This window comes from Podarcis erhardii (assembly GCF_964252035.2).
Source record: "Podarcis erhardii genome assembly, chromosome: 2".
In the NCBI taxonomy this organism is placed as follows: domain Eukaryota; kingdom Metazoa; phylum Chordata; class Lepidosauria; order Squamata; family Lacertidae; genus Podarcis; species Podarcis erhardii.
The window spans coordinates 118,789,042-118,891,082 of NC_138498.1; the positions used below are offsets into that span (position 1 = coordinate 118,789,042).

The 102,041-nt window shown below is 47.5% G+C and overlaps 4 protein-coding genes across 9 annotated transcripts; 2 read left to right on the forward strand and 2 right to left on the reverse strand.

Moving 5' to 3' along the window:
- Window positions 1-597: 597 nt before the first annotated feature.
- Window positions 598-11,027, reverse strand: LOC309336752 (uncharacterized protein). Of its 2 annotated transcripts, none has more exons than XM_081853023.1 (5): window positions 10,708-11,027; window positions 7,472-8,402; window positions 4,404-4,527; window positions 925-3,734; window positions 598-780 (listed from the first exon to the last, which is right to left on the reverse strand). In XM_081853023.1, exons 2-4 carry the CDS (start codon window positions 8,177-8,179, stop codon window positions 2,725-2,727), a joined length of 1,842 nt encoding a protein of 613 aa, XP_081709149.1. In that variant the 5' UTR covers window positions 8,180-8,402; window positions 10,708-11,027; the 3' UTR covers window positions 598-780; window positions 925-2,724. The 2 variants fall into 2 exon arrangements, with proteins under 2 accessions (XP_081709149.1, XP_081709150.1); XM_081853024.1 differs by having other exon boundaries at window positions 922-3,734.
- A 183-nt stretch (window positions 11,028-11,210) lies between these two features.
- Window positions 11,211-42,734, forward strand: LOC309335205 (uncharacterized protein). Its single transcript, XM_081850078.1, has 9 exons — window positions 11,211-11,329; window positions 11,579-11,728; window positions 14,341-15,317; window positions 17,716-17,815; window positions 21,042-21,719; window positions 21,975-22,505; window positions 30,775-31,586; window positions 33,977-34,106; window positions 37,390-42,734. The coding sequence occupies exons 3-9, from the start codon at window positions 14,559-14,561 to the stop codon at window positions 39,867-39,869; spliced, it is 5,490 nt and encodes a 1,829-aa protein (XP_081706204.1). The 5' UTR covers window positions 11,211-11,329; window positions 11,579-11,728; window positions 14,341-14,558; the 3' UTR covers window positions 39,870-42,734.
- Window positions 42,735-65,196: 22,462 nt separating this feature from the next.
- On the forward strand, window positions 65,197-78,958 carry LOC309336850 (uncharacterized protein). 3 transcript variants are annotated; one of them, XM_081853274.1, is made up of 7 exons: window positions 65,197-65,391; window positions 69,899-70,029; window positions 70,067-70,464; window positions 72,108-72,231; window positions 74,358-74,939; window positions 77,671-77,751; window positions 78,187-78,958. In XM_081853274.1, the coding sequence occupies exons 3-7, from the start codon at window positions 70,135-70,137 to the stop codon at window positions 78,657-78,659; spliced, it is 1,590 nt and encodes a 529-aa protein (XP_081709400.1). In that variant the 5' UTR covers window positions 65,197-65,391; window positions 69,899-70,029; window positions 70,067-70,134; the 3' UTR covers window positions 78,660-78,958. The 3 variants fall into 3 exon arrangements, with proteins under 3 accessions (XP_081709400.1, XP_081709401.1, XP_081709402.1); XM_081853275.1 differs by having other exon boundaries at window positions 69,929-70,029; XM_081853276.1 differs by having other exon boundaries at window positions 65,200-65,391; window positions 69,899-70,464; window positions 74,361-74,939.
- Window positions 78,959-83,166: 4,208 nt separating this feature from the next.
- On the reverse strand, window positions 83,167-100,396 carry LOC309336606 (uncharacterized protein). 3 transcript variants are annotated; one of them, XM_081852623.1, is made up of 5 exons: window positions 99,663-99,890; window positions 91,735-92,003; window positions 89,597-89,982; window positions 88,366-88,498; window positions 83,167-84,793 (listed from the first exon to the last, which is right to left on the reverse strand). In XM_081852623.1, the coding sequence occupies exons 2-5, from the start codon at window positions 91,982-91,984 to the stop codon at window positions 83,454-83,456; spliced, it is 2,109 nt and encodes a 702-aa protein (XP_081708749.1). In that variant the 5' UTR covers window positions 91,985-92,003; window positions 99,663-99,890; the 3' UTR covers window positions 83,167-83,453. The 3 variants fall into 3 exon arrangements, with proteins under 3 accessions (XP_081708749.1, XP_081708747.1, XP_081708748.1); XM_081852621.1 differs by lacking the exon at window positions 99,663-99,890 and adding an exon at window positions 99,897-100,396 and having other exon boundaries at window positions 83,168-84,793; XM_081852622.1 differs by lacking the exon at window positions 99,663-99,890 and adding an exon at window positions 99,897-100,395 and having other exon boundaries at window positions 83,172-84,790.
- Window positions 100,397-102,041: the final 1,645 nt, after the last annotated feature.

Consider the following 102,041-nt stretch of genomic DNA (forward strand, 5'->3'; position numbering starts at 1 on the left):
TTCTAAACGCAGCATAAGGGGTCTCTGTAGTATAGTGTATTTTTAAATGGGGTTTCAGAGTTTTTAGGGGTTTTTGAATATTTTATGTAGTTTTTATATAGTTTTATGTAGTTTTTCAATTTCATTGTTCTGCATAGGACAATAACAATAAAGATATCATATCGTATTGTATCGTATCCTTCTAGACTCCAGACCTAATTTTGGTGAATGCTTTTTGCCCTGGCATTTGGCGCCTGTATATTTTAAAGACCCGTCTTATTTCCTAACTTGTTTTGAATTATTTTTGATATTGCATTTTAATGGTTGTAACCCTCCCTGGGGCCGTGGTGCGAAGGGCAGGTAATAAATTGTTAATAATTAATTAATTATAATAATTAAATAATAACAATTTCAAAAGCCCCATCAGAAGCTAGTTCCCTACACATCCTCATGACTGTCAAAGAAAGGGAGAGAGAAAAGGGGGTGGCAGCAGGAGGGGGGAAATGGCCCCTCGTTTTTGGCCTCGCCCAACACCAGGCCCTTTTGGGGGGGCCTGGACACGAAAAAGGTTGCCACCAGCCCCTGAAGCACACCACCGAGACAGAAAGCATGAGACAGGAAGTTTGGAGCTTATTTATTTGGAAGGAAGGGTTTACTGGACGCCCCTCTTGGGCTCAGTTTGCCTACAGGTCACCTCCTTGGTGGTTTTTCACATTTGCACTACGGGTCAAATGTTAACACGCTGAATATCCACATAAACACCCTTTTCCTCGTAACCACCTTCCAAGCAATATTCCGTTCCTTACTCCAGTGTTTCCCAACCTTGGGTCTCCAGCTGTTTTTGGACTACAACTCCCATCATCCCTTGCTAGCAAGACCAATGGTCAGGGATGATGGGAATTGTAGTCCAACAGTAGCTGGAGACCCAAGGTTGGGAAACACTGCCTTACTCCGTAGCTCTTCAAAGATCTTCAAACATCTCCTCGCACAAACCCTCTTTCAGCCTTGCTCAAAAGTTAGAGCACAACGCTAAGAAGCCACACTATGGGTAAGGAAATCCCGAGGTTCAAACCACATGCTTAGATGTTGCTGAACTACAACTCCCATCACCCCAATGCTTGCTGGGGCTGATGGGAGTTGTAGAGAGCCAGTGTGGTGTAGTGGTTAAGAGCGGTAGTCTCGTAATCTGGGAAACCGGGTTCGCGTCTCCTCTCCTCCACATGCAGCTGCTGGGTGACCTTGGGCCAGTCACACTTCTCTGAAGTCTCTCAGCCCCACTCACCTCACAGAGTGCTTGTTGTGGGGGAGGAAGGGAAAGGAGAATGTTAGCCGCTTTGAGACTCCTGAAGGGGAGTGAAAGGCAGAATATCAAATCCAAACTTTTCTTCTTCTTCTTCTTCTAGTTCAGAAAGATCTAAATGCGCGCCCACCTGTGGTACTCTTAAGCTGCCCCTGCCTCAGTCAATCTATCTCGTCTTTCCGCTATTGGTTTCGTGCTGACCTACCTTACAGGGTTGTTGTTAAGATAGTCTGGTTCACGTGTCATGCCAAGCAAACCATGACGTAGCTCTGCGTTTCCCCAACTTGGGTCTCCAGCTGTTTCGGGACTGCAATTCCCATCATCCCTAGCTAGCAGGACCAGCGGTCGGGGATGATGGCAATTGTAGTCCCAAAACAGCTGACTCAAGTTGGGGAAACACTGGATTAGCTTGAATGTGTGGAGAGGAGATTGCGGCCACTTTCCTTATCCTGTTTGCTTGGCTGCTGTTCTAGACTGAACTTAGGTTTTCAAGCAGAGGTTGGATGGCTGTCTGCCATGGATGTTTCAGTTGAGATTCCTGTATTGCAGGGGCTGGACTAGAGGATCCTTAGGGTCCCTTCCAGCTATATGATTCGATTATTGTAAGCCGTAGCTTAGCTTAGCACTCCATCCTAACCTGGGCTTGTGGATCTAGCTTGTCCAAACTACAAGCCGTAAACCACAGGCCAAATCATGGTTCGTCTGAACCATGGCTAGTTCAACCATGACCCCTGGTTTGGGGGACACGCCAAGCTTAGCTTAGCACAGCTGCAAATTACTGGGCGAGGAGCGAAGCGTCCCTGGGAGCTTGTGTGGCTTGGCTTCGTGCGATGTGCAAACTAGGGTGCTGTACGAGAAGCGCTTTCGACATTTCGAAGTCTTAAATCGGTGGGTCAGCAGCCACACGCACCCCATACATTTAAAGTGCTACGATAGCACTTCAAGCAATCCTGGCTTCAAGCAATTCGGGGAGCTGTGGTTTTTTTAAGGATACTGATGAGTTGTTAGTAGACCCTTGGTCCCCCTCAGAGAGTTACAATTCCCTGTGGTTTAACTATTTCTGGGTTAGCGGAGTCTGTAACCTGAAGCGTCTGTAACCTGAGGCGTATGTAACCTGAGGTACCACTGTAGTAACTTGAAGTCTGCTATAAATAATAAACACAGCTACAAGTAACAAGTTACTGGTTCCTGCTTCATCCATCCTGCCTGCAGCTGATTGCTTTCGAGAACTCTGCGTATGCTCTGCTAAGGTCCTGCAACAGGTCAAAGTTGCAAAACACCAACATAGCCGCCTTTGACTGGGCTTAACCATCCAGGGGTCCTTTACCTTTTTTTTCCAAAGAAAAAGAGCTCACCCCTTTGCGGGGATTCGAACCTTTTTACCTAGCACTGATTCCTCTTTACACAAACTCTCCCCTCTCTTTCTTCCCCTTCCCCTTCCGGCCCTAACTTTTTCTCGCCACGTGGATTTTCAGGTGCGTGATGAGCGTCGAGCGGAGGCGGAAGCGCTTCCCGCACTCGGAGCACTCGTACGGCTTCTCCCCCGTGTGGATCCTCAGGTGCCCGGCCAGGAGGGTGCTGACACCGAAAGTCTTCCCGCACTCCAGGCACTGGTAGGGCTTTTCCCCCGTGTGGACCGCCTGGTGCCGGATGAGCTGCTGGCTGACGGCGAAGCCCTTCCCGCACTCCAGGCACTTGTAGGGTTTTTCCCCGGTGTGGACCCGGCGGTGCGTGATGACCTGTGAGCTGTTGCAGAAGCGCTTCCCGCAGTCCGGGCACTGGTAGGGCTTCTCTCCGGTGTGGGCCCTCTCGTGCCGGATGAGGTCTGAGCTGATGCTGAAGCCCTTGCCGCAGTACGAGCACTTGAAGGGCTTGAGGCCCGTGTGGATCTTCTGATGGTTCTTGAGGTGCGAGCGCTGGCGGAAGCTCTGCCCGCACTCGGCGCACTGGTAGGGCTTCTCGCCCGAGTGGGTCCTCTCGTGCTCGATGAGCTGCGTGGTCACCGGGAAGCTCTTCCCGCAGGCCTGGCACCGGTAGGGCTTCTCGCCCGTGTGGGTCCTCTGGTGAACCACCAGGGTGGACTTGGAGCGGAAGCTGCGCCCGCAGTGTGGGCATTTGTAGGGTTTCTCGCCCGTGTGCACCCTCTCATGGGCCAGTAGGCCCGTCCGGCGGCTGAAGCTCTTCCCGCAAACGCCGCAGGTCGTCTCCCGCTTGCCTCGGGGAGTTTTCGGCTGGTTCGCGGGTTCGCTGAGGTGAACAGAGGCTTCTCCGCAAGCGACGCTCTCCTCTGGGACCTTTCCCAACTTCCTCTTGGGTCCAGGCTGCGTCAAAGGAGCATCTTCTTCTTCTTCCTCTGTTGTCGGTAGGAAACACCTTCCTTCCCCCTTGTCTGGCAGCTCCACTGGCTCTGCAATTTTCCCCTGTGAATCCTCCATTTCTCCCATCTGTCTGTCATCTGGGAGTGAAATAATAATAATAATAATAATAATAATAATAATAATAATAATATATTATTTATACCCCACTCATCTGGCTGGGTTTCCCCATCCACTCTGGGCAGCTCCCAACAGAATATTAAAAACCCTATAAAACATCAAACATTAAAAACTTCCCTAAACAGGGTGGCCTTCAGAGAACTAAGAGAGGTCCATTTGGCAAACTGTTTCCTGCTAGTAGCCTCGTACGCAGGGTTGCTCAGGGATTCTTACAAACAAACACATAAAATCTGGTCCATTTTTAAACCACAGGTTAAAAACAGTGCAGTTATGAAACGTTTGTGGTTAAATCAAAACGGCACCCGGTGGTCTGCAAACATAGATGGAAACCTCCTCCTTGATCTCAGGAACAACTGCAGGAAATTTGGTTGAAAATGTCACGCAATGCTAAATGATACTAAATTATAAAAATAATATTAATATATAATAAAACCGCAAGTACTTGGAAATCGTGATTAGTAATTTTTATGCCATTTTACACACATTTTGCGTAGCGAGCAAAACTGAATTACATTAATCCCGCCAAAATATCTTTTGAAGCCCCAAGTCATGTTACAACTTTTTAGCACCCCTGATTTTGGGGGGGTTTGAAAGCTGGAAAATTCAGCGTGCCCTGACAGCACACCTACCCATGCAGCTACCAGCCCTGTTGCCCTCCTGCTTCACCTCTGCACCCGGCTGCTTCTCTCCTGTCTCTGAAGGGGCCTGACCATCTTCAAGGGGATTCACGGACATCTCCTGCTGGTAAATCCCCTGGGGGAAAAAAGAAGCGAGGATTTCCATCACAGGGCCAATGAGGACCTGGTGTTCAGAAGCACTGCTGCCTCCTCTATAAATACATCTTTTAAAAACGGATTTTATGGCCCCTCCAGACTGGTGTCTTTGCATTTAAAGCACAGGACTCCCCCCCCCCACATACCCAGAATTCACCACCCCCTCACAGGGCTACAGTCCCCAGCACTCTTGACAAACTACAGCTCCCAGGATTCTTCAAGAGAAGTCCTGTACAGTGGTACCTCGGGTTACAGACGTTTCAGGTTACATACGCTTCAGGTTACAGACTTCGCTAACCCAGAAATAGTACCTCGGGTTAAGAACTTTGCTTCAGAATGAGAACAGAAATCATGCGGTGGCAGTGGGAGGCGCCATTAGCTAAAGTGGTGCTTCAGGTTAAGAACAGTTTCAGGTTAAGAACGGACCTCTGGAAGGAAAAGGATCTAGGAGTCTTGGTTGACCACAAACTTGACATGAGCCAACAGTGTGACGCGGCAGCTAAAAAAGCCAATGCAATTCTGGGCTGCATCAATAGGAGTATAGCCATCTAGATCAAGGGAAGTGCCACTGTATTCTGCTCTGGTCAGACCTCACCTGGAGTACTGTGTCCAGTTCTGGGCACCACAGTTCAAGAAGGACACGGACAAACTGGAACGTGTCCAGAGGAGGGCAACCAAAATGGTCAAAGGCCTGGAAACGATGCCTTATGAAGAACGGCTAAGGGAGCTGGGCATGTTTAGCCTGGAGAAGAGGAGGTTAAGGGGTGATATGATAGCCATGTTCAAATATATAAAAGGATGTCACATAGAGGAGGGAGAAAGGTTGTTTTCTGCTGCTCCAGAGAAGCGGACACGGAGCAATGGTTCCAAACTACAAGAAAAAAGATTCCACCTAAACATTAGGAAGAACTTCCTGACAGTAAGAGCTGTTTGACAGTGGAATTTGCTGCCAAGGAGTGTGGTGGAGTCTCCTTCTTTGGAGGTCTTTAAGCAGAGGCTTGACAACCATATGTCAGGAGTGCTCTGATGGTGTTTCCTGCTTGGCAGGGGGTTGGACTCGATGGCCCTTGTGGTCTCTTCCAACTCTATGATTCTATGATTCTATGATTCTATGAATTAAGTACTTAACCTGAGGTACCACAGTACTTGAAACAGGAGTTGGATTGAATGAGCTTGAAAGGAATAATATAACAACAACAACAACAACAACAACAACAACAACAACAACAACAATTTATTTACAACAATAATAATTTATTTATACCCTGCCCATCTAGTTGAGTTTCCCCAGCCACTCTGGGCGACTCCCAATCGAGTGTTAAAAACAATGCAGCATTAAATATTAAAAACTTCCGTGAACAGGGCTGCCCTCAGATGTCTTTTAAAAATTGGATAGCTGCTTATTTCCTTGACATCTGATGGGAGGGTGTTCCACAGGATGGGCGCCGCAGAGGAGTGGAGTTTGGATTTGATATCCCGCTCTATCACTACCCGAAGGAGTCTCAAAGCGGCTAACAATTTCCTTTCCCTTCCTCCCCCACAACAAGCACTCTGTGAGGTGCGTGGGGCTGAGAGACTTCAGAGAAGTGTGACTGGCCCAAGGTCACCCAGCAGCTGCATGTGGAGGAGCGGAGACGCGAACCCGGTTCCCCAGATTACGAGTCCACCGCTCTTAACCACTACACCACACTGGCTCTCACAAAGAAGGCCCTCTGCCTGGTCCCCTGTAACCTCACTTCTCGCAGCAAGGGAACTGCCAGAAGGCCCTCGGTGCTGGATCTCAGTGTCCAGGCTGAATGATGGGGGTGGAAATGCTCCTTCAGGTATACTGGACCAAGGCTGTTTAGGGCTTTAAGGGTCAGCACCAACACTTTGAGTTGTGCTCAGAAACGTACTGGGAGCCAAAGCAGATCTCTCAGAACAGGTGTTATATGGTCCCAGCGGCCACATTTGTGGTGTATTTATACTGGACTGCCCACACATCATTCCCAATTTACTAGCTGTTCTGCTGCCCCAATGTCACTGTGCTATTGCTGACCAGAAGGGACGCTCCTGCGCTACAACACAACAAAAGTGGCACACCCACACCCCAACATTTGCAGTTTCAAAAAGTTACAGGCCACGCGTGGATTGGAAAGGACACAGCATGTTCACCTGCAAAACATTTCCAGGTGCAAACAGTAATCTCGCTTTCAGGCTGAGGGAGCCAGCGTTTGTCCACAGACAGCTTTCTGGGTCATGTGGCCAGCATGACTAAACCGCTTCTGGCGCAACGGAACACCGTGACAGAAACCAGAGCGCACGGAAATGCTGTTTACCTTCCCGCTGGAGTGGTACCTATTTATCTACTTGCACTGCTTTCGAACTGCTAGGTTGGCAGGAGCTGGGACAGAGCAACGGGAGCTCACCCCGTTGCGGGGATTTGAATCGCTAGGTTGGCAGGAGCTGGAGCAGAGCCTGTGCTTTTTTCTGGGGGGATGCAGAAAATACCCCTAAACATTTTGTGAATGTAAGTTTAGCCTCACTGAGGGGCAGTATTTCAACATGAGCAGGAAAATGAGAGTACCCATAAACATTTTTTAGAAAAAAGCATTGCACAGAGCAATGGGAGCTAACCCCGTCGCAGGGATTTGAACCACCGACCTTCTGATCGGCAAGCCCAAGAGGCTCAGTAGTTTAGACCACAGTGCCACTCGTAAGGCGGATTGTGTTTTACTGCCTTAATACCTTCCAGAGCACAAATAATCATGAATGCATAAGAAAAATAACTTCCTGCAGGCACAGCCTGCTAATGAGTTACTTCTCCATGCAATTCTATGGGAAGTGATGGATCAGTGGAATAAAATACATCTGGGAGCAGCCAACTCTCCTTTGCTCTCTTTCTCCATTTTCTAAAGTCTCGTCCAGGACAGATCTGACCTCACCTGCTCCCCGCAACTCCCAGCTTCCCGTTGTCCTTGCAGGAAGCCCTCGGCCAGGGCCACCGCCCGGGCGCAGCTCTCGGGCCCTCCTCTCTTCACCCAGGTCTGGATCTCCGGCGGCAGGATGGCCAGGAACTGCTCCAGGATCAGCAGCTCCAGGATCTGCTCCTTGGAGTGCCTCTCCGGCTTCAGCCACCGATGGCACAGGTACCAGAGCTGGCTGCACACTTCCCGTGGTCCCTCAACCTCCTGGTAGCGGAACTGGCGGAAGTTCAGCCGCTGTGCCTCCATGGCGACGGCACCCTTTTCCGAGGGATCCCCCCGTGGGTCTGAGTAGCCCACCTCAGAGTCCAAGCAGCTGGAGGCTGGTTTGGCTCCCCCACCGTGGCCTGGGAGGAGTTGTGTGGCCTGTTCTCGGATCGGATCGGCCAGCCCATCCAAGGAAGGCAGGCAAGTCTTTGTGACATCCCAAGGGGTTGGAAGCAGGAGTGGTGGGTTGCCCCATTTGGGTCTTCTGACCGCCTGCTCCCCACTGCAGCTCAGGAGGTCCTCTTTCCCCCCACGAAGGTCAGTGTGGTGGAGTTTGTGAGGCCCTTCCAACCTTGCTGCCGAATCCTGACCCTCTGGGTCCACAGGGGGCAGAGCCACATCCTCCGGTGCAGACTGGAAACGGAGGCCCAGGGTTGCCGACGCTTCCTGTTCCGTAGCCATTTTTGTGTTCGCCCCAGCCAAAACCCACCAAGGGAAGATTCAGGCCTCTCTCAGTCCGCTATCAAAGTCCAAGCCTCCAGTCCTGCTGCAATTCCTCAGCAGAGTATGTCAACGAAACTGCTTCATCCTGGGGAATGCCAGGCAAGCTCCCCATTCAGACGAAGCAGAGGGCATCTTCGGGAGCTGGTGGTTTTCCAGATGACTGACAGCAGGGCACTTTTCTCTAACAACAACAACAACAACAACAATAATAATAATAAAGTAATAATAATAAAATTTTATTTATACCACGCCCTTCCCGGTTCAGAAAACAAATTTAAAACACTTAATTGATGCTACAAAAAAACAGAATAAAATATGGTATAAAATGTGAAAAACAATAAAATCAAAAATCAATTTAGGGGGGAAATCCATCCAATAAACATTAGATGATCACCAGGGCTAGCTGGCTAAATTAGTCCTATTTGGGCCAGCAAGGAGACCAGGGTTGAATTAGCTGTGGGATCTCAGAGCGGGTAATCTTCATAAAAAGGGGAGGGGGAGGGAAGGAACGGGAATGAAAGATCAGGCTAAGTTCAAATTGAAAGCCAGGTGGAATAGCTCTTTCTTACAGGCCCTGCTGAAGGAAGTTAAATCTTGCAGGGCCCTGGTCTTGTGGGACAGAGCATTCCACCAGGTCGGAGCCATCACTGAGAAGGCCCTGGCCCTGGTGGAGGATAATCTGACTTCCTTAGGGCCCAGGACCTCTAAACTATGATTATTCATGGACCTTTAGGTCCTCTGTGGGGCAGACCAGGAGAGGAGGAAGACAAGAACGTGGAAGGGGAGAGACAGGTAAGGCTGTATCAGCAGAAGTATCGTGTCCAGATCAAGGGAAGTACCGTATTTTTCGCTCTATAGGACGCACTTTCCCCCCTCCAAAAATGAAGGGGAAATGTGTGTGCGTCCTATGGAGCGAATGCAGGCTTCAGAAAGCTATCCGCAAGCCTGCGGAGCCCGGATAGCTGCCTGCAGCCCGAAGCCCGGGGAGCGCAGCGCCAGCCCCACAAACTCCTGCTCTTGAACGCACCTTGAACACACCTTGTTTTTGAGGGGGAGAACAAGAAAAAAAATATTTTTTTCCTGTTCTCCCCCTCCTAAGGTCCGGTGCGTCCTATGGTCCGGTGTGTCCTATAGAGCGAAAAATATGGTGATAGTACCTTAGTCAGACCACACTCGGAATACTGTGTCCAATTCTGAGCACCACAGTTTAAGAATGATATTGAGAAGCTGGAATGTGTGCAGAGGAGGGCAACCAAGATGATTAAGGGTCTGGAAACTAAGCCTTATGAGGAGCGCTTGAAGGAGCTGGGTAGGTTTAGCCTGGAAAAGAGGAGACTGAGAAGAGATATGAGAGCCATCTTCAAATATCTTAAGAGCTGTCACATGGAAGAGAGAGCATGCTTGTCTTCTGCTCTGGAAGGTAGGACTCGAATCCATGGCTACAAGCTCCAAGAAAAGAGATTCTGACTAAACATAGGAAGAGTTTTCCGACAGCAAGAGCTGTTTGGACAGTGGAATGGTCTCCCTCAGGAGATTGTGGACTCTCCTTCCTTGGAGGTTTTTAAGCAGAGGTTGGATGGCCATCTGTCATGGATGCTTTGGCTGAGATTCCTGCATTGCAGGGGGTTGGACTAGATGACCCTTGGAGTCCCTTCCAACTCAAGATTCTATGATTCTAAGGCTGGAAATGAAATATTTTGGTGCATCTCTGAAACTGAGTGTCAAAGAGATGGCAAAACTTACAGGAAGAATTAGAAACCAGGAAGAGGAGGTCTTTAGTAAAGAGGTCTTTAATAAAGTTTATACGTAATTTTTTTGAAAAGCTATTGTCAACAACTACATACATCGGCAGGATTGACAGAAAACTTGCAGTAAAAATTTTAACTATGGATTGGCAATGGATTTATTAAAAATAAGAGTTATGATAGAGATGCAGAGGGGAAAATCATTACATTAAGATCCACAATGCGGGGAGGAAGTCAGAAGGCATTATGTATTTAATTCATTTGCTTATGTAAAATAGAAAATGCAAAAACAAAATTTATACATAAAAAGAAAGTGAGTGCCAAAGTGTGAAGGGGGGGAGGGGAGCATGATGCGCATCATGCAATATTTCTCTCCCTGCAATGAAAGCATTCATCTCCCGACTCCTGAATGTCAAGGGCTGTTAAAAGGAGAAAGCAAGACCCCTTTCCCCCCACCGCTGTGGGTCCCCAGATGTTGTTGGACTACAACTCCCATCATCCCTGAGCTCTGGCCTTGCTAGCTAGGGGTGATGGGAGTTGTAGTTCAGCAACATCTGGGGACCCACAGGTTGAGAAAGGCGGGCTTAGTTGGTAACCCTTTCCCCCCTAAAAAAATAAAGGCACAGGAGCCCTGCCCCCATGATGCATCTTCAGCCTGCCTCAAAGGGACTAGCGCCTTTAACGTTTGCTTTGCTCCTCCCCTGCTTCTCCCCTTTGATACCCTGCACAAAAGGCTCTCACCTCTGCTGCTCCTTGCAGCCAGGCAGAATGTGCAGCTTCCTCTCCATCAGACAGGAAAGGAAAGGAAGGGGCCCTCCCCACCCCCACCCCCCAAAAAACCTGCTTGGTCCTCTCTAGCACCCGGAACTCTATTGATCCCGGCTCTTAAAGGGGCCGTTCACACGAGCTGTCGCTCCGCTCTAGCACAATGGGCGATGGAGGGAGCGGGGCGAGGAGCATCGCTGTCAACTTTCCCCTTTCCTTGCGAGGAATCCTATTCGGGATAAGGGAATTCCCCTTGATGAAAGGGAAACGTTGACAGCTGCGGCAAGGAAGGGGTCAGGACTGGGTGATCTCGGCTTTGCTGGGTGCACAAGCCCCCAGGCAGAGGCAGGATTGATTTTTGCTAGGGATCAAGAAATTCCTGAAAAAGAAAATGTGTAGAATATTTAAATAGAAAAAAATTTAATATTCTTAAATAGAAAAAGAAACTATTTAAGTGCAAAAAATTAAAAAAAAAAAAACAACCAGCATCGGTGGTGATGAAACACAGCCTCTGAGCACGTGCAGAAAGCCGTGCAATCGAGCGAGGCGACAAGGAAGACGGTCACCCGGTGCTGAAAACAGCTGAGATTTACTCAGAGTAGAATACAAAAAAGGGAGGTGCGAGGAGGTCAAGGAAACAAGCAAATGAAAGATAAGTTATGGGAAGGTTCGTTGTGTTTCTTAATTGTTTCTCTTTTTCTGCTGTTTGTTTTTTATAATTCCCCCCCCCTTAGTGTGATGTGTTGTTTAGTTTTTGCTTAACTTGGTGTCCTCTCTTTATTCTTTTTGTAACCTTTAAAATTTTAATAGATATTATCTTCCAAAAAAAGGAGAGAGATTTACTCAGAGTAAACATGGATGGACAGGACTGGGCTACCTGAGGAATATTGTCAATTGCAGCCTTTTCAAGTTCAAAGCCACCCCCCCCCCGAAGTATTTTTGTTTTTAAGGGGCTAAACATAGGATTGCCCTGTGAGAAAGATATCCACGGCAGAAGGTAAGCAACAACAATTATTATAACAACAACAACACTGAATTGATGTAGATGTGAGGTAATATTTTTAGGTATATGTTTTTAAATGTTAATTGTTTATTATTAAAATTTATTAGTCACTTGCTACCAAAATGTATCCAAGCGACTAGCATTTATAAACATATACATAAATACAGTATTATTTTTATTCCTATTTATTATTTATTATTATTGTTTATTATTATTATTATTATTATTATTATTACTGTATTATTACCCGTCCTTGGCCAGCAGGTCCCAGAGTGGGTTATAACAATTTAAAATTCAGAATTTGATCATTTTTATTAATTTTCCAATAAAAAACATCCAATTAACATATGCAATCATAATCCAATTAAAATAAAACACACACACACACACACACACATATATATGTGTATATATATATATATATACACAATTTGGATAAGAATTTGGTCTTTTTTAAAAAATTCAGAATTTAAATGAGCCATACCAAATTCCAGACTTCCAGGAACAGGGTGGGCTCTTGGGGATAGGGCATATGACATTCTTACCGTATGAGCCAAGCCAAAGGGTTGAACAGATCGAGCAGAGCTTCCTAGCAAGGCCAAAAATGAATGGAAAAAGGAATATATGCAGCTGTGTGCAACAGCGAGGAAAGGCCTTTCCTGTTGGGAAGCGACTGCATTAGCAGAAAGGCAAGAAGGCTGTGAGTTGAGCAAGGCTCCTGTTAAAAGGTGAACTGCAATAGGTATCTGCAACCTGCAAGGGAAGCGAATGGGCTGCAAATTATTGCTTGTTGCAATATCTTGCAGTATTCTCAGTTTTTAACCGTTTTGATCCCATTGCCCGGAGGGGCAGGAGAGAGAGGCGGGCAGCCAGGTTGGGTGGGGTGTGTGTGTCTCAATTATTAGTACTATTTTGATGTTAAAAATAGATGCAGGAGCTCCTTGACTCCAGCTGTCAAATTCTCTCTTGAGAGTGCTCTAGAGTCTAGACCACCTGTTTATGGAGCACCCACCCTGCTCAGTTTTGCAGGGAGGTTATTATTAGTAATAACAACATTTGGGCATTAGTTCTGATCTGCTTGCAGGAAGGGTAGTTGGTTCAAAGCAAGTGTTGTGCCATACTTTCCCCCATCACTTACAGCAGAAAAGTCTGGTCTTTTGGAGAAGAGTTTTTGTTGTGCCAGACCTCCCAGTCAGCTTTGTACAGCTGGAAAATAATAATAATAATAATAATAATAATAATAATAATAATAATAATAATAAATTTATTTATACCCCACCCTTCCGAGTTCAGAAAACTGGGCTCAGGGCGGCTAACAACAAATTTAAAACACTTAATTGATGCTACAAAAAACAGCATAAAATAAGGTATAAAATGTGAATAACAATAAAATCAAAAATCAATTTTTTGGGGGGGGGGGGGAATCCATCCAATAAACATTAGATGATCACCAGGGCTAGCTAGTCCTATTTGGGCCAGCGAGGAGACCAGGGGAGAATTAGCTGCGGGATTCCAGAGCGGGTAATCTTCATAAAAAGGGGAGAGGGATGGAAGGAAGGGGAATAAAAGATCAGGCTAAGTTCAGGTTGAAAGCCAGAAGGAATAGCTCTGTCTTAAAGGCCCTGTGGAAGGAAGTTAAATCCTGAAGGGCCCTGGTCTCATGGGACAGAGCATTCCACCAGGTCGGAGCCATCACTGAGAAGGCCCTGGCCCTGGTGGAGGATAATCTGACTACCTTAGGGCCCGGGAATTGGCTGATACGTGATTGAAATCATCCCGCAAATACAGTAAGCCCACAGCTTACGCAGGAATTACGTTCCGGGGATCGCGCCTAAAGCCCAAATCGTGTATAGTCAAAACACCTTGGGTTCAATGGCGGATGGAAGTGACAAAACACGTTTTTACCAGACACCAGTCCCCTTTTAATTTATATATATATATATTTGCCAGTGCGTAAAGCTGAATTGTATGCAAATTGTAGGCTTATTGTAGTGACAGTCTAGAGTGCCCAGATTTAGAAATTCTGCTGCCCCAAGCTTAATAAATAAGGGTTGATGGAGGAGCAATATTTGGAAGGCCAGAAGTTCCCCACAAAGCAAGTGAAGGATGTCAGCTGGACTCATTTAGAAATGATGCGGCAATGTGAGGAAATGAAGGTGATCATATGTTCGGAACAGTAGTAGGAAACCTGATTTTAAGAATTAATAGAATTGTATTAAATTAATTTAAATTGGTTTGATGTGTAATAATTTGGAAAATTAATAAAAATAATTTGGGGAAAAAGAAGTTCCTCACACCTGCCATAATAAATAGGCAATTTTTTGTTAAATAGGCCTTCGATTGTTGAATAAGCAGCTTTTGGAAACTGCATGTACAGAGCCTTTTTTCTTTTATGTGTTCCCCCTCATTCCATTCCGAGGACCTTTTCGGTAGTGGCACCCGCCCTGTGAAAGGCTGTCCCACCAGATGTCAAGGAAATAAACAACTATCTTGACTTTTTGTGTTTTTAATATCCTGTTGGAATCCGCCCAGAGTGGCTGGGGAGGCCCAGCCAGATGGGCGGGGTATAAGTAATAAATTATTCTTATTCTTATTGTTTTCCTTAGGTAGCTTCCATTCAACCACAAGCCCATTCGACGCAGCAGCTTCAGCTTGCTGAGAGAACTCGACAAGCTCTGCATAACCGCCTTGTTGCAAAACATTGCGGATGGATTGGAAACCAAAGACTAGTTTCGCCTGCTATGCGTGCCATGAAGAAAATGGGAACCGGAGGGTGAAAGGGCAGAGATGGCTTTAGAGGAAGTGGGGACTGGCCCAAGACAAAATGGCTGCCAAGCAGGAAACACCCTTGAGCTCCTCTTCCCCGACTCCTGTAGAGCGGAAAACGCTGCCAAGAAGGAAAATGGAGACTGGAGGCTCAAAGGACTTCAACTCCAGGGAGACTTTGGAGGAAACGAGCCTTTCTCGGGTCAACGGGGGTGAATTTCGAAACCGAGGGCAGGTCAAAGAGGAGCCGGACGAGGGGTTGGCGCAGCACTGGGAAGCCCAGTGGCAAGAATTCCTGAAGACGGTGGAGTCGCCTCACTTGCAGTGGGGGAACCCGCAGTTGGAGGAATCGCCCAGCATGGCCATGGGCACCCAAGCACACATGGCTTCCTCGGAGGGCTCATCCAGACGAGAAACTCTGACCCCGCCAAGCCTTGACGGGCAGAAGACCTGTGGCTTCTTGGAAGCCAACGCCATGGCAGATGCTGCACAGGTGAAGGAAGAGAACTTGGACAATATCCCGGACAGCGGGGATGTGTCCCAGCAGCGCTTTAGGCAACTGCGCTGCCGGGAAGGGGACGGGCCGCGCATGGTTTGCGCCCGACTGTCCTTCCTTTGCCGCCAGTGGCTGAAGCCGGAAAGGCACTCGAAGGAGCAGATCCTGGACTTGGTGGTCCTGGAGCAGCTCCTGAACATCCTGCCCCCGGAGATGCAGAGCTGGGTCAGGGATCGCGGCGCAAAGACCTGCGCCCAGGCGGTGGCCCTGGCCGAGGACTTCCTGCTAGGGCAGGAAGAGGATGGAAAGCTAGAGGAACAAGTGAGTATGTTAGTTTCATTTAACGTGGTTACCTCAAAGATCTTCTCACCCCTTATATACTCAGTCATGGACCCTCCAAGTGCATAGCTGTCAACGTTTCCCTTTTTTAAAGGGAAATTCCCTTATTCCGAATAGGATTCCTTGCAAGAAAAGGGAAAAATTGACAGCTATGTGGACCAAGTGTTACTATTTCCCAGGGACAGCCCCGGATTTACAGAAGCCGTCATGGTTTCTGATTTGATCTCAGAATGTCCCACTTTTCTTTAGGATGTCTCTACATTCATTAGAGAGATGCTGGAGTTATGCGATCCCTGAGCCAAGGAGATAAGTAATTTTACAACCTTTAGAAGACATCTGAAGGCAGCCCTGTATAGGGAAGTTTTTTTATGTTGTATGTTTCATTACATTTTTATTTTTTATTTTATATAATTTTTCTTTGATTTTCTGTTTCACAATTTTAAATACTCATTTAAACGTCCTTACAATATCAATGACTTCCCTTTACAGATAGGTAGCCGTGTTGGTCTGCCATAGTCAAAACAAAAAATTCCTTCCAGTAGCACCTTAAAGAGCAACTAAGTTAGTTCTAGGTATGAGCTTTCGTGTGCATGCACACTTCTTAGGATACACTGAAACAGAAGTCACCAGACCCTTCTATATAGTGAGAAGGTGGGGAGGGGTAATTCCTATTACAAAGGAATTTCAGAAATAGACTGGAAAGAGAAGCTGCTGAATTGCAACTTATTACAGTGGTGCCCCGCAAGACGAATGCCTCGCAAGACGGAAAACCCGCTAGACGAAAGGGTTTTCCGTTTCTTGAGGCGCTTCGCTAAACGAATTTCCCTATGGGCTTGCTTCGCAGGACGAAAGCCCATAGGGAAATCTCCGGGGCGGTTTTAAAATGCTGGCAGGCGGCAGCGCTGCCGTCCCCCAGCATTTTAAAAGCCCCCGGGACAGCGGATGAATTCACCCGCTGTCCCGGGGCGATTTTAAAATGCTGGCGGGCGGCAGCGCTGCCGCCCCCCAGCATTTTAAAAGCCCCCGGGACAGCGGATGAATTCACCCGCTGTCCCGGGGGCTTTTAAAATGCTGGGGGGCAGCAGCGCTGCCGCCTGCCAGCATTTTAAAATCGCCCCGGGACAGCGGATGAATTCTCCGCTGTCCCGGGAAGGCAGGCGGGGGGAAGCAAAGACTCCACCCCCCCGCCGGCCTTCAGAAGAGGTCCGGGGACAGACTGTCCCCGGACCTGGTCTGAAGGCGGTTTCCATAGGAACGCATTGATTGATTTTCAATGCATTCCTATGGGATTTCGTGCTTTGCAAGACGAAAAATTCGCTAGACGACAAAAATTGCGGAACGAATTAATTTCGTCTTGCGAGGCACCACTGTACCAAACTTAAAACCATGGAGAGACCTGGTCTGAACAAAGACATTGGATTCTTATCTCATTATACATGACAAAGCCATTTTTCACCTTCTCACCCCTTGCTTTTTCCTGCAAGACCTATTGCAGTCGTTAAGAGTCGTCAACAGGCTCATCACAGCTGTCTGCCAATCACCCATTCCCACCACCCTTCTGAGTACTACCCCTCCCCACCTTCTCACTATATAGAAGGGTCTGGTGACTTCTGTTTCAGTGTATCTGAAGAAGTGTGCATGCACACGAAAGCTCATACCTAGAACTAACTTAGTTGGTCTTTAAGGTGCTACTGGAAGGAATTTTTTGTAATGACTTCACTTGTTTTTCCATGGTTCATTTTGCATACCATAAATCCCTGCATATTTTACATAAACTAAGCCATTCAGTATTCCATTATTACATCCATCAAAACTTATTTACACTGTTGAATTTATCCAGCATTTATGCCAGCGTTTTCAGGTGTATGCAATTTCCCCCCATATATTCAATAAACATCTTCCAATCTTCTTTAAACATATGTTCTTCTTGTTCTCTTATTCTGTATGTTAAGTCTGCCAGCTGCAGGCATTCCATCAGCTTAAGTTGCCATTCTTCTTTAGTTGGGACCTCGCTCGTTTTCCATTTTTGGGTTAACAAAACACAGGCGCAGTAGTGGAATGAATAAACAAACAAACAAACAAACAAATAGACAAAACATTACATTTTTACATATGTTGGAAACCACCCAGAGTGGCTAGGGCAACCCAGTCAGATGGGTTATTATTATATTATTATTACTGTATTATTATTATTAGCCCCTTGTCCTGATCCCTGTATCCAGCAGTGATCCAGAAACAGGGTCATAGAGAGCTTTATGGCTGAGTGGAGATTTGAACACTAGTCTCCCACATCTCCCATACTCTAACCACTGCACCGCACTGCCTCTCATTGCATGTAAATTTGCTTGGTATATAAGGCAGCATCTTCTCTCTGTTACAGTACAGAGGGCTAGTCAGGAAGGGCGAATCTGTGAATTCCCCCCAAGAAGAGCTGACTGGGGAGAGCAAGCAGCAGTGCGACAAGGCCAACGAGATAGTCAGTAAGTATTGTTGTTACTTGAGAGTCCGGAGGAAGTGGGTATCAGGTCGCTTTTAGATTGTTTGCTGGCCTAACTCTCAAATCACCATGAATGAGCTTTGCTGCTGTAGAAATAGTACTAGTCAGAATAATAAGTAATAATTACAGTTGGCTTCACAAGTGCTGGAACGGATCACTTTGGTTCTTGCTGCTTCAGAACAAAGATGGATCGGGTCACGGCCTGTAATCTCACTGTATACAAGTGTATACTTATTAGCTACAGCAACCTACCAGTCAGCAACCGCTCCTTAAGGAGAGATTGTCTCTTGATAAAGAGCTCCCATTCAGCTGTCACGTGTATTGTGCAAAAAGGATCTACAGTCGTATCCTGGAAGTCGAACAGAGTCCATTCCGGAAGTCCGTTCGACTTCCAAAACGTTCGAAAACCAAAGCGCAGCTTCTGATTGGCTGCAGGAAGCTCTTGCAGAAAATCGGAAGCCGCTGAAGCCCCATTGGACGTTCGGCTTTCAAAACTTCCAAAACTATTGCAAAATAGTTTGCAAACCGGAACAATCACTTCCAAGTTTGCGACATTTGGGAGCCAAAACGTTCGAGAACTAAGCTGTTCGAAAACCAAGGTACGACTGTACTTATTTTAAGAATATGTTTTTCCCTATATTGAAATTGAAATACTTGTACAACTTGCATACAGTGAGATTACACGAGCAACCCCCACTCAGCTCTCTTAGTCTTAATTCCCCTCGTTTACTGACGCACACCCACCAAACCCAAAAGTCAGTTGCCCTGTTGTTATCTTTTCGTTCAGCAGCCTAACAGCCCATGGACAAAAGCTGTTCTTTACCCTGTTGGTGCGACTAATCATGCCTCTATATCTTCTGCCTGAGGGCAGGAGATCAAGAAAGCGCCGGCCAGGGTGTGAATCATCCCTGAGAAGTTTCCTCACTCTCTTAAGGCAACGTTATTCCGCTATTTCATCCAGCAGATTCACGGGACAGCCCATAATATCTTGTGCTGTATTCACTACCCTCTGCAGGCACTTCCTATCAGATGATGTCAAACCAGTATACCACACCGTGATGCAGCATGAAAGGACACTTTCTATTGTTGACCGGTAGAAGGAGATCATCAAATGTTGATTGACATCGTTCTTCCGCAATACTCTGAGGAGATGGAGTCTCTGTTGGGCTTTCTTAACCACCTGGGTTGTATTTATTTCCCAAGTAAGGTCTTCACTGAGATAAACTCCTAGGAATTTAAAGGAAGAGAATCTCTCCACACAGCCCTCCCCGATGTACAGTGGGGCTAGTTCTCCTCTCTTAAAACACACTCTCAAGTGACCAGGGATGATGAGAATCTGACATCATATGGCTATTAGCCATGAGGGCTATCTTTCTTTGTTAAAAATATTTCAAGACTGCTTGATCAAAAAAGCTCTCTGAGCCTAGGGCACAGGTAAAATTAGATATAAAGTACAGCTAAAATCCACAGTCTAATTAAAAACAGCTAGTCACAAAGCCGTTGTTGTTGTTGTTTAGTCGTTTAGTCGTGTCCAACTCTTCGTGACCCCATGGACCAGAGCACGCCAGGCACTCCTGTCTTCCACTGCCTCCTGCAGTTTGGTCAAACTCATGCTGGTAGCTTCGAGAACACTGTCCAACCATCTCGTCCTCTGATGTCCCCTTCTCCTTGTGCCCTCCATCTTTCCCAACATCAGGGTCTTTTCCAGGGAGTCTTCTCTTCTCATGAGGTGGCCAAAGTCTTGGAGCCTCAGCTTCAGGATCTGTCCTTCCAGTGAGCACTCAGGGCTGATTTCCTTAAGAATGGATGCGTTTGATCTTCTTGCAGCCCACGGGACTCTCAAGAGTCTCCTCCAGCACCATAATTCAAAAGCATCAATTCTTCAGCCATCAGCCTTCTTGATGGTCCAGCTCCCACTTCCATACATCACTACTGGGAAAACCATGGCTTTAACTATACGGACCTTTGTTGGCAAGGTGATGTCTCTGCTTTTTAAGATGCTGTCTAGGTTTGCCATCGCCTTTCTCTCAAGGAGCAGGCGTCTTTTAATTTCGTGACTGCTGTCGCCATCAACTAGTCACAAAGCCGTTGCTATTATTCCTCCAATTTCATAGGCCTCGGAATACCAGTTGTGGGAATCTCAAGATCCTGCTTGTAGGCTTCCCATGGGGTTGGCCACTGTGAGAAGGGGATCACAGAGTTGAAAGAGGCCCTGAGGATCATCTAGTCCAACCCCCTACAATGCAGGAATTGTTGGGAATCTGAATACGTGCAGCTACTCACACAGAGTCAATTAGTGTTTGGCAGACAGCCAAGGCAATGTGAAGGAGTAAGTCTGCCTGGTGATACAGAGGCATGGAGACAGCTCTATGATTGGTCAAGCTCTCTCATGGGAACAATGGATTAATGGCCTACTAACTGGAAAGTGTTAGTATGAGTTCAGGAGTTGTGAGTCGTGTAGGAGAGAGCTAGCTAAAGATCCGTGTTTTGTTCTGTTCCTGTAAATAGTCCACTGTATATAATAGACGCCTAACTACAAGTTCCTGGTTCCTGCTTCATCCATCCTGTCTGCAGCCAAGTTGCCAATTGCTTTCGTGAACTCTATGTTTACTCTGCTAGGTCTGGCTAAGGTCCTGCAACTAGTCAGAAAGTTGCGAAACACCAATAGGTTTTGCCAGTAGGAATCACAGATTGAACCTGCAACCTTGGCATTATCAGCACTGCTCTCTATCCAACTGAGCTATCCAAGATGCTGGACTCAATGGGCCTTTGACCTGATCCCACAAAGCTCTTCTTAAAATACCGTATTTTTCGCTCTATAAGACGCACCAGACCATAAGACGCACCTAGTTTTTGGAGGAGGAAAACAAGAAAAAAAAAAATCTGAATCTCAGAAGCCAGAACAACAAGAGGGATCGCTGTGCAGCGAAAGCAGTGATCCCTCTTGCTGTTCTGGCTTCTGGGATAGCTGTGCAGCCTGCATTCGCTCCATAAGACGCACACACATTTCCCCTTACTTTTTAGGAGGGAAAAAGTGAGTCTTATAGAGCAAAAAATATGGTATATTTTAAGACTACATAAGCTATTTTGTTTTCTTTTTGTTAAGTATTACCCTTCCTGAGTCTGGAGGATGTGGGGGAGCTATCTCTACATTAAATTACACTTTTTAAGAACCTTTCCTGTTGTGTGGTTCTTTTTCTTCCTTGCAGGAAACGATTGTTCCTCTGCCACAGCAACGCTACATGAAAACGAAGAGGAAAACGGTGTCCTTGGATTTTTCGATCGAGTGGAACCATCTAGGCCGGCAGCGGGGAAAGGAGAAGCCCGCCTTACTCAGTGCATGGATCATCACAGTACATTTGAGAGTCAGTCCAGGCCTGAGAGCTGGAGAGGAGACAGCCAAGAGAGTGAAGCAGATCTCCGCGAGAGCTTCAGTGAAACCACGGAATGGCAGGGGACTCCAGCAGGTGAGAGACAAAAGACTTGCAAAATTTGTGGGGAAAGGTTCAGCTGGAGGACTGATCTCATCAAGCACAAGAGGACTCACACGGGAGAAAAACCTTACAAATGTTTGGATTGTGGGAAGTGTTTCAGCCAGATATCGGACCTTAACATCCACAAGAGAATCCACACGGGAGAAAAACCCTTTAAGTGCTCTCACTGTGGGAAAAGTTTCAGCAGGAGCACAAACCTTATTGTGCATGAGAGGAGGCACACGGGAGAGAAGCCCTATAAATGCTCCTACTGCGAGAAAACCTTCTGCGCCAGCTCGCAGCTTATTAGTCATCAGAGAATCCACACAGGAGACAAGCCCTATAAGTGTTTTGAGTGTGGGAGAACCTTTAGTTGGAGCGCCACTTTCCGAAGACACCAGAGAATCCACACGGGTGAGAAACCATATAAGTGCTTGGAATGTGGCAAAAGTTTCAGTTTCAAGTCTGTCCTTATTGCTCACGAGAGAACCCACACGGGAGATAAGCCCCATAAGTGCTCCGAATGTGGGAAAAGCTTTAGTCAGAGGGCTCACCTTAGTAGTCACCAGAGAATCCACACTGGAGAGAAACCTTTTCAGTGTTCACAGTGTGGAAAAAGTTTCGGTCTGAGGTCAGTTCTGATTGCCCACGAAAATACCCACGTTTTAGAGAAGCCACACAAGTGTTCAGACTGTGGGAAAAGTTTCAGCAACAAATCGCAGCTCACAAATCATCAGAGGCTGCACACGGGAGATAAACCTTATAAATGTTTTGTCTGCGGGAAAACATTCAACTTGAGCTCCCTCCTTACTGGACATTTGAGAACCCACACTGGAGAAAAACCATATAAATGTTCACACTGCGAGAAGTGCTTTGGTGGCAGATCAACTCTTGTGGCGCATGAGAGGACCCACACGGGAGAGAAGCCGCACAGATGCTCGGTTTGTGGGAAAACCTTCAGCCAGAAGACTAATCTCAACAGTCACCAGAGAATCCACACTGGAGAGAAGCCTCATAAATGCCTGGACTGTGGGAAGGGCTTCAGTCAGAAATCGCACCTCCTTAATCACCAGAGGGACCACACGGGAGAGAAACCATTCAAATGTGCATGCTGCGATAAATGCTTTGGCGCCAGGTCCACCCTCGTGGCGCATGAGAGAACCCACACGGGAGAGAAGCCACATGAATGCAAAGACTGCGGTAGGAGTTTCAGTCGGAAAGCGCACCTTGCCAGACATGAGCAAACCCACGGTGCTGGCAAAGCATTATGGGTGCTCAGTCAGTAGGAAGGTTTCTGGGTGATCATCAGTGAAAGCAAACTCACCCTTGTAAATACACTATATAATTTTCGCTGCAGGAACAAAGACGAACTTTGTTAATGGCCTCATCCCATCCACATGTAATTTTGGAATAAATCCTAGAGGGATTTTTTTTTGGGGGGGGGGGGTATTTCCGAGTGACATGCCTAGATTTTACTGCATGCATGATGTCATCATTTCTGGGATCTTGTTTAGGGATTGTTTTGTGCTTTTTTGCGGGGGAGGAAGGAGCCGTAGCTCAGCAGTAGAGCCCTGAGTGTAGTGGTCAGTCCCTGATGTCTCCATTTTAAAGAAAGGAATCTCGTAAGCAGGAACCAACTGTGTACGAGACGGGCCTACAACAAGCATTGTAGTGCGGAAAATGTCCAAAAGCCAAGCCTCTCCATTCCATTCCGCCTCTCCAGTTTCCAGGATTTCTTTTTTTTTTATATAAAAAAAAAATATTTATTAAAATTTTCGAGGATTACAAAAAGCAAAAGTAAAAACAATAACAATAACACCAAACAAAAACAAAACAACACATCACAACAAGAGAAAAAAGATTTTTTTTTATGAAAAACAGAAAAATAGAAACAATTAAAAAAAAAGAACACAACTAATCTTCCCAACTTATTTTTCATTCGCTTATTTCCTTGACCTCCTCACACCTCCCTTTTTTGTATTCTAATTCAATTATCTATTTCAGCAAATCCTTTCCATCTTTTCTTATTTTTGTTCTGTGATTTATCTCAATATAATGTAACTTTACTTTCCCTCCTTTGACCAATTTTTTCTTTTTTTCTTCTTTTTCCCTTAACCTTATTTTAACATTAAAACTAAAATGCTTGTATGTGTTTAATTCCTTATAACATTTCTGCTAAATCCATAAAATATCAATCCATCATTTTTCTATCACTCATTAATTTTGCGATATTTCTATATATAAACTTAAAATTTTCCAATCTTCTTCCATCAACTCCTCTCCCTGGTTTCGGATTCTGCCAGTCCTTTCCATCAATTCCATTCCATCAACCTGGGGATCTTATGTCCGAGGCTCTTAACTCTTTTCCATGTCCCTTCCGCAGATCTTCTTCCCAGTTTCCAGGATTTCACCACTACCAGTCAGCATTCCGTGGCCACTGAGCATGCTCAGTATTTATTGGGATGCATTGGAGGGCTTCCCAACACCCCTTAATATTTTGGTTGTTGTTGTTTAAAAAATAAACTACCGTATTTTTCTGTGTGTAAGACGATGTTTTATTTTAAATTTTTTTAAAAAAAAAAAGGCAGTGGGTGGGTGAGCTTTTGGTGGCGGCAACCCCCCCCCCTCAAAAAAAAAAAGCTCAAGAAATATTGATTTACAGTGGTGCCTCGCAAGACGAAATTAATCCGTTCCGTGAGGCTCTTCGTATAGCGGGTTTTTCGTCTTGCGAAGCAAGCCCATTGACAGCTTAGCGGATTAGCGCTTTAGCGGATCAGCTGATAAGCGGCTTAGGGCTTAGGAAAAGGGGGGGGGAGGGAAAAAACCCCGCAGGAAGTCACAAGACATTTTCGTCTTGCGAAGCAAGCCCATAGGGAAATTCGTTTTGTGAAGCGCCTCCAAAACGGAAAACCCTTTCGTCTAGCGGGTTTTCCGTCTTGCGAGGCATTCGTCTTGCGGGGCACCACTGTATTAATTTTGGGTTCAAAAAAATATGGGTCGTCTTATACATGGGGGCATCTTATACGGTGATTCCCCCCCTAAAAATAAATAAATAAAATAAAATAAATGTTATGGGGTACTCTCATTTTGACTCGAGAAAATCACCATTTTATAAGTTCAGATCTGGGAAAATAAATACAGTAAATGGACAAAAGTACAAAGATTTACAAAATGTTTAGGGGAACCAGGCAGAAGGCCTTCTCGGTAGTGGCTCCCGCCCTGTGAAACACCCTCCCATCAGATGTCAAGGAAATAAACAACTATCTGACATTTAGAAGACATCTGAAGGCAGCCCTAAAGTTTCTAATGACTGATGTTTTAATGTATTTTTAACCTTCTGTTGGAAGCCGCCCAGAGTGGCTGGGGAAACCCAGCCAGATGGGCGGGGTAGAAATGATAAATTATTATTATTATTATTATTATTATTATTATAGGGGTATACGTACCCCTGCATACCCTCCACTGGTCTTATACATAGAAAAATATGGTATTTTGTACTTCTATAACCCTTGGTGATTACTCAAGTTTGCTGATGGCTCTTCTCTTTGGTACAACACTGACCTCTCTTGAATAGTTACAGATAGGTAGCCGTGTTGGTCTGCCATGGTCAAAACAAAATAAAAAAATTCCTTCCAGTAGCACCTTAAAGACCAACTGAGTTAGTTCTAGGTATGAGCTTTCGTGTGCATGCACACTTCTTCAGATACGTATCTGAAGAAGTGTGCATGCACACGAAAGCTCATACCTAGAACTAACTCAGTTGGTCTTTAAGGTGCTACTGGAAGGAATTTTTTTATTTTATTTTTTCTCTCTTGAATAAAGAGAGAATGACAAAAGACAGTGATAAAGAAAGTAGGCCCCTCAGGGCTCTCTCTCTTTCTACGTGTCTGTGTGTCTGTGTGTCTTCTGAAACCTCTCATTGATTGACACAATAATAGTGCATTGGAGGCAGATTTATAGTGGATCGTCCACACGTCATTCCACTTCATTAGTTCTGTGCTGCTTCCCCAGCGTTACATCGTTAATGCCATCTCTTTGGCTACATCACAATGTTAACGGAATAAAAGGGAATAAACCAGAGTGTTTGTGGTATAAAAAGCGACGGGATTTCATCAAGAAGTGACAGCTTGTGCTGCGATTGGAAATGAGTTTATGCAACAGTTTATAGTCAAAAGGGAAGCAAACGGGCAGTTTTCAGCTATTGCAGTGGAAAGGATCTGCTAATATCTTGGTTCTCAAACTTAATCTGTTCCAGGATTCCATTCGACTCCTGAAACCGTTCAAAAACCACAGCACAGCTTCCAATTGGCTGCAGGAGCTTCCTGTACTCAAATGGAAGCCACGTCGGACGTTTGGCTTCTGAAAAGCATTCGCAAACCGGAACACTTACTTTCAGCTTTGCGGTGTTTGGGACCCGATTTGTTCGGCAACTAAGCCGTTCGAGAACCAAGGTATGGCTGTTTTGCTAACAGCTTGCCAGTGTTTCACCAGGGGGGACCTACGTTTACAATGGAACATGACGCAGAACCCACAAGTTGTCCTGTCAACCAATTATTATTATTCTGTGGGCATCTGTCCTTATTTAAGTGCATGTAACCCATTAACGCAGGTGGCGCTGTGGGTTAAACCACAGAGCCTACGACTTGCCGATCAGAAGGTCGGCAGTTTGAATCCCTGCGACGGGGTTAGCTCCCGTTGCTCAGTCCCAGCTCCTGCCCACCTAGCAGTTCGAAAGGACGTCAAAGTGCAAGTAGATAAATAGGTACCGCTCCGGCGGGAAGGTAAACGGCGTTTCCATGCGCTGCTCTGGTTTGCCAGAAGCGGCTTAGTCATGCTGGCCACATGACCCGGAAGCTGTACACCGGCTCCCTCGGCCAGTAAAGCAAGATGAGCGCCGCAACCCCAGAGTCGGCCACGACTGGACCTAACAGTCAGGGGTCCCTTTACCTTTACCCCATTAAAATGAAATGGATTTAATGTTTTGACATCGCATCGTTGGTGTCTGTTTATAATGGAACGTAACTTGGCTGTATTTGAGTCGCATGAGCAAAGGACAAATGGGTCCCTGCCCCATTTTTAAGACTCTGGATGTATGTTTGGGGGGATGCAATAAAGAGAAGAGGCTCCATAAGTAGGGGAACCAGTGTGATTTTTATTTCCCGGCAGGGCTCTTCACGGCTATATGGAAGTCACATATTCATTCAATTAAAGTGCTTTTTTTCTCCAGCACAGTAATTAAATTGCAGGAAAAGCTTTGCTTCAAGGTTGAGGAACCTGAGGAATGCAGCTCTCTGGACCTCTCCCCCAGGCCACAATTCCTCGCTGGCTCTGCTCCGCATAGTCCTTGATAATTTCGCCTGACTGGAACGAGTCCTTGAACTCTGAGCGTGTCTCTTGCTTGCCCGGAGAGGAGATAGAGGCTTGTATGTGAGAGCATGTGCAGAAACTAGCCTAACATTAAAACCCAGCAAGAGCCTGGCTGCAGGATCAGGCCAATAGCCCGTCTAGTCCAGCATTCTTCCCCCGTCCCAGTGGCTAATCAGATGCCTCCTTCGTTCAGCCCGGACACTGAGGTCCTCCGCCGAGGGCCTTCTGGTACTTCCTTCCCTGCGAGAAGCAAGGTTACAGGGACCCAGGCAGAGGGCCTTCTCGGTAGTGGCGCCTGACCTGTGGAATGCCATCCCACCAGATGTCAAGGAAATAAAAAGCTATCTGACTTTTGGAAGACATCTGAAGGCAGCCCTGTTTAGGGAAGTTTTTAGTGGTTGATGTTTTATTGTATTTTTAATATTTTGTGGGGAGCTGCCCAGAGTGGCTGGGGAAACCCAGCCAGATGGGCGGGGTATAAATAAATTGTTGTTGTTGTTTAGTCGTGTCCAACTCTTTGTGACCCCATGGACCAGAGCATACCAGGCACTCCACTGCCTCCCGCAGTTTGGTCAAACTCATGCTGGTAGCTTCGAGAACACTGTCCAACCATCTCGTCCTCTGTCGTCCCCTTCTCCTTGGGCCCTCAATCTTTCCCAACATCAGGGTCTTTTCCAGAGAGTCTCCTCTTCTCATGAGGTGGCCAAAGAATTGGAGCCTCAGCTTCACGATCTGTCCTTCCAGTGAGCACTCAGGGCTGATTTCCTTAAGAATGGATGCGTTTGATCTTCTTGCAGCCCACGGGACTCTCATGAGTCTCCTCCAGCACCAGAATTCAAAAGCATCAATTCTTCGGTGATCAGCCTTCTTTATGGTCCAGCTCTCACTTCCATACATCACTACTGGGAAAACCAGAGCTTTAACTATACAGACCTTTGTTGGCAAGGTGATGTCTCTGCTTTTTAAGACGCTGTCTAGGTTTGCCATCGCCTTCCTCCCAAGGAGCAGGCGTCTTTTAATTTCCTGACTGCTGTCACCATCTGCAGTGATCATGGAGCCCAAGAAAGTAAAATCTCTCACTGCCTCCATTTCTTCCCCTTCTATTTGCCAGGAGGTGATGGGACCAGTGGCCATGATCTTCGTTTTTTTGATGTTGAGCTTCAGACCATATTTTGCGCTCTCCTCTTTCACCCTCATGAAAAGGTTCTTTAATTCCTCCTCACTTTCTGCCATCCAGGTTGTGTCATCTGCATATCTGCTATGTACCTCAGATATATACCACAGATATGTTTGCTTGCTTATATATCTTCCTACAATCCTCCTGAAAGACTCCCAAGTATTTGGATTGAGATAAGAATCCGCAGCTCCCCTTTCCGCGTGGCTCTCTAAGGGTTAAGGAGAAGGAGCTGCGGCTCCTAGAGAGGCCCAGGAAGAACGTGTCTGTTTGGGGAAAGGGGGCGAGAGAGAAAAAACGCCAAAGTTCCTTCCTGTTTGAATTGCCTTCAGCGGCGGATGAATGGAGGAAAGAGCCGAGCGGGGAAAAGCGGCCTGCGATGTCGAGGGGAGGATGGTGAGTACGCGGCAGTGGGGGGAACGCAGGCGGGAGCCCGCCTCTCTCCTCTCTGCGGGTTCGGCGCTTTCTGACAGCTGGATGGCAGGCAGAAATCCAACAGGGGAAGCTTGTATCTCTTTCTTTTTTTTTTTAATGATATTTATTAAAATTTCCAATAAAAGCATACAAATACCAATACAGACAACAACAATAAAAACAAAACAAACAAACAAAAGCAAAACAACAGGTATAATTTCAAATCTTATTTTCTCAACCTATTTTCCCCGACTTCCTCATACCTCCCCGTTTTGTATTCTAATTTCATTATCCAATCAGCAAATCCATTCCCTTATTTCCCAAAAGTTTTTTACTAATTCCATTCCTTTTCTTAATCGAGATCTCTGAAAACCACATTATTTTTAAACCCCTGTCAATCTAGCATTCATTAATCTTATAGTATTTATTAAGATAGTATTTAAATTTCTTCCAGTCTTCTTCCACTGTCTTTTATCTCTTTCTTTTTCTTCTTTCCCCCTGCTCCCTTGGCGTGCAAGTTTCTCCCTGCAAAATCAGCCGCCGAAGCCAGGGAATAAAAAGGGGAAAGCGCCAAGAACAAAGAAGCCACCAAGGCATTTAAACACTTAAGCAAAATATTATTATTTATTATTAATGATAATAATAATAATAAATACAAATTTATTACTTATACCCCGCCCATCTGGCCGGGCCTCCCCAGCCACTCTGGGCGGCTTCCAACAGAATAGGAAAAACACAATCAAACATCAAACATTAAAAAAAACTTCCCTAAAAGAGAAGGTTGCTTTTCTGTTAAGCAAACGGAGGCGGGAGCGGGGTTGGCCCGGTGCAAACCGAGGAAAGGACTCCCACGCGCCTTTTGAAATGATGCAGAAGAGGGGTTTCAGCAGGGTAGAGCTTTGCCCGAAATTTTGTTGCTGTGCACTTATCCTCCAAAATGAAAAGTTGGGCTCCAGTCTGGAGGTCTAGTTTGGGGGGCCCCAGCTATTTTTTTTCTGTGTCCTCGATTTTGATAGCAGTGGGATGTGTACGTGTATGTAAGCGTGTGTTTTTTATATTGCTCTCTCATGGCCACCAAGCGTTAAAAGGAGATCAGCTACATTCAGGCAAGATAAGGCTACCAGTGGTGATCCTCAACCTGTGCCGCTGAATAACAGCTGCTGGAATTCAAAAGTGTGGAGAGTGTGGCTGTTGTCCTCAAGTCCCACTTGTGGGTTTCCCATTGGGGCATCTGGTTAGCCTCTGTGAAAGCCGGATGTTGGGCCTGATCCTGCAGGGCTGCTTTTACAGTGTTCACCCATCAGCTGAGGAGTGGGACTATGTCAGGCACCCCCAAAATCGGCCCGCCAGATGTTTTGGGACTACAAAATTCTGAAAATGCCTCTCGCTTTCCTGGATGGCAGGCGAGTCTGTAGGTGTCAAAATCTCTGGGTTCTTGCATGGCTGGAATGTGCCCTGATCTTCAAAGGAAAGAGTCGCCTCCTTTGCCACACCCATTTTTTTACTTTGGCCACGCCCACTTCTGTCATGGGAGGACCCCTTTCCCCGAAGGCTGCCTGCCTGTCAGAGAATGTGAAACCTCAGCCTGGAGATAATAATAGCAAATAAAAGATGGTTCCCTATTGCTGCTGCTCTAATCCAAGGTTTCCTAGCACGGCGCAGAGCTGCAATTCTGCCATGTTTCCAAGACATTTGCGCTGTTCCAAACAAGTGTATTGATTTGGCAATGGAGCAAATGAACCAGAGACTGCCCACGGCTCCCAAGGTTCTGGCAAAATGTTTCTAGCAACTCTGGCAGGCGTGGAACAGCAGGAAATTTGTGCATGCTTTGCCTCGGCTATCCTTTCTTTTTCCTTGGCATTCAGAAGAGTTCCTGCCTCGCATTGTGGAGACAGAGTTAGTGGCCGTTCATAGCCATACCTTCCATGAACTTGCCTGATTTCCTTTTGTAGCCATAAAGCATCATTGGGAGCATGGTTTAACTCTATTCATTTTAAAATCAGTATTAAGTGTGAAAGAACCTGTGACCCTCCAGCTGATGCTGAATTCGAGCTCCCATCATCCCTAGCTACTGGCCGTGTTTGCCAGGGCTGATAGGATTTAAAGTTCAGCAACATCTGGAGGGCCAAAAGTTCCCCACTCCTGATCTGTGTCCTGTCCAATATCCTCTTTGCCTGGCCTACTTCACAGGGTTGTTGCGAGGACAAAATGGAGAGGGGAAGAACCATGTCACTGCCTTGAGCTTTTTGGAAGAAAGGAAGGATATAAATGCAAGATCATATTAGTTATTCTAATTTCTGGTTTACTTCTCTCCCATCCCAGAGAGAGCCCTTCCCGCTCAGCTGGAATGTCTATCTAGCTAAATGTTAGCCAAGAAGACCTGATTCATCTCTGCTGCCTGCTGAATGACACCCATCCACCTTAACATGGCAAACTGGATCTAAGGAGAGGCTGGATATTTGTTCCGACTTTCAGCGAGGAAGCGAGAAGTCCTCTGGGATAAAGAGGGAGACTGAACTCGGATGAGGCCGTTCTGGGCGCGAGACAAGATGGCCGTCAGGGAAGGGACACAGTCTGGCTTTGGCCTGCGGTTCCACGCAGAGCTTGAGCAAGGAGTCCCCCAGCAGATTAAAATGGAGGATGAGGATGCCTCGGATTCCACCTCGGCGGAAGGGTTGGAAGAAACCCCTTACATCATCCAGGCCGGAAGCATCTGCGAATTCCTGCAGAGGCCTCCCGGAGACCAGGAAACTGGCAACGGGCTGCTTTGGGAAAGCCAGTGGCAGGACTTTCTGAAGACCCTGGAATACCCACCCCAGATCCTCAAGGAACCCACCCCATGGGACAACACCAAGTCTTTCCTGGCCTCCTTTGAGCAAGTGGCAGAAGCGTGCCGGTGGCCCCGAGATGACTGGATGGTCCATCTTCTGCCAGCCCTCAGCGGGGAAGCTGAGCAGATCTTCAGCAACCTGGACACCAGAGACAGGATTAACTACGACAAGGTCAAGGCGGCCATCTTGCGTGGGGATGCCATCATCAGGGAGAGGCAGCGCCAGAACTTCCGCTGCTTCTGCTACCAGGAGGCCGAGGGGCCAAGAGGTGTTTATGGGCGGCTCCAGCAGCTGTGCGGTCAGTGGCTGAAGGTGGAGAGGCACACCAAGGAGCAGATCCTGGAGCTGCTGATCCTGGAGCAGTTCCTGAGCATCCTGCCGCCCGAGATGCAGAGCTGGGTCGGGGAACATGGGCCGGAGACCTGCTCCCAGGCGGTGGCCCTGGCCGAGGACTTCCTGCAGAGGGCGTATGCTGGAGAGAGTTGGGAAGAGCAGGTGAGAGTCTAGATTTTCCAGCTTGCCCATAAGTTTCTCTCTTCAAGGTTACACCCCTGCTCTCAACAGCAATGCCTGATGAGCTTGTCCAGGTATGATGAAAGCAGACAAATATCCTAGGCAGAGGAGATGGGGGTTGCTTGCTCTGCAACAAAAAGTTGCAGCATGGTTTGTTCCTTCTTCAGATTTCTAGATGCTCTTTTCCACTGCGTTTTTTGGGGGGGTGGGCAGTGATTCACTGTATTTACCGTATTTTTCGCTCCATAGGACGCACCGGACCATAGGACACACCAGACCATAGGAGGGGGAGAACAGGGGAAAAAATATTCTCCCCCTCTCTGCTCAGCGCCCCTTCAGCAAAGCGGCCGGAGAAACGGAGCCCCTTCCATTTCTCCTCCCGCTTCACTGAAGGGGCGCCGCGCAGAGAGGGAAAACTGTGCAGGGCCTCTCCAGCGAAGCGAAGCCTGGAGAGCAAGAATGATTGGTGTGCACCGACCCCTCTCGCTATCTAGGTTTCAGGCAGCTATCCGCAAGCCTTCGGAGTGCAGCGGGAACTCCTGCTGTGCTCTGAAGGCTTACGGATAGCTGCCTGAAGCCCCCGGAGCGCAGTGGGAGTTCCCTGCGCTCTGGGGGCTTCAGGCAACTTCAGTGAAAGCAACGCGAAGCCTCCGGAGCGCGGGGGGAGCTCTCCCTCTGCGCTTCGGAGGCTTCGCGTTGCTATCGCCGAAGCCAAGGAGCCTGCATTCGCTCCATAGGACGCACACACATTTCCCCTTCATTTTTGGAGGGGGAAAAGTGTGTCCTATAGAGCGAAAAATACGGTATTTATTACCTTCATAGACTACCTTTTCCTCCAAGGAGCTCAAGGTTCTTCCCTCTCTATTTTATCCTCACAACCACCCTGTGAGGTAAGTTAATCTGAGAGACAGGGATTGGTGCCAGGTCGGCCAGTGAGTTGCATGGCTGCATTTGAACCCTGGTCTCTCTCACTGACTACTACACTACACTGGCTCTCCCAGTGTATTTAGAAACCTTTATATGGACAAACCCTGGAATTATGCTCTAAAGGTAAAGAGTCTTGATAAAGTTGTCCATTTAACTCAGTTTGGTTGGCCAGAAAGGCTTAGCCTGTCAGGCTTTTTTTTTTAAAAAAAATATTTTTTATTAACCGACCAATCAAATCAAATCACATCACATCACATAAATTCCGAATTACAAAGCCGAATTTTAAATTTTTTGTTGGGGGTACCCATATTTCAAGTTCTGAAGGGGATTCCAATCATCTTACTGCTGCGTTAATATCCACAAATCTGTCCGAATAATGTTCATATTTCTATCCAGTCCTATCTTCCTGTTCCCAAGTCTCATCTTATTCTTATATTTTTCTTTTTTCTTGTGTACCAAGAAATGTCGTAAAAATAAAGAGCAAATACAGTGGTGCCTCGCAAGACGAAATTAATCTGTTCCGCGAGTCTCTTCGTCTAGCGGTTTTTTCATCTTGCGAAGCAAGCCCTTTGGCGGCTTAGCGGATTAGCGCTATTAGCGGTTTAGCGGCTTTTAGCAGCTTATCAGCTTAGCGGATAAGCAGATAAGCGGCTTAGAAAAGGGGGGGGGAGGAAAAAACCCCCACAGGAACTTGCAAGATATTTTCGTCTTGCAAAGCAAGCCCATAGGAAATTCGTTTTGCGAAGCGCCTCCAAAATGGAAAACCCTTTCGTCTAGCGGGTTTTCCGTCTTGCGAGGCATTCATCTTGCGGGGCACCACTGTAAAACCATGAAACACGCACCAGGAAACGACATAAACACGCTCTTAAGAGTTCAAGGAATTTAAGAGAAGTTAAGCAAGTTTGTAGAGTAAAAGATGAGGCATGGGGATGATGAGGCATGTGAGGAAGGAAGTGAGCTAATATCCAGGGCTTTTCTTCAGCTGGAACTCAGTTTTGACACCTCTCAGGCGGGAGCCATTGCCATTCTAAGAGAATGAGGGAGGTGTTCATGGTGAGTTTCCGCATCTTTTTTTCTAGAAAAATAGCACTGGTTAGATCAATATTGGAAGGTATCTTGGCATAAAAATCCTAAAAGAGGTTCCATGTTAGTGTGTGAAGGCCATGACTGCTTGAACAAGCCAGGTGTCCCTTTGGCCCCACAGCACCAGCTGAGGCGGAGGCCTCACTCTGCCCAACGGTAGGGCCAATCCCTCCAGGCTACACTGGGGCACAATCTGCATCACTTCCCCATGGCCGCCACCCCTCACGACCTCCGCTCCCAAATCCTTCCTTGAAGGGGGATCCTATCTTTCTTTTTAGGACAACCCAGTCAGATGGGTGGGGTAGAAGAATATTTATTTATTTATTTATTTATTTATTTATTTATTTATTTATTTATTTCAGGAGTTGGGACCAATTGAGGAGGTCGCTTTGGATTTCTCTGAGGAAGAAGATACCCCACTGAATGGGGAGCGGAGCCCTGGTTACACAGAGGCCAATAGGGAGGATGACGACAGCGACGCCACCTCACTAGGTGAGGATGACTGTTTATTTTCACAGAAAAACAACACCAATGGCTTCTCTTCAGTGAACTGAGACTGGCCAACAGTAAAACCATGGGCTAGGCCCCATCCTAGTCCTCCTCAGAATAGGCCCATTACACTTAATGGGCATAACAAAACAAATTCCTTCCAGTAGCACCTTAAAGACCAACTAAGTCAGTTCTTGGTATGAGCTTTCGTGTGCATGCACACTTCTTCAGATACCTCTTGGTGAGGTTGATGGACTTCCATTTCATGCGGCTCAATGTGGTGCCTTCCATAGTTCCAGTTACAGATAGGTAGCCGTGTTGGTCTGCCATAGTCAAAACAAAACAAATTCCTTCCAGTAGCACCTTAAAGACCAACTAAGTCAGTTCTTGGTATGAGCTTTCGTGTGCATGCACACTTCTTCAGATACCTTAATGGGCATGACTGACTTAGGTTCACTAATTGCAGTGGGTCTAAAGGTAAAGGGACCCCTGATCGTTAGGTCCAGTCATGGCCGACTCTGGGGTTGCAGCGCTCATCTCGCTTTATTGGCCGAGGGAGCCGGCGTACAGCTTCCAGGTCATGTGGCCAGCATGACTAAGCCGCTTCTGGCGAAGCAGAGCAGCACACAGAAACGCCATTTACCTTCCTGCCAGAGTGGTACCTATTTATCTACTTGCACTTTGACGTGCTTTCGAACTGCTAGGTTGGCAGGAGCAGGGACCGAGCAACGGGAGCTCACCCTGTCACGGGGATTCGAACCGCCGACCTTCTGATCGGCAAGTCCTAGGCCCTGTGGTTTAACACACAGCGCCACCCGCATCCCTGCAGTGGGTCTACTCTGTGTCTACTCCTTAAAATGTATAATAACCAATTGCTGTAAAAACGACGGCAGCGATTGACCGTTGCAGTGGTCACAGAAACAAACAAAATGCAAACAGGTGGCAGTAAGCAAGTGTCCGGATAGGAACGAGCTATTTCTGCTGCCGCCACCACCCACTCCCCATCATATCGGGGGGTTGGACTAGATGACCCTTGGCTCCCTTCCAACTCTTAGGATGCTATGATTCTGCATCCAGACCTGCTGGATAGCTCAGTTGGTTAGAGCGTGGTGCTGATAATGCCAAGGTGTCAGGTTCAAGCCCAGTAAGGGACGGCTGCATATTTCTGCATTGCAGGGACTAGATGGTCCCTTCCAACTTTATGATTCCATGATAACAGCAGTAGCAAGTAACCAAGGACTAGTAAACATGTAAAATATATGAAACAAAGGAGAACTTTAAAAAAATAAATAAATCTATGTGACTTTCTCAAGGATTTCTCTCCATCTTTGAACGGGCCTTCTCTGCAGTGGCTCCTCGTCTGTGGAATCCTCTCCCCAGGGAAGTTTGCCTATTTAACCAGGCCTTGGTTTGATTTGATTGACATCCTATGCCCTTTTAAAATGTGGGTTTTTGGGGGGGAGGGGTGTTGTTATTTTGATTATTGATTTTGTGGTTTTATATTTTAGTCTGTAAACCGTTCTGAGACCAGCAGGTATAGGGCGGTATATAAATTCAATTAATAATAATAGTAGTAGTATTAGTGCTTTTCCAGCTGCATTGGCTCCCGGTGGAGTACAGGGTCATATTTAAGGTGCTGGTTTTGACTTTTAAAGCCCTTCACAGCCTAGGACCCTCGTACCTACGGGACCGTCTCTCCTGGTATGCCCCGTGGAGGACCTTAAGGTCCATATATAGCAATACCCTAGAGGTCCCAAGCCCTAAGGAAGTTAGATTAGCCTCAACCAGAGTCAGGGCCTTCTCAACACTGGCTCCAGCCTGGTGGAACGCTCTGTCTCATAAGACCAGGGCCCTGCGGGATCTGATTTCTTTCTGCAGGGCCTGTAAGATAGAGTTGTTCCACCTGGCCTTTGGCTTGGAATCAGTTTTATTCCCTCCCCCTCTTTCTTTTTTCCTTTCTCCTCCTGTGAAGAGGCTGCATCTTAATGTTTTAATGTTGTGTCTTAATCTTTTAAATTGTATTTTAATTTTTTAATCAACTTGTTTTTATTATTGGTTGTTAGCTGCCCTGAGCCCGGTCTTGGCTGGGGAGGGCGGGGTATAAATATAAATATTATTATTATTATTATTATTATTATTATTATTATTATTGTAGTAGTTGTAGAATGGTAGAATAGTTCTACCATTGGCCCATCTATCCCAGCATCCTGGGCCAATCAGATGACCCAATGAGAAGCGTGCAAACAGGACCTATGTAGAACAGCATTTCCAATTCTTAGCAACTGGTACCCAGAGGGAGAGCACGGTCATCTCTGCTAGTAGCTGTTGATAGCCTTATCTTGTGGTTTAACAGTCAATTCCTCCAGCCAGGGAACTCTGGGAATTGTAGCTCTCTGCGGGGGTGGGGGGGCAGGGGTGCCTTCTAATAACTCTCAGCACCCTGAACAAATTACAGCTCCCAGGATTCTCTGTGGGCAGCCTTGACTGTTTAAAGTGGTGTGATACTCCTTTAAATGCGTGGCTCACGTGGGGACTGAGAGAGATAACGAGAGAGAATGAGAGAGAAGGGCAAGTATTTGGCCTCACTTTCTTCTTTATTTCCCAGCCACTCTGGGCGGCTCCCAACAGAATATTAAAAACACAATAAAACATCAAACACTAAAAACTTCCCTGTACAGGGTTGCCTTCAGATGTCTTCTCAAAGTCAGATAGTAGTTTATTTCCTTGACATCTGATGGGAGGGCATTCCACAGGGTGGGTGCCACCACTGAGAAGGCCCTCTGCCTGGTTCCCTGTAACCTCACTTTTCGCAGTGAGGGAACCGCCAGAAGGCCCTCGGAGCTGGACCTCAGCGCCCAGGCTGAACGATGTTTCATGAGATATTTCATGAGTGTAGTGGCTGCTGACTTTTGACACTTGAGAGTTATATTTTTAGCACCCACCTTATTTTTAGCAATTGTCAATTGCTAGAAATTACTTTTGGTGTTTTGTTTTAACACTGTAACCCACCCTGGGACCTTGGGGTGATGGGCGGATAATAATAATAATAATAATAATAATAATAATAATAATAATAATAAAGTGGAATGGCTGTATAGAACTTCCAGGAGCAGAGGCAGTGTACCTCTAAATGCCAGCTGCTTGGGGTGCTTCCCAGAGGCATCTTATGGGGGTGCTTCCCAGAGGCAACAACAGGAAGCTGGGCTAGGTGGACCATTGGTCTAGTCCAGCAGGGCACTCCTTTGTTTTTTCTGCCATGTTTAAAATGTCCCCTTTGTTGTGGCAGGTGAAGATTGGGTGAGTGCCACTGAGACAGAGACACCCCGGTCGGAAGGATTTTATCAAGCATACCCAAACGGGGCTCCGAACGGAAGGAGAGCAGAAAGCAAGGCTTCCTGTTTTCGTGAGCAGGAAGAGCCCCACCCTGAGAGGAAAGAGGAAAATGGCCCACCAGAGAGAGCAGAAACATGTGTGATTTGGGAGGGTGATGAACTCCTTGAGGAAAGCAGGGAAGCACAGGGGATCCACATGCCAAAGAAGAAGGGCATGTTCAAGGTTGATGGATGGCGCTTCAGGCAGAGGACAGACCCTATTAAACGTGAGAGAACCAACACAGTGGAGCAGCCCTACAAATGCTCTGATGGTGGGAAAAGCTTCAAGGTGATCTCTCACTGCATTTCTCGTAAAAGAAGACATGGGGAAAGGAAGCAACACAGGTGCCCGGACTGTGGGAAATCCTTCATTGGCAAAGCACACCTTATCAATCATCAGAGAACCCACACTGGAGAGAAGCCATTCAAGTGCCTGGCCTGTGGGAAGACTTTTGCCCAAAGTTCCAACCTCAGTGTCCATCAGAGAATCCACACAGGAGTGAAGCCGTTCCAGTGCTCTGACTGTGGGAAAAACTTCTGTTCCAGCGCTAACCTTACCAAACACCAGAGCACCCATGTGAAGGGGGCCCCATATAAATGTTTAGTGTGTGGGAAGAGCTTCAAGGTGCACTCTCATTTTATCACCCACAAAAGAATCCACGCAGGAAGGAAATCACACACATGCTCAGACTGTGGGAAGAACTTCCTTGCTGCATCACACCTCATAATTCATCGGCGAGTTCATACTGGAGAGAGACCCTATAAATGTGTGGAATGTGGGAAAGCCTTTATTCAGAAGGCTCACCTTAAGGTCCACCAACGAACGCACAAAAGAGGAAAATCGTTCCAGTGTTCTGAGTGTGGAGAAAACTTCAGTTCCAGGATCAGCCTTATCCAACATCAAATAATCCACCCTGGAGTGAGCCCCTATAAATGCTATGAATGTGGGAAAACCTTCAGGGTGAATTCCCACCTTATTGCTCACAAGAGGAACCACGCAGCCAAGAAGCCCCATAAGTGTTCATACTGTGGGAAATCCTTCTTTACCAAATCGTACTTTATCATCCATCAGAGAATCCATACAGGAGAGAAACCGTTCAAATGCTTGGCCTGCGGGAAAGGTTTTAGCCAGAGTTCGCACCTTAATGTTCATAAACGAACGCACATTGGGGTGAAAACATTCCAGTGCTCTGACTGTGGGAAAAGTTTCAGTTCGAGCACAAACCTTATTAAGCATCAGAGCATCCACACAAGAGGAAACCTCTATATATGCTCTGACTGTGGGAAAAGCTTCAAAGTCTATTCCCACCTTATTGCTCACAAGAGAATCCACACAGCCAAGAAGACCCACAAGTGTTCGTACTGCGGGAAGTCCTTCTTTGGCAAATCGTACCTCATGACCCACCAGAGAATCCACACGGGAGAGAGGCCATACAAATGTTTGGCCTGTGGGAAAAGCTTCACGCAGAGCTCCCACCTTACCGCTCATCAAAGGACTCACAAAGGAAAAAAGTCATTATGTTGCTCAGACTGTGGGAAAAGCTTCAGGGTCAGCTCTCACCTTATTGCACACAAGAGGATTCATGAGGCAAAGAAAGCCCATAAGTGTTCCTACTGCAGCAAATCCTTCATTTTCAAGTCCTACCTTATCATACATGAGAGAATGCACACGGGAGAGAAACCCTACAAATGTTTGGTTTGTGGCAAAAGCTTCAGTCAGAATTCACACCTTACTGTTCATCAGAGAACTCATGTGGGGAAGAAACCATCCAGGAAAGGCTTTAGGGTGAGCTCTCAGCTTATTTCCCATAAGAGAATCCACACAACAAAGAAGCTGCACAACAACAACAACAACAACAATAACAATAACAATAACAATAACAACAACAACGGGAATAGTACTAAGTGTTTGGATTGTGGGAAATCTTTCATATCCAAATCATATCTGATCATCCATCAGAGAATACACACAGGAGAGAGACCCTACAAGTGCACGGTCTGTGGGAAATGTTTCAGCCAGAGCTCTCATCTGACAGTCCACCAGAGAACCCACAAGGGAGAGAAGTTGTTCCCGTGTTCAGACTGTGAGGAAAAATTCAGTTCCAGGATGAAGCTTCTTAAGCATCAGAGAATCCACATGAAGGGGAATCCATTTAAATGCTTGGACTGTGGGAAATCTTTTGTCACCAAATCACAGCTTGCGGTACACCAGAGAAGCCACACTGGGGAGAGGCCGTATAAATGTTTGGACTGTGGGAAAGGGTTCAGCCAGAGCTCAAACCTCATTAGGCACCAGAGGATTCATTCAGGGGAGAACCCCTATAAATGCTCAGACTGTGGGAAAAGCTTCTGTTCAGGTGAGAACCTTACTAAGCATCAGAGAATCCACACTTAAGGAAGCAGGATCCTGAATTATGTGCCCATACACTTCAAGAAGGCCATAAAAGTGTATGGACTTAAACAACAGTGGATTTTATTAGTAGGTGGTGGCGAGGAAAATATATTTGGCAAAACACCATGCTGCAGACAGCTTTTTTGATCATTATTCAAAAATTTGCTGTTCACCAGTGAAGCCATGGAGGAATCAGCTGAGGTAAATGCTTTAGACAAAGGGAAGCATCCCTTGTGAGCTCAGATCTTTCCGTTGAAAAGGCGGAACTTGAATCTGCATCAGGTCAGGACATATGGGATGCGAGGGTGATTCGACAGCTGCATCATCACTTTCTTCTGTCCAAAATAGGGCATTTTAAGGAAAACTGCCCGAACTTGTAAGAATGAGCAACAGTGGGCCAAGTGGTGGTGTTTCTAGACAACTCTAAAAGATTCCAGGTCGCCCTCAGTAAGTTGCTGTGCTTGTGACAGATTGCCTTGGCTCATCTTTTGCACACCCCCTTCATCAACCTAACAGGAGCAGAGTCAGAATCCTAGACTGGGTGGAGTGGAGTGGGGTCTCATTGAAACTGCCTTTCAGATTATTTGTCCATCCAGCCCTTTATTTTCTATTCTGATTGGCTTCAGCTTTCCAAGATCTCGGGAGGATAAAGACTTTCCCATCGCTTACGAACAGAAGAACCCAAGAATAGCCACTTGCTACTTGAGGCCATTTTTTAAAACAAAATAAAACAATGAATTGGTCCTGGAGCCATACAAAGCCAGGTTCTGCTCCTGAGCTCCGGAAAATCTTCTACAGCTACTGAAATTTCTACATATGGAACAGTGGTGCAAGAGAAAGACACTGCTTAGGTTTTAAAATCTGTGTCAGAAAAACCACATGGGAAAGAAGCCATAGAAACACTCAGATTCATAGCTGTCAACTTTTCCCTTTCCTTGCAAGGAATCCTATTCAGAATAAGAGAATTTCCCTTAAAAAAGGGGAAACGTTGACAGTTATGCTCAGATTGCCGCTGAAACTCTTAGTTTGAGTAAACCTTGGAGTAAACCCTGGAATCTGTGCAGGACAGAATGTTTTAATGTTGTATGAGGAACCAAACACCTTTTAAAAAGGAGAGAGAGAAATCCAGGCTGCTGACCAATCTAGGGCTTTTAACCCTTTTTTAAAAAAATGACTTTTCATTTTTCAATATTTTATGGGTCTGTTGGCAGAGCAGACTTTCCGTTATCCCGAGTCCCTCTCTGGCTGTGCAACTTGCTGCCAGGAACGAGTCCCAAGTTACTTCCTTCCAAATGATTGTGAGAACGGTGTGGGGAGACCTGTTTGTGTTATGTGGGGGGGGGGGGATGTGCTTGGCTCTCTGTTTCCACAGCTGATGATGGGAAATCCTGTCTTTCTCAGTCTTTCACACCATGGCTGGCAGCCACCATCCAATCTCCTGCCCATACTTGCCCCAAGGCTAGCAGAGGTTGCCCTGCAGAGAAAAGTGGACTAATCTGACTTGCTGTGAATGTGTGCGTCCAGAATTGCTCAGCTCCCAGCCTCTGTGGTGTGCACGTTCCTTCACAGATCACAGTGCATAAACAACATGATGCAACAAATGTCTGTACTTGAACCTTGGGGGGCGGGGACCCAAACTGTTTCTGCTTCTGTGGCAAAGCCTGTTCAGGGTCTGATGTGATTACATTTAAGGTCCAAGTTTTGCGCTTTTCAACTATGGCTGCGCTGTTCCGGGGTGTGTGCTGTGGGAGACAACGGCCATGCTGGGGTGTGATGTCGCTTAGAATCATAGAATCGGAAGGGGCTCCATGGGTCCTCTAGTCCAACCCCTGCAATGCAGAAATCTCAGCTAAAGCATCCATGACAGATGGCCATCCAACCTCTGCTTAGAAAGCTCCAAGGAAGCTCACACATGTCTGTTCCACAGCTCTTACTATCAGAAAGTTTTTCTGAATGCTTAGGAGGAATCTCCTTTCTTGTAACTTGAAGCCATTGGTTTTGAGTGCTCCCCTCCAGAGCAGAAGAAAACAAGCACGCTCCCTCTTCTGTGTGACAGCCCTTAAGTTATTTGAAGATGACTATCATATCTCATCTCAATCTCCTCTTTTCCAGGCTAAACATACCCAGCTCCTTCAAGTGATTCTCATAAGGCTTAGTTTCCAGACCCTTGATCATCTTGGTTGCCCTCCTCTGCACACATTCCAGCTTGTCAACATCCTTCTTAAATTCTGGCGCCCAGAATTGGACACAGGACTCCAGGTGTTGTCTGACCAAGGCAAAATAGGGAATATTACTTCCCTTGACCTGGACACCAGACTTCTGTTGATGCAGCCTAGAATAGCATTAGCCTTTTTTGCTGTTGCATCACACTGTTGACTCATGTTCAGCTTGTGGTCCACCAAGACCCCTTCATCGTTGCTCTTTCTCCCCCATATCATTTTTTCGGAAAAGGGACAAATTGACACAGCAGAGTGTGAGGTCATATCAGCACCGTCCAGTCAGGAGCTAGTAATCACGTATGATGTCACATGAGCACTGGCCAGTCAGGAGCAAACTCACCCCCTCTTCTATAGCAGAACATAATAACAGAACAGCCTTGTTTTGTTGTTGGCGTGCGCCTTTGGAGGTAAAGTTCAAACCATTGGAGAGTTACAGCACCTGCAGGAGAGACATGTTTTATTACACGTTGGGCAGGTGAAAGTTAGGCTGGTGTAGGTGTACCATGGCGTTTCACTGGCTACAGAATTGCTTCTTTTCAGCAAACGACGTGTTTCCAGCAGTGTTTGCAGACCTCGATGTTGCCCAGGTTGTACATTCTGCAAATGCTCCATGGGGGGGAGAAAACAAATAAATCTTTGTGTGGAAATATCTTTTTATTCCTGGTGCATTTCAAATAAACACTTTCCTACAGGATGAGATTTTGCCCGGCCCAGGAAGAGGCAAAAGAGCCCAGAGCTCTTCACTTTGACAAGCTCGTTTATCTGAGCACCTTCACAAGCAGAGGCGGATTTAGGGGAGTGCAACTGGTTCGTCCACACTGGGTGCTGAGCTGGGAGGGTGCTGCATGCCCCCCCCCAACAATGACTTATAAGGCAAGAGGCAGGGGCACCAAATTTTGGTATCGCCCAGGGCACTGCTCAAATTTGAAAGCCAAGGTCCGCCACTGACACAAGCTGGGAGTGGAACATCAGGGTCAGAAAATAACTCAGAAGCTCAAACATACCAGTCCAACTGCAGAACCAACATTTTCTTACAGGTCTGTCTCCCATCCAAGCAGTCACTTTTCCAGATTTCAGCTGAAGATGTCATCTTTCTGTCTCCCTCTTAATGTTCATTTACAGTTGACTGATTGATTGGAAATGATTCATTTGCTATTTGCATTTTTGCCTATCTGTGGAGTTATTTTCTCTCTCTCCTCCCTGCTACAGCTGTTACCCATTTCCTATCACAGGATGGGTAGTTTGAACTTGATTTTTGAAGACGTCCACCTCTATGGCTTACATTACATTTCCAGAAGTAAAATAAAAAATGAGTTTCTTATCCTCGTTTTTAAGACCATACCACACAGTGCCATGATGACTACCTTTATGGACATGAGTCTATTTCCCATTTCTATTTGGTTTTGACAAAATACCAATTGCCGTGGTTCCCAAACTTTCTGCGCCATATGGACCGCTTGAAAATTGAAAGTGTTGGTGGGGCACTTAATGGATTTGCTGCCTGTTGTAGCAATTGTAACGCACTGTGCTGAATGCTGTGTAATTTTAAAAAGGCATTTCCATTGCTGCTTTGATTTGTTAAATCGTGCGTCTGTTTGCGTCCAATAACATTCAAATGGTAATGCAATAAATTACAATGTGGCAAATTAAAGAAGCAATACAAATTCATTTAAAAGTCACTATGAAATTAAATGTGGGCATGCCTGAAAGAAGCCTGCAGACCACATTTTGGGAACTGCTGATTTATTGAGGTCCTATGCAGAATAGACCCACTGGCCCAAAGTTAAGTTTCAGTGTCTCCACTTTGAGGCATCATCAAAACAATAAAGCAGTATTATGCCACTCCCCAAATCCTGGGAGCTGTTAAGGGTGATGAGAGTTGCTTAGGGTTGCTATATGTCCAGAATCTCCCGGACATATCCCGAATACCACAGCTGGAAGCAGTGTCTGGGTGGAAATAATAATAATGTCTGGGGAAATCTGGACATATGGCAATCCATGTTGGCAGTGTTTGGGTGGGTTTTTTTGGAAATAATTTTTATTAGTTTACAACAAGAACAAAAACACATACTAATTTCACATCCAATTTTTCACAAATTATTTCTTTTCTGGACTTCCTTCAGCTTTTCCGTAAATCACCCATAGTCATTATTTAAGTTACGCATTCCTTAGGTTTGTGTTGTCATTATTTATACCTTTCTTTTTCTATTCCCTTTAAACAATACTTCTCAATTTTCACAGTGCATCTTTAAATCCCTCTAGTGTTATCTGTCCCTCACTTATACTTTCCAGATATTCCACAAATTTCCCCCAGTCCTCGATGAACTTTTGGTCTCTTAAATATCTAATCTTCCCAGTCAATTTATCCAACTCCGCATAGTCTAACAGCTTCATTCTCCATTCTTCCACCGTCGGTATTTCCTGTTGTTTCCATTTCTGGGTCAATAACACTCTTGCAGCTGTCACTGCATATTGGAAAAAATTACAATCCTTTCTCTTTATCTCATTCCCTAATATTCCTAACAGAAAGGCCTCTGGTTTCTTTATAAATGTATATTTTAGTACCTTCTTCAATTCGTTATATATCCTTTCCCAGAAGCCTTTCACTTTCTTACATTCCCACCACATATGGATGGTATGTGTATTTATGGTGTGAGAAGAAGAAAATCCATAAAGGTTTTGAGAACCACATCTTCCGAGGTCCTTTAATTGAAGTCTGGGATAGGTATAAAAACCTATTAGAACCTAGAGTACCACACTGGTTATCTCCATTAGAAGTCATGAGTATAAAGAAAATTAATATGAGAGGCAATTGGATCACATATGGTCAATTGTTATTTAAAGAAGGAGGAAAATGGAAAATGAAATCATATGAACAGGTTAAAGAACATGTATATGACTGGTTGCATTACTTTCAAATAAATGAAATGTTTAGGAAAGATATTAAAGAATGTGGTGATGCTGACAAGGATTCAAAATTTCAGATTGAAATAATAAATAATGATTTTAAAATTTTATCCAAAATGTATAAGTTGTTGCTAGAATGGAATTTGAAGGATGAAGAAGTCAAGTCGGTAATGATACATTGGGCCAGAGATTTTGGTTACAACATACAATTTGAGGATTGGGAAAAACGATGGAAAGAAAACTTAAAATTTACAGCATGTATGACGTTAAAAGAAAATGTTATGAAAATGTTTTATAGATGGTATATAACACCGGTAAAATTAGCGAAAATGTATAAGACATGTAACAAGTGTTGGAAATGTAAAGATAAAGAAGGCCATGTTGGCAGTGTTGTTTTTGTTGATTATCCTTAGAAATAGCTCAGAAAGTTCATTTTTCAGCTTTTTTTTTTTTTAAATGATATTTTATTGAGTTTTAACAAAAAAAACCATTATAAAACAATAGATAAAGAAACACAAGAAAGATACAAAAAGGCAAAAATACAAAAATATAAACATTTAACACAGAAAGAAAAATGAAAAATAAAAATCCCTCTTTTTAATTTCTCACCATTCGTTAACTTATTTTCCTGACTTCCTCACACCTCCCTTTTTTGTATTCCATTTAAAAATTGGTTCAGCAAATTCATATCCTATTGATTTATCCTTAATTATTTATCCTCACATAATATACATAATATTACATTTTTCAGCTTTTGGTGAATTTGCTTAAAAAAAAAGGGGGGGGGGTCAACAACCTCAACAACTTTTCTGTCCGTATTTTCACTGTTTGAAATATGGCCACCTTAGAGTTATTTAGAGACCCTTATTCCCCTCACGGAGCTCTTATTTCTCAGAGTCTTCCTAGGGGGCTCTGGGAGTGACAAGCGTTGTTGGGGGCTTGAATAAAAATCTGGCCTCCTGTCAGAGAAATATCTCCTTGCTCGTCCCCCTTAACCTATTCCATGTTCTCCTTTAGCAGAGTTTGTCTTTTCATCCAGTGAGGTGAACAGCTCCCTGGATATATATGAAACAAAGCTTTCATAGTAGTAGATAAACGTAACATGCTGACTGCGGGAAACGAAGCACCTTGAGGGAAGTGACAGTTGAGCCCTTTTTTAAACTGACAGCCTGAAGGGAGGGGCCGTTCTAGAGCAGTGTTTCCCAACCGGTGTTCCGCGGCACACTAGTGTGCCGCGGGACGTCGGCTGGTGTGCCGTGGGAGGGAGGCGGGCGAGTCGGGTGGCGAGAGGCGGGGCGGCGGCGGCGAGCACACGCGGGGCGGGGAGCGAGCTCCCTCCCACATCCCATCGCCCCGTGCTCCGCGCTGGTGTCCGCAAGCCTTGCGCACCCGGGGGATCTCCCCCCGGGAGCGCAAGGCTTGCGGGCAGCAGCCTGCAGCGCGGAGCATGGGGCGCCCTCCGGAGGACGCCCCGTGCTCCACGCAGGTGTCCGCAAGCCTTGCGCACCCGGGGGATCTCTCCCCGGGAGCGCAAGGCTTGCGGGCGTCAGCTGGCAGCGCGGAGCACGGGGCGCCCTTCGGAGGACGCCCCATGCTCCACGCAGGTATCCGCAAGCCTTGCGCACCCGGGGGATCTCTCCCCGGGAGCGCAAGGCTTGCGGGCGTCAGCTGGCAGCGCGGAGCACGGGGCGCCCTTCGGAGGCCACCCCGTGCTCCGCGCTGGTGTTGGCAAGTCTTGCGCACCGGGGGATCTCCCCCTGGGAGCGCAAGGCTTGCGGGCAGCAGCCTGCAGCGCGGAGCACGGGGCGCCCTCCAGAGGACGCCCCGTGCTCCGCGCTGGTGTTGGCCAGCCTTGCGCACCCGGGGGATCTCCCCCCAGGAGCGCAAGGCTTGCGGGCGGCAGCTGGCAGCGCGGAGCACGGGGCACCCTTCGGAGGACGCCCCGTGCTCCGCGCTGGTGTTGGCCAGCCTTGCGCACCCGGGGGATCTCCCCCCAGGAGCGCAAGGCTTGCGGGCGGCAGCTGACAGCGCGGAGCACGGGGCGCCCTTCAGAGGACGCCCCGTGCTCCACGCAGGTGTCCGCAAGCATTGCGCACCCGGGGGGCGCATGGGGCGCCCTGAAACAGAGGGTTCCCCATGCTGCGGACTGTAGCCTGCCGCCGGACGCGCGGGGCGCCCTGAAGCAGAGCGCCCCTCGCGCCAGGCAGACATGGGCCAGCCCCACAAGCTCGGGGGACAGCGGGGAGGCGCAGCACCGCCATCCCACTGTTCCCCGACCTGGTTTTTTGGGGGGGAAATAAAGGAAAAAAAATTTTCCTTTATTTCCCCCCTCAAAAAAGTAGGTGCGTCCTATGGGACGGAGCGTCCTATGGGACGAAAAATACGGTACTTACTATTTCATAATAAAGTAATTATAAAATACTTTCTTTGTGTTTATTTGATTCCTATTAAAGAGAGTTACTTTATATATAGTCAATATAGGCACAGAGTTAATTTTTTAAACATTTTCTAATGGTGGTGTGCCTCGAGATTTTTTTCATGAAACAAGTGTGCCTTTGCCCAAAAAAGGTTGGGAAACACTGTTCTAGAGTACAGCATGAAAGCCCCGCCCACTAGAGGCCAGGTATTCTGCTCATCCAATTAGGCTTCAGTGTTTTTCCTACAGAGAGCTTTTGTGAGGGGAAAAGGAGGCCTAACAACTCTCCAAAAAAAATTAAATTTTCAGTTTTAAATCTTAAAATAAGCATTTTACACGCTGTTAGATATCCCGTGACTTCCATCCTTCTCTTTCCTCGGTTCATTTTATTTATCTTTCATTCCTGCATATTTTGCTGTCGCCGTTTTAGTCTGTTCACTTCTACATCGCTCAAACATTAATTACACTGTTGATTTTATCTTAAGGCTGCCAGCGCTTTCAGCTGCGTACCGTTGTTTTCCATATCCTCAATAAATATTTTCCATATTTGTTCTTCTTGCCCTCTTATTCTATTTTTTTTTTACAAGATATTTATTAAAGTTTTCAGAAATGATACATTGTAAAACAGAAAAAAACAGAAAAAACAAAGATACAAAATTACAGAAATAAAAACAATTTAAAAACACAAAGAGTTTCCATTTACTTATTTTCTTTTAACTTATTTTCCAGACCTCCTCATACCTCCCTTTCTTATATTCCAATTCAAATTGTATGTTTAGCAAATCCTCACCATTAGTTCTTTTACTTATTTCAGAACCTTATTTTCCATATCTCTTAAGCATTACAGCTGAAAACCACTTAATTTCTGTCCGGCATCATTCTAACATTCCTTAATTTTACAAGATTTCTGCAAATAGTTTTTTAAACTTCTTCCAGTCTTCTTCCGCCGACTCTTTTCCCTGGTTTTGGATTCTGCCGGTCATTTCTGCCAGTCCCATATAGTCGATCATCTTCATCTGCCATTCTTCCAAAGTGGGTAGATCTTGTGTCTTCCAATATTTTGCAATGAGTATTCTTGCTGCTGTTGTAGCATACATAAAAAAAGTTCTGTCCTTCTTTGGCACCAATTGGCCGACCATGCCCAGGAGAAAGGCCTCTGGTTTCTTCAAGAAGGTATATTTAAATACCTTTTTCATTTCATTATAAATCATTTCCCAGAAAGCCTTAATCCTTGGGCACGTCCACCAAAGGTGAAAGAATGTACCTTCGGTCTCTTTACATTTCCAGCATTTATTATCGGGCAAATGATAAATTTTTGCAAGCTTGACTGGGGTCATGTACCCCCTGTAAATCATTTTCATAATATTCTCTCTTAAGGCATTACATGCCGTAAATTTCAAACCGGTGGTCCATAACTGTTCCCAGTCAGCAAACATAATGTTATGTCCAACATCCTGTGCCCATTTAATCATAACAGACTTCACTGTTTCATCCTGAGTATTCCATTTCAGCAGCAAGTTATACATCTTTGACAGAATCTTAGTTTTGGGTTCTAACAATTCTGTTTCTAATTTCGATTTTTCCACCTGGAATCCAATTTTCTTGTCCAATTTATAAGCCTCCATTATCTGATAATAATGAAGCCAGTCTCGCACTTTGTTTTTTAGTTTCGCAAAACTCTGCAATTTCAATTTGTCTCCCTCTTGTTCCAAAATTTCCCAATATTTTGGCCATTTGGACTCCATATTGAGTCTTTTAAAAGCTTTCGCTTCCATTGGTGACAACCACCTTGGGGTTTTGTTTTCCAATAAGTCTTTGTATCTTATCCAAACATTAAACAATGCTTTCCTGACAATATGGTTTTTAAATGCTTTATGTACTTTAACCTTGTCGTACCACAAATATGCATGCCACCCAAAAGCATTATTAAATCCTTCTGAGTCCAAAATGTCTGTGTTCTCAAGAAGCAGCCAGTCTGTCAACCAGCAAAATGCTGCTGATTCGTAGTAAAGTTTAAGGTCTGGCAGGGCAAATCCACCCCTTTCCTTTACATCAGTTAATATCTTAAATTTTATTCTGGGCTTCTTGCCCTGCCAGACAAATCTAGAAATATCTTTCTGCCACTTCTTGAAACAGTCCATCTTGTCCACAATCTGCAATGTTTGAAACAAAAAACAACATTCTTATTCTATATGTTAAACCTGCAAGTTCTGCATATTCTGCCATCTTACATTGCGAGTCCTCTTTGCCTGGGACCTCCCTCACTTTCCATCTTGGGGCTAACCAAACTCTTGCTGCCGTTGTTGCATACATAAATAAATTTTGTCTAAATTTTTCCAAACAAAATGGAGTCCAGTCTTTTGGGAAAAGTTATTTTAAACCTTTTTTCAACTCATCATAGATCATTTCCCAATATTCTTTTACCTTTTTACATGTCCACCGCATATGAAAAAAAGTTCCCTTTATTTATTTACATTTCTGACATGTATCCAATTCTGCTTCCTAACAACTCTCACCACCCTTACAAACTACAGCTCCCAGGATTCTTTGGGGGAAGAAGGCAAAGCCCACACAGAGGCCTGTAAATATGTAGGGTGACCCCAGCCAGCATGGCCAATGGTCAGAAATGACAGGAGATGGATTCCAGCATCACAGAATTGAAATATAATAATAATATTATAATATTTTATTATTTATACCCCGCCCATCTGGCTGGGCTTCTCCAGCCACTCTGGGTGGCTTCCAAAAAAATATTAAAATACTGTAATACATCAAACATTAAAAGCTTCCCTAAACAGGGCTGCCTTCAGATGTCTTCTAAAAGTCTGGTAGTTGTTCTCTTTGACATCTGGTGGGAGGGCGTTCCACAGGGAGGGCGCCACTACCGAGAAGGCCCTCTGCCTGGTTCCCTGTAATTGTAGACATGAAAGGGACCCTGAGGGTCATCCAGTCTAACCCCCTGCAATGCAAGAATTTGCAGCTGTCTCGTATGGGGATCGAACCTGCAACCTTGGCCTCATCAGCACCCCACTCTAACCAACGGAGGTATCTGGTGGGCATCCGGTTCCCCTCCCCTCCTGTAGATAGGCTAACCTCGGGGGAAGTTGGTGCCGTTCCATTTATATGCCCCACGGAGAGCCTCAAGGTCCATAAATAGCAACACCCTAGTGGTCCCGGGCCCTAAGGAAGTTAGATTGGCTTCGACCAGAGCCAGGGCCTTTTCAACTCTGGCTCCGGCCTGGTGGAACTCTCTGCCTCATGAGACCAAGGCCCTGCAGGATCTGATTTCTTTCCGCAGGGCCTGTAAGACAGAGTTGTTCCGCCTGGCCTTTGGCTTGGAGCCAATTTGATTCCCTCCCTTCCTCTCTCTCTCTCTCTTTTTTTTCTTTTCCTTCTCCTCCTGCGATGAGGCTACATTTTAATATTTTAATGTTCCATTATTTTAATGTTGTATTTTATTTTTGTTTTTAAGTTGTAATCATTCATCTTGTTTTTATTATTGTTTGTAAGCCGCTCTGAGCCCGGCCTTGGCTGGGGAGGGCAGGGTATAAATAATAAAAAATTATTATTATTATTATTATTATTATTATTATTATTATTATTATTATTATATTTTAATCCAGTATATCACAGATTGCTTTTATTGTAAGACCTTGATATCTCTGAAATGATACCCTTACATTCAGTCAGCAGATTAGTTGCACCATTCTGAACAGCCTCGGCTGATACAGTGGTAACTCAGGTTACATACACTTCAGGTTACAGACTCTGCTAACCCATAAATAGTGCTTCAGGTTAAGAATTTTGCTTCAGGATGAGAACAGAAATCGTGTTCTGGCGGTGTGGCGGCAGCGGGAGGCCCTATTACCTAAAGTGGTGCTTCAGGTTAAGAACAGTTTCAGGTTAAGAACGGACCTCCGGAACGAATTAAGTACTTAACCTGAGGTACCACTGTATCTAGAAATACAGTGCAAATGGCTGCCACAACTACACCTTACCATGCGGGAGGCAGCAGGTACAAGTTACTAGTCCCTGCAGCCACAGCAGGCGCTGTGATTCTGTCATGAATTCTACTCAGTATTGATCCAGAGCAGAACTCTTAACGTATAGTTAGCAGAGTAAAAACTTAAACACGTTGCAAGATCCCCCCAAAATAGGCCAGAGGCAATTGTGTTTCATCCAGCAGAGCTTTACTGGTACGGAAGTCAAATGAGCATAATGGTCACAAATCCAATATATTCAGGATTGGCACTGTCCATAAGAAATCCAGTTGCAGCAGACTTAACTTAAACTCAAAATAACATAAAATAAGACTAAAACCTTAACACTATCTATGTACCAAACACCACACCAGGGGGAAAAGAGACAGAAAGAGAAAGTGTGAGACCCAGGCTCCCTCTGGCCTTATTATAGTCAGCATGACCTTGACAGAAAGAGATAACAGGACCGATTTAAGCCAGCTGTACTCAGCTTCTCTAAAGAAATAACCTGCTTGTTTCTTTCACACAGAGAAGCTTCCAGAACCCTTTTGAACGAATTACATTAGGAAAGATCTCTACACATCAGATCAATACTTTTTGTACTAAGAAATGCAAAGTGACAGATTGTCCAGCAGTTTGAGTTCACCTCCAGAGGCACACTCCATTGCCTCCCTTGGACGTACAGACCACTTGCAGCAGCTTCCCCCAAATGATTCTGGGAGCTGTAGTTTTTTTTTAAGGGTGTTGAGAGTTGCTGAGACGACCCCTGTTTTCCCCACAGAGGTACAATTTGCAGAGAGAACCCAGGGAAACGGATGGAGCCTAGGACCCACGTACCTATGGGTCCGCCTCTCCTGGTATGCCCCGCGGAGGACCTTAAGGTCCACGAATGACAACACCTTGGAGGTCCCAGGTCGCAAGGTGGTTAGATTGGTCTCAACTAGGGCCAGGGCCTTTTCAGTACTGGCCCCGACTTGGTGGAACGCTCTGTCACAAGAGACCAGGGCCCTGCAGGACTTGACATCTTTCCGCAGGGCCTGCAAGACAGAGCTGTTCCGCCTGGCCTTTGGTTTGGACTCAGTCTGACCCTTATGTTTCCCTCCCTTTAGGGTTTTGATCTATGGGCTACTATTAAAAGGAGGCTGCATTTTAAATTATATTTTAACCTGTATTTTAAATTGGTTTTTAAAAAATTATTATTGTAATTTTACTGGTGTTAGCCGCCCTGAGCCTGGGCTCTGGCCAGGGAGGGTGGGGTATAAATATATTATTATTGTTATTATTATTATTAAACCACTTTGGGAACTGTCAGCTCCATGAGGGGAATGAGAGCCTCTGAACAACTTTTAACACCCTTATAGTTCTTGGGATGCTTTTGGTGAAGGTGGTGGACTCTTCTTTCCTTGGAAGTTTTTAAGCAGAGTTTGGAATGGCCATCTGCCAGGGACTCTTTAGCTGCGGTTCCTGCATTGCAGGGGGTCAGACTAGATGACCCCCAGGATCCCCTTCTGACTCCACCATTGTATGATTCCAAGCCATACTGAGGCATCTAATCATAAGCCTGCATTTTTATCAAAGCTTCTATATATTTCAATCAAGGCTTGTATTTAAAAATGAGCTTAAAAAAAGGATTTTCAAATGTTTCATGCCAGGCAAAAGACCAGCTGCCTAAAAGAACCTTGGCAAGATGTTTTTCCTCCTAAGACAAGAAGGGCCCCATTGATTTATAGTAGAAAAACAATTCTCAAAGTCATAAAAAGGGAGAATTACATATGCTGCCCCAAGGCTGAGAAAACACCATTAGGAATGGGGAAAGATAATACTAATGTGCCTCCCAGTAAAATGAGCCAGATCTTCTTTCTAAGGTTGAAAGGCCAGGAGCAAATGGAAGGAAAAACATTTAGCTAGAAAGAAAGAGAGCATTTTTGGGGAAGTCTCTTCTAAAGCTGTTTCTTAAACTAAGGGAGTTAAAAAAGGTTAAAATGTGTTAAATGTTGGAAAGGCAACTGGCTTGGCAGAAGAAGCAGCTTCTTCCTATTTTATTTTGAGGCTGGAGAGGAGGGGGAAAGGGGGAGGTGCAAACTGAAGAGGCTTCTTTTAAAAGCTGTGTTTTATTGAGTTCCTTCCTTTTCACTTTGAGAAGCTTTATTCTTTTAAGAGGCTACCTATGATAAATGTATGAAATATATTAGCTTAAATATATTGGCTTAAATGTAATTATGCAAAGGATTTAAGGAATGCTAGATTCTTATTTCATATGGTTGTAAGAGTTGTATTTATCCTGGAATTAAGTCAGCCACCAGCCCCCCCCCTGCCAGACAGAAGACGCCATCCGGGCAGTCTTGATATATAGTTGTCAGGCATTTTGTTTAGAAACATTAAATGAAGGAAATCTTTCAATGTTGATGTGAAACTCAAGATCCTTGACATCTGTTGAACATAAAATGTAAGATTAAACCATTTGTTTTAGAAGGCAATAGGGCAAGAAGGGCAAGAGGTGAGCTGGTAATTAAGATTCCATGTAAGATATATTATTACTTATTTGTCATTTATATATAGCTCTTTGTCTCCCTTATAAGGGCAAGGAAATGGGTGTATCTTTTGTGGGTGTATCTTTTGTGATTGGTTCTAGCAAACAGCCAATAGGAATTTCAACCAGGCTGATTGGACAGAGGCAGCCACAGGAGGAGCAAAGGGGGCTGGATTAAGGGAATATAAGTGCTGGCCAGAATGGCAGGAGGCCAGGCCAGAGCTTGGTAACCACGTACCACTGAGCCTCTTATTTATTTGTCTGACAAATAAATTACTATTTTAATTTCTCTATTGCTGCGTTGAATATTTCATTCCAGCTAAGCGTTAACCACAAGCAGGGTGCTACATTTTATGGTGCCCTGTGACTCGGATAAGTGGTCTGCTGGAACGCAGCCCCTTCGCCCTACTGGGCAGGGTACAAGAGAGAGGACAACTGCTTACCCAAAGCGCGCACTGGTAATTTTTTCCAGGGGGAACGCAGAAGACTCGTCTGTCTGATACCCTGCTCACTGGCAGCGACGGACCGGGGAAAACAGGGAACCAACCAAGGGTAAGTGCACAAAGGGATTTTTGGCCCTCCAATTAATTAGGAGGAAGAGAAGTCTTGATCAAACTTCTGCGTCTCAGTAAGGGGAAACTGAGTACGCTAGGTGGTTGGGTACATCAGATGGTGATCTGGTGTAGGGAAAGGGAAAAATTGGGAGGTAGAGTGTGGTGAAGTATCCAGCGCATTGTATGTGTGAGAAAGTACAGAGCAATCTGTAGCTGACCCGAGTGTGGAGTGGGCAGTACTTCGGTTCCTAGTAAGGCGACTTCACTAGGCAAGGAAACCCACGAAGCGCGTCTGTGAGTGACTGAGTGGATACTTCACAGGGCCATACAATGGGAGTTGGGGGTTCAAAGGGGGAAAATACACCTCTTGAGTGTATGTTAAATAATTTTAAGAAAGCCTTCTCAGGGGCATATGGTGTCAAAATGACGCCAGAGCGCTTGAGAACGTTATGTGAACTAGAATGGCCAAAACAAATTACTGGATGGCCATCCCAGGGAACCTTTGATATAAATTTAGTAAGCAAACTTTGGACTGATATCGCCAAAGAAACTGGAGGGTGCCCAGAACAATTTCCATATATAGATTCCTGGCTGAGCACATTAAATAAAAATCCTCCATGGATAAGGGAATGCAAAGTCAAACGATGCAAATTATTGGCTGTAAAAGCCGAAGCTAGGAAAGGAATCTTGCCAAATAAACTCAAACCCATTTTTGAGGGGCCAGAGGAAGAGGTGCTTCCACCTCCACCCTATGCTCCACATCGAAGGGAGCTTAATCCAAACACTCCACCAGTTGTAACCCCAAGGCAAGAAACTGGAATGAATAATGGGAGTGGAGTCACAGAGCTTGATTCCTTGATAGATTATGATAAATATCTTCAGGAGGCATTGGAGTTCTATAATAAAGCCCAAGCAGAAGTGGTTATTCCACCTGTGACTCCTAATAGACCTCCATCTACAGTCTCCTTTAGTGGAACAACTGATTGCCCACCCCAAACCCCTGTGCATCCAAGTCCCAGAGAAATATTACAGAAGTTACAGGGAGACCTTGCTCGGTCAGCAAGCAATACAGCCAGGCGTATAAAGCTGCTAAAAGAACGCCTTGCGACAGATACCATCCCCTATGATTTGAGGCCCCTAGAGCAAAGTGAAGAGAAAGATCACGTAGTAGCCCCTCTTAGAAGAGTATTTGATGCACTTGAGGAGCCTGCACTGGTTAATGGGCAACCCGGACCACGGCCACCTCGAACTTCGACCCTGCAATATATTCCATTCACAACTACAGATCTGATGAATTGGAAAACACACACCCCATCTTTTGCAGAAAAACCTCAGGCTATGATGGACTTGGTGACTTCAATAGTAAATACTCATAGCCCTACTTGGACAGATTGTCGCCAGCTCCTAAATACTCTGTTCACCACTGAGGAAAGGAGAGACATAATTGAAAAGGCACAGATATATTTGCGTGAGCAGGCCAGAGCGGGAAATATTTATAATATTGACCGTCATCTCCAAGATAACTTTCCCTTGGAAGATCCTAATTGGGATCCAAACAATGCAATTCACCTGGCCAGACTTACCACCTACCGCCAGACACTTGTGCAAGGTATCCGCAGGGCATGCCAGAAGCCCACTAATATGTCTAAAGTTTCAGAAGTAGAACAAAAACCAAATGAGAGTCCGGGAGACTTTTTAGAGAGGCTGCAAGAAGCCTATCGTATATGGACTCCTTTTGACCCTGAAGCCCCTGAAAACAGTAGAATGATTACTGCTACATTTGTGGCCCAGTGCGCTTCTGACATTCGTAAGAAAATTCAGAAATCAGAAGGATGGGAAGGGATGCTGATGAGCCAAATTATGGCCATTGCACGCCGAGTTTATCGGAATAGGGATGAGGCTGAGAAGCAAGAGAAGAAGAAGTGGCAGAAGGAAAAGATGGTAATGCTAGCCACAGCAGTGAAGCAAGACCACCGCCCCTTAAATGGAGGGCGAGGGCGAGGAAGGAATCCACCACTGGGAAGGAATCAATGTGCAAATTGCAAGAAGGAGGGTCATTGGAAGCGGGAGTGTCCTGAACCCCTGAGGTTGGAAGAAGTGCGCCCAGGCCCAGGCCCAGGCCCAGGCTCCGGCCCAAGAAACCAGGGACGGGGACGGGGAATGATCCGAGATGGAAGATATCAGAGACCAGGACAGGGACGGAGTAGAGACAATTTCATTGGACTGGCAGAAGAGGATTTTACCCAAGACTAGGAACGACCGGACTCCATAAAGTTAGGCTTCCAGGAGCCCACGGTCACGATTCAATTAGGAAGCCATTTAATAGATTTTATGATTGATACTGGGGCTGAATACTCAGTACTCCCAGAACTATTGCAGAAAAAGGCATCCAAAAGTGTAGTCATTAAAAGTGCTACTGGACAGTCAGCCAAGAGGTCTTTCCTCCAACCTTTGGAATGCCAGATTGGGGGACATCGTTTAACCCATCAGTTTTTGTATATACCTGAGTGTCCAATACCTCTCTTAGGCAGAGATATGCTGTCCAAATTGCAGGCCCAAATCACTTTCACTCCTCGAGGTCCAGAAATGAAACTGCCATCAAAAGCAGCAGGAATAATTACCCTCTCAGTACCTAAGGAACAATCATGGCGCCTAATGTCAGCCTTGCAAGTCCAACCCACATTGGATACAGAATTAAACAAGCTCCTCCGAACTCTACAGGTGCCACCAGGAGTATGGGCTGAAAATAGCCCACCAGGAATGGCTAAGAATATAGCTCCAATTGTAGTAACCCTAAAACCTATGGCTACCCCTGTATCTGTAAAGCAATATCCCTTACCCCGGCGAGCAGCGGAGGGCATCCAGAAACATTTGGACCGCCTATTAAAATATGGTCTGCTTAAGCCTTGCCAATCAGAATGGAACACACCCCTTTTGCCTGTTCGAAAACCTGGGACAGATGAATACAGGCCAGTGCAGGACTTGAGGCTCGTAAACCAAGCTATCGAGACCTTGCACCCAAATGTACCAAACCCATATACCTTGCTGAGTTTGATCCCACCAGAAGCAACATTTTTTACTGTATTGGACTTGAAAGATGCATTCTTCTGTTGCCGGCTGGCACCACAGAGCCAACCTATATTTGCCTTCCAGTGGGAAGACCCTTTGACAGGAACAAAAGGCCAGCTAACCTGGACAAGATTGCCCCAAGGATTCAAAAATTCCCCAACTTTATTTGGCACTGCCTTGGCGAGGGATCTAACAAGTTACCCCTCAACACCGGGAGAAAAGGTGGTTCTGCAATATGTGGATGATCTTATACTAGCTGCAAAGGATTTTGATACCTGTAAAGAAGGGACAGAGGAACTGCTCCACTTGCTCTGGGAAGCTGGCTACCGAGTTTCCCAGAAAAAGGCACAGTTATGTTTAGAAAAGGTCAAATATTTGGGCTTTGACATCTCACACCAACAACGAGCATTGAGACCAGAGAGGAAAGAAGCTATTTGCCTTATCAAGGAACCTACCACAAGAAAACAACTTAGGGGATTCCTGGGAACAGCAGGGTTTTGTAGACTATGGATACCTGATTTCAGCAGTCTGGCCAAGCCCTTACATGAAAGCACTCGAGGTGCAGAAAAGGACCCATTCGTATGGGGACCTGAGCAGAAACAAGCCTTTTTAGTTATCAAACAGCGACTTATGGAGGCACCAGCCCTTGGATTGCCTAATTCGGAAAAACCCTTTCAGCTGTATGTACATGAACAGAATGGGATTGCAGCGGCAGTCCTGACCCAGAGATTAGGAAGTTGGAACCGTCCAGTAGCTTATTTGTCTAAACAATTGGACTCAGTAGCAAAAGGATGGCCTCCATGCCTAAGGGCAGTAGCGGCCACTGCGAGCCTTGTCAAAGAAGCTGATAAATTTACCTTTGGCCAGACGATGTATGTGAATGTACCTCATGCTGTTCTGACACTCATGGAATATAAGGGTAGTTATTGGCTAACGAACCCAAGGATGGCTAGATACCAAGGCCTATTGTGTGAAAATCCCAGGATTCATCTACGAGTAGTGAATATGCTCAATCCAGCGACTTTGCTGCCCCTACCAGAGGTAGATGATGAGGAATCACATGATTGTCTCCAAATAATGGATGAAGTTTATTCCAGTAGACCTGATCTGAAAGATGAGCCATTAAAAAATCCAGATGTTGTATATTATACTGATGGTAGCAGTTACCTGCATGAAGGTGCCAGACGGGCAGGATATGCTGTGGTCACCAATGAGGAAGTTGTGGAAGCTGAAGCTTTGCCTGCTGGCACCTCAGCACAAAAGGCTGAACTTATAGGTTTAACTAGAGCTCTGCAATTGGCAGCCGGATGTAAGGCAAACATCTATACTGACTCAAAATATGCCTTCTTAACCCTGCATGCACATGGAGCTCTATGGAAAGAAAGAGGTCTAATCGGAGCCCACGGGAAGGCCTTGAAATATGGACCTGAAGTAGAAATCCTGTTAGAAGCAGTATGGGCTCCAGAACAGATTGCTGTAATGCACTGCAAAGGTCATGGACGAGGAAGGGATCCAATAACCAGAGGAAATCATGCTGCTGACAAAGCAGCCCGAGAGGCAGCCCAAAAGCCTGTGGGAGGATTTATAGCAGCCCTCATACCAGAGGTAGTTCCAGAAGAAGTTAAACCTCACTATACCCCAGAAGAGAGGAAGTGGGCTGAACAGGAAAGAGCAGTTGTGAAGGACGGTTGGATGATCCTGCCGGACAATAGGATTTATGTACCTCATCATCTAGCAGGCACAATTGTAAGAAATTATCATGAATCTACTCACCTTGGCGGTACTGCAACTAGAGAGAGTCTCAGTCGGAAGTTGTATATTATTAATCTATCACAATTAGCAACTTGCATTTCACAGAAATGTGTTCTTTGTGCTAAAAACAATCCCAGGCAGGGACCGGTACAACCTCCTGGAATTCAGCATGTGGGATACGTCCCCATGGAAAGCCTAATTGTGGACTTCACAGAGCTGGTCCCTTCTAAGGGATTCAAGTATCTCCTTGTGTTTGTAGATACTCTTACCGGATGGGTTGAAGCTTTTCCCACCCGAACTGAAAAGGCACGAGAGGTAACTAAAAGACTCCTCACTGAATTGATCCCAAGGTTTGGATTACCTAGATGCATTGGAAGTGATAATGGGCCAGCGTTCATTGATCAAGTAGTACAAGATGTATGTCGAGTCCTACAAGTAAAATGGAGACTGCATACAGCATATAGGCCTCAGAGTTCAGGGAAAACTGAAAGAATGAATCGGACTCTGAAAACCCAATTGGCAAAATTAACCCAGGAAACGGGATTGGGATGGGTAGATGTGTTACCCATAACACTGTTTCGTGTTCGGTGTGCACCCACAAAAAGACTTAAGTTGTCACCTTTTGAGCTCCTGTATGGGAGACCGCCCTCCTTTGTTCAGGATATTCCAGCTGACCTTAAACAAATAGGAGATCATGTGACACAGGAACAAGTGCAATCTCTCTCCCGTGTTTTTGTTTCTCTTAACAGGTGGGCCCTCGAGCGCACGCCGTGCAGCATTGCCGAGCCGATTCATCAGTTCCAGGCTGGCGATAGCGTATGGGTGAAAGAGTGGAAACGTGATCCACTTGCACCTAAGTGGCGTGGACCTTACACCGTCTTGCTCTCTACTCCAACAGCGGTGAAGGTAGCTGAGGTGACCCCCTGGATTCATCACTCTCGTTTGAAGAAGTCTGAAGGCAGTTGGACGTGCAAAGGTGACCCCTCTAATCCTTTAAAACTAACTCTCTCCAAAAACCCCTGTATCTAGCCCTACCGGGAACGGGCTAGGTCACGGGCAACATTTGACGACCGGCCTGCTGCAGCCACAACCTGGAAGCTGGCTGACCTGCGCACGCCTGAAGCTTGAGGAGCGTCTGAACCAGCGACTGTGAACGGAAAGATTCTCTAATACAATTGATTGACTGCCCCCCCCCTTGTGGAACAATTATCAGAGATATTACTCATTGGGGATCCTCGGGATATATGTTTTGGTCTTGGTGGTTCCCCATTTCTGTCACTGGGGGAATTATATTGGGGCTAATAATTATTTGCTATCACAATAAGGTAATCTTTTGTGGAAGGAATGCATATACTAGACATCAACATGATTTTATTAATCCTGATCCCTTGGGAAGGGGAAGGGTCCTTGAATCTGACCAAATTGGCTAAATATGGATTCAGCCATGACCACAATATGTGGGTAGGTTTAGCTGAAATGGTAGCTAATGTTGCAAATAGGACCAATTGCCTTGTTTGCTCTCTTGGGCCAGATGATTCAGAGGGAGGTATGCCCTTATTACCGATACCATTAGATGCCATTGGTATGGTAAGCGAAATGCCACACCAAACTGAAATACAGAATTTCCCCGGATGGAACTCAACTAAACCATTACGAGTTATACCTGTACAAGGGGAATTCTGTGTACATAAATCATCAGATGCAGCTGATTCTCCCATGATAGGCTCTTCTCATTGTCACTATACTTGGGATTATAAGAAGAATAGTCATACCTGGGCACACGGTACTACCTATCGAACTCGGAATGCCTTGCCCTGTGCACCTCCTTTTATTCATGCATGGAAAGTGGTGTGGAACATAACTGTGACAGAAGAAGGCAATCTAACATACTGCACTGTGAACTCTCTACCCCTTTTGGTATTTCGCCTTCTGTATTCCCCGTACCAAAAACCTCAGACCCGATGGTTGTGGTGGATATGTGGAGAATGGGCATACAAGAAACTCCCTTCCAAATGGAGTGGGACTTGTTTCTTGGGTTGGGTATTACCACCAATGTGGATTATGCCCACTAGTTCGGCCAGGCGAACACGAAGGAATGCTGATATTTCTCATATAGCAGGAGGAAGTACCCAAAGTTGGAGCGGTACTGATGATTGGCCGCCAGAGCGCATTATAGCCTATTATGATCCTGCCTCCTGGAATCCTGGTGAGCTCATACAAGGGGCACGGGATCCTATTTATAATCTAAACAGAATAATTCGATTGCAAGCAGTAGTGGAACTTGTAACCAATGCAACGGCCCAGAGTTTGAGACTTATTGCACAACAGTTGGATGAAAGTAGAGCCGCCATTTTGCAGCTGAAAATGGGAATGGATTATGTACTTGCCAGGCAGGGAGGCCTATGTGGAGTCTTGAACTTGACAGGGAATGCCTGTTGCTTTAACATTTCTGATAATGGTGAGGCAATCCGTGTGTTGGCCACAAAGATGGAGAATATAGCACATGTCCCAGTACAAACATGGGAAGGATGGGATATGGGATGGCTCACCAATTGGTTACCTAATGTCACAGGACTCAAAGGGATACTATTGTCTTGCTTGTTTTTCTTGACAGTAGTAGTATTGGTTTTATGTATGATGCCATGTATCATTTCATGTTTTAGAAGTACAATTAGCAAGATGGTTTCAAATGAAACTCTACCTCATATCATGGCCCTATACAGAGCTTTACCTCAGGAATATGATGAAGGTCAAGCTATCAAGGACACTTGGGATGAAGGTCCTTGAGCTTGAAAGGGGGGAATGAGGCATCTAATCATAAGCCTGCATTTTTATCAAAGCTTCTATATATTTCAATCAAGGCTTGTATTTAAAAATGAGCTTAAAAAAAGGATTTTCAAATGTTTCATGCCAGGCAAAAGACCAGCTGCCTAAAAGAACCTTGGCAAGATGTTTTTCCTCCTAAGACAAGAAGGGCCCCATTGATTTATAGTAGAAAAACAATTCTCAAAGTCATAAAAAGGGAGAATTACATATGCTGCCCCAAGGCTGAGAAAACACCATTAGGAATGGGGAAAGATAATACTAATGTGCCTCCCAGTAAAATGAGCCAGATCTTCTTTCTAAGGTTGAAAGGCCAGGAGCAAATGGAAGGAAAAACATTTAGCTAGAAAGAAAGAGAGCATTTTTGGGGAAGTCTCTTCTAAAGCTGTTTCTTAAACTAAGGGAGTTAAAAAAGGTTAAAATGTGTTAAATGTTGGAAAGGCAACTGGCTTGGCAGAAGAAGCAGCTTCTTCCTATTTTATTTTGAGGCTGGAGAGGAGGGGGAAAGGGGGAGGTGCAAACTGAAGAGGCTTCTTTTAAAAGCTGTGTTTTATTGAGTTCCTTCCTTTTCACTTTGAGAAGCTTTATTCTTTTAAGAGGCTACCTATGATAAATGTATGAAATATATTAGCTTAAATATATTGGCTTAAATGTAATTATGCAAAGGATTTAAGGAATGCTAGATTCTTATTTCATATGGTTGTAAGAGTTGTATTTATCCTGGAATTAAGTCAGCCACCAGCCCCCCCCCTGCCAGACAGAAGACGCCATCCGGGCAGTCTTGATATATAGTTGTCAGGCATTTTGTTTAGAAACATTAAATGAAGGAAATCTTTCAATGTTGATGTGAAACTCAAGATCCTTGACATCTGTTGAACATAAAATGTAAGATTAAACCATTTGTTTTAGAAGGCAATAGGGCAAGAAGGGCAAGAGGTGAGCTGGTAATTAAGATTCCATGTAAGATATATTATTACTTATTTGTCATTTATATATAGCTCTTTGTCTCCCTTATAAGGGCAAGGAAATGGGTGTATCTTTTGTGGGTGTATCTTTTGTGATTGGTTCTAGCAAACAGCCAATAGGAATTTCAACCAGGCTGATTGGACAGAGGCAGCCACAGGAGGAGCAAAGGGGGCTGGATTAAGGGAATATAAGTGCTGGCCAGAATGGCAGGAGGCCAGGCCAGAGCTTGGTAACCACGTACCACTGAGCCTCTTATTTATTTGTCTGACAAATAAATTACTATTTTAATTTCTCTATTGCTGCGTTGAATATTTCATTCCAGCTAAGCGTTAACCACAAGCAGGGTGCTACAATACTCTCTGCAGAACTTCAGGCGCATGACAAAGACCTCCTTTCTTCAGCAGGCATTTCTCGTTAGATTTTATGGCGAACTTTTTATCGTTCCACTTTTGTCAGATTTATCTTTTTGCAGTTTTATTAGAGACGTCGGTGATTAAGTGGAATATAGAATAAAGGAATAAATAAATACAGTTGTTCACTGCTCATTTCATTTAAAATGAATAATAAATATGTGCCAATAGTGAATGCAATGGGCGTAGCCAGGATTTATTTGGGGGGCAGGCTTTATGTTAAGGGGGGGGGGGCAGAACCAAGTTATCTGCAACACAATTGGTCAGTTAGATAAGTATTTTTATTGATTTACTTGATTTGTGGTGGAGCAGCTGCCCCCTGGCTAGGCCTATGCTCTACGCTTGTCTTGTGCCTGGTTTTTGCCAGCCATGCCCTTCCTCCAGGATACTCCATTGCATTTCCCTACCAACAGTCCAAATTCTGCAGCCACTGAGCATGTTCAGCCATTTTCACACATACACACCCCTTAGGATTCTCCCTCACCCACCCAGCTATTATTATTATTTTCTTTTTTCTGCAAACTTTGGTTTCCGCCCAAGCCTGCTGAGATCTCCCTCTTTTTCCAGGAAGCTGGCCTGTTGACTGCACATTCACATCCAGAGAATGGGTTTAATATTAGCATGATCTAGGAGTCTTGGTTGACCACAAACTTGACATGAGCCAACAGTGTGACGCGGCAGCTAAAAAAGCCAATGCAATTCTGGGCTGCATCAATAGGAATATAGCATCTAGATCAAGGGAAGTAATAGTGCCACTGTATTCTGCTCTGGTCAGACCTCACCTGGAGTACTGTGTCCAGTTCTGGGCACCCCAGTTCAAGAAGGACACTGACAAACTGGAACGTGTCCAGAGGAGGGCAACCAAAATGGTCAAAGGCCTGGAAACGATGCCTTATGAGGAACGGCTAAGGGAGCTGGGCATGTTTAGCCTGGAGAAGAGGAGGTTAAGGGGTGATATGATAGCCATGTTCAAATATATAAAAGGATGTCCCATAGAGGAGGGAGAAAGGTTGTTTTCTGCTGCTCCGGAGAAGCGGACACGGAGCAATGGTTCCAAACTACAAGAAAGAAGATTCCACCTAAACATTAGGAAGAACTTCCTGACAGTAAGAGTTGTTCGACAGTGGAATTTGCTGCCAAGGAGTGTGGTGGAGTCTCCTTCTTTGGAGGTCTTGAAGCAGAGGCTTGACAACCATATGTCAGGAGTGCTCTGATGGTGTTTCCTGCTTGGCAGGGGGTTGGACTCGATGGCCCTTGGGGTCTCTTCCAATTCTCTGATTCTCTGATAGCAGGGGAGGGGAAGCTGCGGCCTTCCAGATGTTACAGCCCCCTTAGGATTCTCCCTCACCCACCCAGCCATTATTATTATTTCCTTTTTTCTGCAAACTTTGGTTTCCGCCCAAGCCTGCTGAGATCTCCCTCTTTTTCCAGGAAGCTGGCCTGCTGACTGCATTAAACATTCACATCCAGAGAATGGGTTTAATATTAGCCTGATAGCAGGGGAGGGGAAGCTGCGGCCTTCCAGATGTTACAGCCCCCATCTCAGGGGCGATCAAGGTGTTATTGCGTTATAAATGCGTAGTGCGGGTGGGGCCTCTCCTAAAGCTCTTATTTATTCCCTGCACCGTTTTGTGTCAGAGGGGCGCTGCAGGGTTAAACCGAGCGAGCTCCTCCGCTTGCCTAGAAAGCCTGAGAAACAGCAACCCCCAGTTTTGTGCAGCTGGCGAAGCCTGAAAGCGGCTTCCTGGTGGGGGCGGGGGAGGAAATGGCCTGTTTGAAGCCTTGCAAGCAGCAACAGCAGCGATAATCGATAATCGATAATCTCGCAGCAGCTGCATGTGCAGGAGAAGGAAGCCGAGCCCTTGCTCCCCATAGGAAGGGGGCCAGATCCCCGAAGAGGTGAGCTCTCAAGTGGGTTGCATGCAGCTTCCATTTACAGGGGTACCTCGGGTTACAGACGCTTCGGGTTACAGACTCTGCTAACCCCGAAATAGTACCTCGGGTTAAGAACTTTGCTTCAGGATGAGAACAGAAATCTCGCAGCAGCAGCAGCAGCAGCAGCAGGAGGCCCCCTTAGCTAAAGTGGTGCTTCAGGTTAAGAACAGTTTCAGGTTAAGAACGGACCTCCAGAACGTATTAAGTTCTTAACCCGAGGTACCACTGTATTATGATGGAGGGGTAGCGGAGGCAGAGTTGTATTCATTGCAATTGCAAAAAAAGAGAGGAAGGAGTTTAATGAATGTTTGTAGGCGCAAGCGAGGTTAAGAACAGCTGGTGTCAGCCAGGAGTGACCTCCCCTCCCTCTTTCCACCCAGGCCAGAGCAAAATGCTCACACAAAACCCTTCCCACGTCAGTGAATCCGTAACTTATATACTGTGTGTGTGTGTATGTGTATGTATGTATATGTATATATATATATATATATATATGTGTGTGTGTGTGTGTGTGTGTGTGTATGTATGTGTGTGTGTGTGTGTGTGTGTACACACACACACACACACACACAGTGGTACCTCGGGTTACATACACTTCAGGTTACATATGCTTCAGGTTACAGACTCCATTAACCCAGAAATAGTGCTTCAGGTTAAGAACTTTGCTTCAGGATAAGAACAGAAATCTTACTCCGGCGGCCCAGCAGCCGCGAAAGACCACATTAGCTAAAGTACTTCAGGTTAAGAACAGTTTCAGGTTAAGAACAGGCCTCTGGAACGAATTAAGTACTTAACCCGAGGTCCCACTGTGTGTGTGTCTGTGTGTGTGTGTGTGTGTGTATATATATTTAACTGCAGTTGTGTTGAGGTTCATCGTGAACTGCAAAAGAATATGCTGTATAAGGATCCTGTGCATAGCTGTCAACGTTTCCCTTTTTTAAAGGGAAATTCCCTTATTCCGAATAGGATTCCTCGCAAGAAAAGGGAAAAGTTGACAGCTATGATCCTGCGCCAAATCTGGCTTTTATTGGGTGTATTATTTCAAAGTGTGTGTGAGCACTTTATACCCTCCAACATTTCTGCGATGAAAATAGGGACGTCCTAAGGAAAAGTGGGATATTCCGGGATCAAGTGAGCAAGCGGGGCGGCTTCAGTAAATCCAGGACCGTCTCTGGAAAAGAGGGACAGCTGGAGGGTCTAGAACTGTCCCTGCAAAACTAAAACGCCAACAAAAAACAGACCCATATACTTATTCCCAGGCCATCCTTCTAGGTTGTGGGTTTTCCCAAGTTCAGTGTCAGTCTGGTTTGTCTCTTCCATTAAGCAGACAGTTTTCTGGCCTGAGAGTCACTAGCCCACGACTCTTTCCTGTCTGTTCTTTATGGAGACTAAATATTTATAAAAATAAAAAATACAGTGGTGCCCCGCAAGACGAACGCCTCGCAAGACGGAAAACCCGCTAGACGAAAGGGTTTTCCGTTTTGGAGGCGTTTCGCAAAATGAATTGCCCTATGGGCTTGCTTCGCAAGACGAAATGTCTTGCGAGTTCCTGCGGGTTTTTTCCCCCTTTTCCTAAGCCGCTAAGCCGCTTATCAGCTGATCCGCTAAAAGCCGCTAAACCGCTAATAGCGCTAATCCGCTAAGCTGTCAATGGGCTTGCTTCGCAAGATGAAAAAACCGCTATACGAAGAGCCTCACGGGACGGATTAATTTCGTCTTGCGAGGCACCACTGTACTTGAAGTATAATTTGTGGAAAGATTTGGACAGGTTTTCCTGAGCACTTGAGGTCGACAGAAAGTAATTTTTTTAAAAAAGTTGTCCAGACACTTCATTCCGAATCTGATAGTCGGAGCCAGACAGGTAGAGAATAGTGACAGGTGGGTGTCCTGCCCCCCCCAAAACATAAATTCTGGCTATGCCCATGATGCCAAACAGAAGCTGTGTGTTTATTTTGAGACGGGGTGAAATGTTCTAAGCGACGGGGGTGTTCGTTTTATTGATTCCAGTCATGGTAGGTATGCCAGTCTCCTGTAGCAAAAGACAGACAGACAGACAGACTGATGAAACCTTAATGACTGCACACATTTATTGTGGTTTAAGTTTTTTCTGCTACTACAGTCCCCTTGGGACGCGGGTGGTGCTGTGGTCTAAACCACAGAGCCTAGGGCTTGCCGATCAGAAGGTCGGCGGTTCGAATCCCTGCGACGGGCTGAGCTCCCATTGTTCGGTCCCAGCTCCTGCCAACCTAGCAGTTTGAAAGCACGTCAAAGTGCAAGTACACACCGACCCCTCTCGCTCCCCAGGCTTCAGCGAGAGCAACGCGAAGCCTCCGGAGCACGGAGGGAGCGCTCCCTCTGTGCTTTGGAGGCTTCGCGTTGCTATCGCTGAAGCCAAGGAGCCTGCATTCGCTCCATAGGACGCACACACATTCCCCCTTAATTTTTGGAGGGGGAAAAGTGCGTCCTATAGAGCGAAAAATACGGTAGATAAATAGGTACCGCTCCGGCGGGAAGGTAAACGGCGTTTCCGTGCGCTGCTCTGGTTCGCCAGATGCGGCTTAGTCATGCTGGCCACATGGCCCGGAAGCTGTACGCCGGCTCCCTCGGCCAGTAAAGCGAGATGAGCGCCGCAACCCCAGAGTCGGCCACGACTGGACCTAATGGTCAGGGGTCCCTTTACCTTTACCTTTACAGTCCCCTTCAGTAAGTGTTATGAATGACAGGTGCCATGGAGTCTTTATCTGTGTGTGTGTGTGTGTGTGTGTGTGTGTGTGTGTATGTATCTATATATACATGGATGGCCTTATCCTCCACAAAATTATCTAATCCTCTTTTAAAGCCATGCTGAGTTGCCTCCTATGGGCCCCTCTTAGCACAATGAGTGTATGTATGCACATTTCATATAACTTATGCCAACGTCGGAATTCAAGTGTTTTGCAGTGGGAAATTTGAGTTGCTTGGATGCAGAGTGTTAATATTTTTCATAGAATTGTAGAGTTAGAAGGGACCCTGAGGGTCATCTAGTCTAACCCCCTGCAATGCAGCTGTCCCATATGGGTATCGAACCTGCAGCCTTGGTGTTATCAGAACTACGTTCTACCCAACTGAACTATCCAGGCTATTAATGGCACATACGTAAGAGTAGGGATGAAGAGAAATTAAATTCAATTTCTTTCAGTATCTCACTTTCTAGTATTTAGTTCTGTTCTCCACACTTCCACATCAGCTTGCAATTTATATTTTCAAGTCCTGGTGAAAATCAATTCACATTTTACTGCCAGTTACTCCTAATATGCATAGTTTTGTATGCAGTTTCTCCTAATGCAATTCTGTTTTGTTTTCACTAATATACACATTTCAACACACACTTTACTCTATCCATTTTTGTTCACATTACATGGCTGAAGGACTGCATTGCAAAAATTGGAGAAGCGCAAATTTCAAAGGATGGCTGTTTCATTTTGCGTGTTTTTTTCCAGAAAATGCCAATTGCGTAAGATCGCCTGAATCAAATTTCTCCACCAACCCCACTGAAGAGCCTTGGCTGCATTGCTTACAGGAAGACAGTGCAAAAGAATAAACTTCCTGCGTTTCATGGACTGGTTAAGATATTACAAAATCCAGGAAGCAGGACAGGACACTGAACCCAGTGTCGTTAATTTGTCTTAGCCACAAGAAAGTGTGTGTGTGTTTGTTTAGTGTTAAAAGCACCAAGCAGGGCTTCACACAAGTTCTCTTTGGCTCCCTTTTAGGATTTGGTTAATCACAAAAATAATGCCCATGTTACTGTGATTGACAAAACAGAGTACCGTATTTTTCGCCCTATAGGGTGCACTGGCCCATAGGGTGCACCTAGTTTTTTTTTTGGGGGGGGGGAATAAAGAAAAAAAATTCCCAGCCCCCAGAACAGGCTGCTATCCAGAAGCCTAGGGAGCCCAGTGGGAACTCCCGCGGGCTCCCCAGGCTTGTGGATATCTCCTCGAAGCCCGGGGTGCGCTCCGCTGCGCTCCCTGGGTTTTGGGCTGCAGGCTGCTGTCCGCAAGCCTTGGGAGCCCAGCAGGAACTCCCGCGGGCTTGCAAGGCTTGCGGATAGCTTCCTGAAGCCTGCATTCGCCCCATAGGACGTACACACATTTCCCCTTCATTTTTGGAGGTGGAAAAGTGCGTCCTATAGGGCGAAAAATACGGTATTTTTAATTTACATGGCAAAAAGTTTCATATTTCTCCTTTGTCAGCTGCCCCGCTAAAAATAATAATATTCTGAATATTCTGTTTCCATCATTCCATCATGTGGTTATAGAGCTTTGAGCAGAAACTGGCCTACTGAACAAAAGTAAAATGTGCATATAAGGCCCTAAAAATGAAAGAAATTTCCCACCCCAGACATGGAATATCAGTTTAGCAGGTTAAATTTTTTAAGGTTTTTTTTCTTTTCCTCTCTCTCTCTCTCTCTCTCTCTCTCTCTCCCCAGCCTTCGGTTTTCTGTATGTCTTCCCTGCAGGAGCAAAACCTTGTGTGTGTTGCTGACATCTGTATGTCTAAACGCCCTAAATAATTTGTAGCACGATCGGAAAAAGAAAAAAAAAGGACCCCGGGAGATCAGTCTGAGGAACCAGCGCCGTTTGCCCAATGCTCGCAGCAAGAGAGGGAGGTCTGTGAGCAACACCCAGTGCAGGCCAACGTTGACACAAGGCTGGAAAGGACAAAATGGCTGCCGAGCGGGCAGCGGCAGCCAACCTCCAGATGGCAGGAGACCAGGTGCTGCAGATAAAAATGGAAGAGGAGGATGAGGAAGAGGAAGATGGACCGGCGAAAGGGCCTTGCGTCATCCGGGCCGGGAGCCTGAGGGACATTTTGGGATGGCCAGGGCCGGAGCAGGTCAAGCGGGAGCTGGACGAAGAGGTGCCCCAGGGCTGGGAAGCCCACGGCCAGGAGCATCTGAGACTCATCCAGTCGCCTCATTCGGGATGGGGGCCCCCTCAGCAGCCGGAGGAGCTCATCCTGAGGCAACGAGGAGCAAGGAGACGGGAGCAGCAGGTAAAAAGCAGGGAGCCGGGGATCAAAACAAGGTGCTTGCCCACCTGGGAGCAGGTCGGCTGCTTCTGCTGATTTCCAGAGCCCTGACCAACTTAGACCAGAAATGCCTTAAGGACCACCGAACTCCTTAAGACTTATTGTGGTTGCTCATTTCCCCTGAGGTTTGGTTGCCTTTTACTATGTAGTATGACAGGCTGTGGCCTGTGGAACTCCCTGCTGGTAGATGCATAGCTGTCAACTTTCCCCTTTTCTTGCGTGGAATCCTATTCGGAATAAGGGAATTTCCCTTAAAAAAAGGGAAACGTTGACAGCTATGGGTAGATGCACAGCAGGAATCGTTCCTGCTTTTAGACATTGCCTGTGTCGTTGAGACAAGCCTTTGCAATAGTTTTTTAGTAATAATTTTTATTAGTTTTCAGTTATAATCCAGTAATAGCCTCATTATAACAATACCAAATTATAAGTCGTACCTTGGTTTTCAAAGAGCTTAGTTCTCAAATGTTTTGTTTCCCAAACGCCGCAAACCCAGACTGTTCCGGTTTGTGAACTATTTTTGGAAGCCGAACGTCTGACGGGGCTTCCACGGCTTCCGATTTTCTGGAGGGGCTTCCTGCAGCCAATCAGAAGCCGTGCTTTGGCTTCTGAACGTTTTGGAAGTTGAACGGACTTCCGGAATGGATTCCATTTGACTTCCAAGGTATGATTGTACTAATACCAATTGTTCAAATACCAAATTATATAATTTAGGTCCCACCCCCCACTCCCCGCTAGAATTGCTAGAACTGATGGTTTGATGATTTCCTTCATTTCTGTGTTCCAAAATCTTACAAATTTCAATTACATTTCAGTCAAAATAATAATCCCTTATACAACAACTGCAGTATTAATAACTTCTGTTCGTGTTGACACATTAAATTATTTATAGAACTACAATTGAGGCACTCAAACTATATCCTTGTTCCTCCTGCGTGTGGCAATTATTCTGTCCGTGATGTTTCTTCCTGTCCTTGCAAGATGTTATGTCTATCTTTTCCCAGTTGTTGCTGTTCTCCATCATACCTTGGGCAGAGCTGATATCCCATTGTTGTTTCAGAGATTTCTCCATAGGGCTTTGCAGTGTCCATTTCTTTTTACTAACCAGCATTCATAGATGTTTTTACTGTTGTATTTATTGAATTTCTTAAATTTAATATACAGCGGTATCTCGGAAGTCAAACGGAATCTGTTCTGGAAGTCCATTTGACTTCCAAAACATTTGGAAACCAAAGCGCAGCTTCTGATTGGCTGCAGGAAGTTCCTGCAGCCTATTGGAAGCCCCGATTGATGTTCTGGTTCCAAAGAACGTTTGCAAACCGGAACACTCACTTCTGGGTTTGCAGCATTCGGGAGCCAAAACGTCTGTGTACTAAGGCGTTCGGGATCCAAGGTACGACTGTAGTGAAAAACGTGGAATATAAATATTTCAAAAAAAGAATTAAAGAATAACAGGGAGGAGGGTTGATGTGTACTGTGGAGTAGATCTGTCCTGGGGACCAATGTTCCACTGATGGAGAGGCCCTCAGGCCTGGGGTTCCTCACCCACTGCAATAAATAAAAGAACACTTAGCATGTGTGAACCAACAGCCCTCTGCCTTTGTTCTCAGGTGCCGGTCCTTTTTGACGAGATGGACGTCCATTCCCCGGAGGCCGACCACACCTTGCTGGACAGACGGCGGTATCTCCGCAGGGAGGCCAAGCAGAGGCTGGAGAGGGAAGCCAGCTCACTCGGTAAGGGCTCATTCTGCCCCTGAGACACCAGCCAGGGGCATGTGTGTATTATGTGTGCTGAATTTTGCGTCCTGAAAACCCCTGTCGGTCACCACCATTACTGCTTTGCCTGATTGCAGCTTTTTTTTTGGGGGGGTGCCACATCTATCTGCAGGGCAGGGAAACAGGACCACCGGCAGGCGAGGGAGCAGTTTTTGCATCTTTGCAGGGGGCGGGTGGAGAACTGTGTGCAGCTTTGTATTTGCAGGACATGTGCAAATTCCTGAGCTGAAGAAAACACAGAGCGCTGCCTTGTACCAGATCAGACCAGGGGTCTACCTAGCTCAGAAATGCATCTACACACCAGGCGTGGGGAGCCGTTGTTGGCCTGAGGGCAGCGTTCCCTAATGAGCTGCCCTCCGAGGGCCATGTGACGGGGGTGGGGGTGGGCAGAGGCAAAAGTGGGCGAAGAAACAGGTGTAATCTTAACCTTTGTAATGTAGACTTACATTCCAGAAAGGAACACCCCCTAAAAGAGATGTCCCTTTCTGTACACGCACCGTTCTCTCCATCCGGTCAAGCAAAAAGGAGTGATCCATGCAGAATGATTCCTAAGAGGGCACAGAGCAAGACCCCTGAGGGGGCATGGTCTGGGAAGAGGGGGCGTGGCTTTGGGAGGCTCCTGAGGGCCAGGTCAATATGTCTGCAGGGCCACTTTTGGACTCTGGGCTTGAGCCTCCGCACCTTTGTGGTCCAACATGTGGCCCTTGAGGCCTCATTTGGCGGCCCTCGGCAACATTTGAAGCCCTCATGCTACCTTGCCAAAGGCAGGTAAGGGAAGCACTAGGCTTGGAAAGGAGGTGTGAGGGCTCTGACAGGGTCCTAGAATCCTCTTGTCTCCTTCCCAAAGCCTAGCTAGCGCTTTCTCAGTTTATCTGGCTTTGTGAAGGAAGCACAAGGGCTGTGGTAGGGGGCTCACATTTTGGCCTCGGCTCCCTGCCACAATGAGCAGCAAGGTAGTTCTGTGTCAAGGTACTCTTGCAGCCCGCTTGGTATAGAAAGTTGGACCTCCTTCTGCTTTAAAGGTAAAGGGACCCCTGACCATTAGGTCCAGTCGTGGCCGACTCTGGGGTTGCGGCCCTCATCTCGCTTTACTGGCCGAGGGAGCCAGTGTACAGCTTCCGGGTCATATGGCCAGCATAGAATCATAGAATCCTAGAGTTGGAAGAGACCACAAGGGCCATCGAGTCCAACCCCCTGCCAAGCAGGAAACACCATCAGAGCACTCCTGACATATGGTTGTCAAGCCTCTGCTTAAAGACCTCCAAAGAAGGAGACTCCACCACACTCCTTGGCAGCAAATTCCACTGTCAAACAGCTCTTACTGTCAGGAAGTTCTTCCTAATGTTTAGGTGGAATCTTCTTCCTTGTAGTTTGGAACCATTGCTCCGTGTCCGCTTCTCTGGAGCAGCAGAAAACAACCTTTCTCCCTCCTCTATGGGACATCCTTTTATATATTTGAACATGGCTATCATATCACCCCTTAACCTCCTCTTCTCCAGGCTAAACATGCCCAGCTCCCTTAGCCGCTCCTCATAAGGCAACGTTTCCAGGCCTTTGACCATTTTGGTTGCCCTCCTCTGGACACGTTCCAGTTTGTCCGTGTCCTTCTTGAACTGTGGTGCCCAGAACTGGACACAGTACTCCAGGTGAGGTCTGACCAGAGCAGAATACAGTGGCACTATTACTTCCCTTGATCTAGATGCTATACTCCTATTGATGCAGCCCAGAATTGCATTGGCATTTTTAGCTGCCGCGTCACACTGTTGGCTCATGTCACTGTTGGCATGACTAAGCCGCTTCTGGCGAACCAGAGCAGCACACGGAAACGCCATTTACCTTCCCGCCAGAGTGCTACCTCTTTATCTACTTGCACTTTGATGTGCTTTCGAACTGCTAGGTTGGCAGGAGCAGGGACCGAGCAACGGGAGCTCACCCCGTTGCAGGGATTTGAACCACTGACCTTCTGATCGGCAAGCCCTAGGCTCTGTGGTTTAACCCACAGCGCCACCCGTGTCTCCCCTCTGCCTTAGTTGAACTAAAAAAAAAGAGCAGAGGTTCACCCTCTCCCGCTTCCCTGTTGGCAGGAGCTGGCTCTGCCGTGCCAATGCCACATTTCCCGAAGATGAGCCGCCGCGGCACCAACTGGTCGTACGCCGAGGTGATTGATCTCCTGGATATCTGGGGTGAGCAGAGGATCCAGCAGGTCCTTCAGAGCAGCCACCGGAACATGGACACCTTCCAGGTCATTGCCAACGAGATGGCCAAGAGGGGCCACGAGCGGACAGCCCAGGAGTGCCGCACCAAGACCAAGACGATGCGCCGGGACTACAAGAAGGTCAAAGAGAACAACTGCTCGGGGACGGGGCGCCTCACCTGCCCCTTTTACGACCAGCTGGAGCAGATTCTGGATTCCGGAGCGCCACAACCCGCGGGGCAGGCCCAGAGTTACGGACACCAGGAGGAGTCGGGGGGAGATGATGGTCCCCCGTGCGGCCTGGAGGAGGGGGGCCCCCACGAGTCTGAGGACTACCTCGAGCCCCAGAACTTCTTCGACCCCTCTACCCAGTTCTCCATCGAACTTGTCGATTCGGTGGATTCCACCACCGTGGTGTGCAAAACAGAGGACGACTCTGAGGAGCCGATAAGCACCCCTCGGCCGGCTGAGGGTAAGTGCCCCCCTTTTTGTGGTTATTCATGAAGACGAGAGGTCAGGTTTCACTTCCCTTCTGTCCCCTTCTCCTTCCCTCTCTCAGCACAAAGAGGAATAATTGGGTGCGCAGTGTGGTGACACAATAAAAGTGTGTGGAGAAAGTGTGGATAGAGAGAAGTTTTTCTTCCTCTCTCGGCACACTGGAACCCAGAGGGAGACATCCAGCGAAGCAGAATGCTTGGGGTGCTCAGGAGAGACAGAAGAAAGTCCTTCTTTAAATAACAATGATAATAATATATCATTTATACCCCACCCATCTGGCTGGGTTTCCCCAGCCACTCTGGGAGGCTCCCAACAGAATATTAAAAACACAACAAAACATCAAACATTAAAAACAGGGCTGCCTTCAGATGTCTTATAAATTCAGATCGCGTTTTTTCCTTGACATCTGATGGGAGGGTTTTCCACAGGACGGGTGCCACCACCGAGAAGGCCCTCTCCTGGTTCCATGCAACCTCACTTCTTGCAGTGAGGGAACTGCCAGAAGGCCCTTGGAGCTGGACCTCAGTGTCCGGGCTGAGCAATGGGAGTGGAGATGCTCCTTCAGGTATACTGGGCCGAGGCTGTTTAGAGCGCTTTAAAGGTCAGCACCAACACTGAATTGTGCTCAGAAACATACTGGGAGCCAATGCAGGTCTTTCAGGACCGGTGTTATATGGTCTCGGCAGCCACTCCCAGTCACCAGTCTAGCTACTACATTCTGGATTAGTTGTAGTTTCCAGGTCACCTTCAAAAGTCACCCCACGCAGAGTGCATTGCAGTAGTCCAAGCAGGAGATAACCAGAGCATGCACCACTCTGGTGAGACAGTGCGCATGCAGGAAGGGTCTCAGCCTGCGTACCAGATGGAGTTGGTAGATAGCTGCTCTGGACACAGAATTAATCTACGCCTCCATGGATCGCTGTGAGTCCAAAATGACTCCCAGGCTGCGCACCTGGTTCTTCAGGGGCAGTTACCCCGTTCAGGACCAGGGAGTCCCCCACACCTGCCCGTCCCCTGTCCCCTAAAAACAGTACCCCTGTCGTGTCAGGATTCAACCTCAATCTGTTAGCCGCCATCCATCCTCCAGCTGCCTCTAGACACTCACACAGGACATTCACGGCCTTCACGGCCATCTTGGATGGCTTTAAGAGACAAACTCACGAAGGTGAATAAGGCTGGCTGCTACCCCTGATGGTTGTGTTCTGCCACCACTGTCGGAGGCAGTGCGTCTCCGAATACCAGTTGCCAGAAACCGCAGAAGGGGAGAGAGCACTGCTGCAAACAGGTACTTCTTCTGGACTCCCCATCTTGTCAGCCATCTTAAGAGAAGGATGCTGAACTGGGTGGGCCACTGACTCTTCTAATATCCTTATCTCTGGAGTCCTTTGTGGTTTCGTTCTGGCCTTCAGTTTTAGTTTTAGCTTATGAGCCAGTTTCCCACTTTGCACTTTCCTCCTCCTGTGGGAAACCCAGCCTTGAGCTAATTTGAGAGGATGCACAATTTTCATGTCAATAAGCTCAGCAAATCCTCTAGCTCTTCCTCCTGCTGTTTGGCCCAGCGCTCCATGCATGACCTGGTTAGCCCAGCATTGCCGTCATCTAAATCCTGTGTTTGGCATATTAAAATTAAATCCAGCCATTCTGCAGCTGCTTGTCTCGGAGAATTTTCTCTCTCCCTCCCAGCAGTTGCTCACCGCTGTTTTAAGCCACCTAAGTTTAGCAGCTGTCATGGGAGAGGAATGGTAGGCGGAACCAACTGGGGAACCCACAGGGGAAGGTTCAGAGCCCAGGGAGTGTTGGTGGGATGACAATGAGGGAGAAGACTGGGAGAAGGCAGTGTTGGAAGCCAAAGAGGACTTAGTGAGCGGGGAGAGTCTGTGGCAGAGAGAAGTCTAGAATCAGGCAGAACCTGAAGCAGGAGACAGAGATAGGTCAGGCTGGTGAAGAGGCACAGGTGTCTCCCCCTCCTGCTGCAAGAAGCTCCCCTCCAATTCCCAGAACCAGGAGAGGCATGAAAAGGGCGGAGGGAGAAGTAAGGTTCACGCAGGCGTAGTCTCAGATTGCTTGGGGGAAACCCTGGAGAGGAGAAGAGGCAGGGACCTTCAATCTCAGCAACTGCTTCATGGGGCAACACCTGCCAGAGATGAGTTGCTGTGCTCATTAGGCCTGACACTCCTGTTTTGTGAATAAAGAGTTAATTCCAATTTGTTTGCTGTGATTTACTGCTGTCAGTGGCCTTTGCTAAGGCTATCAGTAGCCTCAGCATTTCCTCAAAGCGACTCACACCGTTAAAAAACAAACAAAATGAAAGCATTATAATCAGACATAAAAATGGCAATAAACAAGAGCTAAGATTGTCATCTGACAAAATGCTTAAAAGGACTAAATCCTACTCACACTGCTTAAAGGATGAGCGGAACAAAGGCCGCTCACATATCTGACAGGGGAAATAAGAATGCCTTTGCCTGGTGATTAAAAGCAGACAGCAGTGGTGCCAGGTGAGCTTCCGTGGGGAGAGCATTCCACAAACGAGGAGCCACCACTGAAAAGGCGTTCCCATGTTAACACATTCCACACGTCCCTCAGTGGTGGGAGAACACACAGAGCCTCTGATGCTGAACGCAAGGTCTGAGTTGGTTCGGGTGGAAAGAGGCGGTATATTGTGATGCAAAATTATATTTAATGCCCTTCCCTTTGTTTTTTAGAAGCCGATCATTTGCTCAACCCCTTGCCACCTGCCCCGCCCAGTCTCCCTGGCAGCCCAGCCACCACTGGCTCCACAGCAGGTAAGAGGGAATGCGGCATGAATTTCGTATGCTGAATGTTTCGTATGTTTAATGAATGAATTCAGAGTGCTGAATGAATTCTGCAGAACCTCAGGGAGTTGGATGGGACCTTAGAGGTCGCCTGGTCTTTTCCAGGAACTTGGCATGTTGACCACATTAAAAATCCACATCCAGAGAATGGGTTTAATATTAGCAGGGTCAGGGAAGCTGTGGCCTTCCAGGTGCTGCTGGACTACAACTCCCATCATCCACGGCCTCTGAGGGTGATGTGAATTAGAGCAACATCTGGAAGGGCCACAGGCTCCCCATCCCAGCTCCTTCAAGCGATGCTCATAAGCTTGACCGTCCCCTTCCCAGAATCCCTTGCAGCCTTTCAAAATGCCCTCACTCTGCTTTTGTGTTTCTCCCCCTCCCCGCTTCCCAAATTGCTCCCAGACGTGCACCCGACCCCTTGCCACAGCCCCTTGCCTGGGCCGACGGGCCTCTCGGCCGCCGAACGCCTCGCCAACATCCGGAACCGGCACAAGAAGACCAGGAACGATTTGGCTGCGGAGCTGGCGATGGCAGCGGACCTGCGGATGCAGGCGGCTACCGACAGGATCCTTTCCGCCCTCGACGGCTACGCCAAAGCAGACCTGGAGGACCGGGAGAAGGACAGGGTGGGCACGGAGCAGATCATTGCCAGCATGCAACGGCAGACAGAACTTCTGGAGCTGCTCATATGGCAGCGGCAGTCGTCCACTCCAGCGGCCGTGCCCACTGCCCCCTCACGCCAAGCATGGCCGCCACGGACGGCCCAATCCAGCCACCGGCCTGCAGGGCCTTCTGCCTCCCGCCTGGGCGTTCCCAGGCGGCCGTTGACACCCAGGGCCCGTACCAGGAGGCGGCCTCAGAACTACAGCCCTTGACTCTCGCCTTTTGCAATCCCCTACAAGAGCTTGCGGTTGTCAGCTTGCCGTGTTTCATTCTTTAATTCGGTTAACCTCTTGGGAGTTGTTTTCTCTTCCACACACACACACACACCCCATGCTTTCCCATTGGGGTTAAAAAGAAAGCGCTGTCAACAAACCGAAGGCTTCGCCGTAACAGCTGTTTGTTCTGCCATTGCTGAAAGCTAACGAAAACCCTATTTTTAAAAATAAAGTATTTTCTTTCTTTTTTAATAAACGTCGAGCCCCGGCATCAAGTTAAAAAAGAAAGAAAGCAAGCAAAAAGTGAACCAGCTGGCTGCTGTTTCTGGTGGGGAAATCCTTGGGTTTGTTTTTTTCCAGAACTCAAACTTCATCGACGTTCCTTGGCAACCAGATTAGGCCGAGCCGAATTTCTTAGCCTGAAGCCATATACGGTAGTACCTCGGGTTACATACGCTTCAGGTTACAAACTCCGCTAACCCAGAAATATTACCTCAGCTTAAGAACTTTGCTTCAGGATGAGAACAGAAATTGTGCTCTGGTGGCGCGGCGGCAGTGGGAGGCCCCATTAGCTAAAGTGGTGCTTCAGATTAAGAACAGTTTCAGGTTAAGAACAGACCTATGGAACGAATTAAGTTCTTAACCCGAGGTACCACTGTAGTAGAAAAAGTAGCTTCAAGAATGGGAAGAGGTGAAGTCTGTCCACATGCCCATTTGGGGTTAAGGGGCACTGGTTTATTAACAGCAGGGATTGGGAACTTCTGGCCCTATTGGCTAAATTTGGGGCCGGAAGTTCATTCCTCATAAACAATGGCTGCCTGCCCCACACCTGACATTGTATGTGGGGCAGCTGCCACCGTTACTATGAATAACCACTTGGGAGTTTAAAATGAACTCCGAGGGGCTTTCATTGAAGGATTAAATTTATGTCCCTCTGTTCATCTATATATTTTCCTCTCAACAACCCTGTCAGGTAGGCCAGGCTGAGAGAGAGTGACCGGCCCAAGGACTCCCAGTGAGCCTCATGGCTGAATAGGGATTTGAACCCTGGCTTCTGAACCAGTGTTTCTCAAACAGTACGCCTCAGGCCCACAGCCTTCCACGTGCCTCCTCAGTGACCCACCTGGCCCCATAGCCAGCCCACGGCCATTTAGTTTGACAATGCCAGCACCTGCAACTCCTTGCATACTGAGCAGGGGAGAGCAGGGAAAGAAGCGGAGGAATTTTCTGTGGAAAAATAATATGCTGGGGAAATTTATGCCCCAGTGTCCAGTCTCCGCTTGGAGAGATGGCATGAACAGAGACAGTAGAATGGGTAGAGGGCCACAAGGGACATTTGGGGACATCTTTGAGAATTCTTTGAAGGGGACATCTTTGAGAATTCCTGGAGAACAGGCGAAGTCCCGGCAGACTGGAGGAGGGCAAATGTTGTCCCTATTTTCAAAAAGGGGAAAAGAGAGGACCCAAATAATTACCACCCATTCAGTCTGACATCAATACCAGGGAAGATTCTGGAGCAGATCATTAAGCAAACAGTCTGTGAGCACCTAGAAAGGAATACTGTGATCACCAATAGTCAGCATGGATTTCTGAAAAATAAGTCATGTCAGACTAACCTGATCTCGTTTTTTGACAGAATTACAAGCCTGGTAGATGAAGGGAACGCAGTGGATGTAGCCTACCTTGATTTCAGCAAGGCATTTGACAAGGTGCCCCATGATATTCTTGTAAAGAAGCTGGTAAAATGCGGACTTGACTATGCTACCACTCAGTGGATTTGTAACTGGCTGACTGACCGAACCCAAAGGGTGCTCATCAATGGTTCCTCTTCATCCTGGAGAAGAGTGACTAGTGGGGTGCCACAGGGTTCTGTCTTGGGCCCGGTCTTATTCAACATCTTTATCAACGACTTGGATGATGGACTCAAGGGCATCCTGATCAAATTTGCAGATGACACCAAACTGGGAGGGGTGGCTAACACCCCAGAGGACAGGATCACACTTCAAAACGACCTTGACAGATTACAGAACTGGGCCAAAACAAACAAGATGAATTTTAACAGGGAGAAATGTAAAGTATTGCACTTGGGCAAAAAAAATGAGAGGCACAAATACAAGATGGGGGACACCTGGCTTGAGAGCAGTACATGTGAAAAGGATCTAGGAGTCTTGGTTGACCACAAACTTGACATGAGCCAACAGTGTGACGCGGCAGCTAAAAAAGCCAATGCAATTCTGGGCTGCATCAATAGGAGTATAGCATCTAGATCAAGGGAAGTAATAGTGCCACTGTATTCTGCTCTGGTCAGACCTCACCTGGAGTACTGTGTCCAGTTCTGGGCACCACAGTTCAAGAAGGACACGGACAAACTGGAACATGTCCAGAGGAGGGCAACCAAAATGGTCAAAGGCCTGGAAACGATGCCTTATGAGGAACGGCTAAGGGAGCTGGGCATGTTTAGCCTGGAGAAGAGGAGGTTAAGGGGTGATATGATAGCCATGTTCAAATATATCAAAGGATGTCACATAGAGGAGGGAGAAAGGTTGTTTTCTGCTGCTCCAGAGAAGCGGACACGGAGCAATGGTTCCAAACTACAAGAAAAAAGATTCCACCTAAACATTAGGAGAAACTTCCTGACAGTAAGAGCTGTTCGACAGTGGAATTTGCTGCCAAGGAGTGTGGTGGAGTCTCCTCCTTTGGAGGTCTTTAAGCAGAGGCTTGACAACCATATGTTAGGAGTGCTCTGATGGTGTTTCCTGCTTGGCAGGGGGTTGGACTCGATGGCCCTTGGGGTCTCTTCCAACTCTAGGATTCTATGATTCTATGATTGGCGGCCACCAACTTGGCTGGCTTTAAAAGGGGACTAAACAAAACAATGGCTACTGGCCACAAAGGCTATTCTCTGCCTCAACAGTTAAGAGGCAACATATACTTCTGAATATCAGTTGCTGGAAAGTGCTGATGCACTCAGGTCCCGCTTAATAATAAACAAACAACTATCTGACTTTTAGAAGACATCTGAAGGCAGCCCTGTTTAGGGAGGTTTTTAATGTTTGATGTTTTATCGTTTTTTATTATTAATAATATTCTGCTGGGAGCCACCCAGAGTGGCTGGGGAAACCCAGCCTGATGGGCAGGGTATAAGTAAATAAATAATAATAATAATAATAATAATAATAATAATAATAATAATAATAATAATTAATTAGACTTCCCACTGGGAAATCTGGACTAGACGGGTCCCTGGTCTGATCCACTTTGTATGTTCTTAAAATGTAGATGCAATAATGTGGGGGGGTCGGGAACAAACTGATAAAGGATGATGTGTGGACAGTCCAGTATAAACCCATGCCAATTGCACTGTTATTGGCATGCTGCAGAACGCACATTGAATGTGTCAGGTTGCAGAATGCTCCTGTGATAAAAGAGCAGTCTGTGTGGAGTCGAGGTTTCTCATAATGCTCAGCTGAAATTTCCTCGCTGGTAAGATCTAACTCTGTGTCTGGGGGCCTCAGAGATCAACCTTCGCCCTCTTCTGTCTTAGTTTTTATTGCCTTACAAGTCACCAACAGCTGAGCACCAACATGCCATACACAGTCCTTTATATCTTTAGTTTCCCCCCCTCCAACCCACCCCTAAGATCCCCAAATCCTACAATATCACCCATTGGGAATATCAGGGTGGTGGTACAAGGAAAAGGGAATTCTATTTGGGAGAATGCGGATTCGTATTCTTGAGAGTAAATATAAACCAGAGGCAGAAAATCACAGGTTCAAAATCCCTAGCATCTTCCGGGGAGGCAGGAGGATAACCCCCTACTTAAACTTCTCAGAGAGCGGCTGCCAGTCAGTGTAGACAGTCTTGAACTAAGTAGACCAATGGTCTGACTCGGGATGCGGCAGCTTCCTCTATCCTAATGAAGGTGAACGTCGGGAGATTCAGGAGAGACGAAAAGAGGTACTTGGTCACACAGCACAGAGTTCAGCTATGACATCTGCTCCCATTGGAGGCCAGATTTGGACAGCTTTAAAATGGGGCGACGCAAATTCATGGAGGACATGTCTAGAGGCTGTCTCTGAACGGCAGCCGCTGGAATGAGTGCTGCTGAAAGCGGGGCGTTTACTTGACCGAGACCCCTTGTCCATCGGATTTACTGTGGTACCTCGGTTTTCGAACATAATCCCTTTTGGAAGACAGTCGAGTTCTGAAATGTTTAAAAACTGAAAACTCAATAGCCAACAGCTAGGATGGGACCTCAGATAGGGACGCGGGTGGCGCTGTGGGTTAAACCACAGAGCCTAGGACTTGCCGATCAGAAGGTCGGTGGTTTGAATCTCTGCAACGGGGTGAGCTCCTGTTGCTCGGTCCCTGCTCCTGCCAACCTAGCAGTTCAAAAGTACGTCAAAGTGCAAGTAGATAAATAGGTACCGCTCTGGCGGGAAGGTAAATGGTGTTTCCGTGCGCTGCTCTGGTTCGCCAGAAGCGGCTTAGTCATGCTGGTTACATAACCCAGAAGCTGTACGCCGGCTCCATCAGCCAATAAAGTGAGATGAGCGCCTCAACCCCAGAGTCATCTGCGACTGGACCTAACGGCCAGGGGTCCCTTTATCCTTTACACCTCAGGATCTTGCACTTAGCGGAAGCTGCATGGCATGTTCAACTTCCGAGGCGTGTTTGAAAACCCAAGAATTTACTTCTGGGTTTACGGCGTTCGAAAACTGAAACGTTTGTCAACGGAGTAGTTCAAAAACCGAGGCGCCGATGGATTTCCGGCGGCCCTCCCAGAGGACCCTATGCTTTCTCCCCGCTGTGGGTTCTCGCGTGCGCCATCAGGTTCGAGCTGGAGCTGAAGCTCTTCCCGCAGTCCACGCACAGGTAGGGCTTCTCCCCCGTGTGGATCCTCTGGTGGCCGATGAGGTGCGACTTCTGGCTGAAGCTCTTCCCGCAGTCGGAGCACTTGAAGGGCCGCACGCCGGTGTGCGTCCTCTCGTGCGTGTTGAGGTTGGAGCTGACGCTGAAGCCTTTGCCGCAGTGCAGGCAGACGTAGGGCTTCTCGCCCGTGTGGGTCCTCTGGTGGCTGGTGAGGTGCTGCTTCTGGCTGAAGCTCTTCCCGCAGTCGGCGCACTTGTACGGCTTGTGCCCCGTGTGGATCCTCTCGTGCGCCACCAGGTCGGAGTTCATGCAGAAGCTCTTCCCGCACACCAAGCACTTGAAGAGCTTCTCCCCCGTGTGGATCCTCTGGTGCCGGTTGAGGTGCGACCTCCCGCTGAAGGTTTTCCCGCAGTCCAGGCACTTGTGGGCCTTCTCGCTGCAGTGCATCCTCTGGTGCCCATGGAGGTGCGAGCTGCGGCTGAAGATCTTCCCGCACTCGCCGCACGTGAAAGGTTTCTCCCCCGCGTGGGCCCGCCGACGGGCGGTGAGCTGCGAGCTCTGGCCGAAGCTCCTCTCACAATCCAAGCATTGGTAGGGCTTCTCGACCATATGCTGGGTCAGATCCGAGCAGGTGCCGAAGCTTTTCTCGCAGCGCAAGCACTTGAGGGGCTCGCCCCCGACGTGGCTCCGCAGGTGGCCGGCGAAGGAGTGGCTGCTGCGGAAGCTCTTCCCGCATTTGAAGCACTCGTACGGCTTCCCCCCGGCGTGGCTCCGCAAGTGCCAGGCGAAATGGGAGCTCGTGTCAAAGCTTTCCCCGCAGTGCAAGCAGGGATAGGACTTCTCTCTTGCGTGCACCGTCCTCTCGTGGGCAACCAGCCCAGATCTCGGCGCAAAGGTTTTCGAGCACACCGCACAACTGTGCGGTTTCTCTCCCGCGTGGATCCTCGGGTGGCAAATGTGACCAAGGGACTTCTCGCCCAGAACGCATGAACGTTCTTCTTCGGGCTGGAGGACCTCCTCCTCTTCACTTCCGCCAAGATCCTCGTCACCTCCCCAAGGAGGAAGGGAGCTGCCTGGTCGTTTCCCGGGTTGGGTCTTCCGTTCTGAGTCGGGCTGATGAGAAGAAATGCCTCCATTCTCCTCACACCAGGAGAGTCTTTCTCGGGACAAACCCTGCGGTTCCATTTGCTCAGGGGTCCCCAGACATGGCTTCTCTTCCTTCTCCTCTTCCTCATCGTCATGAGCCCAATTGAAACCTGCTGAAACACATAAAACAGGCAAACTAATCATCATCATCATCATCATCATCATCATATTAATATTACTTATACCCTGCCCATCTGGCCAGACCTCCACAGCTACTCTGGGCGACTTCCAACAGAATAGGAAAAACACAATAAAACATCAAACATTTTAAAACTTCCCTAAAAGAGAAGGTTGCTTTTCTGTTAAGCAAATGGAGACGGCTTCCAACAGGACACTAAAATACAATAACCTATTAAACATTAAAACCTTCCCTAAATAGCGCTGCCTTCAGTTGTTTTCTAAAAGTCTGGTAGTTGTTTTTATCTTTGACATCTGGTGGGAGGGCGTTCCACAGGGCGGGTGCCACTACCGAGAAGGCCCTCTGCCTGGTTCCCTGTAGCTTTGCTTCTCGCAGTGAGGGAACCACCAGAAGGCCCTTGGAGGTGGACCTCAGTGAACGATGGGGGTGGAGACACTCCTTCAGGTATACTGGGCCAAGGCCGTTTTTATTATTATTATTATCATTATTATCATTATTATCATTATTATTATTATTAATTGGGTTTATATTGCGGGAAGGTAAACAGCATTTCCGTGTGCTGCGTTGGCTCGCCAGATGCAGCTTTGTCACGCTGGCCACGTGACCCGGAAGTGCTCCGGACAGCGCTGGCCCCCAGCCTCTTGAGTGAGATGGGCGCACCAACCCCAGAGTCGGTCAAGACTGGCCCGTACGGGCAGGGGTACCTTTACCTTTACCTTTTTTACCTGGAGGTTTCAGGGTGGTTCACAGAAAAGATCACAACATATAAGATCAGAATAAAAACAACAACCCAATAACACACCCCACCAACCGAAAAGAGCCACATTTTAAAAGGGATGTCAAACAGATCAAAGGCCTGGTTAAAAAGGAACGTTTTTGCCTGGTGCCTAAAGGTGTACAATGAAGGCAACAGGTGAACTTCCTTGGGGAGAGCATTCCACAGATGGGGAGCCACTGCAGAGAAGGCCCTGTTCTCGTGTTGCCACCCTTCGGACCTCTCACAGAGGAGGCACACAACGAAGGGCCTCAGAAGATGATATCAGGGTCTGGGTAGGTTCATATGGGGAGAGGCAGTCCTTGAGGTATTGCAGTCCTGAGCCGTTTAAGGCTTTATAGGTCAGAACCAGCACTTTGAATTGGGCCCGGAAACTAATCACTAGCCAGTGCAGTTGGTCCAGGATCGGTGTAATACATTGGTACCTCAGGTTAAGTACTTAATTCGTTCCGGAGGTCTGTTCTTAACCTGAAACTGTTCTTAACCTGAAGCACCACTTTAGCTAATGGGGCCTCCTGCTGCTGCCGCACCGCCAGAGCACAATTTCTGTTCTCATCCTGAAGCAAAGTTCTTAACCTGAGGTAATATTTCTGGGTTAGCGGAGTCTGTAACCTGAAGCGTATGTAACCCGAGGTACCACTGTATGGTCAAACCTAATGTTAGGGCATGACCCAAAATTCTTTGTAAGTACAAAACAAATGACAAAATCCTGCATCGAGCGCAAATGAAACCCATACTTCCTTATGGACTAGCCACTTGCCGTTGTAATTTATTTTCTTAAAAAAGGGGGGAAAAACACACGTTTTTAGGTTCACAAATTCTGCACCTCTTTTGGCCCTATACGGCTCAGCGCTGCAGTTCCTCAAGACGGCCTCTCCCTATATGAACCAGCCCAGACCTGGCAGTCTTCATCAGAGGCCCTTCTCTTTGGGCCCACCCAAAAGAGGCCACGCAATAACAGGGCTTTTTGGAGAGACATGCCATTAGAAACCACAAAGGAGATTGTGGCAAATATAAACACAATAAAAGCCAAGTATGAAATGTAAAGCCACTGTTATGGAAATGATTCTTTTTCTTAACCGTCTGCATTAGTCTAGCAATACAGTGGTACCTCTAGATATGAACGGGATCTGTTCCGGAGCCCCGTTCGCATCTAGAGGTAAACGTAACTAGTGACGGCACGTCTGCGCACGCGTGCGTCGCTTTTCGCCGCTTCTGCGCATGCGCAGGATGTCATTTTGAGCGTCTGTGCACCCGGAAGTAGCGCGCTCCTGTTACTTCTGGGTTGCCGTGGAGCGCAACTCAAACGTGCTCAACTCGAAGCGTATTCAACCCGAGGTATGACTGTATTTAGGGGGGGAAAAACTCTCAAGAAACATTTAGTAGTTAATGAAGATGCCTGCAGGATTTCTGTTGGATTCAGAAAAACTGAGCAAATACAGTGGTGCCTCGCAAGACGAAATTAATCCGTTCCGCGAGTCTCTTCGTCTAGCGGTTTTTTCGTCTTGCGAAGCACGGCTATTAGCGGCTTAGCGGCTATTAGCGGCTTTAAGAAAAAGGAAAAAAACTCGCAAGAACTCGCAAGACGTTTTGTCTTGTGAAGCAAGCCCATAGGGAAATTCGTCTTGCGGAATGACTCAAAAGACTGAAAACTCTTTCGTCTAGCGAGTTTTTCGTCTTGCGAGGCATTTGTCTTGCGGGGCACCACTGTACCACCAAAGGTTTGGCTTCTTATTGATGCCCCCCCCCCCCCCGCAAATTTCACAGTCAAGCTTGGTCTTAAAGATTCAGGTGGTCGCTAAGGTATCCTGGGCACAAGTTTTTCGGGAATTTGTAAATGAATACAAGGATCTTCAACCTGGCTCAATAGCAGGTAGGCAATGAGTGCAGATATTTTAACAGTGGTGCCACAGATTTCTTGGCCATCTGCTTCTCCCTCCCCACTCAGCAGCAGTCTAGCCACCACATTCTGCGTTAGTTGGAGTTTCCACGTGGCAAAACCAGGCCCAGATTGCGAAACTGCTCTAGGAATGGAGAAGGGAAATGGGTTTGAGACATCACAGGTGCCAGCCAATCCATGCTATGCACAGCCCACTTCTACTATAATAAATTTTTTTTTTAATACCCCGCTCTTCCCGGTTCAAAAACCGGGCTCAGGGCGGCTAACAACAAATTTAAAACACTTAATTATAAAAGCAGCATAAAATACAGTATAAAAACATGAATAACAATAAAATTCAAAAAGCAATTTAGCGGAAATAAGCATTAGATAATCCCCAGGGCTAGCTGGCTGAATTGGTCCTACTTGGGCCAGTGAGGAGACCAGGGAAGGATTAGCTGTGGGGTCTCAGAGCGGGTGATCTTCATAAACGGGGAGGGGGAGGGAAGAGAAGGGAAACAAAAGATCAAGCTGAATTCAAATTAAAGGCCAGGCAGAATAGCTCTGTCTTACAGGCCCGATGAAAAGAGGTTAAATCCTGAAGGGCCCTAGTCTCATGGGACGGAGCATTCCACCAGGTCGGAGCCATCACTGAAAAGGCCCTGGCCCTGGTGGAGGATAGTCTGACTTCCTTAGGACCCAGGACTTCTAAACTATGGTTATTCATGGACCTTAAGGTCCTCTGCGGGGCAGACCAGGAGAGGCGGTCCCGTAGATACAAGGGCCCTAAGCCATGCTCAACAGTGTTTAAAAGAGTGGCACAAGGGCATATCCAGAGCCGCCCCACCACTCAGGCTATGCCAGAAGAGGGACAACACAAAGGAATCCTCACCCCCAGTTTCGGTGCCTTCGTCGTCATCCTCCACCTCCTCCTGCTTAGGTTCCCTGAAAAGCTGTTTTGCTTCAATACCCAACGGAGCTCCATCTGATTCTGGGAGACTGGTAGACACCTGGTGAAGCAGCACCTGAAAGTAGCCAGATTTAAGTCAGAATCCAAAGCAGGGCATTGGTCCATCTAGTTCAGTACTGCCTGCACTGACTGGCAGCAGCTCTCCAGGGTTTCACATGGCCTCCCTCCCAGCCTTACCTGAAAATGTTGGGACTGAATGGAAACTGTCTCCATGCAAAACAGGTGCTCTACTGCTGAGCTGTGGGCTCTCCTGCAAAGGACTAGGAACGGGCGAAGCTGTGTCATACCAAGGGAGACCATCTAACACAGTGTTGTCTACACTGACTGGCAACAATTCTCCACCGTCATTACCTGAAGGCTTAGGATTGAACCTAGGACCTTCTGCACACAAATTACCGTATTTTCCGCTCTATAGGACGCACCAGACAATAAGACACACCTAGTTTTGGGGGGGAGGAGGAAACAAGAGGGAAAAAATTCTGAATCCGAAGGCAGAACAGCAAGAGGGATCTGGCTTCTGGGATAGCTGCTGAAGCCTCTCCCAGGCAGCGGGATGAAGGCTCCCCCTGCCCGGAAGAGGTTACGCGCGGGTAAGCTGCCCTCTTCCCCCATCTCCCGCAAGAACCGTGCACTCTTTAAAGGGAGCGCGGTTCTTGGGGGCTTTTCTGGGAGGTGGGGGAAGGGACAGAGTCACGCGCTCTGTCTCTTCCCCCCACTTCCCGCAAGAGCCGCACGAAGCCTCTGCAGGACAGCGGGGAGCCTTCGTCCCGCTGCCCTATGGAGGCTTCACGGGGGCTATCCAAAAGCCAGGATAGCTAGAGGGAGCGCAACTAAGCCCGAAGCTAGAACAGCGAGACGGAGACAGCCTGTGAAGCCTCCGCAGGGCAGCGGGGTGCCTTCATCCTGCTGCCCTGCGGAGACTTTGCGCAGCTAAGCCAGAAGCCAGAACAGGGAGACGGAGCACTGCGCAGCGCTCCCTCTCCCTGTTCTGGCTTAGCCACGCAGCCTGCATTCGCTCCGTAAGACGCACACACATTTCCCCTTACTTTTTAGGAGGGAAAGTGTGCGTCTTATAGAGCGAAAAATACAGTAATGCCCTACCACCACGCTAAGGTATCTCTGGTGTATTCCTCCCTCCTGATCTTGTCCTCACCTCTTTTCCTTGTCTCTCCTCCGCCTCTTCCCGCCTCAGGAGGAAATCCTCGGCCAGGGCCACCGCCTGGGAGCAGGTCTCTGGTGTGCCTTCCCTGACCCAGCTCTGGATCTCCAGAGGCAGGATGGCCAGGAATTGCTCCAGGATCAGCAGCTCCAGGATCTGCCCCTTGGTGTTCCTCTCCGGCTTCAGCCAGTGCCGGCAAAGTTCCCAGAGTTGCCGGCACGCCTCCCTCGGCCCCTCAGCCTCCCGGTAGAGGAAGGCCCGGAAACACTGGCGGTAGGCCTCTGCCTCCAGGGCATCCGACTCGCAAAAGGCCTCTTCCTTCACTGGCACCCGTTCTCCATCACGGCCCTCGTAGGCTTGCAGAGATGCTCTGTCAACATCTAGTCCAACATGGAAGAAATATTTAGAAGTCGTACCTTGGTTTTTGAACAGCTTATGTCAGGGGACTGCCATCGGAACAGGGGAGGGAGGCAGGGGGGCCGTTGGGATACAGAGAGCCTCCAAAACTCCTGAGAAGCAGTTCCTCTTCCAGCAGTGGGGAAAGCCACACCTCCAGGGGAGAGGTAAGGGGCCAGCCGAGCGAGGAAAGGGCTCAAGGATGCTGCTGAGAGCCCCAGGTGACCAGAAGGGATGCATGCCCCTTCCGTAGCCCAGCTTGCACAGAGGGGTGAAACACAAGGAGGGGAGGAGGAGGTTTGGGGTGCCTAAGTTCTTATGTTGGGACGCGGGTGGCGCTGTGGGTAAAAGCCTCAGCCCCTAGGGCTTGCCGATCGAAAGGTTGGCAGTTCGAATCCCCGCAGTGGGGTGCGCTCCCGTTGCTGGGTCCCAGCGCCTGCCCACCTAGCAGTTCGAAAGCACCCCCGGGTGCAAGTAGATAAATAGGGACCGCTTACTGGCGGGAAGGTAAACGGCGTATCCGTGTGCTGCGCTGGCTCACCAGATGCAGCTTTGTCACGCTGGCCACGTGACCCGGAAGTGTCTTCAGACAGCGCTGGCCCCCGGCCTCTTGAGTGAGATGGGCGCACAACCCTAGAGTCTGTCAAGACTGGCCCGTACGGGCAGGGGTACCTTTACCTTTACCTAAGTTCTTATGTTGGGGGAGAAACCGGAAGGGGCCACTCCCGGATTCTGCAAGTGACTAAGACGGACATGAACTTTGTGGATCTGCACTGTAAATCGTTTGCACAATAAAACCTGTAAAAGACAGGTCGAATTCCTGCCTGGTTACTCACAAGCAACCACCACCAGCATCTGACAGCTTAGTTCTCAAACGTTTTGGCTCCCGAACGCCACAATCCTGGAAGTGACCGTTCCAACTTGCAAACTATTTTTGGAAGCCAAACATCCGACGGGGCTTCCGATTGGCTGCAGGAGCTTCTGTTTGCCTTCCAAGGTACGACTGTATTTGTTAGCTGTTATTCTAACCCCAATAAGTAGACACGTACGGCAGACACTCGTTTATCTGGAAACCTGTCAAAATGGAAGTTTCCAGAAAGGGCAGAGAGTGGGTACCCATCGTATCTTGACAATAATGATGTTCCACAGAACAGGGGCATCCACGCTAAAAGCCCCGCGTCACGGTGGAAAAGCTTTCTGAGACCTTTGGGTGTCGGAAGGGGAAGCTGCCCCACAGATCAGAGTGATCTGTTTTGTAGATAAAACAGCAGTGCAGGGGTGAGGCGGGGAGCTGGACTAGATGACCCCTGGGGTCCCTTCCAGCTCTACAATCCTATGGCCACCGAGACCATATAACACCGGTCTTGAAAGACCTACATTGGCTCCCAGTACGTTTCCAAGCACAATTCAAAGTGTTGGTGCTGACCTTTAAAGCCCTAAACGGCCTCACACCAGTATACCTGAAGGAACGTCTCCACCCCCATCGGTCTGCCCGTATGCTGAGGTCCAGCACTGAGGGCCTTCTCAGAAGACATCTGAAGGTAGCCCTGTTTAGGGAAGCTTTTAATGTTTAATACATTATTGTATTTTAGTGTTCTGTTGGAAGCCGCCCAGAGTGGCTGGGGAAACTCAGCCAGATGGGTGGGGTATAAATAAATTATTATTATTATTATTATTATTATTATTATTATTCAGTTACAGTTATTATTCTGTAAGAACTTGAACTGGGCACTTACCGGTAGTATACATCTGCTCCAAATCCCCTTTGAGGCCTGGAATGCACACTGACTGTTGCTTTTTCCCAGCCCCCTCAATGGGCGCGTCCGCCTCGTCCCACGGCGCGTCCGGGTTTCCGAGCCTCCCATCAGAGATCTGCACGACCGTCAAGAATTCGGGCGACCCCCAACCTTCGTCGGGCTCCTGCTTCACCCGGCACTTTATCCCGGCGGACTGGAGCAGAAAGCTCTGAGAGGGCGTCTCCATCATGCTCAACGGCCCTTTCGTCCTGCCAACAAATCGAGAACAGGGCCGCAATGACAAAGAAAACATTCCAAAATTTGAGAAAGTAGAAAGCTTTGAATCCAAGCTTTGTTTTCCAAAACGTTCAGATTTCTGAAAATGAGTTAGTGACAATCCTGCAGCACAATCCTATGCATGTTAGGCCTGAGATGTATAAAATTATGATGCAATGTGTGGAGGTTTCTCCCCTCTCTTAGAGAACAACGGAACCCAACGGGATCAACTGATGAAGCTGAATGGTGAGAAATTCAGGATGAAAAGTATTTAATGTTTGATGTTTTATCGTGTTTCTAATTTTCTGTTGGGAGCCACCCAGAGTGGCAGGGTATAAATAATAAATCGTTGTTGTTGTTACCATTCCTGCATTGCAGGGGATTGGATATGATGAACCTCAGGCTCCCTTTCAGCTCTACAATTATATGATTCTATGACATCTTAGGGACGTGGGTGGCGCTGTGGGTTAAACCACAGAGCCTAGGACTTGCCAATCAGAAGGTCGGCGGCTCCCATTGCTCGGTCCCTGCTCCTGCCCACCTAGCAGTTTGAAAGCACATCACAGTGCAAGTAGATAAATAGGTACCACTCCGGTGGGAAGGTAAACGGTGTTTCCGTGCGCTGCTCTGTTTCGCCAGAAGCGGCTTAGTCATGCTGGCCACATGACCCAGAAGCTGAACGCCGGCTGCCCCGGCCAATAAAGAGAGATGAGCACCGCAACCCTAGAGTCGTCTGCGACTGGACCTAACGGTCAGGGGTTCCTTTACCTTTACCTTTACCTTTATGACATCTTTACAAAGGAAGTATGCCCACTAGTCAGAATGGCAACGCTGACCCTCCACTCTGAGAGGGAGTAATTGCTTCTGAATAATGGCTCCTGGGAATTTCGGGCAGGAAGAGCTGTGCCGTTGCATTCAGGTCCTCCTTGTTTCTTCCAAGGACTCATCCACACCTCTGCTTGTGCCTAAAAACCATGAGACTGATAATTGCCAATGGGGGGGGGGGCCTTAGAACTGCAGTTGGAAGGAACCCCCGAGGGTCATGGAGTCCAACCCCCTGCAATGCAGGAATCTTTTGCCCAACATGGGACTCAAACCCATGACCCGGAGATTAAGTTTCCTGCAACAACCACAACAATAATTTATTTATACCCCACCCATCTGGCTGGGTTTCCCCAGTCACTCTGGGCGGCTCCCAACAGAATATTAAAAACACAACACAATATCAAACATTAAGAACTTCCCTAAACAAGACTGCCTTCAGATGTCTTCTAAAAGTCAGATAGTTGTTTATTTCCTTGACATCTGGTGGGAGGGCGTTCCACAAGGCGGGCGCCACTACCAAGAAGGCCCTGTGCTTGGTTAACTGTAACTTCACTTCTTGCAGGGAGGGAACAGCCAGAAGGCCCTCAGAGCTGGACCTCAGTGTCTGGGTGAACGATGGGGGTGGAGACGCTCCTTCAGGTATACTGGGCCGAGGCTGTTTAGGGCAGGGGTCAGCAAACTTTTTCAGCAGGGGGTCGGTCCACTGTCCCTCAGACTTTGTGGGGGGGCCGGACTATATTATGTAAAAAAAAATTATGAACAAATTCCTATGCCCCACAAATAACCCAGAGATGCATTTTAAATAAAAGGACACATTCTACTCATGTAAAAACACACTGATGGTTTAGGGCATTACAGGTCAGCACCAACACTTTGAATTGTGCACGGAAACAGACTGGGAGCCAATGTAGGTCTTTCAGGGCCAGTGTTTTATAGTCTCGGTGGCCGCTCCCCGTCACCAGTCTAGCCGCCGCAATCTGGATTAGTTGTAGTTTCCGGATTACCTTCAAAGGTAGCCCCACGTAGAGCGCATTGCAGTAGTCCAAGGGGGAGATAACTAGAGCATGCACCACTCTGGCAAGACAGTCCGCAGGCAGGTAGGGTCTCAGCCTGCATACCAGATGGAGCTGGTAGACAGCTGCCCTGGACACAGAATTGACCTGCACCTCCATGGACAGCTGTGAGTCTAAAATGACTCCCAGGCTGCTCACCTGGTCCTTCAGGGGCACAGTTACCCCATTCAGGACCAGGTAGCCCCCCATACCTGCCTGCCCCCTGTCCCCCCAAATAGTACGACTGAGCTTTCCTCACTGAGCTATCCTCATACCTCCACCCTTCCTCCACCTTCTTCATCATTTTAGACTCGCTCACACATTACACTAAAGGCAGGTACATGTTGCCTCTACACGTGTAAGTGTTTGCATGTAAGAGATCATACATGTCGATTTGTATACTATAATAATAATAATAATAATAATAATAATTGTTAAGTTGTCGGTTGACATAGCAGACGACACAGCGATTTCTCCAACTAGCTCTTTATTTCGTAAGCTGGAATAGAACTGACTGCAAACAGCTCAGCCGGCCTGCTTTTATAGGCAGCCGGCTGTCAACATTGTAACAACAACAGCCCAGAGTTCCCGCCTAAAATAACTGACGCGGACCTGAGGGAAAACTATCTACAGACCTGAGGGAAAACTATATACAGTATCCCCCTGCTGGCCCAGGGTGAAACTTCACTACATAACACCCCTCCCCACCGAGATAAGGCGTTAGTTACAATCGTAATGGTTTCCTTATATACAGCACTACGCGTAATGGTTCAATTAGGCACAAAAGCATATTGGTTACATTTCCCATACTTAGACCAACAGTGATACATGTCCAACAACATAGTCCTTTAAATAAGTTGGGCGCTTGGAAACTCTGCCAGACCGCCGGGGACTGGTAGCCAGGTCCGGGGGGCCACACAGTTCTTGCTGAGGCTGTGGTGCGACCCTAGGTGGCGTTGAAACCAAATCCCCTGGATCCGCTGCTGTGGGTGGAGCCTCCGCAAGTGGAGTGGTCTGAGTCTGTGGTAAGTCTGGCAGACCCTCTGAAGCGGCTTGGTTCGGCTCCACGCTGGCAGTTTGCGAGGGAGGTGTAGGTGGGGCCTCGCCATCTGTACGTGTCTCTTCTGGAGCCGCAAGCGCAGTTGGGGGCACCTCGGTAGTGTCCAAGTTCCCAACCCTGCGCCTAAGCTGGTCTATGTGCCGTCGCCACAAGCGTCCGTCTTCGAGTGCCACCTGGTACGAGCGAGGTCCAGTGACTCCCACTACTGTGGCTGGCACCCAAGGAATGTCCCCCACATAGTTCCGGGCAAAGACCTGGTTTCCTGGGACAAATGACCGTGGCGCGTTGGCACAGCCTGGGGGTTCAGCCACGGCAAAGTCCGGGTGCAGCCGGTCGAGCGGTGACCTGAGGCGGCGGCCCATAAGCAGTTCAGCAGGACTCCTCCCTGTGGCCGCATGAGGGGTGATGTGTTGCACGAACAAGTATTCGGCGACCCGCTCATGCCAGTCTCCCCGGTCCAGGCGCGCCAGTGCCTCTTTTGCCGAGCGCACCATTCTTTCCGCTTGCCCGTTGCTGGATGGATGAAAGGGTGCCGTTAGGGCATGGCGGATGCCCAGTCCCAAAAGATACCGCTCAAACGTGCCTGACGTGAACTGTGGTCCGTTGTCAGAGACAAGGACATCAGGACACCCATGCGTTGCAAACAGGCCTCGCAGCACCCGGATGACAGCTTCGGTAGTGGTGGAGGGCATCAGGGCGACCTCCAGCCATTTGGAATAGGCGTCCACCACTACCATAAAGGTCCGGCCGTGAAAGGGGCCAGCCAGATCGATGTGCACCCTCGACCAGGGTGTCTTTGGCGTCTCCCAGGTGTGTCCCTTAGCTGCCGGTGGTGCAGGCCTCGACTCTTGGCACGCTTGACAGGCGGACACCCAGGCAGCGATGGCATCGTCCATATTAGGCCACCAGACGTAACACCGAGCCAACGCCTTCATTTTGACAATTCCCGGGTGGCCAACGTGCAGAGCCTCCAGGACGCGCTGACGGAGTCCCTGGGGAATCACGACGCGGTCTCCCCACAGCAGACAGCCGCGATGAACTGAGAGTTCATGTTGTCTGGTTGCGAAGGGCTGGAACTCCGATGCAAAAGGCCCTTGTGGCCACCCCCTCCACACCCAGTTGAGCACCCGGCTGATGGTGCGATCCTGGGCAGACGCGGAGGCCACAGTGGCAGCTGATACAGGCGCTGCCGGAAGATCCTCAATCAGAAGGAGCGATGAAGCTGGAGCCGGGTCTTCCACAAATGCTGGAAGAGGGCAACGGCTGAGGGCGTCGGCATGGCCCATCGATTTCCCCGGGCGATGGATGAGCCGGTAGTGGTAGGCAGCCAGGAAAACAGTCCATCGCAGCATGCGTGGCGAGAGGACCGGTGGAGTTGGACGATCACCGGCGAGGAGGCCCAGGAGTGGCTTGTGGTCAGTGATGAGGTCAAAAGTCCTGCCATAGAGGTATTCATGGAACCTCTTCACTCCAGCCACAAGTGCCAATGCCTCCTTGTCGAGCTGGCTGTAATTCCGTTCCGTCAGAGATAGTGTCCTGGAAAAGTAGGCGAGCGGTGCTTCTCTTCCATCTGGAAAACGGTGACTAAGGACAGCACCGATGCCAAAAGGTGAGGCGTCGCAGGCAAGGACCAGCGGCCTGGATTCACTGTACTGTACCAGCACACTGTCTGATGAAAGGAGAGCCTTAACCGCGTTGAAGGCCGCCGTCTCCCGATGACCCCAGGCCCAAGGCGTCTTTGTACTAAGGAGTCGGTGAAGAGGCTCAGCCACTGTGGCTTTGTGGGGCAGGAACATGTTATAAAAGTTCAGCAGCCCCAGGAACACCTGCAACTCCGTCTTGTTCTTTGGGGTGGGGGCCTGCTGGATAGCGCGGATCTTGGATGTGGTCGGGTGAAGGCCGGAGGCATCGATAAGATAGCCCAGGAACTCTACCTGTGGAACGGCGATCTGGCACTTCTCCCTCTTTACCTTGAGCCCGGCTTCTTGGAACCTGGTCAGCACGGCACGGAGGCGCTCGAACAGCTGCTGGTGTGAGTCTGCAGACACCAAGACGTCATCAAAATATGGTACCACGCCCGGAAGCCCTTGCAGGAGACGCTCCATAAGGCTTTGGAAGATGCCAGGAGCCACACTCACCCCGAACTGCAACCGGCGGCAACGGAATGCCCCCCGGTGGGTGACGATCGTCTGGGCTTCAGCAGTGGCATCATCGACTGGCAGTTGTTGATAGGCTTGGGCAAGGTCCAGCTTAGCGAAGACCTTACCCTCACCCAGGGAATGCAGCAGGTGTTGGACAACAGGAACCGGATAAGCGTGCTGCTGAAGTGCCTTGTTGATCGTGCACTTGTAGTCAGCGCAGATTCTCACCGACCCATCTGGCTTGACAGGCGTGACGATGGGGGTTTCCCACTTGGCGTGGTCAACCGGCTCCAAAACTCCTTGGGCGATCAGTTTGTCCAGTTGTTCGTCCACCTTAGCCTTGAGAGCAAAGGGAACCCGGCGTGGCTTTAGCTTGATGGGGGCGACTTGTGGATCAAGGCTAAAGGAGATGGGCGTACCTGTATATTGCCCCAAGGTGCCGTCAAAAACCTCGGCAAAGTCTTTGACCAGACCCTCAGTCTCTGCGTTAGAGATGCAGTTGATGCCGGTGACTTCCAGGCCGAGGGCATCAAACCAGTCTAGCCCTAGGAGGCTTGGCCGCTGACCTTCAACCACCACCAACCGGAGCAGGCCCGAAAAATCCTTGAAGGCAATCCGGAACCGGCCAACGCCTACCACGGGAATGTCGTTTCCCTGGTAGTCTCTCAGGTGTACGCGGTGAGAGTCGAGTTGCCTTTTGGACACTCTGGGTACCAGTCTTTTGATGGTGCTCCACGACACGATGGACAGGGCAGACCCGGTGTCGATCTCCATGTCACATGGAGCTCCTTCAATGAGCACCGTGACGTTCAGCTTGCGTCGCGTAGGCGAGTCGGTTTGGCCAATCGTGGTTCCAGACGGGCAGCGGCAGTTGGTGAGAGCGAAACAACTTTCCTTGGCAGACTGGAGTGAAGGCTTGGACTTGCGAGTCGATGAAGGGGGGGTGTCAGACGGAGCCGATCGGCAGACCTTAGCAATGTGGCCCCTTCTGGAACACTTCCTACAGATGGCGTCTCTGAATCGACACTTGGCACGGGAATGGTTGCCTCTGCAGCCGGCACATTCCGGTTGGCCCTTGGACTTCTGTTGGAACTTCCTGTGCTCCCGCTTTGTCTGGTGCACGTCATCGCCTTCACTGGAGGATGCCTCATCACTGCTGGCCTCTTCATGATGCACCGGAACTGGCTCCCTAGCAAGACGCGGGCTGCTGCACTTGCGGATCTCCTGGGCGGAGCGTTCAGCAGCTTCTGAGGCCACAGCCTCCTCAATGGCTTTCTGCAGCGTGAGGTCTGGCTTGGCGAGGAGACGCCGTTGCAGATGGATGTCCCGGACCCCGCAGACGATTCGATCCATCAGGGCATCGTCTAAGTCTCGGAACTCACAGTGCATTGCAGCCTGTCGCAGGGCGGTGGTGTAGTTGTTGATTGACTCCCCCTCTGCCTGGTTCCGGTGGTAGAACGCATGGCGGGCAGCAATCTTGGACGGCTTTGGTGCGTAGTGGTTGCGGAGCTTCTCTTGGATCGTGTCCCATGGTGTTGCCTGGACTGCTTCGGGCGCAACCAATGCTCGGGCCGTCTCAAACACCTCAGGCCCACAGAGGCTGAGGAATAGGCCCCGCTTACGATCCTTTGATACTGCTGTCAGCTCGTTGGCTTGGAGGTAGCAGTCGAACCGAGCGAGGTAGGAATCCCATGATTCAGAGGCTGGCGCAAACGGCGGTAGAGGCACAAGTGAAGCCATGATTCCGATGCCGGCGTGAAGGGCGATGGATGGAACACCGTGCTCTAGCCAGAACAGTCAGCTCTGAATTGGTTCTGTCCAGTGATTTCGCTCAGTGATTTCGCTCAGTTCAGAGGCTGGCCGCATCTGGCTGTGCTCTGATGTCCATCCATCCCATCCTCGTCGCCAGTGTTAAGTTGTCGGTTGACATAGCAGACGACACAGCGATTTCTCCAAGTAGCTCTTTATTTCGTAAGCTGGAATAGAACTGACTCAAACAGCTCAGCCGGCCTGCTTTTATAGGCAGCCGGCTGTCAACATTGTAACAACAACAGCCCAGAGTTCCCGCCTAAAATAACTGACGCGGACCTGAGGGAAAACTATCTACAGACCTGAGGGAAAACTATATACAGTATCCCCCTGCTGGCCCAGGGTGAAACTTCACTACATAACAATAATAATAATATTTTATGTATATCCCACCCTCCCCAGCCAAGGCCGGGCTCAGGGCGGCTAACACTTTAACTGCACTGGTTGCACATACATGTGGATATGTGGACAATATCTTCCATTGGTGTACACAAGTGCACAGATTGTACACTGCTTTCATGTAATGTGTGAACGTCATAAACCTGCATCTCCTAAAAGGCCCCAGGTTGCATCTTGCAAAGAATGTATAACTGTTTTTTCAAACTTTCATTCATTTCTTTAAATACAGGGTTCTAAAACGCCCATCAGAACATTTTAAAATACACGGGCAAAACAATCGACGAGAAATAATCAAATTGATCCGAGACCCAGCACAGCGTTTCAGGACAAGGAGAGAGCGGATTTTCGAAAGATGGGATGCAAAACGTCAGAACTGATGGGAGGGCAACCAGGGGAATTCAATTCAGGCTGATCGTTCAAAAAAATCAAAAGGTCTGCAAGGTTGTTCTAGAAGCTAGGGAGGCTGCAGATCTTTCTCATAAATAACAATACTAATAATAAATTATCCGGGGGGCCCAACCCAACACCTCCAGCCTTGCAAATCGCTCATCAGCTCCTGCGAAATGCAAAATATAGGTCTATAGATATGTGCATAGCTACCTGCCTCTCTCAGCGCCTCTGCTGTTCCTGAGTCGCTGTTTGGAAAAAGGAAAAAAAAAAAGGGAAATCCAAAATACATGCACACACGCAAATACGCCCCCCTCCCCAATGCACAAAGAAGGCTGGGCAGGAAGTAACAGCCTGCTCTGCATGAGAGCCCCCACTCCTTCCCCAATTTCTGGGCCTCTCTAGGAATCTCAGCTCGGATGTTTAACCCTTCCATTCCTGCTGGAAAGGCAGATCCCTGCTGAGCTGCTCAGAGATTGCCACCTTTCCTGTTTCCCCCTTCTGACAGGGCTCCTGTGCTCTCGGCAGGAGTGTTGCCCGCTTGCTCGCCGCTTCCTGCTCCTGTGCATTTAGCAGATGAGCTTGGAGCCAGGTGACAACAGGGTGGCCCAGTTTCCTTTCCTTCTTCCCCTGCTCCTTGGCAGATGGGAAGGTTGCCAAATGTTTTCCCCTGCTCCTGTGCATTTAGCAGCTGCCTCGCCTTCGATTATGGCGATCGTTGTTGTTTGGTTAACATTATCATCATCCTCATTATTTATTTATTTATTATTATTATTATTATTATTATTATTATTATTATTATATTATTATTATATTTATTTATTATTTATACCCCACCCATCTGGCTGGGCTTCCCCAGCCACTCTGGGCAGCTTCCAATAAAATATTAAAATACCGTAATACATCAAGCATTAAAAGCTTCCCTAAACAGGGCTGCCTTCAGATGTCTTCTAAAAGTCTGGTAGTTGTTCTCTTTGACATCTGGTGGGAGGGTGTTCCACAGGGAGGGGGCCACCACCGAGAAGGCCCTCTGCCTGGTTCCCTGTAACTTGGCTTCTTGCAGCGAGGGAACTGCCAGAAGGCCCTCGGAGCTGGATCTTGATCTCACCTCCAACCTTCTTCCCCACAGAAGAAGCCCCACAAGCCCCCTTTTGGCCTTACTGATGTGGTCCAAAGGAAACCAGAGCAGTAAGTTTGGCACCAGCTTGGCTGCAGTTGCCAGAAGGAGGCGTACAAGGTGCCATCCAACCGCCTTAGGGATTCAACTCTGAATTTGTGTTGGGTTATATAATAATAAAAGGGATGCGGGTGGCGCTGTGGGTTAAACCACAGAGCCTAGGACTTGCCGATCAGAAGGTCGGCAGTTCGAATCCCCGCAACGGGTTGAGCTCCTGTTGCTCGGTCCCTGCTCCTGCCAACCTAGCAGTTCGAAAGCACGTCAAAGTGCAAGTAGATAAATAGGTACTGCTCCAGCGGGAAGGTAAACGGCGTTTCCATTTGCTGCTCCGGTTCGCCAGAAGCGGCTTAGTCATGCTGGCCACATGACCCGGAAGCTGTACACCCTCGGCCAATAAAGTGAGACGAGCGCCGCAACCCCAGAGTTGGCCACGACTGGACCTAACAGTCAGGGGTCCCTTTACCTTTACCCCATTAAAATGAAATGGATTTAATGTTTTGACATCGCATTGTTGGTGTCTGTTTATAATGGAACGTAACATAATGGAATGTATGTTTGGGGGGATGCAATAAAGAGAAGAGGCTCCATAAGTAGGGGAACCAGTGTGATTTTTGTTTCCCAGCAGGTCTCTTCACGGCTATATGGAAGTTGCATATTCATTCAATTAAAGCGCTTTTTTTCTCCAGCACAGAAATTAAATTGCAGTAAAAGCTTTGCTTCAAGGTTGAGGAACCTGAGGAATGCAGCTCTCTGGACCTCTCCCTCAGGCCACAATTCCTCGCTGGCTCTGCTCCGCATAGTCCTTGATAATTTCGCCTGACTGGAACGAGTCCTTGAACTCTGAGCATGCCTCTTGCTTGCCTGGAGAGGAGATAGAGGCTTGTATGTGAGAGCATGTGCAGAAACTAGCCTAACATTAAAACCCAGCAAGGGCCTGGCTGCAGGATCAGGCCAATAGTCTAGTCCAGCATCCTGGTCAGGGGTCCCTTTACCTAGTAGTAGTAATAATAATAATAATAATAATAATAATAATAATAATAATAATAAATTATTACTTATACCCTGCCCATCTGGCTGGGTTTCCCCAGCCACTCTCGAGCCTTTCTTCTCCTGAAGATATCCCGCAAGGCAGCGGAGGTTTAGGACCAGAGTTTGCCTTCTCCTAGATGGGCTGCCTTCCC

Excerpts from the sequence above, each read along its gene's own strand:
- LOC309336752 (XM_081853023.1), bottom strand. The coding sequence starts at position 8,179 with ATGGCTACGGAACAGGAAGCGTCGGCAACCCTGGGCCTCCGTTTCCAG. Across the intron at positions 4,528-7,471 it reads CTGGGAGTTGCGGGGAGCAG|GGGATTTACCAGCAGGAGAT; the intron begins GTGAGGTCAGAT and ends TTTTTCCCCCAG. Across the intron at positions 3,735-4,403 it reads CAGGGCTGGTAGCTGCATGG|ATGACAGACAGATGGGAGAA; the intron begins GTAGGTGTGCTG and ends TTTCACTCCCAG.
- LOC309335205 (XM_081850078.1), top strand. The coding sequence starts at position 14,559 with ATGGCTGCCAAGCAGGAAACACCCTTGAGCTCCTCTTCCCCGACTCCT. Across the intron at positions 15,318-17,715 it reads ATGGAAAGCTAGAGGAACAA|TACAGAGGGCTAGTCAGGAA; the intron begins GTGAGTATGTTA and ends TCTCTGTTACAG. Across the intron at positions 31,587-33,976 it reads GAGAGAGTTGGGAAGAGCAG|GAGTTGGGACCAATTGAGGA; the intron begins GTGAGAGTCTAG and ends TATTTATTTCAG.
- LOC309336850 (XM_081853274.1), top strand. The coding sequence starts at position 70,135 with ATGGCTGCCGAGCGGGCAGCGGCAGCCAACCTCCAGATGGCAGGAGAC. Across the intron at positions 72,232-74,357 it reads GAGGGAAGCCAGCTCACTCG|GAGCTGGCTCTGCCGTGCCA; the intron begins GTAAGGGCTCAT and ends CCCTGTTGGCAG. Across the intron at positions 74,940-77,670 it reads CACCCCTCGGCCGGCTGAGG|AAGCCGATCATTTGCTCAAC; the intron begins GTAAGTGCCCCC and ends TTTGTTTTTTAG.
- LOC309336606 (XM_081852621.1), bottom strand. The coding sequence starts at position 100,048 with ATGCAGAGCAGGCTGTTACTTCCTGCCCAGCCTTCTTTGTGCATTGGG. Across the intron at positions 92,004-99,896 it reads AGAGGCGCTGAGAGAGGCAG|GACGAAAGGGCCGTTGAGCA; the intron begins GTAGCTATGCAC and ends ATTTGTTGGCAG. Across the intron at positions 84,794-88,365 it reads CGAAGGCACCGAAACTGGGG|CAGGTTTCAATTGGGCTCAT; the intron begins GTGAGGATTCCT and ends TATGTGTTTCAG.